Source organism: Artemia franciscana, chromosome 10, assembly GCF_032884065.1.
Source record: "Artemia franciscana chromosome 10, ASM3288406v1, whole genome shotgun sequence".
In the NCBI taxonomy this organism is placed as follows: domain Eukaryota; kingdom Metazoa; phylum Arthropoda; class Branchiopoda; order Anostraca; family Artemiidae; genus Artemia; species Artemia franciscana.
The window spans coordinates 27,158,260-27,288,115 of record NC_088872.1 but is presented as its reverse complement, the minus strand read 5'-3'; the positions used below and the strand labels follow the sequence as shown (position 1 = coordinate 27,288,115).

The following is a 129,856-nucleotide window of genomic DNA, read 5'->3' as shown; positions in this document are numbered from 1 at the left end:
TGTAAATATGATAATGATTTATCGTCTTTAATATGGAAATTAGGTTTAGGGTATATAGAATGAGGCTTAGTATATTTGCGAATAAGATTTACGGTACATGCGAATGAAGTATTCGGAGGCTCAACAATGTCCTCACTAATAATAATATATGATTGTTTTGAGTTTTATTGTTTTTCTTTACTTTCAGCTGAGAAAACTTTTTTTTATTTAATGCAAACTCAAAACGGTCAGAAAATGCTACGAAAGCATAAATAAACCCAAAACGAACAGAAATTAAATAAACAATCACAGTAAATAAACATACAACAGCTACTAATATAAATTATTTAATAAATCTTAAAACGAGTAAAACTTAAATTGAAAATAACTGCAAACAAGAGTTTGGCTACAACCCCCTCCCTAAGTGTAAAAGTCTAAAACTTAATACATCATTGGTGCTTTACTATATTAAATAAAAAACGAGTGTTTTCAACTTAAAGTAAGGAGTAGTATTAAAACTTATAATGCACAGAAATTATTACGAATATGAGGGGGTCATCTTCTCCTCAATACCTCGCTCTATATGCTAAAGTTTGATTTTGTTCCATTTATTTTTGTGACTCCTGAGTCACAAAGACCTTTTAGTTAGAATACTGAGCTCTTTTAAAAAGTTCAAAAAAACTTTAGCGTAGATAGCGGAGTTGAAAATCGTGCGATATTCAGTTTAAACTCCGGTTTGATAAGGATTGCTAGATTAGGTTAGAGACCCCCGATTGAAAAGGTTGCTATGGTCCCTGTGGAATTGCTAGCTAGGGACTGGCTTCTTTAAGGTTCCCCACTAGCAGGCCTTGAAGGTTTTTTTCTTAGCCCTTGTGGGTTTGAAAACAATAAAAAAATATGATGTAACATCTAAGTTTTTACCTTCATTTGACAGGGACCACAGAAAGGCTTTCGTGGCCTTCGTAGGTTTTTAATCAATCAAAAAAAACACACTATTATGTAACAAACATCTGATTTTTTTAGAAAACATTCTCTATTACGTAACAAGCGCATGCTTCTTGAAGAAAATTAAAAATACCTGCGTTTTGGGGGGATCGTCGTTAAACTTCTTCGGAATCTTTAATCACAGAGGAAGAAAAGAGTTGCGGCTATGGGTGCCTTTAATGGTATTGAGAAGATACTACTTAACTATTTTTGCTACCCTCACTCTAGAAAAAAAATTAGTTTTCAGTTTGCTGATATCCTTGTAGGCTATATAGATAGGCTATTATTTTAAGGGCTGAAAATTAAGCCGAACACTTCGGAAAATGCGAGTTCAGCTCAATATGTGGGTATAGATAGTGATGTTCTTCTTGTTGCCATCAGTGTAGGTTCTCTAGCACCACCTGTGTAACCTCTGGTGATGCCGCTAGAGTACAGCAATGCGATCGAGCGGTCCCCAGGTTTCTACGAGCTATTTTGCACTGATATTACAACGGTGGGGAAATGACAAGCATACTACCCTTGGGGGAGTACGGGCCACACTATTTCGTCCATCGTACCACGACCTGTGTCACTGCTGATAAATTTTTTCTTGGAGCGGGAAAGGTTCTTCCAGTCGAAACTACAATGACTAAACTAAAATACTATTTTCCTAAGCCCAACAGGGTTGGGGAAAATAATTAAATACAGTCGTAGCAAAATAACTCACTTTAATTACCAATGCCATTCCCAAACATTTTACATACCAACTCTAAATCGGAACTATGAACACTGAACATGAACTAACTACAAACTATCTGTACACATAAAAAAAAGGTTGCCTCGAACTTGGCCGAGTGTACACGCAGGCCAATCAAAAGTAATACGAAGCAAACATCTTTTCTTCTCTTAAATTGTTGCCTTGACTACAAGAGTTCAGCTTGTAAATTAAAATTGTATTGCTATTAAATCTAAGCAAAAAGGAGATGGGACATTTATCTAACAAAAAAAGGGGGCACAGGTCACAATAAGCGAAAATAAATCTTATAATAATCAAACAGTTTGCGGTAAGAAACTGTAAGATAGTAGCAAAGCGGCTCAATAGTAACCAAACTTCTAAAAAACGGAATTTTGTTACAATAGATATAGCGAAAGAATTGGCTTATTATGCTGATACCAAATATATAAGTTTTATTAAGTTTAGTGTTACCCATCAAAGGCTAGGAGCCTGAGAAAATTTAAATGATTTTTGAAAAAAGGAAGAAAGACCCCTAAAAGTCGAAAAATCTTAATGAAAATCACACAATCAGATTCAGCATACCAGAGAACCCTAATGTAGACGTTCCAACCTCCTATTGCAAAAAAGAAGAATGAATTGTTTTTTGCCAGAAGAAAGATTATATGTTTTTTTTATTTTGTTTGATTGTTGTTTTTTTCCAGGAATAATTGAATCAACCCAGTGGTCTTAGAGTATCGAGAGAAGGTTCATTCGATTGGAAAATAAAAGCTCTGGTGTCCTTTTTAAGTCACTATAAAGGTTGGAAGGAAACTATGTCCCCTCCTAAGCACCCTTTTCACAAAATTGTCCGATCAAAACTTTGACTATGCTTTCGTAGATAATACGACCAGGGTAGGGGGCATAAATTTTCTGATGGGGGAAGAATTTTCCTGGGGAGAATTTTCTAAAATCGTACTATTTTGAGTTCTGAAGAAAACAGAGTTTTTTTTTTATTTTCTTAAGAAAATGATATAAGAGGGCCAAAAACTCTAAGCATTTCAAGCATTCCTCAGAAATTCAAAATAAAGTTAAATCAAAGCATTCCATTTTCGGTCACCAGTGGGTATCCTGTTGGAAATTAAACATAGAAGAAAAAATTATAAATTGAAAGGGAAAACGAAGTCGTTTCTATTTAAATGTTTGATAGATTTAAAACCTGAAAGCAGAAAAAATATGTGGAAGTAAATAATCAATTAAAGGAATTTGTCTGGTAAGGTTACTTTGTCTTGAGAATACTTTTAAAACAGAGATGAAATGTCACATTTTAAAAATTTTAAAGCAGCGTTATTTTGTTTAAAATGTACAGAAACACCAAATCTCAAAAGTTTTTAGATTTGATTGATATTTCAAAAAACTGGTTACTGCAAAAGTATTTGAATGTATTTTGATAAAAGGATTACAGCAAAACAAAGATTGTCAAAAAAAAGTTGAAGTTTAGTAAATTCATCTCGAATCACGAAACATTTTGTCTGTAAAATTTTCCGCAGAACCAAATCGAAACTGAAAAGCATCGTAAAAATTAAGGGCTACTGTTGCCCGCCACGTCTCTCATCAAACGGAATTAATAAACTTTAAACATTATCCATGTCTTAATAAAATAATCTGTTAGAGAGTGTAAAATGGTCCATGATTGGTCAACAGAAATTATCTGAAATCACCGATCTATTAACAGTATAGTGGTTATAGAACTTTCCAATTGAAAAGGAAAACTGAAGGTTGAGTCGATCTATACTAATGACATCTCGAATCGGTAATGCATTCCAAACATCAAAAAGTCATTAGTATAGATCGACTCAACCTTCAGTTTTCCTTTTCAATTGGAGAGTTCTATAACCACTATACTGTTAATAGATCGGTGATTTCAGATAATTTCTGTTGACCAATCATGGACCATTTTACACTCTCTAACAGATTATTTTATTTTATTAAGACTTGGATAATGTTTAAAGTTTGTCAATTCCGTTTGATGAGAGACGTGGCGGGCAACCATAGCCCTTAATTTTTACGATCCTTTTCAGTTTCGATTTGGTTCTGCGGCAACTTTTACAGACAAAATATACTGACAAGAGCGGAATAGTCAATTTGTATTTTCCGCAGCAATCTTAGCTTTTGGCCAGTCTTTCCACTTTGAGGGATTTATCCCTTTCTGAGGGATTTCTAGGCCTTCCGCGGGATTACTTTCTCTAAAAAGGGATACGGGATTTTTCAGGGATAATTGAGATATTAAGGGATTTTCCCTACTAAAATAGAGATATTCAGGACTTTCAGTTTTGATGGTGTATTCAAGGATTTTTGTTGGTGTTTGGTGCAGCTTCCAGAATTTTTTATCTTTCCCTGTAAGGATTTTGTTTTTCGTCAGTATGAGCGATATAGTGAGCTACGCGCCAACTTTTTCAAAATTGCTAGGCAACTGTTTCAAAATTCAACAGCGGCAATTGGAATTGGCTAGTTGAATAAGAAGAAACAAAAGGAAAGTAAAAGTAAAAATTTCTGAATCAATCTGACATATTAAAACTGGAATTGAAATAAACATTTTTGACAAGCTTTTTGCAGTAAAAGTTGCCTGTTATAGGTTTTATTGCTTTCTCTGATGACTGTTCAAAGTTAGAAGATGGACAAAGAAGTTATAAACTACTGTATTAAAAAAAATAAGTATCTTCATCAAGTTATCATTCACCAGTTATCATTCATCGTTCAAAGCGAAAGGACCTAGGTATGATTAAATATAAAAAAAATTTTTTTAGCTGAAAGTAAGGAGCGACATTAAAACTTAAAACGAACAGAAATTACTCCGTATATAAAATGGTTTGTCCCCTCCGCAATGCCTCGCTCTTTACGCTAAAGCTTTTAATTGTTTTAAAAAGCAGAATTGTGGCAAAGAGTCAAGTTTTTAATTGTTTTAAAAAGTAGAATTGTGACAAAGAATCAAACTTTAGCGCAAAGAGCGAGGGATTGCGGAGGGGACAAACCATTTTATATACGGAGTAATTTCTGTTCGTTTTAAGTTTTAATGTCGCTCCTTACTTTCAGCTAAAAAAATTTGTTTTTTTTTATTTAATTTCTGAACGTTTTTGAATTAAGACATGTTTGGTTTTGGCTCTCCGCACATAAATTATTAAAATGAAATTTGTATATTAATTCTTTTTTTGGCTAAATGGCTTTCTCTTAGTTTTGATCAGACGATTTTGAGAAATAAGGGGCGGAGAAGGAGGCCTAGTTGCCCTCCAATTTTTCGGTTGCTTAAAAAGGCAACTAGAACTTTTAATTTTAAACGAACGTTTTTATTAGTAAAAATTATACGTAACTTATAAATTAGCAACTTACGTAACAAACTTTCATAATCTTATATTTTTATTATGTATACAAGGGGGTTTGTATCCTCGTTAATACCTCGCTCTTTACACTAAATCTTAAGTTTTGTCCCAATTCTTTAAGAATGACCCCTGAATCAGAAAGGCCGTAGAATAAATAGTTGAAATTTACTAAAAATATTTTAGCATAAAGAGCGAGGTATTTATCTCCTCCTAAATACCTCGCTCTTTATGCTAAAGTATTTTTAGAACCCCTCATATGCGTTATAATCTCTGTTCGTTTTAAGTTTCAATGCTACTCCTTCCTTTCATTTGAAAAAAACGTTTTCATGTTTATTTTTCATTGTTTTCTTATAGTAATGCTAGAAAATCATGCGCCCTTTTCCTTGAATTTTTCTTCCCCCATGACAGATTCCTCCAAGGAAAGATCCTCCAACATAGCCCCCTCCCATCAGCTCCACCCCCCCCCCCAAACAAAATAAAATTCCCCTGAAAACGTCTGTAAACTTCCCAATAACCATTACTATATGTAAACACTGGTCAAAGTTTGTAACTTGCAGCCCCTCCCCCAGGGATTGTGGGGGAGTAAATCATCCCCAAATACATAATTATTATGGTTTTCGACTATGCTGAACAAAATAGCTATCTCAAAATTTTGATCCGTTGACATTGGAAAAAAAATGAGCGTGGGAGGGGGCCTAGATGCCCTCCAATTTTTTTGGTCACTTAAAAAGGGCACTAGAACTTTTCATTTCCGTTAGAATGAGCCCTCTTGCGACATTTTAGGACCACTTGGTCGATACAATGACCCCTGGGGAAAAAAAAAACAAAAAACAAACAAACAAATAAACACGCACCCGTGATTTGTCTTCTGGCAAAAAATACAAAATTCCACATTTTTGTAGATAGGAGCTTGAAACTTCTACAGTAGGGTTCTCTGATACGCTGAATCTGATGGTGTGATTTTCGTTAAGATTCTATGACTTTTAGAGGGTGTTTCCCCCTATTTTCTTAAATAAGGCAAATTTTCTCAGGCTCGTAACTTTTGATGGGTAAGACTAAACTTGATGAAACTTATATATTTAAAATCAGAATTAAAATGCGATTCTTTTGGTGTAGCTATTGATGTTAAAATTCAATTTGTTAGAGTTTTGGTTACTAGTAAGCCGGGTCGCTCCTTACTACAGTTCGTTACCACGAACTGTTTGATTTATATTGCATTCTCAAAACCTGTTTCAAGAAAAGTGTTTTCATTTAAGTCAAAACTTGCTCGGTCGGAAATATTTGTTACCGAGTACCTAACATCAAAAAAGAAACACATTCTTGACTTGGCTAAAAGTAAGCTCGGAAACAGAAATGTTTGGTCGAACAACGGGACAATTTTTGGAAAAAACTCAGCAGGAGAGATCCGTAAAATTAGAGCTATGGCTGAAGTGGTCCGTTTGCCGAATCCGACCACATAATTTTCAGTTATGAAATTAAGTTGTTGCACTACTTGTATATTTGTTTTCCTCTTTGCATTTTATAGCCAAAATGTCAGTTTCTTTCATGTTTATCTCTTTCTTTTTCCTTCTTCTTTCTGTCTATCAGACTTTTTTCCTTTTTTTTTCGTATTAAATAGTCACCTTAAATGAGCTTGAACAGATATGATGACGCTTTGAATGAATTTGAACAAAACCGGTTTATTCTTGGAAGTCAAGCTCGTGACACACTTGCGGGGGATGATGAATGCATCGATAATTTTTCGTTGAATTGTCGCCCCAGTAATTATGTGAATCCGAATGATCTTTATGAGTATTCAAAACCTGTGAGTGCAGATGAAAGAGCGATCGTGTTCTGGAATTGTCAAGGTCTAAGAACGGCATATTCTCCTTTATGCGAGATTTTAAGTTTACTGGATAAGAAACCGTATATTGTAGGCCTATGTGAGACATTTGTTTCTAGCAAGTCACTGCCCTGGGATTTTTCTTTTCCGGGATATGTTTGCGAGCGAAGAGAACGGACAACCATGGAGCGGGGCGGTCTATGTATTTTGATAAATGAAGGTACCCAATATTGGGTTAGGGATGACCTCTCCCTGTGGCTGGAAGGTAGGATCGAAACACTTTTCATCGAAATAAAAAATGAAGGAAAAAAAAATTTGATTTTGGGGTTAATTTACAAAAATCCGTCATGTGATATTAGTTTTTTTATTGATGAGTTTGAATTGTTATTAGATAAAATTAACAATGAAAATAAAAATAAATTCATGATGGGAGATTTTAATATTGATTTACTAAAAAAACCGAATAGCTCAGATATTGTTAATATGATGGTGTCACATGATAGTTTTCCTCTTGTAACTATTCCAACTCGGATTTCGCATCTTTCGGCCACCTTAATTGATAATTTCTTCGTTAATGGTGGATTACTTGAAAGATCCCAAGCAGATGTGATTGTGTCAGACGGGTCGGATCGCCTTGTTTTAATAAGTAAAATAAAGCTGAATCAGTCAAAGGAAAATAAAAGGTGTGCAAGGGCATCGTTTTACCGTGAAATGAAAAGTAAAAACCGAAACAGTTTTGCAAATAAGATGGATGAAACGAATTTTTCGCGTGTAATAGAAGAAAAGTGTCCAAATGCAGCATATGACCTCTTCAGTGAGATAGTGACTAATGTAATGAATGAAACATGTCCCTTACGGAGAATCAACCCTAATAGAAATTTTCCTAAAAAACCATGGATAACAAAAGCCATTCTAGTTTCAATAAAGCAGAAAAACCAACTTTATGTGAATTATTTAAAAAATCGTTCAAATGATAATTTTATAAAATTCAAAAAGTTTCGGAATATTTTAAATTCAGTAAAACGGAAAGCTCAGAAGCTTCATTTCCAAAATGAATTTCATGAAAATCAAGGGAATATGAAAAATACATGGAAAACAATAAATAAACTCTTGGGTAATTTTCACAGTAGGGATGAGGTGAGAGCCATGGAGACGACGGAAGGTCATCTTACTGATTCTCAACAAATAGCTGAGTTTCTGTGTGATTATTTTGCAAATGAAGGAAAAAGACTTTGCGATAACCTCGCTTGCCCTTACAAGCTTATTGCCTTTCTTGGCAGGCGAATGGCGAATAGTGTTTATTTTCTTTTCTTAATAAATGTATATCTAAATATCTAAATGCCCTGCCAATATCCAGGGATTGTTTCAGACATGTTCTTATTTCCCTCTTGGTCATTCCAGTTGCTATTATCCAGGCATTTCAGTTAGTTATTTTTTAGATGGATACTGAGCCATGTCTAGATGTTGACATCCAATCCGATTCATGTGATACTGATGAGTCAGGAGAAGTTAGACGTGCAAGGCAAGAAAGGAAACCAGCTAAGACAAAAAGAAAGAATGAAACAAAAACCTCTAAAAGGTCTCTCAAACTTTACAATGCTGGTTGGGAAAAACTTGATCTTTTTCGCGGTTGGTTGAAACCGGTGTAATCTTCTAAAGAGAAAGCTTTCTGCATTGTCTGCAAGAAAGAGCTTCTGTGTGGAAAGTCAGAGCTCACAAAACATGCCAAATACAAAAAGCACATTCAAAATTTTGAAGAATGGGACAAGGCATGCAGATCCAGCGGTAAACTTGATACAATGGTTCAGAGCAGTTACCAAGTTCAAGAAACAGAAGCCCGCTTAGTGAGTTTTATAGTGGAAAGTAACCTGTCTTTGGTTCTGGTTGAAGATTTGGTTTCATTGGTCAAAACTCTACCTCCTAGGAGTGTTCTAGAAAATGTGAAGCTTGCAAAGCAAAAAGCAACTAATATGATGAGACAGGGACTAGCTGGGTATTACAAAGACATTCTCATCAGGAAACTAAGAACGACTGCCTTCTCCGTAATTATCGACGAAACTACTGACATTAGCACCACCAAACAGCTAGCTATTTGTGTAATTTTTTGCTCAGAAGACTTGAAATTGGAGGTCGACCTAGTTGCATGTGAAGATGAGTCGGCGAAAGGGATATACGAGACTGTGAAGCTTAGTTTGCAAAGCTTGGAGGTGCCCATGACCAATCTGATAGGTTTCTGTGCTGACACCACCAATATGATGATGGGTAACACAAATTCAGTTTCCTCTATGTTCAAGAGAGATTTTCCCTGGATTGTCATTGTCAAATGTACTTGCCACATGAGTCACTTGTGCGCCTCATATGCGTGTAAAAAACTCCCAAAAAGCTTGGAAGACCTCGTAGAACGGTCTACTCACATTTTAGCATGAGTGCTAAGCGAGGGAGAGCCCTAAAAGAATTTCAGGACTACTGCAATCTCAAACCGCACAAGATCCTGTCACCAGGTCAAACTAGGTGGCTTTCTCTTTAAGGTTGTGTCAAAAGACTCCTTCAGCAGTGGAATGCCTTGAAGCTATATTTCACGAACGTGTTTTTTGAAGACCCAACCCATGGCCATGATAAGGTCTTGGAAACCCTACAGAACCCACTGATGAAGACGCTACTCGAGTTTGTGTCCTTCGCACTCGGCCTCTTTAATGAATTCAACTGCCTATTCCAGACCGAGGATGGGTTGTTTTATCGCATTAGACAGGAGGCAGAAGAGCTGGTAAGAACCTTTGCTAGTAGCTTCATGAACTTATCATACATAAGGACCTTTTCCAACATTCTAGAACTGGACGAAAAGAATGAACCTCAATACCTACCACTTCGTCAAGTGTACCTGGGGATGGAAGCTCATGACAGCATGGCTTTGTTGTCATGTGACCCATGTGTCAAGCAAACAGAGCTGGACTTGGTATACAGGGCTGCCCGTGATTTTTACGTCGAAGCCATAGCACAAATCAAGGCAAGGTTCAAATTCGAAGACCCTATATTTGAGTTTACAAAAGTGTTGGACCCGAAAGTTGCAAGAGAGCTGAGTGTGCGAACTCTGTCTCCATATCTCGACAAATTTAGCATGCCGGGGTGGGACAAAGCGAAAATCGACGCAGACTGGAGACGCCAGGCCATGGTTGATCTTCCAGTAAATCTGAGTCTTGGCATTTTGTCAGCAAAGGAGTACTGGGGATACATATTGAACCTGAAGAATGGTGCTGGGGACTTGCGCTTTGCCCACCTTAAACAGGTGATACAGTGGTTCTTGACCCTTCCATTCAGCAACGTTGTGGTCGAGAGGCTTTTCAGTGATTTGAAAAATATTAAAACAGATCACCGCAACCGTTTGGGACAGTCGACAACAGCGGGTCTGTTGCAGTGTAAATACGGAATGAAAAGAGCTGGCACTAGTGCCATATCCATGAAGTTGGATACCGAGATGCAAAAACGACTGAAAGCTGTAAAGGCAAGCGCTACCTCAAAAGAGGCAGCTGAACTCGTATCCCAACCAGATCCCAGTGCTAGTGTCTTTAATTAGAGCGTTTTTAATTGTCCTGAATCAAACTGAAACCATTACCTAATTTGTGATATATTTGATTAATAAAAACAAAATATAAACATGATATTTACTTTGACTGCGATGTGTAAGAGCATGCACATTTGAAGGTCATGTTCGATCGTTTGTCTATTTTCATCCTGTGCTTTCACCTTTCGGGCAAATGTGGCAAATATTTTTGTATTTTTGGTTTAACAAACAAAAATAATGTTCTGTTCTTTGACTCTTGAACGAGAGGTTGAATTCTGCATTCGTTAGTATCCATGCTCAAGATAGGAGAATGCAAATTTTGGGATTAATTTTGAAGTTTTTTCTGTTAAAAAAATTATAGTGTTTGCATCTTCCAGTGCTTTTCAGTTCGTTCGGAGAGATTTTTATTTAAAACAATCGGGTGCTCAGACAGAAGCACGACCAGGAAACCAGTAGCTAACTGTTGTGATTAGCATGAGAGGGATTTTTCAAAGGATTATTGTTTAACCAAAAAGGGATTTTTAGGGATTTTTCGTCTCTGATTCGGGATTTTTCAAAAAAGAAAGTGGAAACACTGCTTTTGGCAAAGAATTAGAAAGACGCGCCAAGTGGGCCGGGAATTAAAAACTTAAAGAATAATGCCTGTGAATACTGGTCGATTCCGTGCTGACAAAAATGAAAACATCACAAACGAAGCCGAAAAGAACTCATCTTCAAGGTTAAAATTGTTGTGTTCTAATTAATGCTAGGCAATTGAAAAGGGACATATTATTAGAGATAGGCTAATGCAGAATATTTAACCTAGGTTACTGCAAGAGGCTACCCTAGGAGGAACGGCTAGTCTATATACGGATTGCACTGACGTCATCATGGCTACAGACACAGCTGCAGCCAAGTAAAAAAGATAAACAATGGTCTATAGTAACCAAATATTAAAAATTGTCTGTTGGAAAAAAAAAAACATCAAATGAAAAAAAATTGCCATTTGAAGCTGATTCAGGAATGTTAAATATGATTTTGATTACTCTTAATGGTTAAAGTTTATTGCAAATGATGAATAGAGAACCATCTATGTCTTATTTTAGCCTAGTAGGCTATTTATGTTTGAAAGAAATTGAGGTAGGCTATAGTCTAGAACTGATTAGGGAAATAAGAATTTAGCTTTGGATGCTAGTACATGATATTTAGGCTATAGATTTGCATATAAAACTGTTTAGATATAATTAAAATTAGTAGGCCTACCATTAGTTAGTTTGCATGTTTTTTTTAAATTTCAAATATCATGCTTGTGTTTTTATAAACATTTCTTTTCCCCATAATTTAGCTAGGAAGAAAGTGAGTACATCATGTGATGGCTTTTTTATGTTCTTTTCAAATATAATGATTGCTTCCTGGGAAAATTCTATTTTAAACCCTTGAAGGGGCCCCAGAAGTTAACTTGTTTTGTCACATGTAAAAAGTAACCATCACTAGAAATAAGTTTATTGAATGGTTAAAAACATCCTTCTTTTTATAGATCAGTTATTCAAAAGTGATATATTCTGATGGCATTTATTCATAACAACCTCATTCCACAAAATTTAAAGCTGTGAATAATATTGTAAAATGTCAAATATTTTCCAAATGTCTATAGAAAAGGGTGCATTTTCTGTACAATAAACTTTTCAGTAATCTAAAAGTAACAAACAGGAAAAGTAAAAAAAATATTGCAGATTGCTGTCCTTCCAGTGTGGAGAAGTACTTATAGGCTATTGTTGAGGTGTCTTATATCCATCCATAAACACAATACCTTTTGATTTATTTTAAAGCAACAATTAGTTTTGAAGCATAATGGGCCAATTTCATACTTATAGGGAATTGACATGCCTAATATCTCTAAAGATATAGTTGCAGGACCGTTTTACTATGCTGAACAAAATGGCTGTTCCAAAATTTCAACTGGATTCTTTTTGAAAGTGAATGGGCTTGAGTGAAGGGTTCCCTTCCAATATCTTTTTACTCTTATAAAGGGCTTCAGATACTCGCTCTGGAGTGCAAGGGGAAGGACTTCTCCCTTCATATATCTAGTTAACATTTTAAACAAGTAAAAACAAGGTGAAAACATTTTAAATGTGTTAAGTTTTCAGTAAAGTGCAAATTTTGTTCTGGTCTTCCATAACACCTAACCCAATTAATTTTTTTTTAAACTGTATCAAACCTGGGCTAGTTACTTCGCCTCGAAATGTAACACCTTTATTTTCTTTTAACGTGTTAATGGTAAGAAAAAATAAATTATGTGTCTATTGCCGAGATTGTCGCAGAAAAACATTATAAATTATGATTGCGAACAATTCCATTGAGCTCGATTATTATCTGTAATCGTGAAACTGTAACCTAAATTATGAAACTTTAAAGCCTACTAGCATCTGGGCTACAATGGCGAATAGTTTAAGGTTTCTAAAAAGGAGGTACCTCCCTACCAAATTTCAGTAGAATCTTGGACATAGAATGTAGAAGGTAATCTTTGGATATGCTGGGCACGGAAGCATCACGCGCCACTGAAAATAAATCCCTTCTTCCCTCTGGGCTCCAGGTACTTGTCCCTTAGCTTTTAAGCAAATCTGCAAACTTTCATGCAAACCTTAGCGAAGAGACCTGGACCTCTGTGTTTTATCATCCTAATGTTTAATTTTCAAGGAACTGGCCCATATTTTTTGTGCTCAACAATAAACAAAATCCCGCTTAACTCCCTGCTGAAAATTTGACCGTTGATAAGATGTTGGAGGGGCATAGGGTCATTATATGCCCCCAACGATGCAAATTGAAAATCCATGTCTGATAACTGTCAAAGAGTGTGGAACATACCAATTTCTCAGCTAAAAAAGGTGACAAGGAGTGTTAGAGGGGCCATCCTTCAATCATATAGATAGGAGATCACTGCATTACTCTGGTTCTAGGGGTACAATGACCTATTTTGTTTTTCAGTAACACTTTTACAATATACTTGCATAATCCTGTTTCAAACACAGTGCTACATGCCAACCTTTCCTCTTAGAATGAGGAGAGGCGAAGTGTTGGAGGGGCCACAGACATGGTAAGATAAGATAAGAGATAAGATAAGATTTATTTGCAAAAGAACTATCACAAGCTCTAAAGAGCCAAATTCGCTTTATATGTCACTAAAAGCTAAGAAAAAAATCAAAATAGTACATTAAGTCAAACACTTAAAATTAAAAGGAATTAAAAAAGTAAAATCATCAAAGATAAACTTAACAATTAAATTACAAAAACATTGCAGTAAAAAGGGGAATTTGGCAATTACATGATCACGAATTATTATTAAGGTTTTTCAGAATAAATGGTATAAAACTTTTGCGAAACCTTTCTGTAACAGCATGAATCAGAGAGTAAGTTGGGATTGCTAAGGAGGCTGACCGGGGGAGTCGGAGTCTAATGGGATTGTGAAAATCAGGGAGTAAGTCCTCAGTGCGGGGATTGGAAATGACTGATTTAGCGAAAAGCAGGCAAATTTTTTCCCTCCTTTCTTTTAAGGTGGTAATGCGCGCAGCTTTAAGGAGGAAGGAGTATGGAATTTTGCCTTCTTTGTAAATGATCCTGAGCGAACGCTTTTGGACCGACTCGATTTTGTCACTAAGTTCATTTGAAAGTTGCGAATGCCAGACCGGACATGCATATTCCAATAACGGTCTGATAAAGGATAAGTAAACACGGAGGGAATGTATCTTAGGACAATTAAATTTGTTTAGTAGCTTAAAAATGGATAGTGAAACATTTGCTTGTTTAACAATGTTGGATACATGTGTTTCCCACTTAAGATCATTAGAAATTGTGACACCAAGAAGCCTAACATGTTTCACTAGCATTTCGCTTGGGATCGGATCGCAAAAAGCAGGAGTAGATTTCAAGAAGTTTATTGTCATTATCTGTGATTTAGTGGGATTTACTGTCATATTTAGATTCTTGGATTCATCCGAACATTGGGTTAGGATTTCAACGGGGTCACTTTTAATATTCCTATGACATACTTCAAGGATCGACAAGTCATCAACATATTTCCATCGTTGGGGGAACTCCTTGCCAATTTCGTTAATCATGACAAGAAATAATAGTGGTCCCAATAAGGTTCCTTGAGGTATTCCACAGTACCTAGGGAGGGGGTTAGAGAAGGTATTTTTGTATTTTACAACTTGTGATCTGTCTGAAAGGAACGATATAACAATATTTACTAAGAGTGGGTCAATTTCAAAGTTATCATGTAGTAAACGAATTAGGATAGTGTGGTCAACTAAGTCAAACGCTTTTTGGAAATCGACTAAAACCAGGTTTAGCCAAACATTTGGTTTCTCTAGTTCACTTAGGATCGTGTGAATCAAGTGTACAAGGTAATGGGTGGTGGAGGTTTTTCTTAAATTACCAAACTGTCGGATGTCAATGCGTGGTATAATTTTAATTTTAAGCCAGTCACAAAGGAACCCTTCGTAAAGCTTAGAAAAAACTGGAGTGAGTGTAATAGGACGTATGTTGGTTATAGTCAGACTGGAAGATTTCTTTGGGATGGGTGTTATAAAACCAAGTTTCCAGCAACTTGGGAATTTACCAGATTTTGTAATTTGGTTAAAAATATCAGATAAAGGTCCAGCAATTGTGTCTGAAAAGGCTTTAATCAAGTCAATTGGGATGTCTAATGGGCAAGTACTTGATTTTTTGAGCTTTTGGATTTTATTTATAATATCAGAGGGAGAAATTTGGGGGAAAGAGGTGGAGGGAGGAAAAGTTTGACCTGAGCCAGTGAAAGGGGGGAGACTTTGAACTATGGACGCAAGATGCAGGTTCAAATCGTTGGCTATCTTGGAAGGGGGCTCAGGGAGATGAAAATTAACTTCAACAGGGTTTTTTCCGCAAATCTCTTTGATTTTCCTGTACCATTGTTTGGGTTTGTTAGAATACAAATCCTTAACCTTGGTCTACTTTTCATATTACAAATTGAAAACTTCTGCGTGACTTCAAATCAAATAATATGCAATGCGGTCAACTTTGTCCTAGAAACTTAGCGAAGAGCGGGACAGTTTTTTTTTGGGGGGGGATGCCAAGGGCCCACATTACTTCTCAAATAATAACGACTGAGATAACTGGGTGACTCCTGTTGAAACAAGGTAGTAAAAAATCGGCAGCAGGAAGGGTGGGGACCTGCGAGGGGGGGGGGGGGGCTTAGGGCCTGGACCTTCCCCAAATTGCCTTTCAATCTCTGGACAACTCTTGTTCAAGTTATCACATAGAAATTGTTTTTAGCATTATTGCGCCATCTATAAAAATAAGTTGCATTACAAGGCTACCCGAAAAACATATTCTTGCGTACGCGCCTATTAGAGGAGCAGCTGGCCATGGAGCAACTGTGTGTCTCTAGTAATGACGCTTGTATGCTTTGTCTTCTATAAAGAGCCAAATACCTGCCTTTCACCTATAAATATGGCGGCTAGACCGGGAAGAGGTATTGGAGGGGTCATTGGCACACTTTGAGCCTTCTAAAATACTAATTGGAAACCCACACATGATTTTGGTTCAAACAAGGTTTTATGGACCTTAGTTTCTGCTAAAAATGCAGTGAGGGTGATAATAGAGGGTCCAAGACCCTGCAATCACACATATTGAAAATCTGTCTGCCATTCTATTTCAAATAATGTACCATAATCAAACCTTTCTGCTAAAAGTTTGAGATGCGGAAGGGATGTTGGATGGGTCTTTGTCACATATTGCTTGTGTAACCATAGGCAGCATAAAAGCGCTGCCTAAGTAAAGAGTGACGTGGGTACCATGTATTTTTTTCAGACCAGGGCACCTCGTATAGAAGGAGTTGTCGTAGAAACATCAAAAAAAGGCTCATTCAATTGGAAATTGAAGGGGCTAGTGCCACCGTTGAGCGATTGGAGGGCAACCCCCCCCCTGTCAGACCCGTCATTTCCCGACACACACTTAATCAAAATTTTGAGACAGCCATTTCGCTCAGCATAATAGAAAGGTTCGGAAATTGTGTCTTTAAGGATAACAACCCTCACAGTCCTCAGGATAAGGGTTGTAAGTTATACCCGGGGGGCATGTAAGGTATTTAAGGAAAGGGTGGTCGTATAAACTTCGGTGGGAATCATGGGATTGGTAATCAGAAGTTCTATTGCCCTTTTTAAGAGTCAAACTGATAGTTATATTTTGGCTTTGATAGCTCCGAAGCCGTCTTCTGGGAACTTGTCTTTTTTTGGAGGGAAATTCATCTTCTTAGGACCTACTTTTTTCAAATTTCGATTGGTCGACAACAACCAGTGCCCAATTGGGCCCTCCCCTCATTGAGGCTGAAAATCCTTGGATGATTCTGCCTCAAACAAGGAGCAACATGTCTACATTTCTTCTAAAAATTAGATAACAAGAGAGGTTGGAGTGGTGGATGTGTGATGAAAGGTTAAGTTTCATGAGCTCTTCAAAGAGTATTGCCCAGTGTTAAATAGAGAACTGTATTTCTCTTATTTCAAGAGTTGGTTTTCTTCCTGTATGCCCACTTTCTGATATTACTGCTTAGAAAGAAGCAAAGGAAATCTACGGTATCTTTAACAATGATAGAAATATAAAAGTTTAGAAGGGATATTTAAAACCGTTCATCTACCTCAGTCCCAAATGCAGTAAAATGAAATTCCAAAAAGAAATGGCTTATAAAAGTAGATGGGAGCACCTTTGTACCTGGGATAACATACTTCTCTTCATGTTTCAGGCTAATGCTGTCCAGAATGACCCAGTTCCCTGTAATAAATTCTAGTTAAGAACTAAAATAACACAAATGCTAATTTCAGCCAGTAACGGAATCTATCGTCTTTTTAGTCGTGAGCAATCATCTGATCAGCGCCTTAGAACTTCACTTGAAAACGATGAGATTGACGCTAAGTTTGGATTTGAATGTCTCAAGGAAAATGGGGAAAAAATTGGGTACCTCTTGAATATGCATACTGTAAGTAATCTTGATAATTTAAGCCCTTCCTCCAGTAGAACTTGAAAAAATAGGACCTGTGAAATTATAAGAAATGTTCTAAATGTTCTTATTTTAGTGTTCTGAACTCTGCAAACTGAGAGTAATGTTTAACTCTTAGTTTCATTTCAAGAAATATATCTCTTGCTTGCTGTTTAATGAATGACGCTAATGTGGAAATAATTCAGTTCGAATAATTGCGTTCCGTCCTGTATAGACCCATGTCTGAGGGATGAGTGAAAAACAATAGATGAATATGCACAATTTTTATTTTTTTGTCAAATTATTGATCTCCAGATTTTAGAATTTGAATTCACTGTATAACCAGTAAATCATTATCACAAAAAAGGGATGGACATTCAGGGAAAACCAAGGTGATCAAAAGAAACGGGGAGGAAGTAAAGTCAAAAATAGAAGGAGTAATTGTCATATTGATACTTGAGAAAAGTAGAAAGGATTTGAGTAACTTGAAAAAGAATAAAAAAGAATGAAAAGCGAACAAACTACTAAGAAACAAACAGGAAAAGATTCGTCGGATCCAAAAAAAGGATGAGTTTGCTAAAAGTGGTAGAAATGGAGATGCTGGGATGAAGCAGAAAACTTCTAAAAGACAAGCCAAACTATTATTAATTCATTTTAGAATTGACTTTTGGCAACCTTGGCTACCTATTATAGTATCAACTTTTATTTATCTATCTATCTATTCAAATATCTATTTATTCATTTATCTATTGTAAAACGATCATATATTTAAAAATAATTTTGATTACTTTTAGACCGAAATCATGGACCAAGACAAGAGATTGGTTAGTGCAGTTGATTATTATTTCATTCAAGAGGATGGCTCTCGCTTTAAAGCATCTGTACCATATAAACCATATTTTTATGTTCTTCCAAAGACCGGTTGTTTCCAGGAAGTCTTGGCATACTTATCAAAAAAGTATGCAGGAATTCTTCATAGCTGTGAACCATGTACCAAAGAAGACTTAGAATTGGTAATGCCTTTTTTTTCAACAATTGCCAGGGTGGGGCATGACCTAAGGTTTTATCATTAACAATTAAGAGCCTTGCTTTGGATTCTCAGATTGTCTACGCAGTTACATTCTTACAATCATTCTTCTTTTGTAATCCAATGAAAGAAAGTATATTTCAAAATATTCGTACTGAGAAATATTCCTTGTCTTTCTTCCTCGAATTTCTTGCTAAAGAATCTTGTCGAGTAAAGGAATATTTCATGCGAAAAAAAGGAAAAAAAATTGCACCTTCGTATTCTAGGAATATTCCAGTTAAAGTAGTCTTGAGCCATTTATTTTTTATTATTTATACTAAGGACTTAAGTAACGCAGTATGTATCTTGATTTTACTCTATCTACTTGGTTTTCAAAGGGACTTATTCAAAATAATCTTTTTGTTAGGGATATTCCCTGTCACCCAGGGGAAGAAATAGGGAGGACAACCTCAGCCCATCCGGCGCTTAAACATACAGTTGACATTGTCCGTGATGGGTCAACCCAAAAATCTCGGTTATTCCCAGTGCAATTCTGGTTGGCTTTCCCAGTGGGAATAGCTCATGTAACAGGAACAATCTCAGTCGCCCACTTGCCTGCAAGTATTGTGGACATGGTCTGTCATAAATCTTTGAATCATTTTAGGGTCTCCAATTGCCTTCAAATGGCTCACAGAACTGATAGGCAATTTGAATTACAGTTATTGTATGCGTATCTACCTTAGTTCTGCCCTAAGATGAATGATAGACTCATCAATAAGTGAAATTAATCGTTTTTATACAATTCTGAAGAAGTTAAGCCAGCTTTGCCTCTTATAGAAACTATATGTCTGGTCTTTACTCTAATTAGCCATGTCTCTCATGTCTATTTTCACCTCCACCAAGTTGATAATTCAACCTATTGGACAAGCCCAGTACATATTGGAAAAGCCCAGCAGAATCGCAGCAGAGCGACCAAGATTCTTAGGTTGACTCATGGCTGGCAATGCCCACTGGACTTGTAGGCAAGCAGGCGACTGAGATTTTATTCAAACACTCTGAGTCATGCCTATTTGAAAAGCCCACTGGAGTGATAATGGGTTGATAACATTGATTTTAGGTTGAAAAGTTATGGCTAACAATTTGTCTAGACTCGCAGGGCGAGTATCAAAACTAATACTGAAGTTACAATGTCAAAGTAAAAAAGTATCAAACTAAAGAAAGTATCAAAGTAACTAAGAATCAAGGTAAATAAATTATTAAAGTAATAATAAGCAATGACAGCATTTGGGAAAAAAAGGGGGACTGTTTGCCCTTCGATCACTTTTGATTCTTGTAATAAGAACTAGAACCTTCAATCTCCAATCGAATGAGACCCCTCCAAAGTGAAAACGACCACTCCATCCACAAAAACCTTATATCTTACCAATGGACAACTTGCATAACTTCTAGCCTTTGCTCCGAGGATGGTGGGGGGTGTGTGTCAAACTCGTAACTAAAGCTATTTAAGATTTGGACAATTTTGAACAAAGTGACTGTCTGAAATTTTGTTTACACCGAAAGCAGTGTTATAGGATCTTAAGAATATTTTGAACAAAATGGCTGTCAAAATTTTGATTAAAGCTGTCGAGATTTGGGGAGAACAGGGTATGAAAGATGGGGCTAGTTGCACTCCGATCACTTTTGACTCTGTAACAGGAAATTAAAACTTTAAATTTCCAATCAAATGAGCCTCTTCCAAAGTTTATACGGCCGCTCCTTCCTTAAAAACCTTGTATGCCTCCGGGTCATAACATACAATCTTTACCCCGAGCTCTGGACGGTTGTGTCAACCCCGGAGGCCTTGTTATATGATCTTTGGTCTATTTTGAACAAAACTGCTATCTCAAAATGTCGATCGGTTTCATTCGGGGAAAATAGGGCGTGGGGGGGGGGCTAGTTAACTTTCGATCACTTTTGACTCTTTAAAAGGGAAGGAGAACTTTCAATTGCCAATCAAATAAGTTTCTGCCAAAGTTTATACGACCACCCCTTCCATAAAAACCCTACATGCCCCAGGGCATAACTTACAACACTTGTCCCTGTGCTCTGCGAGGTTTTATTGACCCCGGAGTTCTGTTATCTGATCTTGGGCTATTTTGAACTAAATGGCTATCTCAAAATTTGGATCGGATGCGTGTTGGGAAAAGAGACACGAGGAGGTTAAGTTACCCTCCGATTACTTTTGACTTTTAAAATGGCGCTAGAACTTCCGATTTTCAATTGAATAAGCCCTCTCCAAAGTTTACACGTCCACCTCTTCCAGCTATGTGTGAGTGCTATTGCGAGTATGAGTGAATGTGATTTTGATTGAGTGAGTATTAGTTAATGAGTGTGAGTGTATTTAAGCCCTCCTCTTTGAAAGTTTTTGCGATTACTCCTCCCCTAACATCGCTATCTGTCCCTAGGAGATAACTTACAAATCTTACCCCAAGGCTCTGAGGGCTGTGTCAACCCCGGAGCCATTGTTATATGATCTATGGATTATTTTGAATAAAATGGACATCTTAAAATTTCTATCGGAAGCATTTGGGGAATAGAGAGCGTGAGGGGGGCTAGTTGCCCTTCGATCAGTTTTGACTATTAAAAAGGGTATTAGGACTTCTGATTTCCAATTGGATGAGCCCTCTTCGAAGTTTATACGACCACCCCTTCCATATTAAGTGGCTCTGAGGAAAAAAAAACAAACTAGTAATGACTGGTAACTTGTATTTAAATAAAAAATAAAAATTGAACACAACCAGGATCAAACATTCCCCCCATCAAAAACACAAAATTCCAGCAATTAAAATAGGGTAAATTGTATAATTTATAATTATTGCCCTAGAAGTTTTGAAGCATTGCATCCCCGGAGGCATAATTACTATATCTTGTGTAACTATGAAGTGTAACTATGGCTAGTTACACTTCAATCTCTTTTGAATTAAAAAAATGGAACCATTCTTTCAATTTTCCTATCAATGAACCTCCTACTTAGTTTATACGGCCAAGCCTTCCATAAAAGCCTCATGCGTCCCTGGGCTGTAACTTATAACCCTTGCCCTTGGGTTCCCGGGGTTGTGTACAAAAAATGCCTCTAAGGGTTGAACCTGGAGGAGTTTTTTTTTATGATATTTGGACAATTTTGAACAAAATAGTTATCTCAGATTTTGATAAGATACATTTGGGGAAAAGAGTGTGTGGGGGGGGGGCTTGTTGCCCTCCAACCACTTTTGACTCTTAAAAAGCGAACTAGAACTTCCAATTTTCAATCGAATGAGCCCCCCTCCCCGAAGTTTATATGACCATCCCTTCCATAAAAAACTTATATGCCCTACGATCACTTTTGACTCTAAAAAAGGGGACTAGTACTTTCAATGTCCAAACAAATGAGTCTCCTACAGAGCTTGTACGGCCACCCCTCCCATAAAAACCTTATATGCCCCCAGATTATAACCTACAGCCCTTGTCCCCGGGCTTTGGAGTGTTGTGTCGATCCCGGGTGCATTTTATATGATCTTTGGACAATCTTGGACAAAATAGCTATCTTAATTTTTGATCAGATGCATTTTTGGAAAAGATGGTGGGGGGTGTTTAGGAGCCATCGATCACTTTTCTTCCTTATAAATGGCATTAGAAATTCCTATTTCTCATCAAATGAGCTCCCTCCAAAATTTATACGACTGCTCCTTCCATAGAAGCTATGACCCCGGGGTATAACTTACGACTTTTGTCCCGGGCTTTGGGGGCTGTGTCAACACCGGAGGCACTGTTATATGAAATTTGGACTATTTTTAACAACATGACTGTCTCAAAATTTCGATTGGATGGATTTGGGAATAAAAGTGTGTGGGGGGAGATGTTTAGTTGCCCATCAATCACTTTTGCCTTTTAAAAAGGGAATTAGAACTTTCAATTTTCAATCAAATGAGCTTCCTTCACTATTTTGAGCAAAATGGCTACCTCGAAATTTTGGTCTGATGCTTTTGAGAAAAAGGTGTTTGAAAGGACTCTAGTTGAACTTCGATCACTTTTGACTCTTAAAAGATTACTAGAATTTCCGATTTCCAATCGAATGTGCCCCCTCTGAAGTTGGATGTAAGTGTAGATGAGGGAGTGCGCAAGTGAGCGTAAATGAGCAAGTGAGTGAGTGAATGTGAGTGTCCTTGCATTGCACGACCATTCCTTGCATAAAAACCTTTGGGTGTCCCTGGAGCATAGCTTAAAATCCTTGCCCTAGCGTTCTGGGGGGGGGTGTGTCAACCCCAAAGGTATAGTTATTTGATCTCTGGACTATTTTGAAAAATGGCTCTCAAAATTTTGACCGGGCGATTTGGGGAAAAGAGGGCGTGGAGGGGGTGGGGTGGGCTATGTGCCTTCCGATAACTTTTGACTCTTAAAAAGGAAACTAGAACTTTTAATTTCCAATTGAATGAGCCTCATCCAAAGTTTATACGGCCATCCCTTCTATGAGATCCTCATATGCTCCTGGGTCATACCTTACAACCTTTTCACCCGGTCTCTGGGGGGTCGTGTCCTCCCCAGATTCTTTTTTGTCGGATCTCTGGACTATTCTGAATAAATATCTATATCAAAATTTCAATCAGATGTATTTGGGGAAAAGAGGGCCTGATGGGGCAAACTACCCTTCGATAAATTTTTACTATTGAAGAGGGAACTAGAACTTTCAGTTTCCAATCAAATGTGCCCCCTCCTAAGTTTATACGACCACCCCTTCCATAAAAACCTTATATGCCCCAGGGGCATAACCCACAACACTTGCCCTTGGGCTTTGGGCGGTTGTGTTGAACCCGGAATTTTTATTATCTTTGAACTATTTTGAACCAATGGCTATCTTAAATTTTCGATTGGATTTCTTTGGGGAAGGAGGGGGGCTAGTTCGCATCTAATCGCTTTCAAATTTTGAAAAGAGCAGTAGAACTTCCGATTTCCGATCGAAGGCGCCCCCTTCCGAAGTCTATACAACCACACCTTGCATATGAAGTGCCTCTGGGAAAAAAATAATAACATAAGGAAGCCTTATGGCCTTTACTATAGGCAACGCTATAGCGTTGACTCTGATTGTTTTCCTGATTTTAAGTAAGTTATTTGTTTATTTAAATACCCATAGTAGCACTCAAAAATGAACGTTAAATTACGCTACTTTTACAATTACAAAAGAAATAGAAAATGAAAAAAAGATAAGGTCACTTACAAAATATGGCACAAAGGAGTTTATTAATCTATTTAAACGGTACTTAACGGGTTGTAGTTTATTGTGATGCCTAGTAGTTCTGCTTATCTGTGCAGATGGTGTAAAAACAGATCGGTTAATTCTTGTTTATTGTGTTTTTATAATAGTTTTTATTTGCTTTGATCTATTTTTGGTTTATTTTTTATTTATTTGTTATGTTTTAGCTCTTAGGACTCTCCACATATTTTAATTTATTAGTTTGGAATCTTTAATCTATGTTTCTAATTCTGTCACCCCATTTTTATGACAAAAAAGCTTCTAGGTCACTCGATGTTTTTACTATAACTTTGAAAATGCCGTTACATATAAATCTCAAGTGTCTGTAAAATAAATCTAAGATTAGAAAAGGGGAATCTTTAAGATTTTCATATTGTGTCGTTTCACTCGTGTTAAAACACTGTATGTGTAAACACATACTGAATGTATGTGTAAACTGTATGTGTAATGTGTAAACATAAGAAGTTAAATGTTAAAATATTGTGAGCTTCCTCCTCCAAAGCTCTAGTATACCGTTTTGATGGGTACGTTAACGTAAGGTCTTACAAAGGAATAATGATCCTTGTGGAATTAAGTGTGAAGGGGAGAACGGAACGCCAAAACTCAGTTTAAAGGAACCTTTAAAGATGACAACCGCATTATACGAGCCCCTACCCGGGAGAATTTTTAACTCAAAATGTCATCAACCCTGCAATCAGGAGTTTTTTCAACATTAAATAATGTTAATCTTGAAAAAAAAAATCTTAAAAAGAAGTAATTCAAAGAAAAGTAAAGAGGCATATTAAACTTAAGACGAGCAAAAATAAATTCCTAAAATAATTCAAAGTCAAAACGGCCAGAAATTACTATAAAAAAATAATGAAAACCGAAACGAACAGAAATTAAAATAAATAATCATATCAAATATAAAGATAGCAGATACGTCTATAGATGAATGAATAAATCCTAAAACGAGTAAATATTAAATTGAAAGCTCAAGTCAAACTTAAAGCTAACAAAAAAGCTACAAACTGGAGACTGGCTATTGTCTCCCTCCCTATTCCTTAACCGTGAGAGCTCTAAAGCCTATTGCGTCATCTGCATTTAATTGAAAATTATATAAATCTTGAATAGTGTGCTTTGATTCTTCAAAATATCGACGAAAAATGAAAAATAAATCACTAAGGTAATCAAGATGATAGGAAAGAACTGATGAAGAGAAGCCGAACATTTAATATATAATGGTATTTATTATTGGATATGTCAGCAATTCAAGATTTTTTTTAATCTATATTTTTTCGATTTTGTTTAACACCCCCTTAGCATTTCAGGACAGTTTCAACTTCATACCCGTAGCTGTTTTTGAGATCAATATAGAAACACCCTTTTGACAAATTGGATACATCTACCGTCTTTTGCTTGGATGCAACATTCCCTAAAATTTTCAACTTAGTAACCTTTGCCTTTTGTTGAATATTGCAGATACGCCCTTTTGACAACCTGGATGCACCATGCCATTTTGACAAAAAGGATGCATTCAAACACTTGATTTACTTCAGTATTTTCAGTTGTAGCAAAAGTTGTCGCATTCGTAGTTGCAAGTAGTCGTAGTCGCAGTTGCATTTGCAAGTAGTTGCAGTCAGAAGTAGCCGCAGTGATAGTCGTAAGTAGTAGAATTTGTAGTCGCTGTCGCAAGTAGTCACGGTCACAATCACAAGTTGTCGAAGTCGCATGTAGTTATAGTTGCCAACGATTGCAGTTGCAAGTTGTCATAGTTGCAATCACAAGTAGTTTTTAGTCCTAGTGGCTGTCACAAGTAATCGCAGTGGCTAGTAGTCACAGTCGCAAGTAGGTGATGTCGCAGTTGCAAGCATTCACAGTCACAGTCAGAAGTAGTCGCAGTGGCAGTCACAAGTAATTTCAATCGCTAGTGGTCATAGTATCAAGTAGTCACAGTCGTAAGTAGTCAAAGTCGCAAGTGGCCTGACTTGCAGATGAAAGCGGTCACAGTCGCCAACAGAAGCAGTCGCAAGCAGTTGCAATCGCTGTCACAAATTGTCGTAGTCCCAGTGGCAAGTAGTCATAGTCGAAGTTGCAAGCTGTCTCAGAGACAAGTAGTTGCAAGTAGTCTCAGTTGCAGTCGCAAGTAGTCCAATTAGTAGTTGCAGTCGTAGTAGAATTAGTAGTAGTTGCCCTAAAAGTTTCAAGTAAATACCCTTAGCCATTCCTAAAATATTGGAGATACGCGCTTTTGATAACCTGAATGCAGCTGGTGTCTTTTTAATTTAGTTCAAAAGCCCACTCAACATTTCCTGAAGTTTCACCTTATCAGTGTAGAGGATTGGGAGTCTAAAAAGGACGACGGGGGCACTTTACCGTCAATGTAATTTCCTACACACCCCACATCATGGCCAAAAAGTTTCAACTTGATATCTTTAGTCGGTCCTGAGATATTGCTGATGTGCTCTTTTAAGATGCAGCAGCCTCATAGGGTGTTTCGATATTTTTTTTTTTCAATATTCCCCTCAGCATTTCTTGAAAGTAGTCGCAAGTAGAAGTAATCGCAGTTGCAAGTAATCGCAGTTGCAAGTAATTGCAGTCACAGTCGCAAGTAGTCGCAGTCGTAAGTAGTTGCAGTTGCAAATAGCTGTAGTTGAAGCTGCAAGTGGTAACACTGCAAGAAGTCGCAAGCAGTCGTCGTTGCAGTCGCAAGTAGCCGCAGTCGCAATTGTAATCTCGTTAGTTGTAATAGTAGTAGTAGTAGTGACCCTGAAAGTTTCAAGTTGACACCCCTTAGCCGTTCCTAAGATATTGCGCATACGGCTTTTTGATAACTTGGATCGATATAGAGTCTTTTGGTTTAGTTTAGTATACCCCTCAACATTTCCTGAAGTTTCAGGTTAATACCCTTAGCCTTTGCGGACGCACCCAGGATCAAATATTCCTTCTCTCTCAATGATAAACCATAGTAAATATCGGGCGCATTGCTTAGTTCACATTCCCTGCCCCGGTGGTTGTGGGGGCAAGATGTTCCCAAAAGGCGTAATTATTAGACCTTTCGACTATTACAATGACATGTGTTTTTTTCAAAATTTCGATTAGTATTGGGAAGGGGGTATCTAAAAAGGACAAGGGACTCCGATTGCTTTCCAACATCGCCTCTACATGCTCTGAAAGTTTCTACATAATATCTTCAGCCGTTCCTGAGATATTGCTGATACGCTTTTTTGACAGCCAGCCTGTACAGCGTGTTTTGATTTTGTTCAGTATCCCCCTCAACGTTTCCTGAAAGTTGTCGTAAGTAGGAGTAGTCGCAGTCGCAAGTAGTTACGGTCACAGTTGCGAGTGGTCGCAGTCGCAGTCGGCAAGTAGTCATAGATGACATTGTAAGTAGTCCGAGTTGCGAACAGTCGGAGTCTTAAGTAATTGCAGTCGCAAGTGTTCGCAGTTGCAGTCAGAGTAGTGGCTACAGTCATAGTGGCGGTGAAAGTTTCAAGTTAATGCCTATAGGCATTCTTAAGACTTTGCAGACGCGCCTCTTTGGTAACCTAAATGCACGACGTCTTTTGATTAGGCTCAACGTTCTCGATGTTTCATCTTAATATCCTTAGCCTTTTTGGACATAACCAAGATCAAAGATCCCCCTCCCACTCTCATTCCCAATGATAAATGCTGCATGTAAACAACCAGAAAATTGTATAATTTACAATCCTTGCCCCTGGAGCTTTGGGGGATATGGCACCCCCCGGAGACATAGTTATTAGTAACTTTGGCTATTGTGAACATAATGCTGTTCAAAAATTTTTGATAAGTATTGAGAGAAGGGGTCTCTGAAAAGGGTACATAGGGGCTGGTTGTCCTCTGCTTGCTTTGTGCCATCCCCTCAACTTGCTCTGAAAGTTTCTACTTAATATATTCAGCCGTTTCTTAGATATTGCTGATACGCCCTTTTGACAACCAGCATGCACATAGAATGTTTTGGTTTTGCTCGACATCCCCCTTTGCATTTTTTGAAAGTTTCATCATAATACCATAAGCCTTTTTGGGGACCTGGGATCAAACAATCATCCTTTTCCACATAGCAAACCTTATATGTTAACAATGGGCAACTTGCATAAAAAAACTTACAGTCCTTGGCCCAAGGGCTTTGAGGGGTATGTCATCCGTTTAGGCATAGTTGTTTGACCTTTAAACTTTAAAAAAAATGGCTATTCAAATTTTTTCGGATTTCCTTTTGGGTGAGGACAGCTAAAAATTGCCTGCGAGGGGGGTCAGCTGCTCTCTGATCACTTAAAACTTTTAAAACGCCCACTAGAGCTTCAAATTTCCCATCAACTGAGTCTCCTTCGAAGTTTCTGTGACCACCCCATCCATATGGAGTGACTCCGGGGGAAAAATAATGCATTGAAGCCCTGTGGCTCTTTACTATTGGCAACACTAGAGCGTTAGCCCTAGTTGGACAACGATCAAAAACAAACTGAACCTTTAGAAAGATCACTTTTCAAAACTCAACCCCACACAACTGATTTGACCTCGCCTTGTAAGTTTATCCTTGGAAAGATGTTTCCATTCACCCTCAAGAATTGGATTGTTACGATAAAGTCCTAATCACGTCTTATTGTTAAGGAAATAATCAAAAAGCACAAAGTATTCAACATAGTTTGAAAACCGTAACTAGAGAGTCCATTAACTAAGTTTTACCAGACATAACCAAAGGGTTGTGTGAAATTGTACCTAGGACAGAAATTTTGACTCAAAATTTTGCAAAATTCTGATGACGTTCATTTTGTTAAGGTAGAAGGTAGAACTACAAAAAACCTTTTTAATCGGTTCAGGAGTTTCTTTTAAAATAGCTTTATCTTGGGAAATAGATTTTTTAGATTATCCTCTTCCCTCCAAACAATTTGTGTATCATCTTTTCGTTGATTGTTTATTTTCTCTTTTTATTTTATTTTATTTTTTTTGTCTTACTCTATCACTTGGGCTACAAACCCTCTTTTGTTTTGTTGATGGGTCAAAAATAAATTGAGTTGAATTGAATAAATGAATTAATGTTGTATTTTTTAAAATTACTGTATTTTCAATGACGTATTTTAGCTGAATCACTTGGTGGGTCTGAAACAAAACTACTTAAAGTTGACGTTTCTCAATATGAATGACTTGATAAAAGTGAAGAGACAACTTTTGCCGAGAATAAGGAAAAATAGAGAATTAGAAAAGTCGTCCACAATATATGCAGAGATGCTGACTGCAGCACTGTCTGGAGATGATCCTGAATCCGGTGCCAAAAGGATTTATGACCAACTTGACAACATTGTTGATATTAGGTAAGATTTTATCGCTCAGATTTTTGTTAAATTTCCACAATTGTTAAATTTATAATATTTTGTTCTGACGAGGAAAGAAAATATTTTCAGAATATAACGAAAAGAGAAATCACCAATGCAACAGCACAAACACATTAAAAAAAAAGAAAAAGAAAAAAAGGAGGGAGACAGAAGGAGAAAAGGAAGACTGTTTTCTTAAATTAGTGATTAATATAGACCAGCACTTGAATGATAAATACTCAAGTGACAAATAAAATGGTCTTACTAGTAATTTGCACGTTTGTCTGATAGTGTAATCGTGACTCAAGTCATTTCAAGTCGTAAAAGCACTCACAAAATAGATTTGTTCTTTGATTTCACAATCAGGAAAAATGTGAAGAGGGTGTTAACGGGGGACAAAAGTTACACGAATGACGCAAACTTAAGATTTCACAGCCTCTCTGAATACGGAGCACCAAAAATCCATAAGAACAAGAAAAAGGTCTCAAAAAAAGGAAAGGAAAAAGTTTCATCTAGTTTAGTTGTGCCCGTCAAAGGTTTCGAGCCTAAGAAAATTTGTCTTATTTTGGAAAAAAGGAAAAAGGGGGAAACGCCCCCCTAAAAGTAATAGAATATTAATGAAAATCGCACCGTCGGATTCAGCGTATCAGAGAACCCTACTGTAGAGGTTTCAAGCTCCTATGCGCAAAAATATGGAATTTTGTATTTTTTGCCACAAGACAGATCACAAAACAGATCAAGACACAAAATGTTGCAAGAGGGCTCATTTTAACGGAAATTGAAAGTTCTAGTGCCCTTTTTAAGTGACCAAAAAAATTGGAGGGCAACTAGGCCCTCTTCCACGCTCATTTTTTCCTAAAGTTGCCGGGTCAAAATTTTGGGATAGCTATTTTGTTCAGCATAGTCGAATAATCTAATAACTATGTCTTTGAGGACGACTGAATCACCCGCTTTCCCTGGGGGAAGGGCTGCAAGTTATGAACTTTGCCTATTGTTTACATATAGTATTGGTTATTGGGATGTATAACTGACCTTTTCAGGGGGGATTTTTTCTGGTGGTAGGGGGTTGAAGGGAGGGGACTACGTGACAGGATCTTTCTATGGAGGAACTTATCATGGGGGAAGAGAATTTCCATGAATGGGGTGCTGGATTTTCCATTGTTTTTTAAAAAACAATGAGAAATTAAGTGAAAAAAAAGTTTTTTTTAACTGAAAGTAAGGAGCAACACTAAAATTTAAAATGAAAAAAAAAATCATCACGTATATAAGGGGTTTCGTCCCCTCCTTAATACCTCACTCTTTACGCTAAAGTATTTTTAGTAATTTTGAAAGAACTATTTATTCTAATTAAACGGCCTTTGTGATTCAGGGGCTATTCTTAAAGAATTGGAATAAAATTCAAACTTTAATGTAAAAAGCGAGATACTGACGAGGGGGCGAACCCCCTTATATACGTAATAAAAATATACGAATATAGAAGTTCGTTACGTAAGTTAATTTGTAAGTTATGTATATTTATTACTAATAAAAAGGTTCGTATCACCTCTACAGACTTTCAGGATGGGTGGATATCAAGGTCTAAAAGAATTTGCCAAAAACTTTCCTTCTGGTGTGAGTTTGCCACAAATTAAATACTGCTACTCATTGTAGTACCAATGCGTCTGAGGTCAGCACAGCAACGCACGCTCCTCCTCCATCCCAGCCTATTCAAAGCCTCCCTCTTTACACTCTCACAAGAAGCTCTAATTCTCTTAATTGAGAATTAGAATTAGTTTACCCTTTTTTATTGAATATGTACATTAGTTGAATCAAGATTCGTTAGGTTAATTTTTAAGAACAAGTACTTACAGGCTATGTTTTCTTTAGATCAAGTTTAATTAGAGCAAATCGAGTGTGACTTTTCTTGGGGCAAGTTTTCTCAGGGATAAGTTTTCCAGCGTCGAATTTTTCTGTTGTGCCATGAAATGTACTTAAAAAAGTTCTATCTATCATACAAGGCTAATATAGTAAAAATGACTTACACAGTAATTTCAAAACTTCTTCAAAATCTGATCCAGTTTCAGGTTTATATACTAAACTGTGATTTCTAGTCTATTTTTGCGAGTTTTTAAAGACTTTTTTTCTGCTAAACCATGTTCCCTGCTCCTATTTCGGGACTCTTTTGATTGATGTTAAGAAGTGTCCTTAAGGATTTTAATTTTCGTCTACATTTTCTTCGTGTAGGGAGTATGACGTGCCCTATCACGTTCGAGTATCTATTGATTTAAAAATCTTCGTTGGACTTTGGTACTCAATAAAGATTCATGGATCAGAGCCACCTGTTCTTACACATCGTCAGGATATTATTGAGACACCAGACACGATTGTGTTGGCATTTGATATTGAAACTACTAAACTGCCATTGAAGTTCCCTGACGCAAGTACTGATCAAATCATGATGATATCTTATATGATTGATGGACAGGGATACTTAATAACTAATCGAGAAATCGTTGCTGTTGATGTCGAGAACTTTGAATATACTCCAAAGCCGGAATTTGAAGGTTAATCTTTTCGTCTTTTACTAGATATAGGACTCTTATGTTATTAGGAGAATCTTTAGTATTCCTTCTATGATTTTAAGAAGGGGGTCTAATTGTACTTTCAAATCAAGAATTCTTTCCTTCAACAACTGTTTTTCAAAATTCTTTCCTTCAACATTGGATTTACGGAAGCTTCTTTTTCAACGTCCGAATCAAATATGTCTATCCATACAAATCTAGACAAATTTATCTATCTATATTTCTCTATGTATTTCTTACGGAAGTTAAAATATAAAACGGACCAAAAATTATTGGATTGCAAGTTACGCAAGATGTATCTACAAAACTAGATCAAATAAACTGATTCGTGATATTTTCCAATATCTTTAGAATTATGAAAACTGGCCCTTTGCTGAAAACTGAGTTTACTTCAGTTTTTAGAGAATTATAATTGTATACTAAATGTTATCAACATCATGATCGGTGAGTGTATTGAAAGAGTGTTGAAAGTGGTGGAATCCTTGTAAATTAGTCTTTTATTTTCCGCATGCTATTTATAAAGTTTTCTGGTCCTGAGAGGACACAGTTTTTCGGAGGGTGGGTTTTGTGTTTTCAGTAAAGCGATAGTTTTGAGAATTCTACAGATGTAGGAAAATGCCACGAGTCACGTGTCAGTTTAATTGAGTTAGCTTTGTAGATATATCTCGCGTAATCTGTGAAGCAATAATTTTTGTTGTTTTCGCTTTCAACTTCGCTCTTTACTTCTGTAAGAATTTTTTTTCATTTGGGTTTTGCTCGTTTTTAATATATATTTTTTTTTTAAACATACACTCTAAACCTTAATAACAGTCTTTTGTAATTTAGGTGATGAAACTAAAGAAGGCAAAATGATTTTTTGTTAAAATAGAACACTAAGTTTATGTTTTACTTCTATACCTTTTTAAACTTTCTCACAACATATTTGCAACTTTATCAAATAACTAAAAATATCCAAGGGAAATATTGTCACCTCTGTTTTTAAGAGTTTGCTAGTAAAAATTCAATCAGGCCTACTTTTATGAAACTAAAAATAAATAAATGACATTTTATTAATAAGGCTTTGTTTTTTTTTTCAAAACGAATATTACAGTTTTCGCTTGCTAAATGAATTAGAGTGAACATATAAAAAGGCGGGGGGGGGGGGTGTGTGTGTGTGTAAACATTCGGATGGGTGTTTATTTGTTTGTTTGTTTTTTTCCCAGGGGTGATCGTATCGAACCAGTCGTCCTAGAATGTTGTGAGAGGGCTCATTCTAACGGAAATGAAAAGTTCTAGTGGCCTTTTTAAGTGACCAAAAAATTCGAGGTTACCTAGGCCCTCCGCAACACCAAAATTAGAGGGCACCTAGGCCCCTCCCACGCTAACTATTTTCCCAAAGTCACCGGATCAAAATTCTGAGATAGCCATTTTATTAAACGTAGTCGAGAAACCTTATAACTATGTCTTTGGGGACCACTTACTCCCCCACAGTCCCCGTGGGAGGGGCTACAAGTTACGAACTTTGACCAGTGCTTACATATAGTAATGTTTATTGCGAAGTGCACAGATGTTTTCAAGGGGATTTTTTGGTTGGGGGGAGGGGTTGAGAAGAGGGAGATATGTTGGGGGAACTTTCCATCGAGAAATTTGTCATGGGGGAAGAAAATTTCCATGAAGGGAGCGCAGGATTTTCTAGCATTAATTAAAAAAAAAACGCAAAAGTAAATATGAAAAAGTTTTTTCAACTGGAAGTAAGGAGAAGCATTAAAACTTAAAACGAACAGAAATTATTACGCATACGAGGGGCTCACCTCCTCCTAATAATTCGCTCTTTACGCTTATGCATTTTTAGTAATTTCAACTATTTATTCTACGGCTTTTGTGATTCAGGGGTCATTCTTAATGAATTGGAACAAAATTTAAGCTTTAGTGTAAAGAGCGAGGTACTGACGAGGGGGTGAACCCCCTCATATATGTAATAAAAACATGAGAATACACAAGTGCGTTACGTAAGCTCATTTATAAGCTACGTATATCTTTTACTAATAAAAACATTCTTAAAAAAGTTCTAGTTACCTTTTTAAGTAACCAAAAAATCGGAGGGCAACTAGGCTTCCTCCCCCACCCCTTTTTATCAAAACTATGAGAAAGCCATTTAGCCAAAAAAAAAATGTGCAAATTTCGTTTTAATTATTCCTCTGCGGAGAGCCAAAATCAAAACATGCATTGATTCAAAAACGTTCAGAAATTGAATTTAAAAAAAACAAGTTTTTTTAACTGAAAGTAAGGAGCGACATTAAAACTTAAAACGAACAGAAATTACTTCGTATATGAAAGGGGCTGATTCCTCATCAACGTCCCCCTCTTTACGCTAAAGTCTTTTACTGTTTTAAAAAGTAGAGTTGAGAGAAAGAGTGAAGCTTTAGCGTAAAGAGCGAGGCGTTGATGAAGAATCAGTCCCTTTCATATACGAATTCGTTTTAAGTTTTAATGTTGCTCCTTACTTTCAGTTAAAAAAGCTTGTTTTTTTTATTTAATCACCATCAATGGCCTCTTTTTCTTTCTCTGCAGCTAGTTTAGTTCGATGACAGGACGAAATCTCAAACACTTCAAATTGGGTCATGTGCATGCTGTGTTCAATATCTCCCTCAACATTTTCTTAAAGTAGTCGCAAATAGAAGTAGTCACAGAGTAGTCACAGAGTAGTCACAGTTGTAAATAGTCGCAGTCACACGTAATCGTAGTCACAGTCGCAAGAAGTCTGGGTTGCCTTCCGCAAGTAGCCATAGTTGCAGTTGTAGTAGCTGCAGCAGTAGTATCGGCTCTGAAAGTTTCAAGTTAAAACCTTTAGCCGTCCCAAAAATATTGCAGAAACGCGTTTTTGATAACCTGGATGCATAAAGCGTCTTGTGATTCAATCCACCATTTCCCTCAACATTTCCTGAAGTATCACTTTAATGAGATTATTCTTTTCGGACACACCCAGGATCAAACGTTCCTCGTTTTCTCAATGATAAATCGCACATGTAAACAATAAGCAAATTGCAACATTTATAATCCTTGCCCCTGGGGCTGTGGGGGTATGACATACCCAGAGGCTCAGTTATTACACCTTTAAATTATTTTGAATAAGATTTGTTTTCAAAATGTTGGTCAGTGTTGAGCAGAGGGACATATAAAAAGGGCAGGGGACTGGTTGCCCTCCGATGCCTCTTCAGCATCCCCCACAACCTACTCTGAAACTTTCAACTTAGTCCCTTCAGTCGTTTCCTATATAATGCCTATACGCCCTTTTGACAACCAGCTTGCAGTGTGTTTTGATTTGCTCGACATCCTTGTCCACAGTTCCCGAAAGTTTCAACTTAATACCCTTGGCTTTTTTGGAGACCCAGGATCAAACATGCCTCTTTTCTCCAATAAAGATCGTATGTTTAAACAACGAGCAACTTGCATTACTTGCAGTCAGTCCGGGGTCTATGGTGGCTTATTTCAACCCCAGACACATATTGATTTGACCTTTGGACAAAATGGCTCAAAATTTTGATTGGATTTCTTTCGGGGGAGGACAGTTAGAAATGCTGTTGGAGGAGTTCTGGTTCGTCTCCGATCACTTTTGATTTTTAATAAGGGCACCAAAATTTTCAATTTCACTCGACCACCTCTTCCAAAGGAATGTGGCTCTGGGAATTTTTTTTTTTTATGAAAACACATTGAAGCCTTCAGGCTCTTTATTATGGGCAACGCTCTAGCGTTGCATCTGATGGGGGGTGGGGCTAAAAAAAATCCTGTTTAGGGCTTTAGACCATGATGAATCGATTGGTCCAATTTTTATTGACACTCCGCGGTATTTTGAACCTCTCGTTGTAGAAATCGCACGAAATGGCAAAAAAAACGCTGCATTGCTGTTGTTCTGTAAGTAGGGAGTTTAAAAACTTCTGTTTAGGGTTTGAAATAATGGAAAATTTATTAACTATCATAGGATTTACATTCATCGGCGTTTTGACCCTCTTTGGGCAAAAATTGACGTTTTGGGGCACAAAATGGCAAAAAAGCCATTCTACTGTGGCCCAATCTCGTCTTTTTTTTTCCTTTCTTTTTTTTTTACCAAGATAAGGAAGTAGATATTACTAATGACCCTTTCAAAGTAGCCCACTCCCATCATTCTATGATAATTGGTTTGATACGGTAGGCCTTGGGATAAAAAAAAAAAAATGAAAAAGTGCTTTGCAATAAACTTTCACTATTTATGTTAATCGAAATGATCGTTACCATCTTATCATTCCTTGATCCGATTGAAATAATAATTTTTCACTAGAAAGTTTTTTTTTCTAAAGCGCTTTTAAATTTGTGATTACTATGGGCCGTCGATCGCTCTTTACTTGATGATGCTGCAGACTTGGTGACTGAAACTTTATCGCTTATCTTCGTCTATATTTGTCCTAGACAACAAAGTTTTTTAAAACCGATACATACAAACCGTGCTTCCAGGGTACATATGTGCATATCCAGAGAGGGGGATTGACCAAAGTTTTTTTTTTTTTACAAAAACTTTAAAAGTCGCATCAAATTTTTTTTTATATACATTTTTGCTATGTTTTCACGAGCTCGGCAAACATATTGGGAGGATTCCCACCCCTTAACCCCCCCCCTAGATACGACCTTGTCTGCATATGTACCTGTTTACTGAACAGGTACAGATTGCTTGTTTACTATTGCCTGTTTACTATGGTCTGTTTACTGAAAAGTACGGTAAATTTCCGGCAAAAAGCTAACGCAACAGGGCAACAAAGCCATTGAATCATTGTTGCGAAGAAAGGAAATTCGATAGCGTAATTCAATATTTGCTGAAAAAACTTTTTGTACAAATTTCAAATTAGCCCGTCAATGCGGTTGGTGTTTTTGTGCCTCGTTATGCTAGGCTATCTGTATCCTGAGAATGTCAGAAAATTAAATTGGGTCCACTTTGATACTGATACTGAACCATCCAATTATTCAATGCCCAGTAGAGATACAACTTATGCTTTATGCGTAAGTAGTGAAACAATAAGTGAGAGAAAGACTGAAACATGGGAGCATAAAAAAAAGGCAAGACATGTAACTGAGTAGTGAAACGTCCATCGGAACACGATATATGCAAATGTACTAAATTTTGGGGACATCTTTGGAAAATCGTGGGGTGCTTATAGAGTTAACATAAGACTATGACAAAGTTATAAGAATGAAACTGTAATTTGTTCCTAAGAAAAAAAAACGACTCTATATTATATCCAAGTAAAATCCCAAATCTACATCTGCTTTTGAAATGTTGTTCTATATTAGCGCTATATTTACTTCTATCTTGCTTCTTGTTGTGCTAGTGGTAGTAGGTATTTTTACTTTTGTACTTCGCCTTGGCAACGCTACACTAAATGTGACCAGTATTTTTTGATTTGAATAAGAGCCTTGTTAGAGCACCCAAAATCTGGTAATCTTCAATCTTCAATTTTATTTGGAATAAAAAATATTTTTGGAACGTCGAGATAGCTTTTCAGATTCAAGTACTAAGAAATTGCTGGAAGTACCTATGCTTTGAGTAATTTTTGTATGAGTTCTTTCTGTGTTCTTTTCTTTTTCAAATTATATTTCTTACGAATTTTGAAATTTTGTCCATGCCAACAAATGCCTACTATCTGAGGTGATTTTTAAATAATTTTTTAGACATTTTTTTTTTTCTAAATACCTAGAGACAACCCATATTTTTAGGCTTTCATTTGTTTCCACGCTTACTACTTTTGACATCTTGTCCCACCTCTATCTTTCGATTTTGCGTTGTAGATACGTAGGGGAGCGAGATAGGAAGAGGGACGGCAAGTTAAATAAAAGATGCTTTAAGATAAATCTATAAAATTGCCCAAGATTTCATAGAGATTACATTTGCTCTTTGTCGACTTGAGTAATATTCATAACAGTTTATTCTTCACCTAAAATGTACAATATGGTTCCTCTCGCCCTCAGGCACACACGTATACAGGAGCACATTTTGAGGTAAAAGAGACAAATAGAAAGAAAGTATGAAAAAAGAACTACTGGAAGTTATTTATTGATTAATTCCAGATTGGAGTATTTTATTTAAAAATCAGGTAACAAAAAAAAGTAAACACATTTCCCATGGGAAAAATATAAACCCAATGCATTGCTGTATGCCGAAAAAATCCAGTAAGCAGTGGTGTAAATTCATGAAAATGTTGGGGGGGGGGGTAATTTTGTTGTTTTTTTTTCAGTGGAAATACCAAAAAAGGCGGGTATAAAGGTTCTATTTTAAGTTTTCTACTACTTTGTGCTTAAGATTTTCTATTTTATTAGGTCTGTTATCTGTTGGGTGAACGTGATATATTTTCTCTACTTCGGTGATACAAAACAAAAGGTTCCTTGGGGGTGCTCTTTTATTTAGATTCTAATCCTTAATTAGAGCATTAAACACATTTAATTTCAACACTCCTGAAGATTAAAAACATTCTAAATCCTCAGTTAAGTACATTACAAGAATATAACAATATTTTTTCTTTCTTTCAAGCGTAAACAAGTTATTTTGATAAATTTGATTCAGAACACAAGTTGAGTGGAGGACAAAATCCACGTGGTAAAAATTATGTTGAGATTTTACTATTGGGGTGGCTATAGATACTGTGTTTTTTTTCTATTGACTTTAATGGGCAAATAGATGAAGTATTTTAAAGCAATTAGAGTACTTAAATGATTCACTGGACAGATTGTCATTAATCTGATAAACCTTGGCAAATATAGACTTTAGTTCATAGTCTATCTAATTTCAAAACAGTGTATCTATATGCAAATTTTACAGGAAGGCCTCGACCAGTTTCTCAAGAACATTGATTTCTCTGTATATACATTGTTTCTAAAATGTGGTCTCGTAGTTTTCGTGCATATACAATATTATTCGCCATATGGAAAATAATAGAGAACTTTAATCTCGTCATTTTCTTCATATTCTACTTTCTTTCAGAAAGTCAATAAGCTGGCGTATCAACTACTTTAAGAAGGTTCGAATTCTAGTCGCGCTCGGGCATTTCTATCCAGACTACAAAAAATGCTTGTTTTTTCTAATCTTTGGGTCTCAACTTTCAAACGAAAATTTCATTTTTTCCAAATATCACTTTCAATGAATTTTGCAGGTCTGTTTACTATTTTTAACGAGGCGAACGAAGAAAAGCTAATACTTCGCTTCTTTGACCACATTCTGGAAGTTAAACCTCATATATTTGTTACTTACAATGGTGACTTTTTCGACTGGTCATTTGTTGAAGCAAGAGCTGCTGTTTATCACTTAAATATGGAAAGAATGATTGGCTTCGCTAAAGACAGCCAGGGAGTTTATTGCAGTCGCCCCTCCATCCACATGGACTGTTTCTGGTATTACTTTTTCTTTCTTTCTTAATGCTTTTAATTCAAATCTAAGTTTGAACTAAATTAATTAATCTGTTCTTCATACATTCTTTCATTATATTAAAACAAAACCCGATTATGTATGACGCCTCAGTTTTGGCTGGAATCAAATTATTTGTGCCCGGATAAGATCATTTGAGGGTTGGGGAGGGTGTTTCTTGTTTGCTGGCTATCAAACCGCTTCAGGTAAGGTGGAAAGAGGATATTGGGAGGATAAACTTTTTAAACTTTCTTGTTCATATAAACCATGCAACTAATTAATATCGTCGTTATCGTTTTTTACCGAACGGTTGTTTCAAAAGGCAAGTGAGAAGAGTCGTCTCCTTTTATAATAATATCGCGTAATATAACACAACGACAGTTAATCATAACTCTTTTAAACTTGGTTTTCTGCTATTTAGGCAGAGCACCAATATGCTTTATCCCTTGTTTGTGAGGATGAGTAAAGGGTTGGAGTTCGAACACAATTTTATGATAGTCACTTCTTTTAGTACACTGCCTCAATAGCGGAGATTTTCCCGAAATAGTTTTCCGGCTATGTTGCTACTATGCTCTTGGAAACCTTTTTCTTTAAATATGCTTGTTTATAAGAGTTTCAGTCGGATGAACAATGATTCAATTTGTTTTCATAAATTTATATCACTGTCTTTTATAAACTAAAAGGTTTTTAGTTAGTCCCAAAATATATTGTCTTTAAATTTATTGGTAAAATTCTAGTTAATTGACTTCTTGCTATCTCGGAAAGGGTTTAGGTTAGGAAAATGAAACTTTCAGGGATGGGTCTAAAGGCTAAAGTATGTCCCGGGAAGGTATTTTAAAGTACATACCTCCACTCCTTCTCCCTCTAGAGGGCCCTGAAATTTGCCTACATTACAGGTCTATACCTATTGAAATTTTTACAAAACAACATTTTACCTTAATTTTCAGTTACTAGTTGCTTTTTCTCTGCCTTTAGTTCTGAAAATGCAATTCCTGTTATTTGGGTAGAATTTTGAGCCATATCAATGTTTTTTTTTCAAAACTTAGGACGTGTATTTGCATATCTTTAAAACCTTATAAAAGGGAATTGGGCAAAGTTATGAAGCTGAAAACAATTTTGTTGTACTTCAATTAAGCAGAAGGTCTATTATACAAGGTTTCACTTTTATAACACAAATATTTTTAAAGGTCATCATAGGTCATGGCCCTCTAGAGGGAGAAGGAGTGGAGGTAGTTGCTTCAAAATACTTTCCCGGGACATACTCTAGTCTGTAGGTTCATCCCTGAAAGTTTCATTTTCCTAACCTAAACCCTTTCTGAGATAGCAAGAAGTCAATTAACTAGAATTTTACCAATTTATTTACTTTACTTGTTTTTATTAATTGGAATTCTGGGTTCAACTTTTTTCAGATAGATGCATAAACATATTTTAATAAGACTTTATAAAAAATAAAATTTATTCTTTATTATTTAATTATTTATATTAATTTCAGTTGGGTCAAACGTGATTCCTATCTCCCAGTTGGTTCCCAGAATCTAAAGGCCGTCGCTAAAGCCAAATTACGATATGATCCAGTCCAACTTGACCCAGAAGATATGTGTCGAATGGCAGCGGAGCAGCCTCAGGTTTTAGCAAATTACTCCGTCTCAGACGCTGTTGCTACATATTATCTGTATATGAAATACGTACATCCTTTCATTTTTGCGCTTTGTACAATTATCCCCATGGAACCGGATGAAGTAATTGACCTTTTTTACTTTTTTGTTTCTTCAAGTTTTTTTTCTGCACTTTGTAAGGCGTTGTATATGTCTCAAAGACTGCCATCAACTATTATTTATTTTCTTATGGCTAGGTCTTTGCTGTTTGTTTAAGATAAAATCTGTTTGCCAATAATCCATTTTGTGAGGAACAAAAAAAAATAGAAAAACAAACCGAACACTATGTCCTAACACGTTAAAACTGAAAACGTGAAAATTAAAATATCTGATATTTAAAAATTTGGTAAAAAGGTAATAGAGTCAGCTACTAAGAAACTACAAATGAAAAACATATTGTAGATACAATTGATATATATGTATATATATATATATATATATATATATATATATATATATATATATATATATATATATATATATATATATATATATATATATATATATATATATATATATATATATATGTGGTGCGAGAATCGCTCTTTCACTTAGCCATTTATTATTTTTATAATTTTTTAATATTCGGAAATACTTTTTCAATCAATTCATTTTTGGACTTCACTAAATTACAGAAATCAGCAGGTAGTTGTATACGTCCTGAAATTGAGTCTACTGGGAGCTTTCCGTTTCCAATTGCCAGCAATTGATCTGAAAATGTTTGACCAGAGTCATCGTTTTGCAATCGGACACGCATATTTGTAGTTAATTTTAATGTTTTTACGTGTGCCAATAAATTAGAATTTTTTAGGCAAGCATTCATTTCGTCTGCAGGAGTTGATCTAGGTATTATAGGTAATGTTTGCCTGAAATCTCCCGCAAGCAATATTAATGTGCTGGCAAAGGGTTTCGACTTCCCTCGCAAATCTTTCAAGCATTGATCCAGAGCTTCGAGCGATTTTTTGTGTGCCATTGTGCACTCATCCCAAATAATAAGTTTGCATTGCTGCAATACTTTACCCATCCCTGATGATTTGGAAATATTGCACGTGGGAGTTTCTGTAGAATGCAAATTCAGAGGAAATTTGAAAGCGGAATGAGCAGTTCTTCCACCAGGCAGCAATGTTGCGGCTATTCCGGACGACGCAATTGCCAACGCTCAGGCGGATATATAGCAAACGTTCTGATTCAATTTTAGCATCCATATCAGCGACGAATTGGTGAAACAATTCACGGCATTTAAAAATATAATTTTCTTCATCCTGCCGAATCATTAGTCTATAGGAATAATAATGCATTGCACTGCATTTCTTATTCATTTCTTTGTTAGTGGCTGGATTCATCAATTTAATATTAAAGTGATAGCCGTCGGCTCCATCCCAAAAAATGATAGGATATTGTAGGGCATCGTAGCATCGATGAGTTTCAGCAATTCTTAACAACTGAGCGTTTCGCTTATGAAGAATAATATCCCGAGGTAAAAACTGATCACCGACCATAACGATTGCCACTTCGTCGATAGTTGGAGCATTGTATCTACGCACATGTTGGCCAGGAGGCCTTTTGGTCAGCGGAAATAACAATTTTATGCGTATCAGTAGGCATCAAATCGATGGCTGTTTTGAACAGACGCACTAAATTATTATTTTCGTGGAAAAGATGTTGCAATTGGGAAACGATTGTCCTTTCAACGTTTGGAGAAATTTCGCAACGTGCATTCAATTCAGAATTTCTATCACTGATGAAGTACAATTTTAAAAATTTATGATTCTCGCCTGAGAATGGTAGAAGGGACCCTGCTCTATAATAAATTTGCCCTTTTACTTTGAAAGTAGACATAAATTGATCTGGATTTTCGATTTGGGCTCCAAACGACGTCATTTGGAAACATGAGTTATATTTTCTGATGTGTGACAAGAAACACTTAGATTCTGACGTAGTTCCAGTAAGGAAAGTCTTCAATGGCTCTGGTGGTGCAGCCAATAGAGGAAGTTTAACTTTTCCTGAGGCGCAACACATTCCCATTGTTTCACCATTGAATTTCAAGGCCTTGCAATAGGGACAAATTTTAGACATAGTCCCGATTTGAACACATCTACTCAAGCTATAATCATCGACTGGGCTGTACCTGAATGCCAGGCGATAACTTTCAGGTTGCTCTGATTCCTCGGCACGCTTTCTTTTCTTACTTTCTCTATCAGCAGCAAGCCTGATTTCTTGCTGTTCTTGTGATTCCTCGGCACGCCTTCTTTTTTCACTTTCGCTTTTAGCAGCAAGTCTGGTTTCATGTTGCTCTGGTAGTTCCTCGGCACGCCTTCTTTTTTCACTTTCTCTTTTAGCAGCAAGTCTGCTTTCGCGTTGCTCTGGTAGTTCCTCGGCACGCTTTCTGTTCTTTCTTTCTCTATCAGCCTCAAGCCTGTTTCCTTGCTGTTCTTTTGATTCCTCGGCACGCTTTCTTTTCTGACTTCCTCTATCAGCAGCAAGTTTTTTGGCATAGACTCTTTGAGCATCTTCCTCGGCTGTTGCCATTGTAAGTTCATCAGTCATTTTAATGTTAAACATTAATAGATTTATGCGTGAACGCATGTCTTAAATATCTTTAATGACGTCACCGTCATAACAAAAATGACGACAACTAACTTCATGACGTCAGTCAACACACAAACATGACGTCATCTGACAGACACATCCACAGACAACTTATTTATATATATATAGATATATCCTGTTTATTGTATTTTTTTTGTTCGGTTTAAGTTTGAATTAAGCATTCAACTGAATTTTTACTCCTTTAGGATTTCTTTATTCATCTATATCAATGTAGATGAATCTGAGTACAGAAGTAATAGTCCATGCCATGTTTCTGTATGTTTGATGAGATTATTCATTTTAATTTTCGTTGGTTTTGGGTTTTAGTTGATAAAAACTTCTTGTCGTTTTGAGTTTGACGTAATATAGTAGGGGAGACGAGCCCAGTTTCGCCACAGCCCAGGTTCACCATTTGCGTTTTACTTGCAATCCATCCACTGAGAAAATCCCATAATCTAGCGTTTGAACCGCCATCTAGTAGCGAAAGTTTAAGTAGATTAAGAAGCAGGTTAAAACACGTTTTGTTAATTTTATGCGGTAAGTTGTTTTTTGGTGCTTCAAAACTAGATTTTCTCCTGACGGAAAATAGAAAAAGTCAATGCTTAACATAAAGGCTTGAAAGGACTCATTATCTCAACGTGATCATCTGCGATTTAGCAACAATGATGGGTGCATATTTGACGCTATCTATGGTAATAAGTGATCAGCACTTTTTTTCTCAAAAGAGGGAACAAGCCCACGTTCGCCATCAAAAACCAGCCCTGGTTCGCCACTCCTAGGAATGGCGAACCAGGGCCTGGCGAACCTGGACGGTTGAATTCTTGCAATAAACCGACTAAGCCTATCTTCTTTTTTTTACATAACCGGGAAGTAAATGTTGTGGTTTTTGTTCAAATGACCTTTATACTTCTTATACTTTGTGACCAACAGTCGGTACGATCAACCCCGAGAAAAAATACAATAGTTGATATTCTTGAATCGGCTTCAGATGACGATTCCTCCTCCCTAGGCAGCTGTTTTCCCAAACATGTTTTAAGTTTTTGGCTGCTATGGTGGTTGTGGGGGAAGCAACAACCATAAAAGACTGATCGCTCCAAGTTTTTCTTTTCCTTTTGGTTCAATGTGTGGAACTGTAAGTCTTCAATCGAGGATTTTCAAGAATTTCGATTTCAATGGTGTTTTTATTTCGACTTGACATACTTTTTGAGGGGTTTCTGGCTTCTTTTGAAATTCTCAAAAATGTGTCTCAATAACGACAATTTATTGTTCTTTAAAATCAAATAATAGCTATTATTTTGTATCACCATTCATTCGGAAATATTTCTCACAATACGGTTCTTACAGCATACATTTTAAGATTACGTTGAACACAAGTCGCGTTTCACTCTTTACTAAGCTGTAACTAGTGCTGCACTGATGATTAGATAAACACTAACCACCAGTATTCTGCTCAAACTTATCTGTTTGTAAAACCTGACGTGATTCATACACCAAGGGGATTCCTTAAATATGTAAAAACGCAATTCCTCACTTTTCTGTGAGCAAGGAGACAAAAGAAAATAGCGTTTCGTCTCTATCATTTACCGATTTTTGTTCAAGCCAGAGATTTTATCAGTCAGGCAAGACCAAGCAAAGCTAATCCTGTGCTTCTAATTCTTGACAATCACATTAGTTGTTACAGTACTGAATTGCTTGAGTTAGCAAAATAGAATGGAGTTGTTATGCTGACAGTGCCTCCACACACAACGCATAAGTTGCAACCACTTGACAGGTCAGTTATGTAGCCTTTGAAGGCATTCTACAACAGGGAATCTGCGACTTTTATGACACAGCACAAATGCAAGACTATTTCCATGTACAATGTATCCGAGCTTTGCGGAAAGGTGTATCCCAAAGCACTGACTCCAGAAAACATAATAAGCGGTTTTCGTAGCACTGGGATTTTCCCTTTGGATCCCAATGTTTTCAAAGATCACGAGTATCTCAACTCATATGTCTCTGATCGACCATATCCTTTGGACCAGGATGTCTTAGTACCTCCACCACCAATTTCCGGTTCCCGTAAAGATGATGCGGCTAGCCATGACAACACTACCCAATCTCTATTGGGCTTACCTTCAGATGTAGACCTATTGGCTGACAAAAGCTTCTCTGAACTAGTTGACATCTCTCCATTCCCAAAAGGTTCTCGGAGAAAACAAATCAGACGTGCAGTGAAAAAAAATCTACCGAAATCTTGACTGAAACCCCAGTAAAGGAAAGAATATGTCATGAAGAAGAACTGGAAGCTTACAGGAAGAAGAAGAAAGAATGGAAAAAGGTCTAGGGAAAGGAGAATGCAAAGTAGGCCAAATTACAAGATGCAAGCAAGCAACTATTTCTTGAGAGTGAGAGTGAATCCGATCATGTTGAGATGGAGTTTGATGATGATAGTGACAACACTCTGAATCTAGGAGAAGATGAAGAGGATTTGGGAAGCAGGCCAATAGAATTGGGCGACTTTATCTTAGTTGGTCTTGCAGGTAAAAAGAGTGGCAAGCCTTTCTATGCTGCAAAAGTTTTAAAGAAATATCCGGACGAGCTTAGTGCTAAATTCTTGAAGTGTGTAGAAATGAGCAAGTTCTCGTGCTGACTGAAGAGGAATCATGCGTCTTGAAGTCCGAGGTTACAACAAGATTAGGAAAACCCTCAATATCAGGTGGAACTTCAAGACTTGCTTAACGGCTGAAGTTTGGTGTGGACCTTTCAGTATACAAGATGGGTTAAGTGAATTATGCTATACCAAATTCCTTTTGTAGCTGCGTGACAAATAAATATCTGAAATAATTATACACTAACATTATTCTAGCACTACATTTAAAGCAATAGATGCTTTAATAAGGATGATACAAGATGGTGGCAAACGTGGGCTAATGTGTGGCGAACGTGAACCAGGTTGGCCCAGGTAAGCCATCTTTGGAGAATCTCACTGTGGCTCTTTTTTTCGCTGCATCGAAAAATATTGACTGCTGGGGAATTTTTTTCTAGATACCCCATAAACAAGCCTATATTCCAGGATTTTCAGAATTATTTTAAGGCGAAAACTGTGGTTACAATAAATAAAGAACGAAAAAAGTGGCGAATGTGGGCCGGTCTCCCCTACTTTATTTGCTCTTCTTAAGTTTAATATGGATCTTAACTTTATTTGAGAAGCTTTTTTTTGGAAGTTTTTTTTTTAAATTAATTTCTGTTGGTTTTTGATTATCCTAGTTTTATTATTAGCTAATATAATGAATATTTCTCTAGTTTTTGAGGGTTTTTTCCTTAAGCATCCAGATATCTGATTCTAATTTATGTCCATAAGTTGCATAAGGTAACCTGAGGGTTGGCTTTGATTGTATTCAATAAAATTATTATAAATCTTGTTCAATTTGAAATCAAGTTTTGGATCAGTTACTAAACTAATTTTTGATTCAACTTTAATTTACAGATAATATAATTGTCTAGAAGAATATTTTAGATGTTACGTCTGGATGAAAATTGAATAAAAGAATGAGTATGTATAAAAGACACCACTCAACTCTCTTTTTTTTCTGATTTTTAAAATCTTTTACTTGTGACACTGACGTGAGCGTTTGCAGGTGTGGTGAGAGAAAAATATCATTCTGAAAACCTGGATGAACAAAATATATTTTCATTAATGTAAACATCCTTCTCAACCTTCCGTGGAAGTTGATGCTTAATATCTTAGCTGTTGTAAGATATTTCATATTCGCCCTATTGGCAACCTGGATGCAAATAGGATTTTTTGATTTATTTCAACATCCCCCTCATCGCTCCCAAAAGTTTCGATTAAATGCTGTTAGTCTTGAGACGCTGCATATACACCTTTTTGGCAACCCGGATGCACATAATGTGTTTTGACTAAATTAAAGATTTCCCTCAAGGCCTCAAGACTCTCTCAAAGTTTCAACTTAATACACTATGCCGTTCCCAAGATATTGCGCACACCATTTTAAAAAGCTGGATGCACCTAGATGATAGGATTTATTTCAACATTCGCCTCAATATTGCCTGAATTTTTACTGAATGTCATTGACCGCTCCTGATTTATTGCAGATACGCCTTTTTGACAAGTGGGATGCACATAGTGTCTTTTTGTTATGTTCAACATACCCCTCAATATTCTCTGAAAGTTTCAATTTAATGCTCTGAATTGTTCTGAGATAGTGCTCAAAACATTTTAACATGTTAGATGCATGTAAAATATTTTGGTTTAGTCCAACATTCTCCTCAGCATTTCTTGAAATATTAAACCAGGTGTCTTTAGCTGGTCATGAGATAATGCAGATACGGCTTTTTGGTGACCGCAATGTGTATGATCGTATTTTACTTAAATTCAAAATCCTCCAGAAAATTCTCTGAAAGATTTAACTTAACACCTTTAACTGTTCCTGAGATATTGCAAACATATCGTATTGACCTGGATGCAGATGGTGTCTTTTGATTTAGTTTAACATCTCAATCAACTCCTCCTGGAAGCTTCAACTTAATAATCTCAGCCGTTGCTGAGATACTAATCTACGCCTATTGACAGCCGGGATGTACATAGTGTCTCTAAGTTCAAATTAATAGCCTTCCCTGGCAGTTCTTGAAATATTGAAAATAAGCTGTTTTGGGGACCTGGATGTATATAGTGTCTTTTGATACGGCCATCACTTGAGAATGCATGTCTGGTCTGGGTCTCTCGGGTGCGCAATACCGAATATCTCACTAGTAACATTGAAACTATGCAGAAACCTGCTGCAAAAATCATAATCGGTGCAAATTATGTGTCTTATGAATCTGCTCTCAAGTCGCTGAAAATGCTCTCTCTCCGTGAGCACAGATACGAACTTATCCTCAATATTTAACTCTCACTACTCACGAGTCAGAAGCATCGTTCGTTGTTGCCCCCTCCTTGTACAAAGCGTCTGCCTACCCGAAGCAGGAATGAAATCAAATCAAGGCTTTACAAAAAATAAACTAAGAGGAACTTAGGACTTGTTAGTTAGCATTTTTCGTTTTAACAACTTTATTCTTGGTCACTGACCTAACTTGTAATTATTTCTTCCTTCTTTCCTGATCTAGGTACTGAGGAAAGGCTCTGGTACCCTTTGTGAAGCCCTTCTTGAAGTGGAGGCTTATCATGCTAACATCATGTTCCCTAACAAGCAAGAGTCTGAGCTGAACAAAATGACAGAAGATGGTCATGTTTTGGATTCGGAAACATATGTTGGCGGACATGTTGAAGCTCTGGAATCAGGAGTTTTCCGTGCTGATATTCCATGCCGTTTTAGATTGGTTTGAATTAATTTTTCTGCATTGAAATCAACGTTCATTGATTACTAGCTCTGAAAGACAGGATTACTTAATTAGCAGAGAGGATACTTGACATTTTTATTTGTACTTCAATGTATTTATAGGATTTTTATTGGTTTGTGCTTTTATTACTATGGAAATGGAGCAAATTATCTTGAATAACCACAAGTCAGTATAGAGAACATATCTAGTCTTACAAGGGGTATGAAAAAGCTGCGTGAGTAAGCTGGTAGTCATTGAGGTGTAAATGAATGGTGTCTCATCCCCTACTATAGCCTACCGTTTGCAACTATAATCGCTTAAACCCTCCTTAATCAAACAAGTTTCGCCCCCGCCTTTTAACTACAAAATATCTTGACTGACGTCCATGGTAATTGAGAATACTTCTTACAAAAAAGCTCTAATACTCTTAACAATCAGATTGAAGTTGGCATAAAAGGCTTAATCGCATAAACTCATTTAAAAATCTAATTTAAAGTAAATTTCCTTGTAATTTATTTTGGGGGTGGGGAGATATTTTGAAACCGGCTTAGTATGAAAGAGAAGCAAATAAAAAGGCAAATTATATGGAAAATATGGGAAATTACTATGAAAATCTCCTGAAAATTTGGTTTAAAGATTAGCCGGCTTAAGGAGTCCCCTCGCTCTTCCGTGTAATCGCCGGGGGCGAGGATTTAACACTTAAAATTCTTGATTATAACGTTGGAGCAGGACCCAAGTAAAATAGTTTTTTTTTTCAATATAATAGTTTTATTTTGAAGCTCACCGAGGGATGAACGAATAAAGAAGCTTAATCCGTTTCCATTTATCTCCTTGTGTTTACCAATTCAAAATTTAATTTTAAAACTACATCTTTGAGCTCCCTTTTTTAAAACTATTTAAGTAGTGAAAGTGGTTGGGACATAGTGAAAGTGGGCTGTAAAGTAACATAAGACTGAAACTATGTATGGCTCTTTTTGTAGTTTAAGAACTTTCTTTTTGTTATTCGAGAACAAGAGAAATTACTCTGGTAGTTAAATTGCTTCTTATAACATAGTTATCTGACAGGGAGCCCTGTTGCAAAATATTTTGAGAAAGTAGGCACTTATCTGTTCCTTGTGTGTTTATGACAAGAAAATAATATGTTTGAAAAATGGCATTTTATGATTCCTAACTTAAGTTATGAATTACAAAGCTGTTTCACTTATTTAAGCTATTTTAGACCCTGCCCACCGGAAGCCTTCCTGTTTATTGATTTATTGCACGAGCAACCCTTTGGTTTCATCCTATCGCTGATTTTGGTGTATTGTGAAAAACGATGGACTGGTGACTATGCTTGTGGGACTGATATTTCTGACATTATATTTCACAAAGTTAGGCCTACTTTTTGTCTGACGTCAGAACAATGGTTTCCACTTGTTCTTGAGTCAGAGCCAAGTGTACGCGAGTACACCCCTATCCCTTCTGCATCTGACATTTTAGTAGAAAGGTAGGTATTTGACACCTTTTGTGAACATTAAATCCTAAAAAATTCTCAATTGGTATGATAGTAGAAGTAAAGTAGGCTAGCAGTCCTCGCAACAACATTAGCCCCTTCCACCACCGACTTTTTTGCAAAGGTTATGATATTATACGCTGTTAGAGTCGCAATCCTGAACAAAATAATTAAAAATGTATGTTATTGAAGGACCAAAGTTGGTCTTTATGGCCTTCAAATACCCCTACACTACTCCCCGTCTACACCCAATTGCTCCTGCATCAACCTAATCTGTATGATTAGAGAAGCAAAGTAGGCCAGTGGCCTCCACAACAACGGTTGCCGCTCCTAACCTCTAACTTTTTTTGCGCAAAGATAGGCTTGTTGCTACCCGTTTGAACTGAAATCATCCAAGGGTTTTTCAATCTGTATGATCAAAGGACTAAACTAGTTTTTGCACATGTTGATTTGAAACGGTCTTATGCAATGATTCTCCCTGTGTACGCATGCAGGGCAAATGAGGTTCTTTGGTCCCTCCAGCATCGCTCCGCCCCCATTACCAACTTTTGGTAGAAAGATAAGCGCTTTTCTCCTTCATAGGAACCTTGTCTCGGAATGATATTGAATCAGTGTGATTGGAGACGCAAAGTGGGCCGTAGCGCCTCCGGGGCCCTCCCTTCCTTTTCTCCCTGCCAGGTTTTTAGCCGAAAGGAAGGCAGGTTTTACACCTTCTTTTTAAATTGAAATCACACAAAGATTTTCAATCTATATGATTAGAGGCCCAAGGTGGGCTTGTAATATGTATTCTTAGCAGAAAGATAGGCATTTGTTTCTCTTCACTGATCGGTCTTGCAAGTAATGGGGCAAGAACCTGGGGTCCATAGGTAATGAAAATGAGGATTTTCGAAAGCGTAAGCTCCCTTTGAGAACTTTGCTTAAAATCGGTGAGATCTGCTTGAACTTTGCTAGTCACATACCGAGGGTCGAGGAGAATAGAGGAGACATCCAGAGGCTACTTCTGATCCCTACCCACATTCCGTACGAAAGTGTCTAGGTTTTCTTAAAGTTTGTTTTGACAGCCAAGCAGCCAAGAATTTTAGAATTTTGGCCTGGAGGTTCCAAGTACTTGTAGGTTTCAATGTTTCTTAGTTTGGGGATTCCTTCTTGATCATCGAGAAGTTTTGCAATTCTTAGTGATGTGTTTGTGTGACAATCCCGTTGGTTGACACGGAACCAAATTGTTTATACCGTCTAGTACATAGGAAACATATACTTGGTATCATATTGCACATAATGCATTTTAAAACAAACATCATCGACTGGGTGTCAGTAAATATTGAGGCATTGTCGTTTGATTTTCTCATACTTCAATTTCTCTTAATATTAGTGAAGAATATATTTATAGGTGCCAGAAGCCTTGGCGATGCTCCATGACACAGTTGAAAGGACTTTAAAGCATGCGCTGGTTGAAGAAGAGAAAATTCCAATGGAAACGGTAACAAACTTCAACGAAGTTGTCGAAGAAATCAAAACCAAATTGATTTCCTTAAAAGAGACACCTATGAGGCTAGAAATGCCTATTATTTATCACCTTGATGTTGGTATGTAATACTTTTTTCCTTGTCTAAATGAATCTAAGCATTTATTATGAGCTTTTTTAAATAAATGCCGTTTAGCTCCCTAAAAGAGTAGAAAATCATCCTCTTTTCACTTTTAGACCTGACTTACTATAGGGCAGATTTTGAACCACTAGCATACTTGTCAAACATGATACGTCAATGTTATTAATGGTTTTGTGGTGCGTCATCGCGAACGTATATACATCTAGAGATACCGGAATACAATCGATTTGTAAGCTCCCATGGTTATTGCAGAATTTAGTTACAATGCCATGAAAGCATAGCTACCCGTTAGGCCAACCAAAATGGAGCCAATTGGGATTTGTGAGAACTGTGGTACAAGAAAACTTGAAGAATTAAGAATAAAGGAAAAAAGCGAATCGTTGCAATTTGTTTTTTGGTTTCTTAGTGCAATGACCATATGGCTTTAATCTTTTTATGTGGTTCCATACGGCACCATATCAAATTTTGGGTCTTGTTACAGCTAGTTGCTCGATATCTAACTTATGAATATGTTTTTTTGCCAAATCAAAATAAAGAGGCTATTCATATTGTGTAGAAGTTTTTTCTCAGTGGGTAGAGTCATTTTAAAAGTAGAACATTCACCGACATAGCGTTATAATATCCAAGTAGGAAGAAAATGGATGATTCCGAGCTACAAATTATATTCGGTGATAGAATACAACATTAAGATCTGATAAACAACTTAAATGCTATTCATGACTCTCGTATACTTTCACTCCCCAAAAAGCCACTCTAATGATTTCAGTGAACAAAAATACAAAAATTTAGGACATAGTATATATTACCATAGTATACATTATTGAGCCATTAGTGACCCCAGAGAAAATCCTCTAGAGGGAATGTTTAAGGAACTATTGAGTGAAAACTTCAACTGTACGTCGCAAAATAATTTTTACTGCTTGTACGTTGCATGTTTACACAGACCCAAAATACCTTCAGTTAGTCTTTTCATTTCTAAAGAAATTTTTTCCGGAAATCGATTGGTTGTCAAAACTGAAAAGGGTATTGGATATCAGCCAAGCTCTGTCTTGGCTGATATTAAGAGTAAGTTTTAAGTTGTAATTATGAGTAAGTTTCTTAGTTGTACATTTCGTTAGTAACTTTGGCCTGCTATTTGAATGCTGGAGAAACTTTTTCAACAATTTTCAGTTGCATAAACCCTTTTCAAAATCTTTACACAAATAGTAGTGTTTAATTTAGTTTTATACCTCCTCTAGTTGACCTGATAAATAAAACTTAATACCATTCCCGAAAAATTCTATCTATGCTCTTTGACAGCATAGATACACGTACACTCTTTTGATTTATTTAAATTTTAAGAGCAGAAGTAGCCCTGAAAGTTTAAACAATACCCTCAGTCGTTCTTGGGATATTGCTGAGATGTCTTTTTGGCAACCAGTATACACACAGTGTGTTTTGATTTAACTTTAAAGCAACCTTTAGTTTTTGAACATAATGGGTAAATTGCATTGCTGTGGGGGTTGACCAACCCAGTAACCCTAGAGATATAGTTACTAGACTGGTCAGCTATGCAGAACAAAATGGCAGTCTTAAAATTTTGATCGAAAGTGTTTGAAAAATTCTGGAATACAGAGGACGGTAGATTACCCTCCATTAACTTTTGACTCTTAAAGAAAGGCATTAGAGTTTTAATTTCCAATCCAATTAGCACCTTTAAAATATCAGTGATATTACTAGCTATGATAGATCAGCGCTGCCTACGATATTATTTACATGCCCTTTTAATACATGCATTCATATAGTTTTTCCGTTTAGTTGGAACTTCTCCTAAACGTTTCCTAAAAGTTTCTACTAAATGCCCTTAGTGTCATTAGTTACAGTAACCATGGAAGTTGTACTAAAATTATACACATAGTGTCTTCTGGCTATAACAAAATCCCCCACAACTTATCCTGAAACGTCTAACTTAATAATGTAAGCCGTTATTGTGATATTGCTCCTTTACCCTTTTGATAATCTACATGATCGTGGTTATTTTTGATTTAGTTCGACATCCGCCAAAATATTCCTGGAAAGCTTTCCCTTAATACCCTTAGCTTGTGTAGTAGCAATAGCTGTAGTAGTACCTTTGGTTTTTTTTTTTCAACATGCGATGAATCTTTCATCTTAATATCATCAACCGCTCCAGAAACACTGCTGATACATCCTCTTGACTATCTATGTTGGCATAGTGTGTTTCGATTTTGTTCGATATACTTTCAATATTGCCCAATGTTTTCACCTTAATACCCTTTGCTTTGTAGCAGTAGTAGTAGCACCAGTAGTTATAGTAGTAGCAGTAGAATCAATAATAGTAATCTTAGTTTTAGTGTCAGTAGTAATAGCAGCAGTAGTATTATGTTGCAAGTAGTCTTTTGGTTAGTTCGACATCCCCTGCAACAAGCCTTGTAAGTTTTAATCTCAAACACAAAACTGTTCCTAAGGTATTGCTGATATTCCCTTTTAACAACCAGTATACGGATGGCGTGTTGTGATTCAGTTTACCTTCCCACCTAAAACTTCTCTGAAAATTTTGCCCTCATGACCTCAGGTATAGTTGTAATAGTAGTCACAGCAGAAGTATTAGTGTTGAACCAGTGTTGGGAAATACTTAAGTAAAAGTACTTAAGTAATTACTTAAGTAATTACTTAAGTAAAAAATCTGAGTACTTGTACTCCACTTAAGTAAAAAAAATTCTAAAGTATTTAATACTTATACCTAAGTAAAATATTGAAGTACTTAAGGGTACTTAAGTGCTCAAGTACTTTCTTCATGGCACAGGAAAATTATACCGGCATGACGCAGGGCGATGCGACAAATTGAACTGCCTATATATTAGTCGATGATTGGATTGTAGTCTTTGAGAACAGCGGCTCCTGGCCCGGCGAAAAATTTCAAGAAAGGACGCTATCATGGTGGAACTACCATATATATACTGAACGGAAAGTTTTTATGATAAATGTGATAAACAGGAAGAACAAAACGAAATCAAGCAGACAAGAGGCTAGTGAACTTGTAGGCTCACTTTCGGGTTCGTCTGATGCTGGAGATAAAGAAAATAATGCTGGCCCTGATTATAGCTCACCTTCTAAAAAAGTTAAGGGAGATAACTTTGCTGCAAGACCATTGAAACTGACACATTCAAAAGTAAATTCTTTGGCACTGGACTATATTGTGGATGAGATGCAACCCCTGTACACTGTTGAGAAGCCATCGTTCAAAATCTGATAACAGGTCTTGCGCCTTATGCAAAGGTTCCAGGAAGAAAACTTTAGCGGTGCAAATTGAAGCTAAGTTTGTTGAAGCACAGAAAGATATGGTTCGTGATTTTGAACTCACCGACTGAGTTCGTCCGGAATGAGGCAGACTCTGTCTGCTGACCACGTGCCTCTGGATATGGGGTTTCTCCCCTAACTAAACACTCCGATCAGGACGGCCGCAACCTCATGTGGCGGGTGGAGCCCACCCCGGGAATCTCAGTACCTAGGTTTAACCTAGCTCTAATCAGATTCCAGGCCTAGGGTCGGTTGGGCTAGCGACCCTCCACCCGAAAATTAAGTGCTACGAAAAGTGACAATATAGCCTCGGACCCGGATTCCCTTTTAAGATCTTTACCATCGCGCGTCAATGGACATGCTGATGACGTCAGAAAGACTGACAGACTAAACCTTATGGACCGAAGGGGGCTACGAATAGCCACCTGGAATGTCTTGACTTTGAATGCACCTGCGTCAAAGAACCTACTCTCTCAAGAACTTCGCAAGAACAAAGTGTCAATTGTAGGTCTTACAGAAACACGTCTTACCGGAAGCGGAGAAGAGCGAATAGGTAACAGTGACTCATTGCTCTGGTCTGGAGGAAGTTCGAGAAGAAATGGTGTTGGCCTTGCACTAAATAGCCTTACAAGAAAGGCCTTACTTTTACACGAAGCTGTATCTGACAGATTAATGAAGGCCCGCTTTGGACACAAGCATGGCAAGATGACTGTCATCGTATGCTATGCCCCGACCAACGATTCTGATGATGCAACTAAGGAGAATTTCTACTCTGCTTTGTACAGATGCCTCGCAACAGTACCCCCCCCCATGATATAACTGTTCTCCTTGGCGACTTTAATGCGACAGTGCGCGATGATATGGGTTTATGGCGTGGCACAGTTGGTCCTGTATCCCCCGACCCACTTCACGACAATGGGCTCCGCTTACTTGAACTGTGTCGATCTCACGACCTTTACATTGCAAACACCTACTTCTAACGCAAAAATATTCATCAGTACACGTGGTATAGTAATGACGGTCGTACAAAGAAGATGATTGACTACGTCATTATTTCCAAACGCTGGAGATCATAGGTGAAGAACTGCAGAACTTACAGATCAGCAGAGCTTGGAAACGCAGACCATTGGCTTGTGTGCGCCGATCTTCGGCTTCGCCTCCATGCACAACGATCGAAAAGAAAACCCGTCGCTGCAGATATTGGGAAACTAAAGGAACCAGATACTCGCCAGAAGTATAGTATCGAGATATCGAATCGCTTCGAGGCCCTTGGCTCACTTAATAGCAGCGAAGATCTCTGGAAGCATTTTAAATTGCAGACCAGTGAAGCAGCACAACTAGTGCTTGGCAAGGGGAGTTATTCAAAGAAATCGTGGCTAACTAATGAAACACTGTAAGTCATAGAGCAAAGACGGAAGGCAAGACTTCTTGGGGACATGACCACATATCGGAGGCTCAATGCAGGGCGGAACAGACTCATTCACCGGGATAGAACCCAGTTTGTTGCAAGGAAAGCCGATGAAATTGAGCTAGCTGCGAAAAAGAAAGACATGGGCAGCCTATTCAAGCATCTCCGAGACCTCACTGAAAATAAAACTCCCACCTTGGGTCCCGTCCTGTCCAGGGATGGTGCACTTCTCTCTGACGAAGGTTCTTGTCTTGAGCGGTGGAAGGACCACTTCTGTTCGCTCCTCAACAATACTGGTCCGTCTGCGCCTCCTAATGATTGTCCCAGCCAACCTTGCAGTCAAAGACCTGGAACAGATGTTCCTCCAGATGAGCCTTCCAGCCCCTCAGAAATTGGACATGCAGTAAAAAGACTCAAGAATAATAAAGCTGCTGGTATCTGTGGCTTAAACTCAGAGCTGCTAAAATATGGAGGTCCTGCAATGCTCCTGTTTCGACACACCCTGTTCTCTACAATCTGGCAAACAGAGATAATTCCCGAGGATTGGCGGAAGGGTGTCATCATCCCCTTATGGAAGAGAAAAGGTTCGAGAAGCAACTGCTCCAACTACCGGGGAATAACCCTACTGTCAGTCCCTGGCAAACTGTTTTCAATGGTCCTGCTGGATCGATGTCGGAGCATCAGTCGAAAAATCCGGCGACCGGAGCAAGCTGGTTTTATACCGGATCGTTCAACCATCGAGCAGATTTTCACGATTCGACAAATAGTAGAGAAGACCACAGAGTTCCGACAGAAAGCATTTATTGCCTTCGTTGACTTCCGTGCTGCATTTGACTCAGTCGATCGAAAAGCTCTTTGGCGGATTCTAGAGTTGACTGGCCTACCCGAGAAATATTGCAGACTTCTCAAGACGCTGCACCATGGGACGGAGAGCTGTGTACAAGTAAATGGTCGGCGCAGCCCGTTCTTTCAAATCACGACAGGGGTGCGCCAAGGATGTGCAGTGGCCCCAGAGCTCTTCAATGTCATCACAGATTACGTTATGACAAAAACCACTTCACGTCTCAGCTTTGGGCTCAAATTCGGAGATCATACCATCTCAGATGTCGATTTTGCCGATGACTTGGCCATTCTGGAGGACTCCATGGAGCAGCTGCTGGAAGCGCTCCGAATTCTGCGAGAAGAGGCTGCCAAAGTAGGACTGCATATAAACTGGAAAAAAACTAAAATTTTGGCCATAGACCCGTCTTCTCCTGCTGTTAACTCTCCAGTTAGCCTGGACAGCACCACTAGCATCGAGGTTGTTAAAGACTTCATCTACCTGGGCTCCGTAATTTCTTCAAATGGCTCACTTCTCCCCGAGCTGCAGGCAAGACTTTCTAAAGCGTCATCTGTCATGGGTAGACTGAATTGTCACCTCTGGCGAAAACCAAATATCAGTCGCACAACGAAACTGCGGATCTTCAACGCTCTAGTCGGCTCTGTGATGCTTTACGGAGCTGAGACATGGCAAGCATCAGCTGCAACCCTCAAGAAAATAGACGTATTTCATGCAAAGAGCCTGGGAGGATTGAAGGCCTACGATGGTCCGACTTCGTCAGCAATGAAAAGCTTATGCAGCTCACAAAGCAGTCTTGGTTTTCGACTCAAGCAGCCGAGCGAACCTTACGATGGTTCGGGCATCTGCTTCGAATGCCACCACATCTACCCGCAAAGATGATCTATGACTTTGACCCTATCAAAGTTGGTTGGAAGCGACCTCGCGACCGACCGAAGAAACGTTGGTCCGACAGCCTGTCCGAGCTCTTGGCGATGGCAAACATCAGACAGGGCGAAGAGCAAATACTCGCCATGGACCGAAGTGGGTGAAGGAGGCAAACGTCACTCTCTACGCCGAGCAGTGCCCGGCAGGAGACTTAAGTCAAGTAAGTCAAGACTATATGTCGTTGACAACAGACATTTGGTCTGCCAAAAACTAAAGCTACTTGGGAATGACTGCACACTTGTTCTACGAGGATTTGAAATAGACATCTTATGCCCTTGCTTGTTGCCGGTCAAGGGCTAAGACATTTATGACAGAATTGCTGAACACTGAATGGCGCATTTGCTAGGTACAAAACTGCAGTGGATAAAAAGGAACAAGGGGTTTTGATCGATAACACCTCTAACTTTAGTAAGGCATTCAGGGAATATCCGATGGTTTCCGATGAGGAAATTCAAGTCAATGATGAAGAAAATGAAGATGAAGCAGGCCAGAATGGCTCATTCTCTTTTACAAACGTTAGAGAGATACTCGATTCTCCTGACGAACCGGATTATTTCCAACTTCCTCCACACTTCAGGTGTGTCATCGGCACACTTAACTTGCTTCCATCCACCGATTCTGATAAAGCCCTCTGTGATATTGCATACAAGAGGCAGTACCAAGCCGTTTTTTCAAAGTGTATTGCTCTCTCTGGGATGCCGTGAATAAGAGTTCAAAAGCTGCTGATACCGTGAAATAAGTGCATGACAAACAGCTTATAAGACCTGTGGTAACCAGATGGAACTCGAAGTATGAAAGTGTCAAGCGTTTGATGGATTGTCACAAAATTGGAAAGCTTCCTAACGTATGTGATGCTTTGCAAAAACCAAGGCTAACTTCTCGTGATGTTGAAACTCTTGAAGAAAATGACATTGGACATTCTTCAGGGGAAGAAAAATGCTACTTCGGTGCTATTTATTCTACAATCAAATCAATTGAATGGAAGCTCAGGAAGCTGAAAGATTCGGCGAAAGTCGGCCAGCCTTTGGTACATGCTTAGCTTGTGGGTCTCGAAAAAAGATTCCCTGCGATCCTGGACGTGGGAGTTCTTCATGCCAGAGACTAATTTATTGCCACGGCAAGTCATCCTTTCTTCAAACTGAAGTGGTTTTCTGATAACCAAAAGGATGAAGCAGTTGAACTCTTGGTGGACGAAGCGATAAAGGTCGAAGATTTCAGAAGTACTTACGAGGCTGATAAAGGTAGCTTTTTGTCTGGAGATGAATACTTCAGTCTTTGTGATGAAGAATCTACTCCTGATAATTCTGGCAACCGTCGTTCTGTATCAAAAGTGCATAGTCGTTCTGTACAGTCGTTTTGCAAAGTCGTTCAAAAAAGTCGTTCTGCACCTGCAGAACGACTTTTTTGAACGACTGCAGAACGACTTTTTTGAACGACTGCAGAACGACTTTTTTCAGTAGGTGGTAGAATTTTTACTCCAAAAAGACACATGCTTGGAGATGGTATGTTTGAAAAACTTCTGCTGTTGAAAGGAGCAAGAAAGAAATAAAGTTAAGTTATGATGAAGCTGTAATGGATGTTCTTTGTAAATTCGTTTCTTTTTATATCCTAATTGAAGTAAAATTTGAGTTTTCGTGAAACCAATTGATTTTTTTCATGAAAACTGTCGGTTTTTCTGAAAAGCCGTCGATTTCTCGTCAGAATTTTGCTTATCTTGTCTATTTGGAAAGGAAAAGGATATTAAAGAAGTGTTTTGCGTGTTATTTACTGTAAGTAAAAAATTGGTACTTAAGTAATAATGAAGTAAAATCGAAATACTTGAGTACTTAACTACTGAAGTACTTTTTCAAAAGTACTTATTACTTAAGTATATTTTAAGAGAAGCACTTAATACTTGTACTTAAGTAAAAATTTCTCTGAGTACTTGGTACTTGTACTTAAAAAAGAAGTACTTGGCACAACACTGTGTTGAACCTAATACAATTAGCCATTGCTTTGAGATTTTCGATATGTCCTTTTCATAACCCGTATATTCATATACTTCTTGAAATTTTCATCTTATTTCTCTTAGCCAGACAAGTGGTTGCAATGGAAGTAGTAGTTTGAGCAACTGTAATAGTACTAGTAGAACTAGTAAATATAGCAGTTCTAGCAGTATTTGTAGTAGTGTGCACATATTGCTTTTTGGTCAAATATGTTCCCCTTTAAACGTTCTCTGAGAATTCCAGCTTAATACACAGATCAATTCTTAAAATACGCTCTTTTGACAATCTAAATGCACATAATGTCTTTTATGAGTTCGAATTTTCCATCCGTCAATCTGTCAAATTTTACCCTCACAAACTTAGCCCTAATAGTACTTGTATGACAGTAATTGCAGTCCTAGTGTTCTATTAGTAGTAGTAACGATAGTAGCAGCAGTGTTAATAGCGTTAGTAGCATGTATGTCTTGTCTTTTGGTCAGTTAAACCTCCCTTTCATGATGCCCGGAAAGTTCACCTTGACACGGTAAGCCATTCCAAAAATATTGCTGATGTGTGCATTTGACCCCCTTTTGACGCCCTTCCCATCTTAATACTCTAAGCCTTACAAGCTGGATTAATTTAGTAGCTGCAGCGTCATTACTAAAGTAGCAGTGGTTGTAGTGTTAGTAGTGACATGTATATATTACCTTTTTATTCAATTGATCTTCCCCTTTAAGCATTCTCTGAAAGTTTATAATACCCAAATCTGTTCTTGAGATACGGCCTTTTGACGATCTGCAGGCACATAGTGTGTTTTGATTTAGTTCGAATTTCCCTCAATATTCCGTCAAATTTTCACCTTCATACGTGTAGCCTTAATTGTACTAGTATTATAGTAGTAGTGGTAGTCGTTGGAACAGTAGTAGCGGTAACAGTCTATTATTATTAGTAGTAGTAACAGTAGTACCATCTCTATTAATAGCAGTAGTAGCAGGTACATTTTGCCTTTTGATCAACTGAACATCCCACTCATGATGCCCCTGAAGTTTCCTCTTCATACGATAATCCAAAAATATTGCTAATAAGCTAGTACCAGCAATCTGTATGCACATAGTATGTTTTGATTTTTTTTTCAACATTTCCCCAGATGTTTATTTCTCAACCTTCGTGGTACTCGGTAGAGAATTAGTAGTTTTATTAGTGCTAGTTGTATTAGTTGTATTAGTTGGATTATAGTTGTATTAGTGCTAGTTAGTGCTGTTTATGTGGTAGCAGTTGAAACAGTGATAGTTTTAGTAGTAGTAGCGTGCACATATTACCTTTTTGGTCAATTGATCACCTCTCTTATCATTTCCTGAATGTTCCAAATTAATATATTCAGTCATTCTTAAGTTAGATCCTTTTCACAACCGATATACACATACCATGTTCTGGTTAGTTCAAGACTCCCCTTTACATTCTCTGAAAGACTCGCCTTAATGCCCTTCGTATTTTGGGAAAGTAGAAGTCAAACATGCATACCTTTTCTCAATAACATATACTATATGTGAACAATGAACAAATTGCCTAACTTACAGCCCTTACCCTGAGGCCTCGGGGGGTTGGGGGGGGGTATAGATCCCCAAACAATCGATTACTGAACCTTTCTAAAACTTCGTTTGGATGGTAGTTTTGGAAAATGATGGGAGTTGGGGGTGTCATTTTGGCTCTTAAGAAGGCCACTTTAACTTCCAATTTCAAATCAAATAAACCCCATTTGAAGTTTATATGACCACCCATTCCATAAAAACCTTATATGCCCCCAGGACATAACTTACAGCCCTTGTCCTAGGGCTTTGTGGGATTGTGTCAACAGCGGAGGTATTGTTATATGGTTTTGGACTATTTTGAAAAAAATTGCTCTCTCACAATTCTAATCAGATCCATTTAGTGAAAAGAGGTTTAATTACGGGGGCTAGTTGCCCTCCATCACTTTTAGCTCTTAAAAGGGAACTATAACTAATAATTTTCAACCAAATGAGCCACCTCTAAAGTTTATACAGCTCGTCCCTTCCATAAAAACCTTAAATCCACCCGGGGCATAACTTACAACCCTTGCTCCCCGGGATCTAAAGGTTTATATCAACCCCAAAAACCATGTTATATGATCTTTGGACTATTTTGAGTAAAATTAATATCTCGAAATTTCTATTGGATGTGTTTCGGGAAAACTCGACGTTTGGGGATAGGGGTAGCTGCCCTCTGATCACTTTGACTCTTAAAACTGGAACTCCACTGGAACATCTGGTTACCGATCTAATGAGCCCCCTCCGAAGTATATAGGACCACCGTTTCTATAAAAACCTTCGATGCCCCCATAATGTAACTTTCAACCCCTGCCATGAGGGCTGTAGGGGGTGTCATCCTCAAAGACATAATCTTCGGACCCTTCCACTACCAAGAACAAAATTGCTCTCTTGAAGTTTTGATCGCATGTGTCTGGGGAAATGAGGGACGGTGGGGGGGGTGGTTGCTCTCAAATCACTTTCGACTCTTAAAAAGGGCAGCGTATCTTCCTATTTCAAATCAAATGAGCCCCATCTGAAGCTTATGCGACCAACCATTCCATAAAAATCTTATATGTCCCCAGGGCATAACTTACAACCCTTGCCCCAGGGTTTTGCGGGGTTGTGTCAACACTGGAGGCATTATTTTACGTTCTTTGGACTATTTTGAGCAAAATGGTTATTTCACATTTTCCATTGGATTTTCTTCGGGAAAATACGTGTTTTTGGGGGGTGTGTATAGCTACCCTCCGATCACTTTGACTCTTAGAAAAGGCACTAGAACTTCTGATTTCGAGTCCAATGAGGCCCTTTCGAAGTTTATACGACTACCCTTTCTATAAAAACCGTATACGTCCCAAGGGCGTAACTTACACCCCTTGTCCTGAGGGTTTTGGGGCGTTGTCATCCTCAAAGACGTAATTTCTGGACCTTTCAACTACGCTGAACAAAATGGCTAATATTTGAGGAAGTGATAGGCGTGGGGGGGCTATTTGCCCTCCAATTACTTTATAGAGTATTAACAAGAGCATTAGCCCAGTCAATTTCAAATCGAATGTGTCCCTTTCGAAGTTTATGCGACAACTCTTTCTATACGAAGTGCCCTGGTCAAAAAACAACACAAAAAAAAATAATAATAAAACGTTGTGCCAACTTTATTCTTTACCAAAATTTACCAAAATGGTTTCATCCGAAATTCCCAAGAAATGTTAACAAAACTTGGTGTGAAATAAGATCTAATGCCATTTTTATGCCTTGCGGGATGAAGAACTAATCCAACTTCTCGGGAGAAGTAATTGTGGTCGTTAAATTTATCTCATCGGAACAAAAACCAGAAGGGTTTGTTGTTTCCCACACAGATTTAAGCAGAAGCTACATGATGTGATGACATCTACCAGAACGGGTTACCAGGTATAACTGAAATTGGATGCAAAATTAGATCTAGAGCCTTACTTATGTTTTTTTTATGGGGATGGGGTTCAGAGTTGATTTTGATCTTCGTGGTTTTTTGGGGTCTGGACAGGCTCCTAACTCTGTATGGGGGAAGGGTTCTCTGAATTACCATCAGAACGTATACATAATGAGGCTGTTCAGTCCCAACTAAATTTCATGGAATAGAACAGCTAATATCATAGTTTTGCTGTCGAGCTCCACAGAACAAATCCTCTGGGTCTGTTGGGGGGACGGGAGAGTGGAGTGGCTCATAAATTCTAGTCGTTGTGGTATCTACGAAAGGTGCTGCTGGATTTCAATCAAATTTAGTCATGAGTCACAGCTAGTCTCTTAGCAATGCTGTTTCAGGGTTCGGTTTGGTTCAACATCTGTAAGAGGGGAGGGGGTTCAATCAATCAATCAATCAATTTATTAATACTAAAGAAAACTATTACAAAAGTAAATCAATTAATAGGCCCAAGAAGCTATGCTTGTAATGGGCCACAAGACGAGGGGTTCCTACTTATTTATCACAGCAAGTTCAATCACAACCCTACTTGCTGGGAAGCAAGAGCTGGAATCATAGTTGTGCCTTTTATGGTCTTTGACCTCCTTTGAAGGGGGAATTTCAGAATTACATCATCAGCCTTACTAATAGGTGGGTTGGCAGAATTCATTCCCTCCCTTGAAACCCAATAACCTGTAAATCTTTTTATAAGCTTTTTCATCCCAGTTGAGATCTTATTTACGCCCCAGATGGATGGTCAACGTCAACACAAACAACCTTTAGCAATCTGCTATCCTTCATCCGTAAAATATGGCCTAGAGAACTTAAAATATCTTTCATTATAGCCTTAGAAAGCGAGATCGGGCGACACTTTTCGTATAGCTTATCAGTCAAACGAGTACTTTCAACTACTCTCATACAATACTCCTGAGAAGCATATTTCAAGTTTTCCTCAATCTTTTGAAACGTCCACGTTTCAGAGCCATACTTGACCACTTCCATTACCATTGCCTCCAAAACCGTAATTTTAGTTACCTGACGTGTCTCCATTTTTCCCAACTTTTTTCAATTGCGAAAAACCCCCTTCGGCTTGACTATTATACTTTAAACATCTTCACAACACCCACCATCTTTACTAACAATAATTAGCAAGGAAGTGAAGTTGTTCATTTGATACATTTTCTCATTATTTAATATCGCTTCTTTGCCCTCATTTATTTTTAGTCTAATTGACTTAGTCTTCTTAACGTTAATTTATAATCTTTTTTTGCATCCTTTAACTCTCAAAACCTTACAAAATTCACTTGTTCTGCTAACCTTTTAATGTAGGATACTCACATCATCTTCATAATCTAAGCCCAGTAGAGTTTTACATTCCCATTTGATGCCCTGTTCCTCCATAGCATTTTCTGTTACTTTAGGACAAAGTCCCTCAAAATAATCCGCATGAATGGTAATGAAACATTTTTTAAATGTTATCACTACCTGTAAGAGATTGAAAACATGTTCCATACGTTGTTTTTTTAGCCAATCTCAAATTTGAGGAATATTAGTAAAACAGTACAATGGGTGCTAATATTTTCGGTGGGGGTGTGGGAAACATGCCAACAAATTGTTGCTTCAGTGGTAAAAGAGTAGTTGATATATGTAATTTAAGTCGCTCTTTTACTGCAATGGTATAGAATTTTCACAGTTCTTCGGAAGACAATATGCGGAAATTTGACTATTGTCTCATGAAAATAAAACTGAGGTCATTGTTTTCAAACATAAGAGTAATACCCCTGTTCAAGGTTTGAATTCTGGTAATCAGATAGTTGAATTAGCTTCAAGTCTAACGTACCTAGGTCTCCCTATTGGTTGTGATGTGAAATCAGCATGTTTTTTATTAGTTGATGATTTATCGAGTAAAGTCCATAAGGCATGCGGAATGCTTACGTCTTCGGAAGTTTTTTGTAATTGTCATAAACGCGCAAAATTCCGTTTTTCCCTTGCTATGCCAAATTTTCGTGCTATTTCTCCTTTTTGATTTCTGCTACCGGATAAAAATAAATGTAAACTCTGGTTTTTTTTTAAGTTTCTTCTATGTTTGCCCCCTTGGAAAAGTAATTTAATGATAAGTGTAAAGTTCTGTATTCCTGATTTGGATAAACAGGAAAGAGTTGAAAAGTTTCGGCATAGTTTGGTTAAGGGAACGCCCTCTGATACATTCTTTATTAGTGTCTTTTTTCTTTCGTAGTGTTTAGCTTTAGTTTTTTTTTTGTATTTTTTCATTACTACACTTGTGATTTTTTATCTTTAAAATGGGCAATTAAACATATCAGTTCATTCAGTATGCAAAGCTAATTCCTGTAAAAGACGCCAGACTGACCAACCTTGACAAAAAAAAAGGAAAATCGAAAGAAAAAAAAATGGTCTAAATCAGTTAAAAAACTAGGAAAGCGAAAAGTAACATGAATATTTTGCAGTCGGGAAGAGAAATTATAGAAAAAAGGGAACAGACTATCTCCGTCTTGGCGATAAATGAAGATGCTTGAAATTTGAATATTTTTTTCAGTTTAACGTCCTTTCTTAAAAATGAACCTATTTTTAAAACATGTAACTCTGCCAGACAAAATCTCTCGGTGAATCAGTTTTGTTTAATTCCCAAAGCAAAGGTTATAGTTGATGCCAATAAAAGGATTATTTCTGGTCAGAAACGTATTCTATTTGAATAAATGTAACATGGCCTCTTTCATGCTAAAAAGCCGGAAGTTTTTACGGGCATGGATGTTGGAGGAGCCATGGGCCCACTCTGGTCCTCCAGTCAATGCATTAATTTTTGCTTTTGACAGAAATCATAGGGTAGTTTCTTTGCAGGTGCTATGTATCCTAATATCATTTTGACAAATCGACTTCAACCGTCAGCAATGGTTGATGAGACAATTTGTGCAGCCTGTGATTTCAACAAACCTGGTGCTTCATGTCAGCGTGAAATGACATGGATGTGGAGGGGCGAGTTCAGTGAGTATATAGAAAATTCCCAAACAACCTTTGAGTAATATTTAAGGCTAGAAGCATACAGCTTAAGCACAGAAAATACTGCTATCTATGTATTGCAAATTGAAGTGCAAGAATAATACATAAACGACACTCGACCTCATTATAGGAAATAACTGCCATACTGATTTGGTAACCGAGACACTAATTATCGTAAAATAATTATAAGTAATTTAGTAGTGATGGTATATTCGATATCTGGCCATGGCTATTGGTTTGAATTTTCCTTGGCACCAGGCCGCTGAAAACTTTGGGCCTAATATGCCACTAGTCAACCCTTTGCCTAGGTTTTTGTCCTAGAACTTTGCCCGGTGGATTTCCTTTTAAAGACTGAAAGAGACGAGTTTATAGGAACAATCTCCTTCAGTAGACACTTCAAAATGGTGGTAAATGTCTTACAGAGATAATCTTGTAGTAATCGTAGTGGGGTTTCTCCTCTTGTAGATGATCCAACTGTACCGTTCTTCTGTGAATTAGTTGTAGTGACACAGCAAACAGTGGTAGAATTAGAGATAGATCGTTGGACAAAGGGTGGTTGATGTACTTGTAGAAAAGAGCCATTGAGCCTACATAAAAACCCAAATTGAGTTTGTAAAGGTGCTATTAAGATGAGTCATTTTGTGAACATGCCTTAATAAATGTATAAATGGCCGTAGTGATACGATAGGTAAAAAATTATAAACTCAAATTAATGTCATTATTATTAATTTTTTTTACGACAAAGAAAAAACCGTTCACGGTATGGACTGTCTGCCGGACTCCCCCTGATGACGCAAGTTTTCTATATAAAATTTGTATTATTTGCTACAAAGAGCTCGAGTCTATTTTTTCATTCGTACACTGGTCTCTGCTATGTTTGTCAGACATGTTGAGTAGGGTTGGGTGTAGAGTTGGCTTAAGTATGCTTGTGTATATAGTTTTTCCTTTATCACCGTCTGCTCTACTTCCACCGATGGTAATTGTTTTGTTTGTATAGTGGGCCTTCTTAATTTGGAGATAGAATTGCCTCCCTATAAGTAGGAGGGAGTGGGCTCGTCTTTGACAGATGGCTTTTTTATTGCAAGTTGCCATTACTTGTTACGAATATCGTCAACCTAACTGTATATTTTGCATACTGGGTTTTGTTGTGCCTGCCACATGTGGATCACAATCCACATGTGGCTTCATTGTATATTTGACTTTTTTATGTTTATCTCCAAAAATTTCTCGCGTAACAAAGTTATGCTATTCCATTTTGTTTTTAAGAGAAGTAAAGTTACAATGAGTATGTTTGCTTCATCAAATTTATCGGTAGGCCATCGTAGATCAGTGATTGAGGTGCGTAACAGCATAGCAGATGTATTTGACACTTACTGGTTCGATGGCTAGTTTTTTTCTAGCAAACTTTCATTACTGGAAATCCGAAAATTTGTACTTAACGTATAATATGCACGTTTAAATTTAAAAGCTCACTAATCTTAGTGGTTATGATAGGATTTTCTCATAGCCTAAATAGTTTTTCCATCTTAGAATGGAAGAAAGTTAGTAACATTTAACGTTATCTTTCGGGTTTATCTGTGTATGTACATGTGTGTGTGCGTGTGCGTATGCTTTCCCACATACCTGTTTTTATCTGTTTCTAAAGGTATTTCGGTGTCCTTCTCTTCAAATTCCTCTATCTTGATTTTTTACTTTTTATCCAGACGTATGATCGTACTTGTGCTATCTAGTTCCCTAGCGTGACGTAAATTTAATGCATAAGGTGTTTTTTTTCTTCTTTGAGTTTTAAATTTCAGTGATGACAGGTTTTTCATATCAAATTTATACAACCTTATAGCAATATATTGTATACGAATAATTAATAATGCTATATATATATATATATATATATATATATATATATATATATATATTTAATATGGTTTACAGCTACGTCTACCAGTAAAATTTAAATTCGGGCATTTAAAAATTTTTGATGGTAATCATTTTTTTTTATGTCTTTATATTTTTGTTAAGAGGTCCTAGGTTGTATGTCTAGACATAACTACCCTACTCCTGGACTGTATGTCTGGACAGACGTTGACGTCTGGTCAGATTCGTGAACATGCATGAAGAGTTGACATGAAGACAGGGTTGTGAATATCAATTTATTAGAGAACGTCTATTCTTTCGGTTTAAATGTTAAACTTTCAGTCGACACAAAATTTAGTATAGATCGTCCATTCTTGCATTTCAAATGTAAAACTTTCCAGTGCCAGCAACAAGAGGAGAGTATCAGCGCATTCAACAGCAGCTAGAAATGGAGCGATTCCCTGCTGTTATTCCAGGTGGGCCTGTCCGAGCTTATCACGAGCTTACAAAAGAAGAACAAGCTGCTTTTGAGAAGAAAAGATTAACTGAGTACTGTCGAAAAGCATACAAAAAGGTTCATGTTACTAGAATGGAAGAGCGGAAACAAACTATATGCCAGAAAGAAAACAGTTTCTATGTTGATACGGTTAGAGCATTTCGGGATCGAAGATATGAATACAAAGGCCTTTCTAAAGTAAGATTTTATATTATTTAACCTTAAAGTATCTAATGCTTTTAATTGTTATATCTAAAATGTTTAAAATTCGTTTTGCAGACTCAATTGGGATACTTTGTTTTAAAACTCTTGTCTAAATCTTAGTTTTTTTTTATGTATTTATTATTTTATTAGAAATGGAAGATTGACTTGTCCCTGGGTTTCACAAAAAATGAATAAAGAAAAATGCTTTTAACAATTTTATATAAAACTAATTCTACCCAGTTGATCATTTTTCCCTGTTGGACCTCGCTGCCCTATTCAGTTTCAACCACACTCTTAATATCACCTCATACCTCAGTGTGACGCACAACATTTCAGTGTGTTGTGCGACTAGGAGACTAAAAAAAACAGACGTACAAAGAAGAAAATCGCATGCCCTTTTTTTACCAAAATATGATTCTTTGATATATTTGCCTTTTGACACGCACCTCCTATTCTTTACGGTTCTCCTTTATTTCACTTGTTTCCAACCTTTTTTTATTGTATATATTCTCTCATTTTCATTTTTCTGTTTCCTCTTCTGCACTATATTTGACATATTTGGCCAATATTTGTAAAAGTTACTTTCGAAATAAACGATTGTCTTATGTATACTCATTTAAAAGTTAGCAAGAAGTGATGTAATTGTAAATATGTTGGGGGTTACCTGCAGTCTACTGTTCACATTTGCACTGAAACATTTGTTGCATATTGTCAGAATTAAATGGTCACAATTGAGCTACTCAGAAGGAAAATCGATAAACTCCGCTTTTTAGATCTTGTGAGATTTTACAGAAAGAGCAGTTAATTCAGTCTCTAGAGTTGAGAAGGGAATTTTGTTTAATTTATAAAGAAGATGACTCAAAACATTATTGCGGTCGAATAATAATCAATTACAGGAACCCTCTCTACTACCCTCGCATTCTTGCATGTAATAGTCTTAACACAATATTCACAATCAAGCCCACAACTCAGCAGGAAACTTTTTGAATATCGTTTCTCTTGTTCTTTTTTTTTTGTTCTAGTATTGGTACTATATTATAAAAACGAGCTGTTTGTCATTTCTCTGTTGCTCTTTTTATTGAGATGAGTCAGTGTGGCAAACTTAGTATGTCATTAATGTTTGCTGAAGAGAGTTATAAACCATAAAGTTGCTATGATTAGTTTGAATTTTGTTTTGCAGACCGCTAAAAAGCAAGTTTCTGATGCAATAGCTAAAGGAGATGCAGGTGAAATCAAGTCTGCAAAAAATCGAGAAGTTCTCTACGATTCACTCCAATTGGCTCATAAATGTATTCTCAATTCCTTTTACGGCTATGTTATGAGAAAGGGGTAAATTGATAAACTTTATTTAATTAATATCTCCCTAACTTTACAGTAGATTACTCGAATCTTCCACAATAAGGTTATTATACAATGGTTCAATTGAATTTCTCCTGTATCTCTATTGAGTGTAGACTACATAGAAAATGCTGTTTTGTGTCGACAGCCTCCCTAGAAGACCACTTTAGGTATTTGTCCAAAGAGCTCGGTATTTCTTTACTGTTGTTTTTCGTTGTATTATTTAGATATTAATGTTTGGAACTTATTTATAAAAAAAGAAGAAGCAAGAGGAGACAAATAACTGCTTACTATGCGAAAAAGTTATTTATCTTGTTCAAGGTGGTGGACTGTAATTCTATATTGGGCTTTCTGTGCAAACTGCTGCAATTTTCATTTCAACCTATTGCTATTTTCGAGAGGCTTCAGTTTTTTTGTCGAAATTTCCATAAATCTGTTTTCACAGTAAACTTATAGTGCTAAGGCTATTCGAAATAATAGTTACCACACCTGAATCAGCTTTAAGCGGCGCTTCATCCTCACTTGACATCTATTTTTAACCGCGTTTTTAAATTTTCGGCTACTATGGGCTAAAGTTCGTTCTTTACTAGGCTTTGGTGGGCACCGCAGCCATGATTAGCATAGTCTCTCCAATCTCAACCCTTATCACCATTAATTCTTTTTTCTCCGTATTTTGAGAAGAAAACAACGACAGTCGAAAGAAAAACGCTAAGAGACAAATCGCTCTTTTGTGAGTGACCTCAGCTATTGCATAGACTATGATGGGTGCAGACTAGAAACCATCGGAATAGATGATAAGTTCAAGCTATCGAAAATATGTCGATTTACTCCATAAAATTCTCAGTTTAATTTGCATTCATTTTTGGAGTAAGTTTTTCAGGAAAAAGTATTGTTCTCTAAGTTGGTTTCGTTGCTTTTTTTTCAATAACGTTTGTTGGGGTTTTGCAGTACATAGTACTATTTTCTACGTCGGTCCAGTGAATTAGTATTCTAAGAGAAGTGATAAAGACTATTTATCAAGTCAATAAGCCGTATTCCCGAATGAAAATAAGCCAGACCTAACTGAAAAAAGAATCAACACTGCCAACCAAATCTTAAGTAGTCACAGTAGGTCTTTCTTCAAATGGTCATTATCGAAGTTTATTGAATCTTGCTGTTAGTGTTAGGAAGGAAGCCTTAGGCAAAAGATCAACCTTATTCCTTAAGTTAAAGAAAACACTAATATTCTGCTTCTGAATGGCTAAAAATTACTGAAAAATCCACTAATTTTGGTTAGATACGTGTCAGGATAGTATTTTTTATTTAACTTAGTACAGAAAGAAATGTGAATTGTTTACTATACTCTTGCTAAAAAATTATTTAACTTTGAGGCAAAGGAGTATGTGTATATACAGTGTTGATAGACACAAAATTTATGCAAGTTTTAATACCGTTGCTTCTGCAACTAGATGAATTATAGAAGAATTCTTTTGTGTTTACTTCAGTATACTTCAATATTAACTGCATTATTACCTAATCGTAGTTATTTACCATCTAATCACTATTTCTATATATATATATATATATATATATATATATATATATATATATATATATATATATATATATATATATATATATATATATATATATATATATATTTCTTCCGATGTACCTCTTCGAAACAATAAAAAAGGCAAAGCTTATTTCCGGAGACTAACTCAGAATGTTCGAAGTCTTTCAAGTGAAAACGGGAATCAGGATGAGATTCAAATAATGGTGACTGACCATTAAGATGTAACGTCCACCCTACAAAAAAAATGATTCTACTTCTCCTTTACCATTTGGCATTATGCTATTAAAATTCAATATGAAGCTCAAAACAGTAGGGGTGCCATTCTTGGAATGAATATTCCCAATACGTAATTATGGGTCATAAGATAATTCTTTTACTAAGCTGCTTTTGCCAGAAGTCAACTTGAGCAAGAACTGCTTTTACCTGAAGTAAACTGAAGTCAGCTTGAAAGAACAAATGAACAAAAGATTCTAGTGGTCATAAAATTATTTCTCAAATGTAATATCAACAATATGAGATTTTTACATTTGACCTGTTTGGCCTTCAAAATATATTTGCTCCTGCTACAGGTTAAAGTTTAGTAAAGAAAATAATTGCATCTTAATCGAGGCTTCCGAGATGCTTGTTAATTTACAAGAACAAGCATCTCATGTTTGTGTTTTGTACGAACATGAAAGCTTGAAAGAGCTCTGAACCACTTTGAGTACAAAAACGTAGAATAGGCTCTACGCCATCCGGGGACTCTAGTTACATTAACTTGTAATTTTCTACCCCCCCCCCCACCAACCAAACCCTCTGGTGTGAACGGAGTGATTGCAAAAAGAACACCAACGCACGGAGTGGGATATGTCAGGATTCAAAACCCCTGCCATGTAATACTGACAATTTTGAAAGTTTGATTAAATAGTTTTATAAAATTATACGACACCATAATTTTATCAAAATATACTTTTTATTAGAGTTTTTTTCTAGTATTAAGCACATACATTCTAGTTACAACTAAATTACTCTACTTTTATTTTGGTCTGATATCCTAGCTAGGACCTAGTCGAACAATCGTTCTTTTTTTTTTCTCTAAATGTCTAAAGATCTGATGCTATTGATTACTTGATCTTCCTTATCTTTCATTTCTCATTTTAGTCTTAGTCTTCAAAATCGTAGGTTTCAAATTCAACAGAAGTCGAAAAAAGTTCTCTTTTGCTCTGTTGCCTGAAACCTAAAGACTTATTTAACTATATTTAGTGAGGTTATTGCAAATAAAATATCACCTCCTTGTACCATACCCAAGAGGACTTTGAGCTTGGGTTCTCTTATAATCTCAGGATTTGTGTGACTTTTATCTTAATAACTAATTTGGTACTGATGTTTAAAACCTATTTTGAAAAGGCCAGAATTTTTCTATTTTCAAGAGTGGAGATTGAAAAAATTTATGTTATTTTATATATATATATATATATATATATATATATATATATATATATATATATATATATATATATATATATATATACATATATATATATATATATATATATATATATATACACATATATATATATATATATATATATATATATATATATATATATATATATATATATATATATATATATATATGTACATATATATATATATATATATATATATGTATATACATATATATATATATATGTATATACATATATATATATATATATATATATATATATATATATATATATATATATATATATATATATATATATATATATATATATATATATATATATATATATATATATATATATATATATATATATATATATATATATATATATATATATATATATATATATATATATATATATATATATATATATATATAGCTATCATCAATTTATTGTGTGCAGTTGGAAAACTGGCGGCGTTATGGCTTGCCATTTTTATTGAATATCCAGCATTTTCTAGCCATTCAAGGGTTTGACTTCAAAAATGCAGTATAGTAACAAGGAATTATTGATATTTTAACAGTTACCTCAAAAGTTAGCACTGATATTTCCTTAGATTCAAGTGAATTGAAGATAAAGAGGGAGGCTGTTCTAAAATATTTAAGTGATAAGCGTGGAGGAAGATATGAGGCTAAGCTCCATCTTCAATAATATTTTCGCGCAACAAGCTAATACTTCTTAAAAAATAAATAACCTCACTGATTATCTAAGTAGATTAAGAACAGTTTAACATCTGTTTACATTATTAAACATAGTTACAAGATTTTGGAACCGTAGGAATGGCCATAGTAACTAATTTACAGCTAAAGTCTTGAGACTGATTTTCACGTGATTTAGCTCTTTTTTTTTATTATTTTTTTTCATATTGCTTAGTTGTGAAATTTCGACTTGTTTTCTTTTTTTTCTCTCTCTCTATGTTGGAGTTCCGCTTTGAAGTACAGGAAATATTTTTATTTTTTAAAGTATCATTGTGGATTTTTATTATCTGTCTGCTTCAGCCATCCAATTCTCTATTGTGTCTGTTTCTTCCATATTAAGCTTGTTTTGTAAGTTTGTCTATCCTTTATTTTTCCAAATATTTTCTATGTCAAGCTCGTCTGGTAAATTTTGTTATTCTATCAGGGCTCGCTGGCATAGCATGGAGATGGCTGGAATTGTATGCTACACCGGAGCCTCTATTATTCGCAAGGCAAGAGAACTAGTTGAGCAGATTGGTAGACCTTTGGAACTTGATACGGATGGTATTTGGTGTATTCTTCCTGCATCTTTTCCAGAAAACTATGTCATCAAAACATCAAATCCAAAAAAGTCAAAGATAACCATTTCTTATCCAGGAGCTATGCTAAATATAAGTCTGTAAGTCTTTTATTTATAAATAGATTTATATATAAATGAATAAATAAATCTTAAAAATAATGAAACTTAAATTGAATATGCAAATCAAGCTTGAAACAAAAAAAGATCACTACAAACACGAGTTTGGGTATTGCCTCCTTCTCTCACTTAAAGTCTTAAAAATACTGCGTAATTGGCAGTTTAGTGAAAACTAAATGTGTTTTGAACAGTCTTGGAAAGTACAAATAAAATCGAACTGACTATATGATATATAATGATATTAATTGTTGAAAGATCATCAGTTCAAGATTTATTTCGCTGTAATTTTATTTTCATTTTCAATGCTGTAATAACTGGAAAAGAAAACCTTTGCAATATAATTCGTTTTCAGTGAAGCGCCAATGAGGCAGTAGGCTTTAGACTTTTACAGTTAGGGAAGGGGGAAGTATCCAAACTCTTGTTTGTAGTGAAACTTTGTTTGTCTTGAACAGCGTTCTAAAGTACTAATAGAATTAAAATGAATATTTGATATATAATGATATTAATTACTGAAAGCTGATCAGGTTCAAAATTTAATTTATTGTAATTCTTATGTTTATTTTCAATGTTGTAATAAGTACAAAAGAAAATATTTGCAATACAATTCGTTTTCAGTAAAGTGCCAGTGATGCAGTAGATTTTAGACATTTACAGTGAGAGGAGGGGGGAAATACCCAAGCTCTTGTTTGCAGTGATTTTTGCTCGTTTCAAGCTTGATTTGTGTATTCAATTTAAGTTTCACTCGTTTTAAGATTTATTTACTCATTTATATTAGCACCTATTGTGTTTGTCTGCTAAGATTGTTTATTTAATTTCTGTTCGTTTTGGGTTTCGTTTATACTTCAATAGCAAAATATTTTGTTTGTTTTAAGCTTGATGTCCGTAATCAAATCAAGGTTTACTCGTCTTAAGATTTTTTTTATTCATTTATATTAGTACCTGTTGTATGTATTTTTGATATAGTTGTTTACTTAATTTCTGCTTGTTTAAGGTTTCATTTATTCTTTAGTAGTAATTCCTGGTCGTTTTGAGTTTGAGTTATTGTAGGATTTTATTTCTACTGATCTTAAATTTAACATGGCCTTTACTTTTCATAAAAAACTTCTTTTTCGGATTTTTTTTTTTTTTTTTTTTTAATTAATTTCTGTTCGTTTTTGATCGCCAAAGTTTGAATTGTTTCAAATTCACTATTTCCAAATAATTTTGTATTCCAAAATAAAACTATATTTGTTTAGAAACAGTCTTGGCAAGAACTAATAAAAATAAACTGAATATTTAATGTATAATAATATTAATTACTGAAAGCTTATCAGCCCAAGATTTTCTTTCACTGTAATTTTCATTTATTTTTTATTTTTTTTATTTTTAATGTTGTATAAATTACAGATGAAAATATTTTTAATACAACTCGTTTTAGTAAAGCGCCAAATACGCAGTAGACTTTATGCTTTTACCGTTAGAGAAACGGGCAGTAGCCAAATTCTTGTTTGTAGTGAAAACTATAGGTGTCTTGGAAAACCTCGGAAAGAATTAATAAAATTAAACTGAATTTCCATGATTTTTGTGATAAGATATCGTTAATTAGTTTTCTTCGAAAGGGGGGTAGCTATTGAGGGAGGGCCAGGGGCCAGCTCTCAACAACAAAAGACTACCCTGGTGGTGAGTAGCATGGAATTTCTTTTGTTAGTTTTTTTGGGGAAGTTGCCTTAAATTCCATATTTAGATATTTTCTCCGGTGGATAAAGGATAAAAGGCGAACCTCAAAGAGTCAGGCAACTAACTAAGACCATTATTAATATTATATTTCTTAAAATGAGACGTGATCGTCTCTTACTAGGTTGCTATCAACTGCTGCAACCCAAATTAGAAACAGGAAAAAGCCAAAGGTTTTTTCTTCTTGCAGTAGTAAGAGATGAACATCAATGAATCAGGCAGCTAAGTCCAGTGTAATTCTTCCATATTATATTTAATTTTAATATTTCATGTGCTAAGGGTTAGATTTAAACATTTAGTGTATCAACAAAATTATTATCATGTATTATATGAAATTTAAATCTCGAGAGTGTCTAATGGTGCAGATTTTTAGAGAGCTGTTTAATGGCTGATTTTAAAGGAAATTGCTATGTCTAGTGCCTTTTGTAATCAAAAGAATAATAGTTTATAAATAGAATCAATTTTTAGAAAAAATTGCATTTTCATGTACAAGCTTGATGATGGCACTCAAAGCACAGCATCAAGTACTGGAAATATGAAAGTATAAAAAAAGCAAATCAGAAGATACATGGTTTTACCGGCTTCTCAGATTGTTTTCTCGGACTGAGTCCACTATCAATCTCAGTGAATGCGAAATATTATCCCCTTGTGATGAAGACGCTATTAAGTATTTCAAATTCGAAAAAAATGTTGATAATATATATATATATATATATATATATATATATATATATATATATATATATATATATATATATATATATATATATATATATATATATATATATATATATATATATATATATATCGAGTTAATGAATATAGTGCCCCCATGTTGAATTATCATTTTATTTTACAATATGTAGGTGAAAGACCACTACACTAATAACCAGTACCATGAGTTGGTTGACCCTGAGAACTTGGGGTACGTAACGCGTGCTGAGAATTCAATTTTTTTCGAAGTAGACGGTCCTTATTTGGCCATGATTCTTCCTGCTTCTAAAGAAGAAGGGAAAAAGCTTAAGAAGCGGTATGCTGTTTTCAATTTTGATGGAAGTCTAGCTGAACTCAAGGGGTAATTATCTATACGCTTTGTATTTTAATTCTTTATTGGTTTTTTGTTTTGTATTTTGTAAAAGTGATGATTTTGTTGTGTTTGGTTCATCTTACTACTGCTTTGACTATCATTTTTAATGGATTCTTTCTTTTTCTTTTACTTTCATTTGTTACTGAAAGATATTACTTTGTCAATAACAATAGCCTTTGGTATGTCAGGATGTGGAAAAATATCTTCCAGAAGTAACTCTAAGAAAAGCATCTTTGAATTGTTCCAAATTGGGCTTCGAGACTTTCACAATTCCCAGACGAGCGAAATAGCATAGATAATTGGATGATGATACTAACCTTGATTCGAATTCTATCCAATCAGAAATGGTCTTATGCACTTCCTAAGAATTTTACAATTTTTATTGAATAATTATTTGAATTTTTTTTAATAATTTTGGCCTCACAAAAATCATTTTTGCATTCATCTAATTTGAAATATAGTTTGCTGTGCAGTCTTCTAACACAGAAAATTTCGTGCCAATTATACTATAAAGGAGTGCATTAGTTAAAAATTACTAGTTAGCATATGGCTCGTACAACCTATGCTTGCTGGAGGGGGTGGAACAAACGACAAATACCCACGTTTAGGTTGCAGTTTTTTCGGTTCTGCTGAGGAGGTGATTTTCAGGATTGGAGTACAGGTATACTGATATATATTATGCCTCTGTAGACCATTACAAGATGTTACCAATTGACACTAATATAATTTAAGGAATCCCTCTGTCGGCTTTTTAATTCTTTCATTTTTTTTTTCATTTTAGGTTTGAAGTGAAGCGACGTGGAGAGCTTCAATTAATTAAAATTTTTCAATCGTCTGTTTTTGAAGCCTTTTTGAAAGGTGATTCATTAGAAACCTGCTATGCTGCTGTTGCAAAAGTTGCCGATTATTGGTTGGATGTTCTTTATAGTCGTGCTGCTAATATGCCTGATTGCGAACTATTCGAGCTTATCTCTGAAAACAGGTGCCTTTATTCATTTATTCATTCGCATTCTGTTTTCTTTCATTATTTTTCCTTCAATAACTTGTTGTTGCTTGGTATTTGGTATACATTTAATTATTTTTTTCTATGAAAATAAAGCTCTCTTAGTTACTCTGCTTTAGAAGTGAATATTTGACGAGAAGATTGGAATGTTAAAATTGACTTTTTACTCAATGTTCGCTCAATAGTAATCTGAATATAACTAATTGTAATTATGTTGTTTAATCTATGTGTCTCACCACCAAAATTTGTAAAATATATTGAATGTTACCACCTCCTTTTTTTTTCTTTTATCTCTTTTTTTAAAGCCATAAATCTTTCTTTTTCTTTCAGTTTATTTTTATAAAGGTTATCATTTCATCGGTTATACATGTCAAAAGGTTAATTTCGAAGTTCTGTTGGGATATTTATAATATCTGTTAAAAGTCAAGATATTTGCTGTTCACTTTTTTTTTCTTTGTTGTTATCCTTTCTTCTCCTGTGTCTAGATGTTCGGACAAAACCAATTATACTAGAAAATAGCAAAACAGTCGCAACATTTGTTTTATCAAATGCAAAGTCTCTTCGCTAGCTTTGCATTGTAAAGCATTTTTAATTGCTAGAGTATAAATGGGATAGTTTATTCCTTATTACCATAAGAAGAAAATCTTAAATAAAGAAGCGAAATAATGGATTTAATGAAATAATGACATTAGTCCTTTAAAAGTCTTATAAGAAATCTGTTATTTCGTTGCCTTGAATAACGAATTGGCCCAACTGATAAGGGAATCCAAAATTTAAGTTAATAAACTTAATTTTTGGTACAGGCGTAAATTTTAGTTTATTTAACTTGACAGTCAGTCTAAAGTTAAGAAATAATCATGCCGTATCGCATACAAATGGCAGGATCATGAAGTGAAAATAAATATTTCGTCATTTAACCCGTTAACAATAGATATCGTGGTTAAATGTTTATTGTAGCAAAAAATATAAAAATTTCTAATATATTTACAGTTTTCTTGGTTTGATACTATAAATATACGTAGATTTTATGAACATTTTGTGTAATATTGTGTTTGAACCTAGAACTCTCATGAAATGTCCTGTTAAGATTTGGAGCAGCTGTGGCTCATGGGTCACAGTTACGGAATAACTCATTCGACTAAATCGCTTGTTCTGTTTCAGGTTTTCCATGGTATTAACCCCAGAAATAATTTAATTCATACCAGGAAACGATAACAAGGATACCTAGGCTGTTTTACGCAGTCTTGTATGCATGAATTTCCTGTTTTCCATCATGTTTTACCTAATACTGAAGGATGTTCTGCGGTTATGGACCGTCCACGTAACGCTTGGTTTACGGATTTGAAGTCAAACCTTCACCAGCCTAGATACCTTTCACGTCGCTTGTTGCTTAGACTTAGGTCCTTCAACTCCTACAACTCAATAAGTTGACAGTGACAGTTGACCTTAAATTCGATTGGTCTTGAGCAAAAGGTCAAAGCTCATTCAGTAAAGTTTGATTACTTATCACCTACTTCTCCAGGGAGTAAGTAGTTCCCCAAAGAGTAAGTAGGCTTAACGGTTTCTCCAGGGAGAAACCGTTAAACCATTAACTGTTTCGTGTCGTCTCCCATCTCTTCTTGACTAGATTTGGTCGAACAAATTTCGTCCACCTATATTTACGCTGGTGAAAAGGGATTTAACCATCATTTTCTATCAAATTTTCTTCAAAACTGAATTTGAGCTCTCCTCAATGCAGGGATCAGGTTGTGTCCGGTTACTCAGAAAACACAACTAGGATTATAGATTCTACTTCCCACAAGCTTGGTCGGCTTTTGAGGTCCCCTTCAGGACGATGTCTTAATAATAAGAATTTGTGGCTCCCTCTTTCTCCCCCCCCCCCGTCAGAAGTTAAATTGGTTCCTGGCTCAATACGCAAGGTGACATCCATTTAAAATCAGCGGAAGCAGTAAGAAAATTTGTAACAGTTAAAGATCACAAATTGTCAACATGGGATATATTTCGTCGAGAGTTGGTATTTTAAAATGATTTGAATTAAGTTTTCGAAAGTTGGAGAAGTCTTGTGACAATTTCTTCGCTAAAGAGTTTGAAAAACGAGGAATTAATGTTGACTGCAGACAAGTGATCTCATTTGGATCGTAGGACTTGAATCAGAGTTGCAAGAAACTTTCTTATGGATACACAAAGTCAAAATTATAATATTTCAGAAACAATCTGAGTACGACCGTCACGATACGCTAACAGACTAATAGTCAACCCAGTTCTAAACAACCCAAATTGTAAGCAAACCCTTACTTGGGATGAAAAAAATGCTGACGCACATTAAGAATAAAATTGAGCATAATGATGAAAGAAATTACAATGATGGATGGTGTTAATAAGTATATTAGAGGATAAGTTCACTTATTCTCTTAGAATGGAATTAAAAGCCAATTCGGTTGTGAACAGAATCTACAGAGGAAAAAATAGGTTGAACGCCATCTACTGATAGAACAATACCCTTGAGTCTTTAATCGATGACACAGAATGCATAAACGCAACATCCGGTGCTTTTGGCTTAAGTGCTATCTAGTGTAATAGATATTACTCTATATCCCAAAAACGAAGACGAAATGAAAGAGTAGATATGACGTTTAAGGGATTTTTTTTCTTTTTTTTGTAAATCGTCAGTGTGTCGGTGAAGTTAGCTTATTGCTGGTTTTTATTTAAGAATTAACGACGCTTCTTGACTACTATGGTCCCTGCGTCGGCCCTGCGTCGGCCCTGCAGTGCATTCCTGCAGCGTGAACTTATTGCTGGTGGTAGGGAAGTCACAGGCATTTATGTACACAAGAGGTGAGAAAAGATGATTTTGCGGTTGAGTACCAGTTGCTTAAAGAGTCACGTACTTACATTAGTTTTGAGAATTTTTCTTGTTTTCTGTCTCCATTTGCCTTTATTTTACCATTTATTTTAGAGTTCAGCAGACTGCTTATTATAAATTTCTTTGTTTTTGGATGTTTTTTTTTTCTTTGTCATTCCTTGTTTTTGTTCTTAGGTCAATGTCTCGGAAGCTGGAAGACTATGGTGAACAAAAGTCAACTTCAATTAGTACTGCCAAACGTCTCGCAGAATTTCTTGGTGACCAAATGGTGAAAGATGCTGGGCTTAGTTGCCGATTTGTCATCTCCAGAAAACCTGATGGAGCTCCTGTAACAGAAAGAGCTATACCACTCGCTATCTTTCAGGTATTGTGCATCGATATCTTTCTTGTTGATTTAGGGTTCTAGTTAATCTAGCTTATAATAAATGGGATTTTGTATAAAGAATTCAGCATAAAAATCGCTCTTTTAAAAATGGAAAGAAGAAAATTTTTCCATGAGGGAACCTGTTGCCAATGAAAAAGTTTGGAAGTATAGGGAGACAAGTCTTTAAACACTGAAGACCACGATAATGATATCGGTCAAGTATTTTTCTAAAACACGGGTGCTTCAAAAGTCGAGGAAGATATTCTAGACGTTTTGAGATCTTCTGTCTGACGATAGTTTAAGGTACTTACCTGACTGACGAAAATAAAACTAGAATAAATTACAAAAAATAGTGCTTTTCATTCATCCACCTATGGCCAATCGATAAGCAGGTCGTCCCCGAATGGGGTTGGGAAAGATATCATAAGGAAGGATTCAAGCAAAAAACAGCGAAACAGAAGCTCCCCATCCCCCTCCCCATTTTGCCAATGCTTTTTTCAACGTCATTGTCCTTTATCATCTGTGATGCATCGACCCATAAACAAACTTGCCTACAGTCCTAACATCCAGCTGACAATTACTCGTCAAAATTTAAACCTTTCTCCATTCCTCCCCTCTATCCAATCCAAAAATACCCTCATTCAAATCCACCAACTCCTTACATTTGTGCATAAAGTGCTCTAGATCCTCACTATCCTCGCACATCGAAAAAATACGGACCACTCCGTGATGTAAATCTCCCCAACTAGTTACATTTTCCCCCAAATTGCATAGAATTACCCCTTACTGAAATGACCAAACTTGTATCCTCCCAGTGAAGGTAAGCCCTACATTAAGTTGATATTCCTCTTTCCATGCCTGCTTGATCTGAACGTAGAAATGCTGCCGTGGTCTAAATTGTCTGTCATAGTTGTATCTCCTGCTCAACCTGTACTATCTGTACGCCTCTGAGCTTACTCCTCCTTGTGTGCCAATCCCTCAATCCCAAACTCCTGACATGCCACTACTGTTTAATATTTTCCTCATTTGTTTAAGCCAAAGGTCTTTCCGATTATCATCTTGTATCATCTCTCTAAACGTTACCTGACAAATCAAAGATCTTGGCTTGCTATTGTCAACAAAGCACAGGAGAGCTAGGCTACTATGGTTACTCACAGGTTCAAAATGTTGAAAAATCCGGAAAAATAACAAACAAAGAATAAGTAAGCAATTTCTGTCTGGACCCACCTAAATTGCAAGATTTTCTGTTTCATTCCAACAATTTAAAAATACTGGCACTGATTATACTGAACTCAGTCAGGGGAATTAACTTTACGAGACTTTAGTGACTATCAAACTGTTTTAATAGTCACAAACTTTGTTGGCTACGCACCTAAGATAAGGTACAGACTTACTCCCCATTGGAATAAGAATATAAAACAACTTGATTCTTACTTCATATTATTTAGCACACTCCATTTATGCTTTTCAAGAATGCGCCTCAATATTTGTTGTTGTTTTGTTTACTAGACTAATTCCCAATAATCACGTATCTTTCACTGAGTGCTTTTTTATAATAGTTGAGCCCTGGTAAATGAAGCGCTATGGAAATGAGAAAAGAATTTAGGCCTTTTCAACGCTTAAAGGGGCTTTGATATTAGATGGAGTAGCTTAGCTATACGTTATTTGTGGTGACAAGTTTCGTGGTTTAAGTTTTTAAATAACCAAACACTTCCAATACCCTATAGCTCCCTTAATTTGTTGTCCTTCATCAACTAAATCATAACTCGATTTATCCTACAAGATGTATTAAATAAAGTAACAAAAATGTATATTCCATTGATGAAGTCTTGAATCTTTAACTTGAGGGCCAACGGGGTGGCACACGTGACTATTAAATTCATTTTTCCTTTATATATCAAGAACAGAATATTATCAATAACTATTATAAAGAGTGTAATGTAAAGTCAATTAAAAGACCATATCATGTTTCCTCTGGTTATGTAGAATAAAAAAAATCGCACAGATGATTTTTTTTTTTACTTCATCCTATTATATACCATCATGAATAAACTCATACAAATGGGTTTTTTCTCTTGTTCTATTGAACAAGCATCCCACTCGCGCAAATGACAGGGCATAGTAAACCCTAAAGAATCCACTGCTTCGGATTCAACTTCAGTTCTAGTTCTTGCTGCTGGAGCTTTTTACAGATTTCAATGTTCTTTTCCAAAGTGAACAACCTTTGTTCCACAAAAGAAAATTAGAGGTGGAGATACTTCTGAGAAAACTGACCATAAATTTTATGTAGACTAGCTATATTAGATCAACCTCGCCTTTGAATCTCGACCCTGACAAAGCAAGTGAATACCTTCCAGCTGAAGATATGTACCTGGGGATGGCAGCTAACGGGTGTCTTCAAACCTTGCAGTTAAATCCGAGTACAAAAGCAGATGAACATGAAATGGAAGTCAATTATGAGTGTGCTCGTAAGTTATATATGAAGGCGGTGAAGCAAATCAAACAGCGATTCTCGTTTGAGGACGAACTATTTGCGTTGTGCGAATCCTTGACCCTACGAAAGCTTTGGGCATAGGTGGGGAACTGGTCTTCTACAACAGATTATACAGAGATATAGTACACTGTCGAGGGATGGAAGAAAGATAGTACAAGAACGGCAGAGCTTACTGCTTTTTGATTTTCCAAATGTGGCAGATGTCTGTGATTTTTGGCGTCATGTGGCTTCTATAAAAACACATCATGGTACTCATAGGTGCCCTAACATAGTCGACACTGTCCAGCACCTTTTAAACTTGCCATTTCTGAACGATGCTTTGGAGTGGTTCTTTTCAACCTTGAAAGACGTTAAATCAGATGGTAGGAACTCGCTGAAAAGCGTGATCCTTTCCTCAATTATGTAGTTCAAGTCTAGCTGAGGTCGATGCTCCGCTCTTAAAACAACTAAAAATTTAAAAAAACTAACTCGACAGCAAACGAGTGCGTTCAGTTTAGTTGAAAAAATGCAGTTAAAAAGAAGAAAAAAAATGATGAAAGTTTGTTTTGTATCTGAGAAAAAAAAGGATTTTATATGAATTTTTTTAAATATATAAGATGAAAAAGAACAAAAAGAAGTGTGAAAAGGTGTGAAAAAATTGGTTTTACTTCTTTTTGGAAAGATTAAGATATGTATTTTAACATTGAGGGAGGAGGAGCCGTAGGACAGACGAGCGTAAAAGCTTGGTTAATGAAAAGAAAAAAATTCTTACGTGAAGGAATATTGTCAGATTTTTTGCTTGGAGTCGGAAATTTGTTGGATTTTGGACCAGTATAATGTCGGCAAAAAAGTCGGATTTTCTGTCGTCGGGTGTCAGAAATTCCAGGATTTTTAGACAGACCGAACGGAAATCTGGTAGGAACAAAGTGGAAGCACTTGTTCTGCGGTTGAAGGATGACAGAATGCCGAAGATTGTTCTTTTCGGTCAATCGTCTTGGGCTAAACGGAAAGCAGGTCGTCCTCGGTTGGGGTGGGAGAATATCGTAAAGAATGATGTAAAGCAAATGGGACCTTTCTGGGAGAGTGTAAAGAGGGAGGGTTTGAATAGATTGGGACAGAGGAGGAATTTGCATAGCTGTGTTTGCCTCAGGCAGCTTGGTGCTGTGGTGAGTTGTTAGTTAGTTAGTTGGTTAGTTTGCTTTTCTTTAAAAAGATTCTTTTTGGAAAGTTTTGCTAAATTAATCATCTTAAAACATAAATAAAATCCTCCATCACAGGAAATATTGTCTTCTCTCTCCTCTTTAAGGGTTTGACCTTTGTCATCTATGGTTAGTTGTATGAACAGTTCTTCTCTTTCAGTCTGAACCTAGCGTAAAAAGGCATTATCTCCGAAGATGGTTAAAAGACAACAGTATAGATGACCCAGATATCCGTGATGTTTTAGATTGGGATTATTACATTGAAAGACTTGGCGGCTGTATCATGAAAATTGTCACAATTCCAGCTGCACTTCAGGGTGTTTCAAATCCTGTGCCAAGAGTAAGACATCCCGATTGGCTTCACAAAAAGATGCTTGACAAAAATGATACGTTGAGGCAGAGAAAAATTAATGAGTTGTTCTCTGTAGGTGCGAAGAAGTTCATGACTGCTGAATCAATTGAAGTAGAATCCGTTGTAAGCTTTGAGTTCGTCTTTTTTCTTTTCTTGCTTTTTTAGCGTAAACTTAATTCTGTCTTTTTCTGATGTTATTGCATCGTTAGCTATTGGTTTTGGGTTTCATTTTGACCATAAAGACATAACAGCTCTCTCTCTCTCTCTCTCTCTCTCTCTCTCTCTCTCTCTCTCTCTCTCTCTCTCTCTCTCTCTCTCTCTCTCTCTCCTCTCTCTCTCTCTCTCTCTCTCTCTCTCTCTTTCTTTCTCTTTCTCTTTCTCTTTCCCTTTCCCTATATCTCTCTCTTTTGAAGCGCGAGATTTGCGAATAAAGGGATGCGAAAGCTGAAAAATATTTATGTCAATAAAAAAAGAAACACTACATTTTACATTTCCCATCTTGGATAAACACTCGAGAAATGTCCGGAAAGCCTATACTGTACCTTTTATGACGTAAAAAATGGAAACAAACGCTGTTTGGTACCAAAACTGTCATTTTTTTACTAATAAAAAGGAGATATGTATGTTCCTACTTAATTTAGAAATGAAGAGTTTATAGTTTGCTTGTCAGCAACTAAAAAACACATGCAGCTGATAGACTATTTCCATACACACGAGAAGTGAAGCGCATGTTTAAGACATATTGAAAAATGGTAATTGGGGGCATTGTAATTGTTCAAAGCTTAGATTCACTCTTTTCCTTACCGTAGTTTGGAACTTTTTATTCTGGTTTGGGTCCATACAACCATTATTGTCTTCTAGTAATCATTCTTATTATAATTCGCTTAAAAGAGCTGAGGACCTATGTTTTTTCTTGTTCTCATTGCTGAACTTCTAGACAGAACTTTAAAATTTGACTATAATTAAATAAAGCGCAAGCTTTTTCATTCTGAATGGTTGCATTCTAATACTTTCGCTTTAAGGTCATTCTCCCAGGTTGTAAGTCAATGCTATTTTCCTATAGCAGTGAAATGCGTATTAACAACAGACACGAGCAGATTCTTTGATGAAAAAATTACTGTGGCTTCATTGAAAGCTTTAACATGAATAGACCGGACAAATTTGCATTTTTTTAGAGCTTGATAAAAAAAAAATTAACTAGTGGGGACACCTCTAATTTTTAAAAGTAGTAATAAAACTGTTTTTACAAGACGTAGAGCATTGTAAAGTAGCTTCTCGATTTGCTTCAAGATTCCAAAATTTTTGGCCGTTAATATTTTTTATTATTATTATCAGTTTTCTTTAAAATTGGCCATTTAAGATATGCTTCCTTTACTATTTATAACGGTTATACTAATAATACAGCTTCGATTTTTGTGTCGTTTTGTAGATCTTATGCCGATAAATAATCCCAAAGATTCTTAAGTTTGTAGTTATAAGATATGATTTTTAGCAATAATTTTTAATATCCAAGATTTCCGTATTTCTCATTGGCTTTAGTTGGCCAGTTAGCTTAAGTCAACAGTCTTTAGATATTCTGGCACACCCCTCAAGGAGCAATTAAGCCAATGAGAAAGGAGGAAATCTCGTTTACGTTTTGGGAAATCTTGTTCGCTTTCAACCAGGGAGATTCGCGTTAGTAGAAAAGTTTTGATTGTATGATTGCTGCTTAAGAGTTTAAGACAGATAAATGCAAATTAACAGAGTTTAATTCAGAAGGAGGACAGTACGAATCGCTTAGTGGGTGGCTGTTACGCAAGCAGTACGGACAGTGACGAAGAAGCTTTCTGCAATGTTTACAATAAGGGCTTTCTTTGTATTAGAGGCTGGGATTATATAATCCCACGTTTCGTTTTGAATATTGGAGCTAGGCTGAACCCGTTCCAGCCAATCTTTCACCCATTTTGCTCGTCCCAAGTCAGAAATAAAGTTCGCCTCTAGAAAGGATTTGATCCTTTTAAGCTAAGCTTCTTTGGGCTATAATAATGTCATAAGTGATATGAGCGATGTATCCTACTGTGGCATTGCTGATATTTTCAAAGCTATGAGTCTAGGTGAAGTATCAGCCTAGGCATCATCCTCATTTTTTTTTTTTTTTTTTTTTTTTTTTTTTTTTTTTTTTTTTTTTTTTTTTTTTTTTTTTTTTTTTTTTTTTTTTTTTTTTTGAGGACTTTCTATTTGATATCGGATCTTCTTTCTCGACGTTGCTTTAAGAGGAGATTAAAAATGCCGAGTATATAGAAAAACGAAATATTATTATTACATAATGGGTAGAAATTATAGAAAGAGTGTATGTCCGAAAAGTATCTACGATCTTTTCCCCCTTTTTATCTGGGATAAAAACAAGGGATCTAGATTAAACCCAGAAAATTATTGCATAAATGTCTTCTTGTTGATTTCTGAGTCGGTCTTGACGGAAGGAACTTGTCACAGTCGAAATCGAAGTTGCCTAGGACAGAGTTTCATTAAAGATTCATGTTTTCTTCTAACTCTGTTTTTAGTCAGAAAAACTATCACGGGCCGGTAAAATATTGCTTGCTCCTGAAGATGATGAAAGCTACTGTACGCTAATGATATGGAGACGCTGCCATAGAACGAAATTTTTCTTTATCAGGATGGATTATGAGTAGTGTCGATGAGATTGAAAATGCCCGATCCTTGACTACTAATTTCTGATGTTCTTAGGTTTCATGTCAAATCTTAGTTGTTTCAAATCAACGCTTGCTAGAGATATAAGCTGTATCTTGAAACTGAGTGTACTAAGTAGACTGAAGCTGAGTATGAAAGGAAAGTTGAATTGCAGAAAGTAAGAAAAGAGGAGGGAAGTAAGAAGATATTGGCCAAAAGAGATTATTGAACACCTGAAAGAACTTTTTGTTCAAGAGAAGTGAAAAAAAGAGAAAAGCAATGTAAAAAAAAAAAAAAAAAAAAAATCTTGAAGGAGCTAATGGGAAGCTGAAAAGGTTATAGATTTTGAAGACTTTGTGGAGCCTTGATCAAAGAATGATCGAAGTTCTGAGTAAAAAATACAGGAAGGAGATGAGGCAGTAAGAGAAGCTGAGCTCGTTAAGTCAAGGAGTTGAAGTCGTCCAAGTCTTGGAGTAAAGAAGTAACTGTTGCCAATCATACTTTTTAGCGAATATCAAATTGTTTAGGTGAGGTTAAAAAAATAATACGGGAAAATAAAGACTACATGCACCAGTGATGAAAGCTCTGAATTCTGTTTTTTCTATCAAATACATCTAAACTGCGCTAACCATAATTTAGGTTCATAATTTGTTCACTGAGGGCTGATATTTTCACATTGAAAACTTAATAAAATTCTTTTTTTTTTTTAAATTGAGTGGGAGACCTGGAATGGTCCGTGATTATAGTTCCAATTAGTCAGAGAACATTTAAATCGACTTTGTTCAGAGTATATAAAAAGAGCAGGTATAGAAAAGGCTTTTTAGTGTTTTTTGGAAAGTGGCATATTTTGTATAATAATTCTTTTTGTAGACTGAAGGATATTAAATAGATGATGAAAATAAGGTTGCAAAAGGTTAATATGATTGGGTAGCTAAACACAGCTCCTCCCCTTCATGCCCAAAGTTACACATGGTCTCTTACTTTTGAATAGCGTTCAAATTATAATTATATTTATTAGTGCTAGCATTAAATTGGGCTTTCTGTAAAACTCTATGTGATTCAACTATTTTACATCATATCAGAATAGCCTCTATTAGCGAGGGGGGTAAATATCGTGTATAGAAAAAGCGCCAGTTAAGACTTGCAAATTGTGCTGAAACTCGCACCTGTTAGTTATATGAATAAAAGTATATGTCCATAGAGACAACGTAAAATAAATATGGATAGCGAAAAAATGAGCCCGGAATGCAATAAAAAAGCCATAGACTCCACTGACTCACCAGAAACTAATTGCTTCATGTTATAATTTAATCTGTGCATGGTTAAGCTCTATATGGTCTTGTTAAAGTAGCCCCATTTTACAATTTTTTTTTCTATGTCCTTTTTGAATTTAAAGGAGATTGAAGACATTGGTCAAAATTTAAGGAAAGATAATATAACAAAAGCCATAGTGCATAAGCGAAAGCGCATTGTTGAAGAAGAGTCTTACGACCTGTCAAAATCGTGGAGAGAAGTGTTGGGACCAATCCCAGAGATGGGATCAACAAGAGAGTCGTTACAAACCTGGCTCCGTTACCATAAAAAGAAATGGAAGTTTCAGGTATGATTTTTTTTTCTTTTTTTTAATCAGGTGATTTTCTTATATGTGCGCACAGGGTGAAAGGGAAAGCCTTCGTTTCTGATGTTAGTCCGAGTGAATCTTTCGTCCCCTGTAAAGTATAAAAATAGTGAACCAAAGTGAACTTTTTCGTGTTGTGATTCTCACTCCTTTTTACCTTACCGGTTCTCTATTAATCCTTGTGAGAAGCTAGAGCAAATGTCAAGACAAGTTGTTTTTTTTTTTTATGTCTTAACCCATTCCAACACCTATGGGGGAAGGATGTCGTCCACCAGACCGGGTTACCAAGTCTCAATCAACCTTTAAGGGAAGCAAGAATAAATATTCTTGTGTAGCCTCTTGGGTGCCCGGATACATTTCCTCCTTAAATCAATGTCATCAGTGAATCTACCAGATAAGATCGAAACCAGATAAGATCTCAAACATATTTTGTAAAAATATATGTTTGAAGAGTCAGTTAGTTATGTCTTTTGGGGCTGTGGAACTGACGCCAACTTTTTGGGGAGGGGAAAATAAGGGATAAGTAAATTCCTGTCATGAAGGCATCTAAAAAAAAGGTTAATTGGATCTCAACCAAACGTATTTAGAAGTAGGTAATTTCGAAGACCACACTTCCTTTCCATGACGAAAATATAATTTTGGGGGAGATGTATGGATGACATAATTTCAGCATGGAATTATGGGGAGGAGGAATTAAAAGGTTTTTTAGAACATCATAATTTTTGGGGAGGTGATTCAAAATTTACAATAGAATTAGAAGAGGATAAGAAACTTCCTTTTCTGGATGTTCTTTTTTTTAAATGAAAATAGTCTGGATTGCAAAATTTACAGAAAACCTACTAACAATAATAGATATTTGTCGTTCTTCTCCGGTCACGCTCGCCAAGTAAAAATTGGTTTCCTTAACTGACCACATTTTTAGAATTTGCTCTCTAAGATTCATTGAGGAGGAATTTTTGTTGTTAAAAGAAATTTTAATAAGTAACCATTACCCAGGTTGGTTAATTGACCAGACTTTCGAAAAGAAGGAAAAAATTTCGAGAAGCTTCTAAAGAATTCCTGGAAATGACAGAAAAGAAAGATGTTTTTTTTTTCTTTACCATATGTTCCAGGGCTGAGTGAAGAACTTAAAAGAATTTTAAAAAATAATGGTTTAAAGGTAGCTTTAAGAAGTAGCAATACTTTGGCTAGTTTTTTTTTTTAATTCTGGAAAGAATCGAACTTCCGTAGAGAAGCAAAGTGGGGCTTATAAAATCCCATGTACTTATGGAGGCTCTTATGTGGGACGTACTAACCAGAATTTGAAAATGAGATTACTACAACTTCGTAATTCTATTTCATCATCCTTAAAACAAAATTCGAAACCTGAAGATTTCACGTCGGCTCTATCGGAACATATTTCAATTATCCGAATCATTTTACTTTGTTTGAGAATGTTTCTTTGATTTCTAGGGACCAAGGTTTAAAGCAAATTTTCAGGAAACAATCGAAATTAAAAAAAAAAAAAATTGTATTCAAGAATAATTCCATGAACAGAGATACGGGTGAATTTGGATTGAATTCAACTTATGATAATTTACTGAGGTTAAATAAAGTAAATCTAATTCACCTAAGAGTTTTGACCTCTGTTCACCTGATATGTCAGATAAATCTATTGAACCGGAACCGAAAAGGTCAAGGAGATTTGCTTTCGCTGTTGCATTGAAAAAAAAATAAAAGCAATAACTTCTATAACTCCTGGAAAACGTGAAAATTGAGTTTTCTTTATCTTACGAATGGGTGATCGGATCTTAATGAAATTTGATATATAGAAAGATCTCATGTCTCAGATGCTCCATTTTGATTTCGGATCGGATCCGGGGACATGGAGGGGGGCTGGAGGGGGAAACAGAAATCTGGGAAACCGGAAATCTTGGAAAACACTTAGAGTGGAGAGATTGGGATGAAACTAGATGGGTACAATAAGCACAAGTTCCAGATACGTGATTGGCATAATTGGAACGGAAATTCTAATTGGAAATTAGAAAATTGAGGTATTTTTAACTTAAGTATGGGTGATCAGATCTTAATTAAATTTGATATTTAGAAGGAACTCATGTCTCAGAGCTCTTATTTTAAATCCCGACCAGATCTGGTGACATTGGGGGGAGTTGGAGGGGAAAACCAGAAATCTTGGAGAGATCGGGATGAAACTTGGTGGACAGAATAAGAAAATGTCGTAGATACGTAATTGACGTAACCGGACTAGATATGCTCTCTTTGGGGGAGTTAAGGGGGGTCCAGTGCTTTGGTGAGTTTGGTGCTTCTGGATGTGCTAGGACGTGAAAATTGGTAGGCGTGTCAGGGACCTGCACAAATTAACTTGATGAAGTTGTTTTCCCCGATTCGACCATCTAGGGGGGGGGGGGTGAAACGAGAAGAAAAATTAGAAAAAATGAGGTATTTTTAACTTACGAGTGGGTGATCGGATCTTAATGAATTTTGATATTTAGAAGGACCTTGTGTCTCAGAGCTCTTATTTTAAATCCCGACCGGCATTAAGCCTCTGATTTTCCTTTTAAACCAATCTAATGATTCTTAGAATTTTGCTAGATCTCATGCCATATGAGCTCTTGGCTCTTGGCTCTTCCGTATGAGCTCATAGCTCTTGTTTGTATTTGGTAAGAAAAAAGCTCTAGTTTTGTGTGCAAATGGCGCTCAAGTCTTTCTTGGGGTTGAGGGGTGGTTGCCCAATTACTACTTCTGTTAGATTCTCTTCGCATTAGATTTTATTTATTCATTCGTAGTAATTTTGTTTATTATAAACATGAATTGATTATTCGTTTAATTTCCATTTGTTTTAGGTTCCATTTATTTGTTTCAAATTTGGCTTATTGTATGAGATTATTTCTGCTCGTTTCGTGGGCCAAGGAGTCTTTAGGGGATTAGTATAGTGTATTATTCCATGTGTCTTTCAGTATGAATAAATTGCATTTTGAGTTTTAGTACAGTTCTTCACTTTGAGGAATATTTTTGGAAAGTTTTTTTTTTAATAATAAATCAGGGAAATCTGCAAAAACTGCTGTGTGATGCCGAATAATTAACCTTTGTATATTGCACACGAAGTTTTTCAAGTTGTTTTTGAGACTGAAAATTTTGGAATATTAGTAAATAAAACTAAAAGTTATGTTAAGAAATTAATTTCTAGTTGTTTTGAACATCTTTTAAAATCTTTTGTTAAAGGTTTTGCCAAATTTGCTTTTAGGATCACTACAGGCCCACTCTACCTCTTCCATCTTCCCTCTGCATCATTTTTTTTCCACAAAAGGCGCGCATAGGAACACTAGCTCTTACTTCCCACCAAGATTGATCGAGAACCTTCTGGAAGATTTATTAATGACAAGAATTGAGGTACTATTCTCAGAGAGGTCCTCTCGGTCTCAGGTTTCGAAAAGGCATAACTAACTGGAATAAATTCAATTCCTTACTAAGTTTGCTTTATATCTGGAAACCCCTTTTAACCAAAATTCTGACGAGTAAAATGTTTTATTCCTTTCCTTCCACATTGATTGAATTAGTCTTCAGATCTCTGAAAAATATAACCTGGACAGTCTGTTACCTCTAATCAGCTTTGGTTAAGATTCGACAACATCTTCTGGTAGATGTCGTGATGAAAAGAATTTTTAATCTCACCGGCTCTGATAGGTACGATGATAAGAACTTTAGGAACCTCTTCCTTCGCAGTGGCTGGATAGGTGACGAAACAAAGAAGTAACATCCCAAATGATGCAATAAAGATACTCACTCTTACTCTTATCAAGCTCGATTATGAACTTGCAGCTCCTTCTGATATGTGCCACAGTGACAAAAACTTAATCCACCTGCCCTTTTCCTTCTCCATACAATTTAGACCAGGCTCTGATCCTCATAAATCTTAATAAGGACACTAGATCCCATTTCCCACCAAGCTTGGCTAGAATCAAACGATAACTTTCTCTTCGGGTAGATATCCTAAGGACAAGAATCTTGGGACCACCCTGAGTAAGTTCGGTATGTGAGTGGACGACCTAAAGATACAACTAGGTCCTAGCTTTTTGGTAGATATTTTAAGCTCTTATTGCACTACTTCTTACAACTAAGTAATGGTTAACTCGTAATACAGTAAACGATAGAGCTAGAAAAATCTGTGGACGTATTAGTATTTTTGTTTTTGCCGCTAATTGGTACTCTTTAGGTGTATAGCTTTTATCGTGATTCTATAGCAAAGATTGTTTATTGTTCGTTTTTTTTTTGTTTTAGGCTCTTCAAAAGACAAGTGAACGCAGTGCTACTTCTCTTCGAGCTACAGAGGATGACGTAATAAGTGCTGTGCCTAGGACGGTGAATACTGGTACAATTGGTAGCTTCCTTCGTAGAGCACAGCGGACCTTGCTGAGTAATCCTTGGCAGATTATTCAGATTGCTTCTATAAACAATTCTGGAACTTTTCGTCTATGGGCTTTAGTTGGTTAGTTTATTTTGTTTATTTTGTTTTATTGTGGACCTTGCTTAGTGATCCGCGGCAGACTATTCAAACGGTTTCTAGAAATAACTCTGAAACTTTGACTCTTAGGATATAGTCTTGTTTATTTATTTAAGTTTTTTCCTTCAAAATACTTTTCGTTAACTGTTATGTAAAAGAGAATTAAACTTGTTGACTTTAAAATTTTACGTACACTATACAAAATCAAAGAAAAAAAAGGCCAAAGTGACATACCAATATACAGAATGTATAAAAATATCCTGATTTTAAATAGCAGACTTCTTCTACTCAAGAACCAGTTTATACTAGAAAATTAGTTTCTTATTATCCATAAATAAACCTGATTTGCAAGAAACTAACAAGAATACTGAGCTTCGCGGGTAGAGGGGCTTACAATCTTGGGGAGTGGGTTGTCTGAAAGGGGGAGGGGGAGAAACAAAATACGTGTTATTGTGTTTTAAAAAGTGATTGTGGTTACTTGAATTAATCAGGAAGCGAAAAACAAATTTCTAACCTAAAATATTTGATTTACTTACATAGGCGAGATTGAATCTGTGTCGATCTCCTAAATCCCGTGATCCTACTTCTGAATCCGAGAATCAGTCACTGAAGGGTATTGTACTGAATTCTAAGCCACCACAGTCTAATTTCAAGCAGGACACTACAGGAAGGCAAACCTCCTTGTAGCCAAGATCGCTGAATTTTTCATCTCAAATAACAAGGACGTTTAAAAGAATGCCATAAACGAATAAAAATTCAATTTCACGTATTTTATTGAGCTCCAAAATTCAAAGCTCAATTTTATGTCGAATCGAAAAAAGATACCAAGTTAATGACCTTTTAAGGTTCCTTAGGTGAATTCGCGTAAAATTTTGGGTAACGAAATTTTAATATCACGAGGGGGCAAGGGGGGATTTTAGAAATGCCTAGGTGGGACATGGTCCAAAATCGGTTGGTAACCACTGCTGTAGACCCTGCCTCAGCTTCTTATTAATGCAGGTTAGAGGCAATTTTTATTAAGTGTTGGGTTTTGTCTTTTGTAGAAATTTCTCTGTATCACCTTAGCAAGGCTGAATCCAGTAGGGAAGGGGAGGGGGGTTGAACCTTAAATGGTTGTCTCTGAAATGTTTTCCGACTCAAAAAACGTAACAAAAATGCATATAAAAGAATTTTGTTCTGTCTTTTCTTCAAGTTTTTTCTATTCTGCCGTGCCTAAAAAGATGATCCCTCCCCATACAAAAATCCTGAATATGGCCCTGCACCCTAGTAATTAATAAAATGTTTAATAGTTGGATGTAACTCCATAATGCTTCCTTTTCTTGGACTTTTTTTTAATAGGTAATGAGCTTCATCAACTCAAATTAACGGTCCCGCGTGTGTTCTATATCAATCAGCGTTCTCCGAAGACAGTTCCAGAAGCTGAAGGACTCCTATGGAAGAAGTCAAATAAAATTCTGCCCAGAGCTCATCCAGTTATGAATCTCTATGAATATACTGTTCCAGAAGATATTTATCAAGAACATAGTTCTTCTATTAATGCAGAACTTTCAACACCTGACATTGAAGGGATTTATGAAACTCAGGTAAAATATGTGTTCCTTTCTGTTCAATTTGAGTATTTTTAATTTGCTTTTTGACAGATTTAGCATGTAAATTTCTTGGTTTACGCATTGAAGAATTATGATTAAAAAAGAAAAACGTGAATTTTTTTGTTAAGTATTATCTGTTCTTGAAAAAAGAAAACTAAATTGGTGTCTAAAATCAAACGTATTTTGTCCCCCGTACAAAAAAAAAAAAAAAGGTTCTTAGCTACATAAATTATATGTAGCCATCATTAATGCTATATTGATTGGTGACGTCGGTGAAATCGCTAAATGTTCTGATTCGTTTATCCTTGTCAGAAACACAATTTTTGCCATTATTATCCATGCGATGTAGTAAAGTGGAACTCGTATGGCTCAAAACTTGATTTATTTTGGTATTAGGATTTTCGATGACCTTAAATTCTAATGGATCTTCTTGATTTTGGCTTTGTTGTTATAAATCATCTAAAAATAGATCGAAGATTCAATCTAGTAAATTAACCTCCTTTCTCATTTTAGACGGCTTTACGCAAATCGATCATGTTAGCCTATAGGAAAATCGATGGCGTGTATATAAACGACATTTTCTTGAAATGTTTGTATCAGAAATTGGTAATAAGAATTTTAAACTCTCTTCGTTTGGGAGAAATAATTTTTAGGAAGAAAATAATCTCAAAATGACTTACTTTTCTTATAAATTAGCTTGGGACCGCTTAGACTCTTTATAGCTGATGGTTCCCCTTCCCCCTCGTAGGGAATTGTAAAGAAATTTGTGAAATATATCAGAAGAGGAAAATGAGAAATACTTTCATTAAATATGGGTAAAAATGAAACTCCTAGTTGTACTCCCCCCTCCCGGAAATGTTCTAGCTATGCTCTTGGTCCTTATTAAACTGCATTTAAATAGATTCCCTCATATTCAATCTGAATGTTTCGTTGGTATGCTCAAACTCGTAAACAAACTCTAAAAGATCCTAGACTTTTTTCCGCCGAATGAGCGGTGCATTAAATTTCAACGAGTAATATATCTTCTTGATCTTTTTCGTTCTAGGTATAAAGAGCTTATAAATTGGGTCCCTAAACGTACTATTTATAGTTGTCCTATTTAGGTCTATATACAACTTTTTTCTCGTAATGCTATTGCGTGACTTGCTGCTAAACATTGTCTGGAAGTTCAGCAATGGTTTAATTCACATTATTTTAATAAACAGTTAAGTATGTAGTAAATATTTTTTTTTATCAGAAAATAAATTTAAAATATTTTTTTATCTATTTAGCTTTGCCATGTCATTACTGCTAGAAAAATGAAAAAAAACAAAAAAACGTATAAGTGTCAATGAAGGTTTTAAAAAAAGATTTAAATCGAAAATTACGGATTTCTATCACAAGTTTTTTTTTCATACAAATCTCTTTGTAAATGAGGGTCTTAAATGTTTGGGTTTTATAGAGCTTCTTGGTTTTAAAGTATGCTAGAATGACATATGTTCTTCTGAAAAATAAAAATCCTCTATTTTCTAGTATTCTTCTATTTTTCTGTTATTACAGGTCCCACTAGAATTCCGTGCTTTGGTGAATCTTGGTTGTGTATGTACGGTGGACAAGGATGCTGCCCGTTTATTAGCTGCCAAACCAGACACGGATACGTTTGCTTTGAACCAGTTAGTCTTCAGGAGTGTAGCCCAGTATTCCTACTTAGAAAATTGGGGAAATAATCTAAAACAGATATACTTCTATCATCACAAATCTGGAAATAAACAGTTGTTTGCTTTGTTTTTTACTGTAACTCAAAAAGCGGTATTTTTTGTATTAGACACGGTCAGAAATAATCAAATGCCAAATCTTGGAAATATGTATGAAGAAGAGAGATTTTCCAAGTAAGTGGATTGTTTCTCTTTATTTTTTTATGGTACTTGCTATTAACCAAGTGACATATAGCAATCGCCAATTCTGTCGGTCTCTCTGTCTGTCGGTCTGTCGGTCCCGGTTTTGCTACTTTAGGCACTTCCAGGTAAGCTAGGACGATGAAATTTGGCATGCGTATCAGGGACGGGACCAGCTTAAATTAGAAATATTTTTTTCCAATTTGACCATCTGGGGGGGGGGGGGGGAGTGGGGGGCTGGTTAATTCGGAAAAAATAGAAAAAATGAAGTATTTTTAACTTATGAATGGGTGATGGGATCTTAATGAAATTTGATCTTTGGAATGATAGTGTGTCTCAGAGCTCTTATTTTAAATCCCGACCGGATCTGATGACATTGGGGGGGAGTTGGAGGGGGGAAACCTAAAACTTGGAAAACACTTAGAGTGGAGAGATCGGGATGAAACTTGATGGGAAAAATAAGCACAAGTCCTAGATACATGATTGACATAATCGGAACGGATCCGCTCTCTTTGGGGTTGTTGGGGGGGGGGGGGGGTAATTCTGAAAAATTAGAAAAAATGAGGTATTTTAACTTACGAACGGGTGATCGGATCTCAATGAAATTTGATATTTAGAAGGATATCGTGTCTTAGAGCTCTTTTTTAAATCCCGACCGGATCTGGTGACATTGGGGGGGGAGTTGGGAGGGGCGTAAAACTTGGAAAACACTTAGAGTGGAGGGATCGGGATGAAACTTGGCGGGAAAAATAAACACGAGTGCTAGATACATGATTGACATAAACGGAACGGATCCGCTCTCTTTGAGGTGGTTGGGGGGGGGGGGGTTATCTCTGAAAAATTAGAAAAAATGAGGTATTTTATCTTACGAACAGGTGATCGGATCTCAATGAAATTTGATATTTAGAAGGATATCGTGGCTCAGAGCTCTTATTTTAAACCCAACCAGATCTGGTGACATTGGGGGGGGGGGGGGTTGGGAGGGGGAAACCTGAAACTTGAAAAACACTTAGAGTGGAGGGATCGAGATGAAACTTGGTGGAAAAAATAATCGCGAGTCCTAGATACATGATTGACATAACCGGAACGGATCCGCTCTCTTTGGGGTAGTTGGGGTAGGGGTTTATTCTGAAAAATTAGAAAAAATGAGGTATTTTTAACTTACGAACGGGTTATCGGATCTCAATGAAATTTGATATTTAGAAGGATATCGTGCCTCAAAGCTCTTATTTGAAATCCTGACTGGATCTGGTGACGTTGGGGGAAGTTTGGGGTGGGGAACCTAAAATCATGGAAAACGCTTAGATTGGAGGGATCGGGATGAAAATTGGTGGGAAAAATAAGCAGAAGTCTTACATACGTGATTTACATAATTGGAATGGATCCAATCTATTTGGGGGGGGGGGGTTAATTCTGAAAAATAAGAAAAAATGACGTATTTTTAACTTACGAAGGACTGATCGGATCTTCATGAAACTTCATATTTAGAAGGACTTCGTAACTCAGATCTCTTATTTTAAATCTCAACCGGATCAAGCGTAATTGGGGGGGTAGTTGGGGGGGACCGGAAATCTTAGAAAATACTTAAAGCGGTGAGATTAGGATGAAACTGGATGGGAAGATTAAAAACCTGTATAAGATACGTGACTGAAATAACCGGACCGGATCTGCTCTCTTTCGTGGAATTGGAGGGGGGGGGGTAATTTTGAAAATTGAGGTATTTGTAACTTACGAAAGGGTGATCAGATCTTAATGAAATTTGATATTTAGAAGGATCTTGTGCTTTAAAGTTCTTATTTTAAATTCCGACCAGATCCTGTGACGTTGGGGGGAGTTGTAGGGGGAAACTGGAATTCTTGGAAAACGTGAAAATTGGGGTATTTTTATCTTACGAATAGATGATCGGATCTTAATGAAATTTGATTTTTAGAAAGAATTCATGTCTAAGAGCTCTTATTTCAAATCCCGACCAGATCGTTTGACATTGGGGGGAGTTGGAGGGGGAAATCTTGGAAAAACACTTGGAGTGTAGGAATCGGGATGAAGCTTGGTGGATAGAATAAACAAATGTCCTTGATACGTGATTGACAGAATCGTACTGGATTCGCTCTCTTTGGGGGAGTTGGGGGGGAGGGGTTCAGTGATTTGGCGAGTTTGGTGCTTCTGGACGTGCTAGGACGATGAAAATTGATAGGCGTGTCAGGGAGCTGCACAGTTTGACTTGATAAAATCGTTTTCCCAGATTCGACCATCTGGGGGGCTAAAGGGAGAGGAAAAATTAGAAAAAATTAGGTATTTATAACTTACGAGTGGGTGATCGGATCTTAATGAATTTTGATATTTAGAAGGACATCGTGACTCAGAGCTCTTATTTTAAATCCTGACCGGCATTAAGCCTCTTATTTTCCTTTTTAAATCAAGCTATTGATTCATAGAATTTTTTTTAGAGCTCATACCATATGATCTCTTGGCTCTTAGCTCTTCTCGCCTCGTCACAAGTGCCATATGAGCTCTTAGCTCTTGTTTTTCGCTTCGCTTCGTTTAATTAAGATTGGTTTAACTGCCTTTCTATCAAATTGCTTCGTTATTGCTATAAGGATTCTTTTGCTTCGATCTTTTGTTGTTCCTGCATTCCTCGGAATTTCCATTTTTTCCTTTCATGCAAATTAGAATACATTATTTAGCTTATTTATAGTCCTAGTTATAGACCATCAGTCTTAGCATTTGATTTTCATTGTGTCTTGATTTCTAATTTCCGACAATACTGCCAGAAAACAATATTGTAGTATTGTACCCACGCAGTGGGATTAAAGAGTTATCTGGCTGATTTTACAGAAACAGTGCAATTGTTGTTATGTCTTGGAAGCCTAGCTTGACTGAATAAGATCCAGCGATTGTCACATTTTCTTGTTAAGAAAAGTTTCTAATTGAGTTTTGGGTGATTTGTTTGAAATTAAAAAGAATGCACAGTGTGTTATTCAACTATATTGATTATTACAATTTGATAGTATATACAGTATGTGCAATAGAGGGTAATAAATATTACTAGTTAGTTTAGGCTCTTGATTATCTTTTTTTGGATAATGCTTGAGTTGTTGTGTCTTTTTCTTTGTCTTTCGCTGACATACACGATGCAAAAAAAAACTTCTGTAACTGTGGACCGAAAAGAAGAGGAAGCCGAAAATTTCTAAATGCAGCATTATTTTTCTTTATTGTCTATGTTTATCCATCTTTAATGGCCAGATGAATCCGCAAAAAATGTCGAAATTTGGTTCCATGTCAAACTTCTCAAATTTATTTATGTACAGGAATTGAAATTATTGATTCTTGGAAATAATCATGTGTGTATCGTGCTCGAAATATAAAAAAAGATTCCTTCTCCAAAACTGAACTCGTTCAATCTTGTGGCTCTTTCTCCAGAAGACGCATTTCCAGATACTTATTTACTCTGTAAACGACTGGCAGAGACTGGCCATGATTGACCAAATATGCTCCAGTACTTCTAGCTGAAAAATAAGCTGTTTTTTGTGTGCTTTATAAAAGAATTAAGCAACACTATTCATCTGAACGGTGTTTTTCTTGCAGTTTTTTTTTTTCTCTTATTTTAGTCTTTAAACGGAACTGTTGTAAAAATCTTCAGAATTTTGCTCTTCTTTACAACTATGAATATGGATGTACTCTCCTTGGTATTGCGCAAGACGAGATATTCATTGATTGGATATTTAATGTCAAACTTGACATTTGCTGATATTTAATTGCTTAAAATTGAAATAATCTTTGATTTCAAGCAGAATTTTTTTTTTTCCTTTGAAGTTTTGCGTTTTCTATTCATAGCAGCTAGTCTCATCAATTTTCATAATTTTTCAGAATTCAAAAAGGCAAGGATGTTGAAAGTCTACCAGCTACTGGCTATAAGTTCACTGTTCAATCGGAAAATGACATAAGAATGGTGTATCGTGGGATTCAACGACAAATTCAAGCGTATAAGTAGGTTTCTTTTTCTTATTATTTGTTTTATTATTATTAGTGACTAAAAATAGAATCAATAGTATTTAATGATATGTGGTAATCTTGTGAATCATGCATTGAATCAGACTGGCCGATATTTGATCTCAGACCTAGGATTAAACCCATTCACTCCTCACTTGGTTATCTCATTGGCTAAAACGCAAATAGAACAGGAGTATCAGGATTTGTTTTATTCCAAAGCCTTTCTGAACAACAACATATTAGCCTTCAATTATAATACTTTGTTTGAATAGATATACAGAAATCACGAATCCTGCCACTTGTCAAATTTTGAAATGTAACACTTATGCCAACCGAGATGATATGAACTATATCAAAATTTTGGAAGAATGATTTTGTGCGAAAAAGGTTTAATACCTAACCAGTAAGTCTAGGCTTGATGCTTAAAGAGGTGTCAATTCACAAAAATTGGGGGGGGGGCATTTTCTTAAAATTCGGGGGCAATTTTTGTGTTTTTTCCAGTTTTTTCCATAAAAGTTCAAAAAAAATCTGATTTTCTATGAGAAATACAAAAAAAAGTTATTTTCGAAATCCAGGAGAGGGTGCTTGCACATTATTAGTGCTTCAAGGCTTATTTGAATTACACTAGCAATTTTAACCAAGAAACTTTTTTCATACAAATCGAGAGGGCTGAAACATTAAAATAATGAACAATCATAAAAACAGTATTCCCTAGAAAGGAATTTCATTTATTTCATTCTCAAGTTCTTTATGAAATAATTTTTCCAGGGACGAGAAACGTGGTCCTACTCTTGCTGCTGTTCAAAGTCCAATATACACTGTGAGCGCCTTGGTAAATTCCATTCCGCTTTTTGGGGATTTTCCTTTAGTGCCTGTACACGCACCGGCAGAGCGTGAAAACCTATATGCTGTTTTAGAATGGCAAAAAGTCGCGGCAAGAGCGTGCATCAAGAGCTTTCTTCGATATAATAGTATATTAGAAGGGTCCCTGGAGCAAAGTAGATATTTTCATGTACCGCTTGGTAAGCAGACCTCTTTTTTCTTTTTATCAACGAGTGTGGGCAACTGTGAACGTGGAAACTGGCGGTGGTGTCGACAACAAAAAAATCACCGACGCCTTCCTTCTAGTGTTGGACGTTTATTGGCACTTCTTTTCCACTTACTCTTAGTCCCGGCCTCTTTATCTTTAGACTTCCGTCATAGAATATCCCTTCTACAATTGCCACTAATTTCTCATTTCCAAATGATTTTCTTTAACCTTTATCTTACCCTATTATGATAACTCAACCCCCTAAGAATGCGGAAAAAAAGAATTAAACCTATATTTCGGAAAATAGGTAGAATATTCTAAAGTCCATTATATTATCCATTCTTTTTATTTATTATACTTTCGTTTTGGATGCTCAATTTTACATATGCTCAATTATAACTCTGGGCTATGAGCGTTTCCGAATAGACACGTATCGGTATTTACCGATGAGGTGTTTGTGGGGGAATTTTCGGAAGGAACTATTCGTGAAAGGGAGGGGGGTGCAATTCTGCGGTAGGAATCAGCCTAGGACCGTTATAATGGTGTATGACGGCTCGGGATGTTTCTCTTGGTACGTATGGGGTACGTTGGAAATTTTAGTTCTATTGGTATTGGTTGTACATATTGGCTAATTGTTGCAATTATTTTGTAAGTTACCATAGCCTTTTGGCTTTTTTGCAATAAATATTTGTGTCATATCTTCATTTAATGTGAAATGTCATATTTAAATTCCATTTAATAAATATCCAACTAGGTTTAAAGCAAACCCTGAAGACCCTATATGTTACCATGTAAGGGTCATGAGAAAGATACTGCAAACCTATATAGATGACAGTGCTGTGAAAATCTTACCCAAATCTGTTAGTTTGTATCCAGTTACGACTCAGACAAGAAACAACATTTAATAATTTTCTAGAAATAAGAACAAAGCGAACTTTTTGACTTAAAACAATTTGAATGGTATATGCTCAAAATTAAAGACTAAAGTTTCTTACGAAATAGCATTCTCGGCTAACCTATACCGGTGATCTCTTATAGATATTAGTTTGAAGCCCCTTGTTAGTCTGACTTGTGATTTCTGCAAAATGGAAGGTTAATGAATGCTAGCTTTTCAGAGGGAAGTGTAATTTTTTTTTTTTTTTTTTTTTTTTTTCTGTTTGGGTATTTCAGAAAAAATGTCAATTCTATCTGAATGATTATTCTCTCTAATATTAACAAATGTTTTGTAACCTGGTGCCTTTTCCTAAGCTTATCATTGACAATGTCCAATACTTTTATCATTATTTTACTGTAGGTAATCTTCCGTCGGATGCTACATTTTTTGGAGCTGATCTTTTCTACACTAGACATTTGCAAAAACAGAATTTTGTTCTTTGGGTTTCTCAGAGTGAAAGACCGGATCTTGGAGGAAAAGAAGAAGATGATTCGAGAATGCTGACTGAAGTATTTTTTCCTTTCACTATTTTTGTCTTTTTTTCTACCGTTTATTATTATCATTGTCGCTTTTTACGTTGGCTTGTTGCTTCATATTCTGTCTTACCTCTTTTTCTGTTGTATTGTCAGTAAAAGTATATGAATTACGGTAGAAAAGTGTATTTAGCTCCTAGAAAATTTATTCGTGCTTCTAATGCACTTTTTACGCTGAAATCGAATTTGTGCATCACCCACAGTTTTTGCTCTAATAATGTTTTAATTTTTCTTTGTCTAAAAAAAACAACTTTAAAACAACACTACGTAAAAACTTTGACCTCTGAACATTTTATGGGTGCATGTTTCAATTTGATTTTGAAAGGTCTATTCAAATAACATGGTTTAGTACTTGAGCCTTCCCCCTCCTCTTCACAATAAAAGTATTGTTTGTTGTTTTTTTTTTTTGGGGGGGGGGGGTTGATCGGTGTATTTAATGCCAGTGTTTGTAGATCTTTGCTTATTCGTGTTTCTGTTGATTCTTTTCTCTTTTCTCTATTGAAGAAATTCTTTTTTAATATTTTATACTGTATTTTATACTAAATTATACTAATATTTTATGCTAATATTTTATACTAAATTTTCTACTGTAGGCTTGGATTTTTAACTTGATATTTTAACCTGCCTTTTTATTGTGCCAGAAATATTTGCCCTATAATATTTGACTTTTTATTTTATTTTATTTTATTTTTTTTTGTTGGAATTTTCATTTTCAGACGAAATAACATCGTTATACAGAAATGACGGGTTCTAGAAAAAATCCGCGGCAATTTTTTAATTTACCATACAAAACTGCTTTGGAAAATGTTCTTTAACCATGGTTCTTTTTTTTTCTTCGAAACAATAAATAATTTCTAAGACCACACTGTATATGACAAAACATAAAAAAGATATTTCGGTCAAGACATCTGCTCGACCGTCCTCAGCGCACAAGGAATCAAAAATATAAGGATAAAAGTCCTAAGGACAAAATAAAAGCAAAACACCAAATTAAAATAGGCCTTCTCCAAGCAACGTTGAGAGGGTAACTAAATAATAAAATCAAACATTGAATAGCTCTTCAAACCTGGGAAGTCATTTTGGGTAAAGCTTTTTTGAACGCTAATCGCTTACCAGGTATAGTATTGTCAAAAATTTGATGTGAAATAGTAGTTTGTGAACAAAATTATATGGAAGAATGGAATTTTATAAGTTCACTATAAATGGGACTTATGTCCCGTATAAATGGGGTAAATTCAACCGGTATCTCTATAAAGACGCTAGTAAATCAATGGGATGTTACTTACAGAATAAAATATTTTTAAGATAGTTCAGTTCTGGGACTATGTGAGCTTCAGAACATTTTTTTAGCACTCGATCAACTAAGGATATAATCACTGCTCTTTTTATAAAGGGGGGTGGTTGAAAGAAAAGGGCAAATACCTATTGTTATGCGTAGGCTATCGTTATGCGTTTCTATAAATCAAAAATCCAAGAGTGAGAGGCTTTTTGAGAATTAAAACGTTTAGAAAGGTAGTTTATTATTATTTTTTAACTTTAAGGTGAACTGAAGATAAGAGTCTAACGTGTGTCAAAAAGGTGTTAAGTTACATCTCTCCCTGCTCCTACACAGGAATAATGTCAACTACAAACCATCCGCAAAAGTAGTGCTTCAAAGTAAAAGAATTCAGAGCAGAAGTTTCGAAAGTCCTTTTTAAGAGCCGAAACTTATTAGAGGGCATCCATCCTTCCTCTCATTCCCTTTCTGATATCCCCCCCCCCAAAAAAAAGTGCCCATGCTGTGGGATAAAACTTTTTGAGATTACCATTTTGTTCAAATTAGTCTAAAGGTTGAATGGACATGCCTTCTGGAATGACATGAACAACCCTCCCTTGTGAGGAGGGCTGTAAATCTATGCAGTTTGTCAATTGTTTACTCATTGGTACGGGATCACTACGTGGATCACTACGTGGATCACAGTACTGATCACTACGTGGATCAATAGCAACAATTGCATTTATTATTATTGGTGGTGGTTTTATTTGTTTTTAGTTTAGTGTTTTTTCTTTTTATCTTGTGCTGAGGACGCCTAGTGTAGATACAGGAGAAATATCCGCGGTATTTTAGTCTTTCATCTCTTTTCTCTCTAGTGGCTGCAGTCTCGTTTGAGGTTGCTTTTTTTGTTGAGTTTTATCTTTCTTTGTTGTTTGTTGTCATGGCTGGCCAGTTCGTCTTAAGAACTTTCATATTTAAGATTGTAATAGTATGTGTGTCAAGATAACTTCAGTCCTGACGAAACAACAAGCAACAGTAATGTTTATGAATGTAAATCTTATGTTAAATTAACTAGATAGTTACATAATGAATAAAGTAGCTGGAAATACTTCTTATAAAATTTCCTTCTTGGCCCCCCAAAACTTCCTAAAAGTTTCCAATAGACTTGTCTAGCCGTTCTTGAGATGCTACGGATTCTCCATTTGACTAACTTGGGGCCTTGTCGTGTATTTCGATTTACATCACTGCTTCACCGATTCTAAAACTTGAAAGTATTTTTTTATTTCCGAAAAATACACTCATAGTTTTCCGTGTTCTATTTTCTATTTGTTTAAATTCTGTTTTAAGATTCCATACGCTTTATAGTTTTATTTAATGAAATCTTCACTTAATAATAAATGAAGCGAACTTAAAGCAAAACTATACATAAGTATGAATAGAATAGAACTATAAATAATATAATTCAGAAATTAGGAATACAACATACTACTGAAAGAATGGAATGTGAATATGCTGATTTTGGGAATGAACCTGTTATTTCAATTGATTACATTAATGAAATTGTTGACATTTTGCTCCTAATTGTTTTGGTGCTATTACAAGTAATATGAAAGGGGAGAAGGCTACGGTTTTGAAAGGTTTCATTCCTGTTTTGAACTGATATATTTTGGTTTTGAAAGCTCCTAATAAAAAGGGAAATTATAACTTTGGTGTTGAGGTTAAAAAGTGAACAGAGGTCTATGGTTTTATGCCTTATATAATTTGGCTAACCACCCATTTTAAAATTTGATTTACATCGGGAACTCGTGAAAATGTGGGGAATTGAGTAGAAACTGGAGCTGAAATCTTGAAAGGTGAAAGTTTCCGTTGATGGTCCATTGACTGTATGCACACAACTGGTGCCCCAGGGTTTCCTAAATCATTTGCAGTTATTTGATTATTTTTTTTTTTACTGCAGTTTAATTAACTCCACTAACTTCATTCAAATTCCAGTTAGTCCCATTTCTGAACTTTTGACGCGTAATTCTATTTAAGATTCTTTCCTGAACTTAGAGGTGTTTTTAACGGAAGCTGCTTAAAATACCTTAAAAGACCAATAAAATACCTAAAATAAAGTTCTTTTTAACTATTTAAGGAGAGCGGTCGTGCAATATTTACTCAAAAGTATCTGCATGTATGTATCTACCTCCTCCTCCTTCCCGCGTTGCAGCAAAGGACCGTAGCTGCAAATGGAAACATTGAATTTTTCAACTTGATATTAATTTTACTTCAAATGAAACAACATCTAATTGAAACAAAATACCGAAACCTTACTTTGATATTATTTTTGAAAAATAGAAATCGGCCAGTTGCGGTGAAGGTTACGAAAAGTGCTTTTCCAAGAAAAATAAGAAAAATAGCTTTTCTTTTTTAGGTAGAAGAAAGAGCTAGTAATATTACAGTCAACTCTTCCGGTGTTTATAGTACTGTTTGTGTTGAACTTGATTTGGACGGTCTTGCTGTTAATGCTATATTGCAGTCACAACAGATACACGAACTGGAAGGTAATTCAATTATTGGTATCTTTTTGACTGACTGACTTTTAAAACATTCCTATCATCTGTGTAGTTCTGACTGTAAATATTAGCTTCAAAATTGAATAAACTTTGATTGAGACCAATAACCAAGATTTTTTTTTTTTTTACTGTTTTGCAGATTTATCATCCAAAGAAGAATATAAATATTTAATTCATGAAAAGAGTGATTATAACGCTACTGAACGACCATCATACATTTAAAACCGAGCAGTACAGACAATTTAAACACTAATTGTTATGTGTCAATATCGTAATATTTCAGTTTGAGAGGAGGAATAATTACTAATAATTATATGCAGGGAATTGCTATTATGCAGCAATGTGAAAGTATGTCAGTATTCTACAGGTATAAGATTTATCCTTCCTCTAAACCAGTTTAGAACAACTCTTTGACAGAGTTGAGGTACAGAGGTACCTGAGGTTCTGAGGTAACCCGTTGCATCCTCATGCAATGGGTCATGCAACGGGCATTGACACAGTACTTAGAAATCACTGTGTCAATTGGTTTAAGGATTGCTATTTTGCCTGCAACCCCTTGAAAGTCAGAGTATTTTTTTTTTTCTTATTTGGTAGGCTAAGCAATAGAACAATTATTATCAGAAGGGCTAGTTAGAATTATAACTCTAAATTTTCAGTAGCTTTTTATCAACTGGCCGTATGGCCATAGGACATTCAATATTATATATTGTTATTAAACTCATTAATTTAAATGTGTATCTCTTAGAGTTCTAATCGGAAGTTTTTCCATTGATTTAATCGAAGTTTTCTTGTGATTTTTTCAGCTACGCGGGTGGAGGGGGGTGGGTTTTTGTTCGAAAATTTCAAGACTGAGTTTTCAGCACATCTTTGTATGTACCCAAATAATCGCCTGATTTCCTCTTTTCTTTAATCAGCCCCCCTTCTTGAGGTTCCCCCTTCCTATAATTAACTCCTGTCAGGTCTCAGGGTTTCTAACTTAGCCAAAGCTCATCGTGTCGCCTATAACTACATTTGTTCAGTAATGATAGCTAAAGCTATATTTGTTGAATTGTATGATGGATCTTTACGTATCATAATAGACATAGTAGAAATAGTTAATTATAAAACACAAATATATTCTATCAATTCGAAAATAAATTGTTTTTAGATTCTGTCCTTCTAGTATTTGCTTTGTGCATATTCACCATGAGGTTTATCGACTACAGGGTAGTTTAGAACCGGTTGTGATCGTTAATTCAGCTTTAACTTATAAAGGATCTTAATCATTTTAACTGGTTTCAGGTACTAGTTCTAGCACAGCATTTGATTCTGGGCCCCAGGCATCCTTGGAAGAGATGCTTGGTGGTGCTGTAATAACAAATATTGGGTATGACGAAACAGCTCAGTGTGCTGCTGCCTTCAGGATCTTGAAAACACTCGTTGCATCCTGGGTTAGAGATGTCTCTGTTCACCGGAATGTGTTTGCGGATTTTCAGATTGTACATTTCTATAGATGGCTTAGGTCTCCAGCAGCTCTTCTTTATGATCCAGCCTTGAGAAAGTCTTTGCAAAGCTTAATGAAGAAACTTTTCGTTCAGGTTAGTTTTTTCCCACAGAAACTTAACCGAAAACTATAACTTAAGACTTTTACTTGATATTAACTTAAGATGAATTACACGCTCCTCAACCGAATTTGGCTCTCAAGAATTCCCTAACTGTCTTCTGTAATTCACTCCGGTATTTTGTTTGAGTGTGGGCGATTCGCACCAATGGTGTATTACATTTGCCATTCACTTTTGGGCTATTTGAATCAGAAAGTTCGAAAGAATCCCAAAACGTGCATTTTGGGGTGACATAATCTTTAAAAGCCCAAGGGCAAGAACGCCAGATTATGCCAACCGTACATTCAAAAGACGGGTGGAGATGTTACACCGGGTTGAAGTCATAGTTATAAACGATTTTCAGTCTGCAGTACTGAAGGGCCCAAAGTAAGATCCTTGAACTCATGTCCTTTCTAACTTCCCAACACCCACCAAACAAAAGTTTGCACATAAAGTTGTGCTGTTCCGATACCCCTTTTATGGTCTACGTTCGTTTGGAGATCATTTAGAAGACGTTTCCAATTGATTAAATGTCATTAATTAAAAATCATTTATCCCAATATATGACTGTCCAAAATAAAAGTACATTTAATTCATATTTCACAAAAAAAGACGTTTGATTTTCGTCCAAATTGATATTCAAGTGTTTTCAAGCCCACTGATTCATAATCTATGACTAGTAATGGTATATGATCAAATACCGTAAGTGGACATGCCTTGGGCACGTAATTGGCATGCCCAAAACTCGACTAACAAAGGTCATCCTCCAGAGGCAGCCACTTGGTATAGAAGAAAAAGACGCCATAAAAACACCATACGACGCAACTCATAGAAGGCAATGGTCTGAAACTTCTTGATAAAAGTCTTCTTAGCTGTAGGTACCTGTCTTCCGCATGTCAAGCGAATCTAACGATTTGCGTTCAAGTAAACTCTCTCTCAGCTTTATACCGCTTTGTATCGGTACGATTGTACCGTGTTAAGTACGATTACCCCCTGTGGAAGGAGAAAAAAATAAGTAAAGGGAAGACGCAACAAGAAAGACAAAGAATTTGTTATTATCTGAGAGAGTGCATTGGAAAGTTGATCAAAGGGTTATCTGACGCAGTGAATGCAATGGTATAATTTTTTGGGAGATTTTTTTTTTTTTGCCTTCTGTCTTTTGTTGTGTTTTTCTTGTATAGAACATGTTCAATGAAGCCGACATCAATGCGCTAATTTCTTTTTGTCGCGTCTCTATAACCGCACTGTTCTTCTTTAACACCTTTGTATGCATTATCTCATAGTCTACTAAGTATCATCATCCTAAGCTATCATGCTAACTATCATCATCATTTGTTTTCTACCGAAATCATCCTAATTACTGCATTCACTCGTTTCACCTTTCATATTAATTGTTTAATGAAAATTTTATCTGGCATTTTCCTGTCATCAATAATCATATTCATTATTCTTGGTTTCATGGATCCGCCATGTATAGTTAGTTTCTTTTATCCGCCATGTTTGCAAAACTTGTTTTATGAATGCCTGAAGCTGTGTTATTTTGAATTATTTCAAAACCATCTTAAACTTCGCACTAAATAAATTATTCCTTAACATTTAATTAATAAGACTAACTAACTCGCCATTGTCTGTATTAAATTTTCAGCTGTGCCACAACCTAGCTTAATCTGAAAATGCTCTGCCCGTTTATCCTTTACATTTTTTATCGCTAATTTAGGCCTCGTTCCTATGTTAACTAGGACTAGTCTAGACTGACTACTTTTCCTCCGTATCTTAACATTTCTATAGAATTTCTTACTGTTTCTCGGTCTGGCTTTATCTATCAGGCCCTCTGCATTTTTAACCCCTAGCCTCCATTTTCTATCTCCAAACTTCAGACTATAAAGCCTTCTCTGCTTGCCTCTTATTTCACAAGATCTGTCACTCAGGAACTCCTTACACAAACATGCTCCTCTTCTACCAGGCTTCAGGTTGTTTTTTTCTTTTTATTATTCCTACCTGTTTTTTAAAATTTTCTCCCCCAAGCATCGTCTTCTAATTCACGAACTACTGGCATAAACTACTGTTATCATCCTTTAGATTATCAAGTTCTAATCCCTCCAGTGTTGTATCCAGTTGTTTTAGTGGCCAAATTCAGTTTTGGCTGCAGATAGATTATTGCATCAACACAATTGTAGCAATCTATTACTACTGCTGTTTTCTTTTCATGCATACAGTTGACTGTATATTTCTATGGGGTTGAAATTTAGAAATCCTTTTGCTTTCTAGGTGATTGCTGAATTTAAGCGGCTTGGAGCTCAAATTGTTCATGCAGATTTCAGCCGCATTTTGTTATGTACAAGAAAGCGGCATGTTGATGAGGCCTTGTCTCAAATAGATTTCATTGTGAACAGCATTAGGAAGAAAGAACTTTTCCATGGATTGCAATTTACATTCCAACATTCTTGGGAATACTTGATGTGGTGTGACCCAGTGAGTTGTCAGCCCGTTATAATGACATAAAGATTATTAATTTTTTTTTTTTTGGTATATTTATTCATGCATCCCAGTAAAATGTTATACAAGCTTTTGACGCTTGGCTGGGCCCAGAATGGTTAGTATAATGAACCTGTAAGAGATATAAAAGTTAACTAAGCCTTCTTACTCTTGTTTTACTTATGAAATGAAAAAAAAATATGAACAGCTTTAGCAAGTGGTCGTGCTTAAATTGACGTCAATATGCTATTATATCGATTGAAAAAATTTCAAAGTAGTTTTATTCATTTATCATTTACCAACATATTTTAAAATAGATTGTCGTATAAATAGATAAAAAATTTACAGCATAAGTTCTTATTATGAATTTCCAAGAAGTAATAACACCTTACAGTTTTATAGTAACAAAGTGGGTTATTTATGAAAATACTTCTCTTCCACGGTCCTATTCAATATCCTAGCTAGTACCTCGTCTAAGTTAGTTTTTTAAGACTTGACAAATATATGTTGTTTACTTTTCAACTATCTTCATTTATTAAATTTGTTTTCTTCTTCCTCTGAATTTCTGTCTTTCCCCTCATTTTCCACTTCACTTCTCGTTTTATTCTTTTATCCTTTATGTTATGTACTAATTTTTCTTCTTCTCTCTTTTTCTCGTATTTGTATCTTGTTCTTTAGTTGAATGAGTGGTGTTTCCTGGTAATTCTTTTTTTCTCTTTACACTTATATATTAAATTGTATATATTACGTTTCTGTTATCTTATATTTGTCTACGTATTTTGCTATTGTTTTCCTTGCTTGAGTTGAAATTATTTGGTTTTTAGAATTTGTCCAATAAACATAAACTGTTTTTAGGCAAATTATGCAGGGATTAAAGGCAAATTACCCAATGAGAATGATGAGTCAGAAGGTCTAACATATACAGAAAACGAAGAAGATGTTGGACCTGAAGTAGAACTTCAATGGGGGCTAATGAACGCTCTTCCTGAGCAAGGAGGAGTCAAAAACCATTTTGAAATTACAGTTGCAGGATATATATCTGCAATCCATAATAAACTAGTCACTGGTGATGGTTCAATGGCTCCGGGTTGTACTCCAGTCAGACGAAGACCGAGTCAAGGCCCAAAAACGGTCAATGCTAGTCCTGAAAGTTTGGCTGAATTCTGCAAAGAATTGATACAAAATGATCTTTCTCAGAGGCTTTTTCTGTGAGTTGTTGTTGTTTTGTTAATATAGCTATTAGTAATGTCACGCATATATTATAATTTTCGGCCCTCTCCGAGTTCATTACCTGCAAAAACCTAATTAGAAAGTAAAGTGTATACCTGGAAATAGTTTCCACGTTGTCGTCATTCATAATTCTTTCTTTAAATATTAGAAATTGCTTTTTCTTGGTAAGATATGAAATATTCTAATGCTGGTAGACAAGTCTTGATGTTTTAAATTTTGAACCTGGCGTTAGGTTTTACGGGAAAAAAAATCCTTCAATGACGGTCTATTTAGGTGTATGTATGTATGTATTGTATGTATTTATCTATAACCCATCGTACAAAAAGAAAAATTGATGGAGTACAATTAAAAAAAAGAAAAAAAAAAGAATTAACACTGAAAAACAACAACAAACATTAGTACTAGACATTAAAATGATATTTTGCTCTTGATGGCCAGTTTGATTACTTTGACCGTTAAGCGCACATTGCTTTGCACATTGATCAGACAGGTTATATTTTCTCTTGAGGTATGTAATAAGGGTCCATGGGGGGGGGGGGGAGTCGCAGGAGAAACTTAGCATATGTAGAAAATACACGCTTAATTCTAAGACGATCAGATTGACTAAATATTCGGTAAAATGGCAATAATTACAGAAGATTTGGCATGACTACACTATCATAAGCCTTTGCAAGAAGAGCTCTATTTAAATGAAATTTTGGACTTATTATCGTGCCATATGAACGACGGATTGTGTCCTCCATATTTTCTAACAATAGGAATTTAGTTTTCTAAAGATTCTTACCAACTGGTAGACCAAAATATTCCACCTTATCAGAAGGCTTAAATTCAGTGCCATTACAAATCAATAGCTAAATTATCCCGTTTAGTCGTACCTAACACATTTTGTTGCATATAGGGACAGACCAATTTCACTGTAATTTTTGGAAATTTCACAAAAACAATTTTCCAACCTGCCAGTGGTCCTGCTAATATTAAAAACATCATCTGCAGAACAATGTGTCGATAAATCAATACCTTTTTTAAACGCAATAGGAAGAGAGTTGGCAATGAGCCGGCAGTGTTGCGTTATCAAACAGTTCGTGGTAACGAACTGTAGTAAGGAGCGACCCGGCTCAATAGAAACGAAACTCCAAAAGACGGAATTTCGATGCTAAAAGATATATCAAAAGAATCGGATTTTTATGCTTATTATAAATATATACTTTTCATCAAATTTAGTCTTTATCATCAAAAGTTACGAGCCTGAGAAAATTTGCCTTATTTTGGAAAATAGAGAGTAACACCCCCTAAAAGTCATAGGATCTTAACGAAAATCACATCATCGCATTCAGCGTATCAGAGAACCCTATAGAACAAATTTCAAGGTCCAGTCTACAAAAATGTGGAATTTCGTATTTTTTTGCCGGAAGACAAATCACGGCTGCGTGTTTATTTGTTTGTTTGTTTTTTCCAGGGGTCATCGTATCGACCAAGTGGTCCTAGAATGTTGCAAGAGGGCTCATTCTAACGGAAATGAAAAGTTCTAGTGCCCTTTTTAAGTAACCAAAAAAATTGGAGGGCGCCTAGGCCCCCTCCCACGCTCATTTTTTCCCAAAGTCAACGGATCAAAATTTTGAGATAGCCATTTTGTTCCGCATAGTCGAAAACCATAATAACTATGTCTTTGGGGATGACTTACCCCCCACAGTCCCTGGGGGAAGGGCTGCAAGTTACAAACTTTGACCAATGTTTACATACAGTAATGGTTACTGGGAAGTGTACCGACGTTATCAGGGGGATTTTTTGGTTTGGATGTGGGGTTCAGGGGAGGAAACTATATGGGAGGATCTTTCCTTGGAGGAATATTTCATGGGGGAAGAGAAATTCAATGAAAAGGGCGCAGGATTTTCTAGCATTACAATTAAAAAAAAACAAAAAACAATGAAAATATAAACATGAAAAAGTTTTTTCAATTGAAAGTAAGGAGAAGCATTAAAACTTAAAACGAACAGAGATTATTACGCATATGTATAAGCATATGTACATAATCAAAATATATAATATATATATAATCAAAAATAGCATATCATATATATAATCAAAAATATAAGAATATAAAAGTTTGTTACGTAAGTTAATTCTTAAGTTACGTATATTTTTACTAATAAAAACGTTCGTTAAAAATTAAAAGATCTAGTTGCCTTTTTTAAGTAACCGAAAAATTAGAGGGCAACTAGGTCTCCTTCCCCACCCCTTATTTCTCAAAATCGTCATTAATTCAAAAGAACTAATATGCAAATTTCATTTTAACAATTTATGTACGGAGAGCCAAAATCAGACATGCATTAATTCAAAAACTTTCAGAAATTAAATAAAAAAAACAAGTTTTTTGAAATGAAAGTAAGGAGCGACATTAAAATTTAAAACGAACAGAAATTACTCCGTATATGAAAGGGGCTTTTCCTCCTCGACACCCCGCTCCTTACGTTAAAGTTTGATTCTTTCTCGCAACTCTACTTTCTAAAGCAATAAAAAACTTTAGCGTAAAGAGCGGGGTGTCGAGGAGGAAAAGCCCCTTTCATATACCGAGTAATTTCTGTTCGTTTTAAGTTTTAATGTCGCTCCTTACTTTCATTTCAAAAAACTTGTTTTTTTTTATTTAATTATATACTGAGTGACATAATCGAGCCCTGTTTAATCCCAATACTAATTAGTATTTCATTTGTCAAAATATCATTCCCAGGAATCTTTATTAAAGCTGTCATATGGCGGCAGTGGTTTTATTAGGGGGGGGGGGGTAGTTGCCTCTCCAATAATTTGGAATAAATCTATAATTTATTAATAAGCTTTACAACTATTGCTCGTTTTAAGTGTCAAATTTGCTCTTTACTTTGAGCAGAAATTTGTTTTTCATTAAACTATGCTCGTTTTTAACATAAGTAAAACGAGAAAAATAGGGGTCCATTACACATTATAATATTTTCCGCGTTAATATTCTTCCAAATATACTGCCATTGAAACCTACCTACCTTATCATCAATTAAAAATGTTAGCCTAGTCTTTGGCAAAAGTGAAAAATGTTCTATCCTTCCTGTTTCGCCACATTTGCTCAGGTTAGGTTAACCTAACCTGATGTTTATGGTGTTTATGGTGATGTTATGATGTTTATGTTTATGGTTCAAGATTAGATTCTTTCGTTTTAAAACTTTCAAAAGTGGATATGAATACACCCTCTATATCTGCAAATAAGAAAGAAAAAGAAACATTGAAGAATTAAAAGATAGATATACAGTGAATATAATTTCCTGAATGAAAAAGAAATCATTGAAAAATAAATTAAGACTTGGTGCTTTTTATAATGATATTTGTACCGTAACTAAATAGATCAAGTCGGTTGTAGTTTGGTCATAGAATTTGGTTGATGAAGATACGCTCCGGGAATCATTTAATTGTTTTAATTTAGTACTTCAAATATTTAAATCAAAACTCCAATTTAGGTGCAAATCCTTATTTGTAATCGAAACGCCCAAAAAGCGCGGATAACGTCCAATACCGTACATTGCGGATTCACATACTAACCCATAAATGTAGAATTGCCTATATTATAATACCATGCTGACTTCTTGCTGTTTTCACTTTTCTAAATATTTCTTTTAACTAGCTGCAAAAACTTCAAAAAAAGAATTGACATAAATGTGCTAAGAATTATGACTGAAACTATTCGCATTTCACGTAACGCCAGCGCTACTTGTGGGACATCTATCTCTGCATCAGCATGCTTTACGAAATGTCTGCTGAGAATAGAATAAAGTGAATCTAAACAAAATATGTATATATATCCAGCCAATTTAGAAATTTTGAGCACATATAAGCGGTACTAATCCATTCTATTTTTCTATTGTTATCAGTTTTATCATGCAGCAGTAGGAGCACGAGCTTTACTTTTGAAGAGAATTATAGACATAAAAAGGATATTCAGTGTAACCTCCTCCGGAAATGTACGCCCCTATACCCTGATTTACATGAGAAAAGCTTTTGTGTAATTTATATAGAATTCGCTTTTCTAAACACAGAAACAAAGGAGGAGGTAATTTAAAAGCTCTAGGAGCCAATTTTCCCTTCCAATTGTCATCCTTGGCAATCTTTGATTAATTTAAGTTTTCTGCTGCAGCGATACCAAGAATTCTTCAGTTTTCTAAATATTATTTGTTAAACAATGCCCAACGTATAAGTTAATAATTCTAACTTTGTTTTTCAAATACTTTCAAATTTGAAATACGGTTGCTATTTAAATGTGAGGAATATGTTGCAATATAATGTTGTAGTCCTATGCTGGCGCAGTGGATTTGACCTTAGCTTGGTAATACGGGACCCAGAGATCGAATCACGCTGCAGGAATGCACGGCAGGGCCGACGCAGGGACCTTAGTAGTCAAGAAGCGTCGTTAATTCTTAAATAAATAATAAATATAATGTTGCGCACTCTATGTCAATAGTTTGGCTTATCCTGTATCATTACTTACACAGCACTGTTGCGCTGTCTATGATTTTTGTTTCGGCTTTATGTGGTGTGCTGATATCAATGCTATTTATTAATATAATTCAGTGAACCAACAAACCAATCAATTTGATAAAAAATTATAAATAATATTTTAACAAATCACGTATATTAAAAGTTTAGTACAACAAATTAAATCTTACAGAGTCAAAATCTATTCAAAATTACGAGCAAACAAATAGCGCGATACCCAGGACTATTAGAATAGAGCTTGGTTCAATTATGGGATTGTGGATCCTCTGCTGAGCGTAGGGTTTGGGGGAAGTAGAGATGGAATATGTACTGCAGCATTAGTAGTGAGTCTGACTGAAAAAAGCCGAGTATATACGACATTTACCTTCCCCCACTCGATAGCTTATTTATGCTATACCACTGTCGTCTGCAACAGCTCATTGCTGACAATTTTAGTAAAGGCCAAGCACCAATACTTATATTTATGATTGTTTATTGCCTTTCATGTATTGTGTAATGTTTTTAAGTTCACCCAGTAGCGTCTTTGTTAAATAGTTAATTTTCTTCACTACCGCTTGAATAGCACCTACACTGATAGCACTCCTTTTGCTCCCCCCCCCCTAATAAAAATACTGTAGCTACGCCCTTGCATGGCGGTACATGTATATAATAGACCTAATTAGATATGGCTATACTCCACGGTTCAAAAGCTCATTCATTGCTTGCGGATGCAATACCGAGTTAAATGCTTTGCTAACACTATAATTTCCAAGGGTTAGGGTCCCATCACGTTCGCCATATTTTTTATATTCGCGATATTTTGTCTCAGTAAAATATTTGGAGATATTTTTTTACGATAAAACATCGAAGAAACGAAGAAAAAAAATTTAAGAAACAAAATAATAACACAACAGGTGGATTTTCAGCCAGTAAGCACAACGAAAAGATAAAGTCTATATTTTGGCAAAGACTTCCACCACGCCGTGCTTAGCGCAAAAAAAAATCTTTTGAAATTAACCACACAGAAAGAACAACACGGTATTTTTTGTTATTTTGCTTCTTAATAAATTTGTGTCGTTTTTTTTTTATCATATGTTGTGTATAGCCAATAATTTCTCAGAATAGTATATTACCTTTTCAATAACTTAATTTAAAAAATGTCGCGTGTCCTTCATAATTTTAGGAAATACTAACAAAAAAACTCATATTTTGTCCAATAACTTTGAATTCATTCTATTCGGTAAATTTATTCTGTAATATTGTCTAATAATTTAATTTAATTATCATTAATTTATTCTTTTTTTAGAATTTATTCTCTTTTTAGGTAAGTTTATTCTATAATTTTATTCTATAATTCGGTGAATTTATTCTATAATATCAGGAACTTTATCCGAGGCAGATATGTAAGTCGTACTCTTCTGAGAACGACATCGATTTACATCAATTTTTTCAAATAAATTTCGTCTGTGACTTTCCAGTTTGGAATTTTTATTCGGGAATATCGTTGTGTTTTTGTAGATATAGCGCTGTAGACTTTTTAAATTTGAAATATTGTCGAATCGTATAGAACTTATCCTGCGGTAGCATAATGTATTGATGCTCTGCTGTGTAATACAGGGCCCAGGGATGGATCTGTGCTGCAGCAAAGTTGGGCGACAGGCTTGCTAAAAAAGACCCAGCAATTAAACGAGGTATTGACCCAGCTATTCGACGCCTTATGTGCTAGCAGCAGATCTGGAAGATCTTTATCCTTATCAACCTTATCAAGTTTTTTATCCTTATCAACTTTATAATGTTTCCTCGTTTACCAAAACAGAAAATTTATGGTGAAAATATTTCCGGTAATGATATAGGAAATCCTAGTTTCAAAGTACCAATTTCTATTGTCTTTTTAATTTTCAATTTGTCAATTTCATTTTATTTATTTTTCAAAACTTTTGCTGTTGCTGTCTATCGGTGTTTTAATCGCTTAATGCTGTTAAAAGGAAGGGAGGAGTTGCAAATTCTTCCGTATAGGATTTTGCTGGGGAGAAATCCAAATATTCTCTCTTGTGATTAGTGGTTTGCAGCTTGGATAAGCTAAAAGATACTCTGGAACCAAAGTACATTTAGGTATTAAATTGAAGTTTATGTCACTGTAGACGTTGATGGTGGCAATAATTTCAACTTTTTTCTTCACAATTGATGAAATTAGCTTGTATATTTCTTGTTTATGTTCTATTCGCAGGATAGTTCAGAAGCTTCACAAAAAGTTTCCTCATATTCCAGTAAACCTTGAAAATTTTCCCAAACTCGTTGGAGTCCAGACAGAATCTCTCAGTCCAGCGTTGGAGTTTGTTAAGGCCGTTATAAAGGTACTGTAAAAGTTTGATGAAAAGGCTTAGATTTTTTTTTATCTTTCTTGCCTATATAACTGGTTTATACGTAATGCATCAGCGCGTCCGATGAACATAGTGATTTTTAAAAAGATGGTTTTAATTTTGTTGCTCAAAATTTGTGTTTCCCTGCCGTGACATATCACGCCCCATCCCTTTACCATCAGGCTAACACTTGGCTGTCACGGCTGTGGTTTTTCTTAATACTCACTGTGATTCATGCGTGACGAATGCAGCGTAAGCACAAAATTGTTCACAATGCATAGATTGTCATATCTGCTAAATTGAATATTTTTTGACATTTTGAATTTTGAACTTAATTTCTTTTTTAACGGGTTTGTTAAAATACATCAGTGTAAGTGGATAACCGTCATGGCGCATGAACTTCTATCAAAATTGGATAGAATTTCGTGCAAAACGCGAAAATGTCCGGTTTGTGCTAAAAACAGGCTCCATAAACTCAGGAAAACGATTATTTATCTCGCTTATTTCATACATATAATGATGCAGCTGTCAGGACTATTTCTCTTGGTGAACCTTCGTCTGAATTATCTCCTTTATTGGAGAGTCGTTATTTTTCAGCGCGGTATAATCGTAGAATGTCTCTATTACAATTTTAAGCTACTTTTCCAATTTCGTATAAACTTCTACAAGAATATTTTTATAAAAATTTCCTTGAGGTTTTTTTTTCAGTCTGCTAAGGAAATTTAAAACTAGTTAAATTTTTGGCTAATGCTTTTATATATGTTTTGCAGCTCATTATGTTAAAAGCAATGCATCCTTGGGTACATGTTGTACAGAGTCAACATACAGTGTTGTAATGTGTTTTTTTTCCTCCTGCTATTTCCTAAATCCATGTAGTGACAAGTGTGACAAATAGCTTTTTTGAAGCTCATCGCCCGACAAGCCAATTTTTGATTGTCCTGTATCTAATATACGTAGCATAAAATGAGCGAATTTGGCAAGAAAAAAATTACTCGCTGGTGAGGGATTCCCCATTCTAACCAATATATATATATATATATATATATATATATATATATATATATATATATATATATATATATATATATATATATATATATATATATATATATATAAAAAATATATATATATATATATATATATATTATATATATATATATATATATATATATATATATAAATTCAAAATTAATTAACCAAAGGTGTACCTTAATCCTGATTCTGTAGTCTTTACCCTTTGCCTTTCTGTTTCGATAGTTTGCTTATTCTCTTCATTTCTCTTTCTCCATAAATCATATGAAAAGCTGTACTTCCTAAGGGCGAAAGGCGGGGGGGGGGGTCAAAACACCTTAAGCTCGTGTCCACATCTCTGAAACAAATATCTCAGTATTTTCATTCTTTCAATCTTTTTTTTTTTTCGCTTGGAAAAGTTAAAAGCTACAATCTATGATTTAAGTCAGTCTATCATTTAGGACGGAACGAAGACAATACATCCTAAATTGTAGCGATTAGTGACAATTAGGCTGGTTGAATTACTCACTTTAGTCACTTTCTACAAAAACAGCAACTAAGAAATACAATATGTAATGGAAATTCCTTGTTAAATAGGTTTTATCCCTTGATTCTTCAATTGAAGAAGAAGTAGTCAAATTAAGAAGAAACTTGCTGCGACTAGTAGGTGTTGGCGAATTCTCACCTCAGGCCGAATGGAAAGATTATAGTGCTTCATTCGTTCTACCGGAAGTAATTTGCATCCATTGCAACCATTGCAGAGACATTGATCTTATTCGGGATCCAAATAATGAGCTCGACGATCGCGGCATGTAAGTTTTTTTTAATTATATGTAATAAAAAACAATAGTTATATATTAACTGATATTGTATAAAGGGGAGAAGGTGGGTTTTCTGAAATTTCTATATCTCATGATTTGTCAAATGTTTCATATTAGGCCCGCTATTAAACCGTCTCCACCCCCTAAACTCTTGGCTGTGTATTTCTATGATTATTGTCTTTTCTTTTCGCTCTTTTTTTTTCTTTTCGTTTGAGGAGACAGATTTTTATATCTTCGGTGCTGCTTAAAAGGCTACAATGGCTTGTTGAGAAACGTTTTTAGCCTAAAAGGGGCTTGATTAAGTCATACTGCATATTGGCGGATTGAAAGTATCTTCTTCAAAATTGGTCCTTCCTTTTCGTCGAGGAGGGAGGGTCACTTAGTTCTCCCTCTGAAGAGTGAGGTTCTCATTCGAATTAAATTAATGTACATGTTTGTGCATAGGGCCCCTTCTTTTGTGTTCCCCCATTACCTTTTTTTTCACTAGCAGTAACAAAGAGAAATTTCATTAATTTTGAACCTTTAGATCTGTCTGTCATGAGAGAGGAAAAAGTGAAGATTGAACATATTTGACTGGAGGAGGAGTGCGCGCAGCTGTATCGGTCTCAGTTGGCCTGCAACTGCGATGTGTTGCTAGTAGCAGAAGTATCTTGCTTATTAAGGATCACCCATAGAGCTTGAGAATGTATTGTGCTGCGATCAAATTTCATATGATGTAATTTTCAAAAAAAAGAAAATATGTGTCATTTTCCGACCGCCGTAGCTCATTTGGCTCAGCTGAGCCACTCAGAAGCCAAATTGACACCACTCTGACAATGGCTGAAGTTTTAGAATGAAAATATATCTTTGGCTCATTACTTTATACAATCCCAATGATATTTACTAAATACAAGTATTAATAGCACAAAATGGCTTTTATCTTACATTTTTGTAGATTTGGTCAAATCACCCTCTGAAGTGTTCAATTACTATTATTAGTTTTCTCTTTTTTGTTTTAGAATGTCTTGGAAATGTCCCTTGTGCAAGAATTCTTATGATACTGCAGAAATTGAAATGTATTTAGTAGACATCGTTCAGAGAAAGACTATGGCATTCACTTTGCAAGACTTGTCCTGCACGAAATGTCACGAGGTGAATAATTATCTTTCTTTTAATGAAGTATGTCCTTGAGAGACTTCTAGTTTTCAGGAAGGTATACAATTATCAATTATGTGAAAATATTATATTTTAGAAAAAAAAGATCCCAACTTGTCACTATTAAATTTATTTTATAACAGTTATCTTTCAAGGAAAGGTTCTTTAGTGACCCCGCTGAACCTTCTCACTATTGTGCGTAGATATTTTCCTTAAGAGAAAAGAAATAAAAAAAAATCTTACCAGTTTTACTTTTAAAATGTTACCCATACATATACTCGGAAATGTTCCAGTCTTTAGTTAAAAAATCTGGAGCGGGCTATTTAGGTGCTTTGAACAAATTTTACTTATGTAAAATAAAGGAGTTTTACTTATCTTAAAAAAATTAAACAATGCGTTTCAAATGAAGTGACTATGTATAACAAGTGAAAGATCTCAAATGCGAGCGCGTCGGGGGATGTATTTTCATACCCACTGAAGATGATAGCATAGAACACTGTTTCAGACTCGCGGGTTTCTTTGTCAAAGCAAGTACTACATTTATGTTACGTATATTTCATCCATGGTATTTTTTTTTTTTTTTTTTTGTATTTTGCCCACTTCTCAAAGAAATTTAAAACTGTACTGGTCTGAAAAAAGGAATTTCGTCGTGGAGTAAAAACTTTTTGTTTCAGTTTTCACGCTATTTTTGTGAAATCAAGGGAACGTGTAAGTTATATATATATATATATATATATATATATATATATATATATATATATATATATATATATATATATATATATATATATATATATATATATATATATATATATAATTATATAATAATAATAATAATATAGTGCAATAAAAAGGCTTTTGCCTCTATAAAAATTTACTTTCACTAGAACACTTGTCAATACTATTCTTGAAAGAGTTAGTGGAGTCAGCCATAACCACTTCTTGGGGGAGGTTGCTCCATTCCTTGACTACTCGGTTTCAGGAGGCCCACCTTCCAGCTTCTTTATAGGAAGCGTTTTGTTTTAGTTTAAAGTTGTGTCCTCGCAGATTGTTTGTGTTGAAGAAGATTATTTCCTCTGGTCCAATCTTATTGCAGTACCTGGAACATAAATATACACACAAGTATTGTATATATATATATATACTAGCTGTTGGGGTGGCGCTTCGCGCCACCCCAACACCTAGTTGGTGGGGGCGCTTCGCGCCCCCCCCCCCCCCAAGCCCCCCCGCGCGCGTAAGTCGTTACGCGCCATATTAGTTACGCGCCATTGTAGTTGTGTCCCTATGTCCCACCTGTGAATATAGATAGATATATATATATATATATATATATATATATATATATATATATATATATATATATATATATATATATATATATATATATATATATGTTTTTAACTACGTAAAACTTGCGAATATACAACATTCTTTGCTGTCCCATTGTCTGTGCATATAAATAGATTGTCAGGTTTACCGACTCTTGAACATGCAACATATAATGGTCCATGGGAAAACAATCCGTATTCAGATCTATACCTCATGATTCTAATGATTGCCCTTGAGCTTTGTTGATGGTGATTGCTAATCGACCATTCCCTGAGTCGCCATCGTCATTTATATATCCCCCTGTGCACCCCGGCGTCCCCTTTGTAGTTATGTCCCTGTGTCCCGGTCGTCATTTATATTCCCTGTGTCCCGGTCGTCATTTGTGTCCCGGTGTTCTAGTCTGTGATTTCTCTTTGAGTGTCCCGGGCGTCATTTATATTCCTTGTGTCCCGGTGTCCCGGTCGTCATTTATATCCCCCTGTGCCCCCCGGCGTCCCCATTGTAGTTGTGTCCCTGTGTCCCGGTCGTCATTTATATTCCCTGTGTCCCGGTCGTCATTTGTATCCCGGTGTCCCGGTCTGTATATACATTCGTTTTTTAGTTTTGTTTTTCTCCTTTATTTTTTTCCTTTTTTCTTTTTTTTCTTTTTTAGTTTATTTAGATTTTTAGATTTTTTAGTTTTTTTATTAGTTTTTAGTTTTTTTGTAGTTTTTACCATTTTTTTAGTTTTTTTAGTTTTTTTTTTACTTATGTCCTGGTCGTCATTTATACTCCCTGTGTCCCGGTCGTCATTTGTGTCTCGGTGCTTTGTTGATTGCTAATTTATATTATATTTATATTTATATTTTTTATATTTATTAATATTTTTTTAGTTTTCTTTTTCTCTTATTTTTCAGTTTTTTCCTTTTTTTTAGTTTTTTCTTTTTTAGTTTTTAGTTTTTTTTTGTTTTTTACCTTTTTTTAGTTTTTTTAGTTTTTTTAGTTTTTTAGCTTTTTTAGTTTTTTTATTAGTTTTTAGTTTTTTTTTAGTTTTTGCCTTTTTTTAGTTTTTTCAGTTTTTTTTTAGTTTTTAGTTTTTTACCTTTTTTTAGTTTTTTTTAGTTTTTTAGCTTTTTTAGTTTTTTTTCTTTTTAGTTTTTTTTGTAGTTTTTACCTTTTTTAGTTTTTTTTCTTCTTTTGTATTAGTGTGAAATAATTCAGACGTCATATGCGGACAAACACGACGTCACTCGACAGACAGACAGACAGACATAACCCACAAACAACTTATTTTTATATATATTTATTCATATTTTTTTAGTTTTCTTTTTCTCTTTTATTTTTCAGTTTTTTCCTTTTTTTTAGTTTTTTTCTTTTTTAGTTTTTAGTTTTTTTTAGTTTTTTACCTTTTTTTAGTTTTTTTTAGTTTTTTTAGTTTTTTAGCTTTTTTAGTTTTTTTATTAGTTTTTATTTTTTTTGTAGTTTTTGCCTTTTTTTATTTTTTTCAGTTTTTTTTTAGTTATTAGATTTTTACCTTTTTTTAGTTTTTTTTAGTTTTTTAGCTTTTTTAGTTTTTTTTCTTTTTAGTTTTTTTTGTAGTTTTTACCTTTTTTAGTTTTTTTCTTCTTTTGTATTAGTGTGAAATAATTCAGACGTCATATGCGAACAAACATGACGTCACCTGATCCACAGATCCACACACAGACAACTTATTTTTATATATATAGATATATATATATATATATATATATATATATATATATATACTAGCTGTTGGGGTGGCGCTTCGCGCCACCCCAACACCTAGTTGGTGGGGGCGCTTCGCGCCCCCCCCAAGCCCCCCCGCGCGCGTAAGTCGTTACGCGCCATAATAGTTACGCGCCATTGTAGTTGTGTCCCTATGTCCCACCTGTGAATATAGATATATATATATATATATGGTTTTAACTACGTAAAACTTGCGAATATACAACATTCTTTGCTGTCCCATTGTCTTTGCATATAAATAGATTGTCAGGTTATCCCCCTGTTTCCCCCGGTGTCCCCGTTGTAGTTGTGTCCCTGTGTCCCGGTCGTCATTTATATTCCCTGTGTCCCGGGTCCCGGTCATCATTTGTATCCCGGTGTCCCGGTCTGTATATACATTCGTTTTTTAGTTTTGTTTTTCTCCTTTATTTTTTTCCTTTTTTTTTCTTTTTTAGCTTATTTAGATTTTTAGATTTTTTAGTTTTTTTTATTAGTTTTTAGTTTTTATTTCTTTTTAGTTTTTTTGTCCCGGTCGTCATTTATATCCCCCTGTTTCCCCCGGTGTCCCCGTTGTAGTTGTGTCCCTGTGTCCCGGTCGTTATTTATATTCCCTGTGTCCCGGTCGTCATTTGTATCCCGGTGTACCGGTCTGTATATACATTCGTTTTTTAGTTTTGTTTTTCTCCTTTATTTTTTTCCTTTTTTTTTCTTTTTTAGTTTATTTAGATTTTTAGATTTTTTAGTTTTTTTATTAGTTTTTAGTTTTTTTTTCTTTTTAGTTTTTTTGTAGTTTTTACCTTCTTTTTAGTTTTGTTAATTTTTTTTTTTACTTGTGTCCTGGTCGTCATTTATACTCCCTGTGTCCCGGTGCTTTGTTGATTGCTAATCGAACATTCCTTTTGTCCTGGTCGCTTTCTCTTTGAGTGTCGTCATTTATTTTTTTCTTTTTTAGTTCTTTTAGTTTTTACCTTTTTTAGTTTTTTTTTAGTTTTTAGTTTTTTTAGTTTTTTACCTTTTTTTAGTTTTTTTAGTTTTTTAGCTTTTTTATTTTTTTTATTAGTTTTTAGTTTTTTTGTAGTTTTTGCCTTTTTTTTTAGTTTTTTGTCCTGGTCGCTTTCTCTTTGAGTGTCGTCATTTATTAGTTTTTTCCTTTTTTTTTTTAGTTTTTTATTGGTTTTTACCTTTATTTTAGCTTATTTTTCAGTTTTTTCCTTTTTTTTAGTTTTTTTTTATTTTTTATTTTTTTTAGTTTTTTACCTTTTTTTAGTTTTTTTAGTTTTTTTAGTTTTTTAGCTTTTTTACTTTTTTTATTAGTTTTTAGTTTTTTTTTGTAGTTTTTGCCTTTTTTTAGTTTTTTCAGTTTTTTTTTTAGTTTTTTATTGGTTTTTACCTTTATAGTTTTTTTAGTTTTTTAGCTTTTTTATTTTTTTTATTAGTTTTTAGTTTTTTTTGTAGTTTTTGCCTTTTTTTAGTTTTTTCAGTTTTGACGTCACCTAATCCAGTTTTTTCAGGTGACGTCACCTGACACATCCATCCACACATCCATCCACACATCCACAGACAGACAACATATTTTTATATATATAGATAGATATATATATATATATATATATATATATATATATATATATATACGAAGGGTGTTTTTTAAGTAAGGTCCGTTTGAACATGAGTACACTAAAAAAGATTGTTTCAAAAAGTAAATTTATTTTCAGAAAGTACATACTTTACCCTATTTTTCGGCATAGTTGCAAAGTTTTTAATGCCATTTTTACGTCGTCCTCATCATTGTAAAGGTTGCCACTTGACACCTGCACCAATAACAAAGGGTTCAATGCCATTTTTACGTCGTCGTCATCATTGTAAAGGTCGCCACTGAGGTGGCAACCGGTTGAACTGAAGACGAAACATGGGTTTTGAATATCACGCCCAAATAGAGGCAACAGAACATGGAATGGAAATACACACACTCCCCTGTAAAGTGGAAGGACAAACAGACTCTCTCCCAGCGGAAAATGTTCTGGCATAGGTATGGTGTTTTGTTAGTTGACTTCACGTGACGAACAACCACTAGCAATGCAGAAGCATACCGCCACACCCTCAGAAAGCTCCGCAGAGCGATAAAAAAAAAAGTGGCATGCTGACAAAGGGAGTTGTCCTCTTTCATGGCAATGCAAGACCTCACACTGCAGTTCAGGCCCGCAGTTTTGGCTGGGAAGTCTTAGACCAGCTACTGTGCAGTACTGATCTTGCGCCGAGTGATTACCATCCGTTTCTCCACCTCAAGCAACACCTCAGTGGCAACTTTTACATTTATTATGACAACGTAAAAACAGCATTGAAGTTTTGGCTATCGTAGCAGGTAGCATGTTCTTATGAAGAGGTCACTTTAAAATTAGTTGAGAGGTATTATAAGCGTTTGAACAAACTTGGCAACTATGCCGTCAAATACAGTATATATATATATATATATATATATATATATATATATATATATATATATATATATATATATATATAAATATATATATATATATATATATATATATATGTATATATATATAACTTAAATATTGAATTTTTTCAAAGTAAAATTTTATTCTTGCTTTCAATTTTATCTCATATTGTATTTTAGATTATGTCCATTATTGGTTAAATGATTATATGGTAGTCTTACTAAATTTTGAATTTATTTAGGTTAAGCGAGAGAATATGGCGTTAACTTGCAGCTGTGCTGGGAAGTACGAGCTAATGGTGTCAAGGCAAAATGTTAAGCATCTCCTTCTAACCTTGAAAAATATCTCGCAACATTTTCAATTGTCTTTGCTTGATGAGATCGTTTCTTGGTTCCTGAATGAAGATTGAGCTAATTCATATTTTGTAGTCCTTCTTTCTTCTTGCATTTTTCTTTTTTCTTATGTCGCAATTTTAATAAAATTGTTTTGTAGACTTCGGTTTGTACTTTAATCTTTCTTGTGATTTTGTTATCCATTTTGTGAATATGCTCGCTAGAAACATGGTACAAGATGTGGGTACGTAAGAAGAAAGAGAGGAACCTTTACACTTTTCTCCTTGGAAGCTCGTGGCTTCCCCGATCTTTTTATATCCACCAATTTTTTCGTTTTGATTTGCATTCTTTTTTCTCTCATTTCTTCTGTTTTGACAAATATGCCATCCACTGAGAAAAAATTCTGTCCGGTTACATATGCCGGTTGCTTTTTATGAGGGGAGGATCAAAATATCAACTGAACAGAACGCTT

General features: G+C 35.7%; 1 protein-coding gene across 1 annotated transcript; it reads left to right on the top strand.

Moving 5' to 3' along the window:
* The first annotated feature begins 10,994 nt into the window (after nt 1-10,994).
* LOC136032005 (DNA polymerase epsilon catalytic subunit A-like) lies at nt 10,995-129,545 on the top strand. The gene is given in 32 exon segments (XM_065712072.1): nt 10,995-11,130; nt 17,274-17,400; nt 18,195-18,413; nt 28,749-28,978; nt 31,202-31,521; nt 38,691-38,928; nt 40,434-40,680; nt 48,295-48,507; nt 51,387-51,582; nt 66,377-66,520; nt 68,788-69,080; nt 70,267-70,415; nt 74,589-74,826; nt 77,420-77,628; nt 78,422-78,622; nt 81,681-81,870; nt 85,703-86,017; nt 89,958-90,161; nt 94,458-94,665; nt 96,019-96,263; nt 97,809-98,137; nt 102,011-102,130; nt 102,902-103,155; nt 104,458-104,606; nt 108,299-108,428; nt 109,722-110,017; nt 112,289-112,492; nt 113,351-113,703; nt 120,444-120,570; nt 122,185-122,399; nt 123,407-123,539; nt 129,294-129,545. Coding segments are annotated over 32 exon segments (6,744 nt in total). The 5' UTR covers nt 10,995-11,050; the 3' UTR covers nt 129,462-129,545.
* Nucleotides 129,546-129,856: the final 311 nt, after the last annotated feature.